Source organism: Marmota monax, unplaced genomic scaffold, assembly GCF_021218885.2.
Source record: "Marmota monax isolate L192 unplaced genomic scaffold, Marmota_monax_Labrador192_F-V1.1 WCK01_AAM20220418_F8-fsc00010, whole genome shotgun sequence".
NCBI lineage: Eukaryota > Metazoa > Chordata > Mammalia > Rodentia > Sciuridae > Marmota > Marmota monax.
This window is the reverse complement of record NW_026692321.1, coordinates 5,432,233-5,575,908: the sequence shown is the minus strand read 5'-3', so window position 1 is coordinate 5,575,908 and position 143,676 is coordinate 5,432,233. Positions and strand designations below refer to the sequence as shown.

Sequence of the window (143,676 nt, the reverse complement as noted above, 5' to 3'; positions counted from 1 at the left end):
TATCCTTATCTGCTTCTTTCCTCCTCTTATTCATTTCCAAATTCCTGTTTCTCCTGCCTGGAGTCTTCAGGGAGGTACTGATTCTGCCCTGCTGTAAACATATGGCACTCTTGTCACTAATGAAGTTGCTTCAAACACACCTTTGATGTCATTAACCTGGAAGGTTAACAAGGCTGGGGGCACCAGTGGGGGGATTATCACCTCAAGATCAGAGGCTTGAGCTGCAGAAAGCTGCAAAAAAACGGAAGTCAAGTGTAACCAGGGTTTTGGAAGAGTCTATGGGCTCCAGCGAAGAGTTACCCGCTCTCCCTGATCATTGAGTTTGAGCTCAGGCTTTGGAGTCAGAAGAAGGATCTGACCTCAAATCTCAGCATTGCCACTTATTAGTTACTCAATCTCTCAGCGCCCCTCTACCCTCATCTATAAAAATGGGGACTTCAAGATCTGGTTAGAGCCAGGCCTGATGGTGCACACCTGTAGTTCCAGTGACTTGGGATGCTGAGGCAGTGGGATCAGAAGTTCAAGGCCACCCTGGGCAATTTTGCAATTTAGTGAGAACCTGCCACGAAAAAAAAAAAAAAAAAGGTGGAGGCTGGGGATGTGGCTCAGTAGTAAAGCACCCCTGAGTTCAATCTTCAGAGTCAAAAAGAAAAAAGTCTGGTTAGAAGTTGCAATGAGCCCTGGGTTATATCCTCAGCACTGCAAAAAGAGAAAGAGTTAAATGGATTAAGTCTTGGAGTGGGATGTAGCTCAGTGACAGGAACTTGCCTAGCATGGGCAAGGCCCAGGGTTCAGTCCCCAGCGTTGAAGAAGTAAAGATTTGTGATGAAAATGGCATGAGAGAATGCACACACAGAGGCTCAACGTGCCTGACCTGGGTGTGCACAGTGGGGCAACCACCACTTCACTGCAGGCTTCAGGAACCACCACGATTCGTTCACTGTCAGGTTCTTAGTGCTGAGTGCTCAGGGCACAGTTTGGCTCATTGAATCTAAAACAAGAAGCTATTTAGTTATTTTTAAATTTTGGTGTCTCTCCTCTTAGTTTTAAATTTTATTTATTAACATTATTTTGGGGGATATTGAGGATTAAATCCAGGGGCACTTTACCGCTGAGCTACATCCCCAATCCTTTTTATCTTTTTATTTTGAGAGAGGGTCTTGCTAAATTATACAGGCTGACCTTGGTCTTGTGATCCTCCTCCCTCAGCCTCCAGAGTCACTGGGATCACAGGCATGTACCACCCCATCTGCTTTGAAAGCAAGGCGTTTAAATGCTTGAGACTCTGGGAAACTAAGTGAGAGTGTTTTGTCCTTAGATCTATCATGTTTTAGAAATTTCAAATGGTTTGAAAGGGTCATGAAGATATATAACACAGTAGAACAGTATCAATTGTCTATTTATGGTTGAGTAACATTCACACTCAATTATGTTTCTAAGGCTGAAAATTGGAAATAACCTTTGTCCAACAAAAGGGGATTGAATAAATAAGGATATAATCACGATGTCATTAAAAAATGCTTTAGGGCTGGGGCTATAGCACAGTGATAGAGTGCTTGCCTAGCACATGCCAGGACCTGGATTTGAGTCTCAGCATCACACACACACACACACACACACACACATTTTAGAAAAATATCAAAAAACACAGAAGCCCTGTGAGGTAGCACACACCTGTAATCCCAACTACTCAGTAGGCTGAGGCAGGAAGATCACCAAGTTCAATGCCAGCCTAGGCAACCTATCAAGACCCTAAAGGACTGGGGATGTAGCTCAGTGGTATAAGTGTCCATGGGTTCAATTTCCAATGCCAGAAAACACACACACACACACACACCAATTATCATAAAATATTGAGTGGAAATCCAAAATCAAGATTTCAATTTTGTAAGAAATTCTATGTATAACGATGCTGCTGTGGTTGGAATATGTCTTGTCCCTTCTGAAACTCTAATTGAGCTAAATCCCCATTATGAGGCATCAGGAGAGTGGAAACAATGGTATTTAGAGGTGGGGCTTTGGGGACATGATTGACACTGAAGGCTTTATAAGAAGTTGCCAATGGGGGTCTGCAGAGGAGATTTTCCTCCTGTTGACTGGTAACTTTTTATTTTAATATCATTTCAATCTCATAGAGAAGTTCTAAGACTAGTATAAAGAACTCCCATTAATGTATAGATATATGATGGGACCATGTGTACAGAGAGAAAGATGTAGGTATGCATTTATGGGTATATATGTGTGTAAACATCAAATAGTGCAATTACCATGTGTATTCGATTCTAGTTACATTATTATCATTTTGAACCTTTCAAGAGTGAGTTGAAGGCATCATGAGCCTTTGCTACCTCCAGGTCTGGCATTGGAACCACCTGTGTCTCCAAGGTGTCCTGTTTCCATTTAGTGGACACTGGTGTTTAGGAAACACCACCTGGACCACTGGTGCATTCAGAGCTGCTGGTAAATCATTGCTCAGGGCCCTCGACAGGGGCGTCTCCACCCCGCGCCTGCCAGCACCAGTCCTGGCTCCTTCTTGTTCCTTCCAGGCCTTTCTCCTCACTCCACCCTCACCAACCACCCCACCCAGCTGTGAATCTGCAGTGCAGAGTCCAGTTTGGCCATTAGAACCTTCTGTGATGGTGGGAAGGTTTTACGTCTGCACCACCCAATACGAAAGCCCTTTGCTATGGTGAGGCTAGTGAAGCCGAGAGTGGAGGGCAAGGCTTCACTTTAATTTTTTTTTTAAAGATTTATTTTTTAGTTGTAGTTGTCATGATACCTTTATTTTATTTATTTATTTTTAGTCCCCGCACGCACTAAGCGAGCGCTCTACACCGAGCCCTAATTTTTATGTGCCGGCCACTGCACTAGACAAGGCAGCTTGGCCATGCCGCCCACCACCCCTCTTTTCACCATGACCTACAGACCCCCAAGCTGCTTCTTCTCCCTTCAAATCCCCCACCTCGTGCCATCCCTACCCATGTCTTATGCTTGATGATGTCACCGCACACTGAAAGGACTCTGGCCACACCCTCGCCTCTTGTCTCTTTATATGTGTATCTTGTCAGGACAAAAAATGGAAAAATGGAACTGTTCTTATTGCCAGAAGAGAGGGAGCCCTCCAGACCCCTTGCCATCTGTGAGAGCATTTGCTAGAGAAAGTGTTTTTGTAGATTCTATGACTATCTCTTTTAAAATCTTTTAAAAAGCCAGCTAGACCTGCAGCCAACACTACAGTCCACAGATGTTTTACTCAAAGGCCTGGGGCTACTGCTTAGAAATGTAAGCTTCAGGAAGACAGTGCCCTGTTCCTTCTAGCCCCTGAGGGTCACAGAGGAGGAGAACTTTCATTCATTCTTCAGATAAAGGCAATTAACCAACACAGATGGCCACTGTGGACCAGTGAAAACATGTATAATATATAAAAATGAAGCCCTCCTTCTTGAGGACAGGTCTTGTCTTCCCTGAAAACATGCATGTAATAGATTCTCTCTGCTTGACTATCCAGAAGGGTACATTTCTGTCAGCAGCTGATCACCTGTGATGTGAGTTACAGTCTGGTTTAATGATGATTAAATAATACTATGGAGGCAAGCATTGTTGGTGCACACCTATAATCCTAGTGATTTGGGAGACTGAGGCAGGAGGATCACAAGATGGAAGCTGACCCGGGCAACTTAGCAAGACCCTGACTCAATATTAAAATATAGATAAAAATAAGAAGGGCTGGGGTTCAGCTCAGTGGTAGAGCACCCCTGGTTTCAATGCTCCAGTATTGATCAATCAATCAATACATATATAAATAAACAAACAAAATTAAACCGCTTTCTTTTTCTGTAGGAAGGGTTTTCTGGGCTAGTAGAATATTCTTTTGAATTTTTTCCCAATACAACCACACCCGTTTCTACCTTCTCTAGTACTCTACATTTCCAACCCACCAGGATCAAAATCCATCCATCCTCCTCTGTCTGTCCATCACCCCTCATGCCTTCCCTCCACTCCTCACGCCGCATGGTCCTTGAAACTCTCTTACCTGAGCTTGCTTTGTTTTACTGGATGGCAAACATCCAACTCTAGTAAAACCCGACTCTCTGCTGTCCCATGCCTGCCCCATGCAGCTGCAGGGCTGGGTAAAGCAAAACTCTGTACTGACAGCTCATAAGCTCTGTTTATGACTCAGAACCTAAATTTAGCTTTCAATGCAGTCCAGTAACCAGGTTGTACAGCATTTCCCTGGTCCATTCCCTCTCCTGCCCTCTCAGTCTGCTCTTTGTCTCCTCAACCATCCAGTGACTCTCCTCCCAGCTTCCCCTCAGCAGAGGACTTTGCTTCTCAATTCCCCGAGAAAACTAAGTCACAGGAACACCTCCGCGAACTCCCATTACCATTTACAAAAATTAACTCAAAGTGAATGACAGACCTAAATGTAAGAGGTGAAATGATGCAAATCTAGAAGAAAATATAGGAGCAAATCTTCATGATCTTGTATAGAGAACAATTCTTGGCTATGACATCAAAACCCACAAACAACAAAGGAAAATAGATAACATGCACTTCATCAAAAAAAAAAAAAAGAAAAAAACTTTTGTGAGCTGGGCCTGGTAGCATGTGCATGTAATCCCAGCAATTCAGGAGGCTGAGGCAGGAGGATTGCAAGTTCAAGGCCAGACTCAACAATTTAGTGAGACCCTCTCAAAAACAAACAACCTTGGTAGCTAAGGTGTACATCTGTCATCTCAGTTACTTCAGAGGCTGAGGCAGGAAGATCACAAGTTCAAGGTCAGCTTGGCAATTGCCAGAACCTGTCTCAAAAAATGAAAAGGACTGAGAATGTAGCTCAGTGGTCGAGCATTTGCCCTGTATGTGTGAGGCCCTGAGTTCAATCTCCAGTATCATAAAAAAAATCTTAAAAAGTTTGTGCTTCCAAGGATGCCATTAATAAAGTGAGAAGCCAGTCCACAGAATGGGAAAAGTATTTGCAAATCATAGATCCAGAAATTTGTTGTGCATGTGCTGGGAATTATATCCAAGGCTCACATGCTAAAGAAGGGCTCTGTAAGAGGCCTGCCCCAGCCAGCAAATTCTTCATAATAGCCTAAAGTGAACATAACCTGAATGCCCACCAGCTGATAAAGAGATAAATAAAACGTAGCATATCCCTTTAATAAAATATTACCCAGCAATAAAAAGGAATAGAATATCAATATATTCTTCTACATGGGAACCCAGAAAACAGCAGTAGAGGAAGCCAGGAAGCCACAGTGTATGCTGCCCTTTATGTGGAACCACTGGAATAGGCAAGTCCACAGAGACAGAATGCAGACAAGTGCTGCCTGTGGGGGGGGCTGTGGGGGAACATGGAGGGTGACTGCTAGTAAGTACACGGTTTCTTTTCTTTTTTTTTTTTTGAGTTTTGAAAATGTTCTAAAATCAGAACATTTGCATACTCTGTGAATAGACTTCACAAGCATTAAATTGTACAGCTGAATTAATAAATCGTACAGTATGTGAATTATATCTCAATAAAGGTATTTTAGAAAGAAAGTACAGCACACCCCAGTAATCCCAGAGACTGGGGGCCAACCTCAGCAATGACCCTGTCTCAAAATTAAAAATAAAAATGGACTAGAGATGTAACTCAGAAATAAAGCACCTCTGGGTTCAATCACCAGTACAAAGAGAGAGAGAGAGACAGACAGAGAGAGAGAGAGAGAGAGAGAGAGAAAGAGACAGAGAGAGAGAGACAGAGACAGACCGAGAGAGAAAGAGAGGCTGGGGGTATAGCTTAATGGAAGATCACTTGCCTAAAATTCATGAGGCCCTGGGTTTGCTCTCCAGCACCGATTTTTTTTTAAATAACAATTAAAGCAACAACAAATGCCATCTACTGAAAAACATAACCTAACAGCAAAGGAAGCAAGCCAGATCAAGCATGGCCTAATTTTTCTTTCTTTCTTTTTTTGGTACTGGGGATTGAACCCAGGGACATATAACACCTGAGCCACATCCCAGCCCTATTTTATTTAGAGACAGGATCTCAGGGAGTTGCTTAGGGCCTCACCACTGCTGAGGCTGGCTTTGAACTCGTGATCCTCCTGCCTCAGCTTCCCAAGCCACTGGGATTACAGGCGTGGGCCATGGCGCCTGGCTAGGGCATGATCTACCTTTGACACTATATTTCTGGGCATGTCCCATCATCAAGGCTGTTGGTGTGGAGGCCACAGTCCTGCTGCCTCGTCTGCCTCCACCCATGCTCCCTGAGCTACTGGACGGAAGAGTCACCCAGCCTCCTCTGTATTCAGGCTCAGCACTGCATGTGACACATAGTAGGTAGCCAGGATCTGCTTGACGATGAGTGGGTTTTCATAATTACTTTGAAAAACATGATATTTAATAATTTAATAAATACATTAAATGTTCATATATTTAAAATGTTCAATATGTAAATATATTGCTTATTGTCCTAATAATATATCTTCAACTCACCAGCAACTGGAAAACATTGCTGACACTGAGGTTCTAAGAAGACACTGGTTACAGCTTTCGAGGTCAGAAATGCTGGAATCTCCACACACTTGGCCTCTATTTTGGTGACACGAGCAGCCAGCATTTCTGGGGAGTGAGCCAACATGTGGGTGGCTAGAGTCACTGTGCCTCAGCACCTGGACCCCCAGCCCAGCTTCTGGTGCCCTCCCTGGGCCCTCAGCCTGCAGCCAGTTATGATGACAATCCAGCTCATCCAGTCCTGTCGTCGAATCATCTCCGTGCCCCAGTGTTGGCCCAGTGTCCCACACAAAATGAGTCCTTGGGCAAGGCTTGCACTGTGGGCTGTCCCACCTGGCCTGACGGAGGAAACCCATGCTTCCCACCGGCTAGTGGGAGAAAATCTGCAGGCAGAGCCAAGAACAGGGTGGTGAGGAAGTGTCGGATCCTGTCACCCCTGTCCTTTTACCCCACTGAAAGCTTCCTGCCAGCTGAGAGGCCCCGCCCCCTTCACTCCAGCACCTTGGGAGGACAACCCAGGCAGAGGAGGCTCCAACTCCCCCTTTCCTTAAAGAGCTCTCCAACATCCGTTTTAGAACTGCTGCAGCCACCTGTGGACATCTGTGCCCCTGTGAGAGACCTCCGACCTCCGGGTGCATTTGTTCTATGGAGTAGCACACTGATGGGTGGGTGTGATACAGTGTAACAAGTGGACAGCATCTTGGCTTTTTAGCATCATTTTTCAGGTGCATCCATTTGTAAATCGTATAATAATGGAGAACTTTATATACAAATATGAGAAAGGAACCTACACAAAAGCCATGGAACATGGGTCTGGGCCTGTACCACGGTGGTAAAGAGCTTGCCTAGCCTGGGCAAGGCCCTGGATTTGAGCCTCAGAACTGCAAAATAGCAGCCACCACTGTGATAATAAAGCCGAGGAACCCTGGCCCCCACTTCCCACAGGTCTGCTGTTTCCTGGGAGCCGGCACACAGTGAACAAAATGGAACTTCGAGATGTTTGAAAGCAGGGGTGAGATCTCTTCAGGGAAAAAAAAATGTGTTTGTGGGTCTGGGTGGGGCTGGAGCTGAGCCCGTGTCACAGTTGGAACTGACCAAAGGTGGTTTCTTCAGCCTGTGTCTTGCCCTCCTGCAGGTCATCCCTGCCTCCCCACACCCTGCTCTCTCACTTTCGTTCTTCCCAGAGTGCTGTGTCCTCCCTCCATCCCAGATCCCCAGGGCTCCCTGGGCCATCGCCCAGCTAGGCAAACTCACCAGCAACTGAAACACTCTGGGATTACAGGTGTGTGTCACACGTCCGGAGGACCTAGCCACCGGCCTCCACTTCCTGCCCTGCCTTGTGCCCAAGGACACTATGAGGGATGGTGAGTCCTGGACCCCTCTCACCTCTGCCCGGGACTGTGATTCCTCCAGGCCTGCCAGAAGCCCCTGCTTCCTAAGGGTCCTGCCCTCCTGCCAAACCCCTCTGCCCCTGCTAGAATGGGATGAAAGAAAGCTGTGTATGTGACGTCAGGTCCCAGGACGAGATACGCCATCAGGAGGGGATCTGGGGCTGCTGGGCTCATCATGGGCTGAAGCTAATCTACATTGTTTCCTGAATGAATTCATGAATGGTGAGTGAATGAATGAAAGGTTGTCATCTGCTCTCTCCTGGCTCAGTGCAGACCCAGGGGTCTGACTGGAGCAGTATGTCTCTAGCCCAAGAAAGGGTGCTTTAGTGTCCTGTGGACAATACCCAACCCCTGCCTCTGGGCTCCATCTCCAAGGACCTTTCCTTTTTTTTTGGGGGGGGGGCGGTGCAGATTTCTCAGAGATGCCTAACCACTGAGCCACAGTCCTTTTATTTTTTTATTTTGAGACAGGGTCTCACGAAGTTTTTGAGAGCCTTGCTAAGTTGCTGAGGCTGGCCTCAAACTTGAAATCCTCCTGCCTCAGCCTCTGGAGGCTCTGGGATTACAGGTGTGTGTCACACGCCCGGAGGACCTTTCCTTTGTCCGTTTGGCTGCCTACTCCCGTGGCCACGCCCTGCACCTCGTCATTGCCTGAAACTGCTCCACCTCTGAAATCTTGAATTCCAGTGTCCAACTCTTACCACAACCTGCTGTGCTTCCCACCCGCTTGCCTACTTCCTTCTCACGTGTTTGTGCACACGCCTCTGCTCTCCCTGGCTGTTCCCTCCTCTGGCTCTTTTCTGGCCAAGACTGAGCCCCTTGGGTGGTTTGCACCTCCCTCTGCCGAGCGTGTTGGACTGCCATGTCCCCTTCTCCCCTGCCAATCATGCCCTCCCTGAGGTCAGTGGAGGAGGGCCTCTTCGCCTGCACTCTCTGGCCCAGCGGAGCTGGGAAGGGCCCCACAGCAGCGCTGACAGCCGCAATCTTGTCCCTTTCCTCAGCCACTCACCCATCACACCATCTCCAATACGCACTGAGCAAGTGCCAACCCCAGCCCAGGAGGGTCCGAGGCTGTGGGAACTGATCGTCAGAAAGACATGCCAGTCCCTGATATCAGGGGACTTTCCTGCTAGTCGGGGAGACAGTAAATAGGTAAATGATTCTTGCCAAAAGACAAAATTGAGCCAGGTGCAGTGGCCCACGCCTGTAATCCCAGCAGCTCAGGAGGCTGAGGCAGGAGGAACGTGAGTTCAAAGCCAGCCTCAGCAAAAGTAAGGTGCTAAGCTACTCAGTGAGACCCCGTCTCTAGATAAAACACAAAATAGGGCTGGGGATGTGGCTAAGTGGTTGAGTGGCCCTGAGTTCAATCCCTGGCACCCCCCTAAAAAGAAGACACAGTTAGGGGGTGTAGTTCAGTAGTGGAGTGTGTGCTCCGCATGTGCCAGGCCTCGGGTTCAATCCCCAGCACCAAAAATACAAAACAAGGTGGTTTAATGTTCCAATGAAAAAAAAGAACAAAACTGTAGCAGTTTAGTATGTTGGTCTTAGTTGGCTTTGTTTTCCGTTGGAGAACCAGGTGACCCAGGTGACACTTCATTCCGTGAAATAGAGTCAGAGTTCCCAGGGGCCCAGCTGAGGAGTTTTACTCTATAGACCAAGGCTGACAAAGCAGAAACAGAGCAAAAGCCACTGATCCTTGCAAAGTGACTTTCTGTATAAGGTGGGGACAGAACAATAGGAAAAGAGCTGATTGGATAACATCTGATTTCTTCAGGTTGTTTTCTGTAAGGCTCAAAGGCAAAGAAAACTTCCTTATCAGCCACTGAAACGGCCTGTTGGGGAAAGCTGGCTGTTCTCACTTCCCGGCTTGCCTGTCCTATGAACAGGTTAGTTTCAACTTGATGACAGCAACCTTAGCCCGAGAGACCCCGTTTTGATTTTTAGCCTGGTCTGTTGGTGCCCAGTGCAGAGTTTAGTCCAAAACAAGGCCTCTCGGGATTGGGGTGCAGCTCTGTGGGGGCTTGAGCTGTGCGAGGCTCTGGGTGTGATCCCCGGCGCTGCAACAGGGAAACAAGCACCAAAAGAGCACAAGGGCCTCCTCTAGTTTGTTTCTAACTTTACCAAAATGATTTAGCTCATAGCATGCATGAGTTTCTGGAGCTCCTTCTCTGAGCTTCTGCCATCGTCACAGTCGGTGATCTCGCCTCCCACTGCGAGAAGTGTGATGCCTGTCCCAAGTCATTGCTCTCTAATTCTACAGGTCTATGCACTTACCTCCCCACGCAGCCCACCTGTTGTGCTTTAGATGTGGTGTCCCCCAGAAGCTCATGTGGGAGCCAATGCAAGGTTTGGAGGAGAAACGATTAGGTTCTACCCTTAACCCAATCAGTGGATTAATCCCTGGTGGGATTCACTGCGTGGTGACTGGAGGCAGGTGGGTGTGGCTGGAGGAAGGGGTTCACTGGGGGTGGGGCTATGGGGTATATATTTGTGTCTGGAGCATGGAGACCTCTCCCTCTGCTTCCTGATCAACACGTGAGCTGCTTCCCTCTGCCACGCTCTTCTTCCATGATGTTCTGCCTCGCCTAGAGCTCCAAGGAATGGAGCCTGCTGCCTATGGATGGAGACCTCGGAAACTGAGAGCCCTCCAATAAAGCTTTCCTCCTCCACACTTGTTCTGGTGGGTCTTTCAGTCAGAGCAGTGAAAAGGCTGACTAAAACACCACTCTGAACTTTCTTTACCCCCAAGCACGTGGGGTTTCCCTCCTCACACCAGCCGGTTCTCAACTCTGCACCAACTGGTGTCCTACAATTCAGTCCAGCTCTGATGCCAACTGCCTGGAGTTACCGCAGACCCCACAGCAGAAGGGCACAGTTCACAGACTGCCCCAGGCAGATGCCAGCCAGAGACCCCAGTTTCCCCCTGTTGCTAAGGAAGTGGTTATGGGCGGAAGGTTCCTGTCAGCCCTTCCTCAGCCTGGATAGTGTGCTAGAATGGTTCACAGAACTCGGGGGGCGGGGGGGGGAGATTACTTTCTATTACCATTTTACTGTAAAGAATGGAAGACATATGTGGGGGGTGATGGGCTGCACAACTTCTATGCCCTCTCAGGGCACACCACCCTCCTAGAACCTCTCTGTGCCCAGGAAGCCCCCTGCACCCCTTCCTGCAGGGGTTTCATGGAGGCCTTACTGTGAGGGCAGGATGGATTACATCAATGACCACAGGCAATGAGCTCAACCTCCAGACCTCACCCCTCCCAGAGGTGAGGAGGGCACCAACAACAGTGCTGGTCTCTTTGGTGACAGGCCCGTCCTGAAGCTGTTTAGGGTCCCCCAAGAGTCACCTTATTAGCCTACAAAAAGACAGTCTCCTCACTCTGGAGATTCCAAGATCTTACAAGCTCTTGAGTCAGGAACCAAAGGCTAAGAGCAAACATAACCAAAGATGCTCCTATCACCGAGGAAGTCCAAGGAAGTCAGGCGTCTGTGCCAGGAGCCAAGGCCACAGGCCAGATATACACATTGCTCGTAGTCTCACCTCTGTATCACTTCTTTCATTTATTTATCTATTTATTTATTTATTTTTGGTATAGTGATGGGGATGGAACCCAGGGCTGCACACATGCTAGCAGGAGTGCCCCCGTCACTGAGCTGCATCCTCCTCTTTTTCTTATCTCAAAGGATGCCTGGCTGCTCTTTTCAGGCCCTCATCTCCTCAGGAGCTGGCCCAGAATCCTCTCCTTTCCCCCACCAGTTACCTGCTGCTGACCCTTCCCCCGCTCCAGATAAGCTTAATTGTCTCAGGTCCCCAAACCACTGTGCTTGGTCTTGAGGCCCCTGCTAGCCTCCATCCAATCTCCCCCCTTTCCTTCCCATCTCATTCCCTTGAGAGGAAGGCCTGGGTCACTGTCTCCACCCACCCCACCATCCCAGGCCAACAGACCAGGCCACCAACCTCCTGAAGCTGGCGGTTGGGTGTGGAAGGCAGCAAAGAGGCCAGGGGGCAGGTGACCAAGAAGGACAAAGATATGTGTTGCTCTACAGTGCCATGAAGATGAGGAGGGGCGGCAAGGCCACCACAACGAGGTTCTCTCTGGGGGAGTGACAGGCCTGGGGGTTCAGAATGATCCAGACAGAAGAGGGGCGGAGGCAGGCACATGTGGGGCTGGAGGACGGAGGCTGCAGGGCTGAGAAGCCTGCTTCGGGGAGCCTGGCTCACCGGCCGCCCACCTGGCCTCCTTGGAAACAATGCCCTTTCTGTGTGTGAGCCCAAAGAGGTGGGCGGCCGCTGTCAGTCCGCCTGCTCCGACCCCAGATCTGCTCGGGCTCCTGTGTCTGTGGTGACCACCTGGGTCCTCGTGGATGATGGATGCTCTTTCCTTTTACGTGTTGTCCCCAGTGTCCCTGCTGCCCTCTTACTCTGCACTAGAGGCTTAGACCTTTGGGAGGGGGATGGCTAAGATTCCTTTGATCTTCTTCTGATCTCTCATCTCCCCACAAAAACAGTGCATACTATACCCGTATGTGATTTTTTTCATACAACATTTTCAAGGAAGATTGGGGTCCCTCAAACCCATGTCATGAACTCCAGATTAAGAAGCCCTGTGTTCTCGGTGCACGTTGCAGGGAGATTCCCCCTGCTCCCACAGTACTGTGTATAACTTCCAGAAGCTGGAGGCGTGAAGAGGCAGCGCACAGATGTTTAGGGCAGTGAAACTACTCCTTGTGACACTGTGGTGTGGGGAGGTACTGCTGCACGTTTGTCAGAAGCCACAGGATGCATCAGCCCAGGGGCAATCCTAACGTAAGATATGGACTTCAGGTGGTCACGACAAGTCAGTGTAAGTCATCCATTGTGACAAAGGTGGCGCATGGTGGAAGTCAACGGTGGGGGAGGCAAGGGCATAGGAATTGCCTGTACCACCTTCTCCATTTTGCTGTGAACTCTTTTTATTTTTTGCAGTACTAGAAATTGAACCCAGGGTACATGTTAGGGAAGTGCTCTACAACCCCAACCCCAGCCCTCTCTCTCTCTCTCTCTCTCTCTCTCTCTCTCTCTCTCTCTATATATATATATATATATATATTATTATTATTATTATTATTATTATTATTATTCGTACCAGGGATTGAACTCAGGGGCACTCAACCACCGAGCCACATCCCCAGCCCTATTTCATATTTTATTTAGAGACAGGATCTGTTAGTTGCTTAAGGGCCTTGCTAAGTTGCTGAGGCTGGCTTTGAACACGCAATCCTCCTGTCTAAGCCTCCCAAGTCTCTGGGGTTACAGGCGTGCACCACTGTGCCTGGCTATATTTTTAAAGTTTTATATAGGGTCTCACTAAGTTGCTGAGGCTGGCTTCAAACTTGTGATCCTCCTGCTTCATCCTCACTAGTAGCTGGGATTACAGGCATGTACCACTGCACCTGGCTGAGCCATCATCACTCTTGTCAAGAACGGAGCACTAGAGAGGCCGGAAGCTCCTCTGCCCTCTTCCAGCCACTCCCCTCCCCCAGTCCCCATCCTGACCTCTCACCATTGATTGGTTCTGCCTGTCCCAATAGAACCTCACAGCGTCTCTCTTCATGATCTGTCTTCTTCCGTCCAGCATTATGCCTGGGAGATTCCTTGGTCTTGGGTGTGACAATCACTTGCATTTTCACCACTGTGTGGGATTCACTGTCTGATGCACCATACTGTATTTTGGTGGGCTTCGGTTTCCAGTGTTGGGCCACGGTAAATCACGCTGCTGTGAACATGCTCGTATTTGCCTTTTGGAGAACATACATGCACATTTCTGGTAAGTGTGTATCTAGGAGTGAAATGCTAGGTCGTCTGGCACACATGTGCTCGACTTATGTAGATCATTCCTAGGTCTTCCAAAGTGACTGTGCTCAGTCACATACCCCCCAGCACTGGGTAAGTACCTCTCTCTTATATCAGTACTTGGTATTGCCGGCATTTTTAACTTCAGCCGTTCAGGTATGTGTGTAATGTCAGCTCATGTTGGTTTAGTTTGTATGTTCCTGATGACTAATCATATGAAGGACATTTTCATGTGCTTATTGGTTATTAATACACTGGTATATTCATACTGGATTCTTTTTCTGATTATTTAGTTCTTGGAGTTCTTTGTATATCCTGGACACTGGTCCTTCCTCAGATGTATGTTTTGGGAATGTTTTCTCCCAGTCTCTGTGTATCTCCCCCACTTGTTTTCTTACCCCTCCCACTGGATGACCACTCATGTTGTTTCTCTTTACGGTGAGGTGATGGCAGGGTGTTCAACCAGGTGTGGGCCCTCCAAGCAGGGCCTTGACACCTCACGCTGGTTATTGCCTCTGTTTCCATGGAGCTGACAGCTCAGAAGGCCCAAGGCAAGTCACCCGTGAATCGAGTTGTTTTCTTCTGGAATCAATGGCTTTTGTCTTTTGCTACAACCTGATCATGACAAATGCTCTGAGAGAGGCGAATGTTCCCTAGCGTTACAGTCCAGTTACCCAGCTGTGAAAACCCATGACGACTATGACGACGAGGGAGACGCAACCTCAGTCACCAATTTCCTCACAAAGGTAAAGTCTATAAAAAGCATTTGGGCACTGTGAACTGTGTTCGCTCCTGGTGGCCAGTTTGTATAGTGTATGGTACAGTTAGCCTGTGCTTATTCTCAGTAGATATATGACAATGTTCTTATTCAAAGGATTCTATACCTTAAACAACCCCAAATGTCTCCCCCCATGCAGACAGGAAAGGTGCAGATATTTGCATTTGGTTTTATTTTTACAGATGATAGATTTGTGATTAACGTGGAAAGTGGAACGAGGGAATGTCCTCTGTTGGTAACTGGGTTGTGTGTTTACTGTGGTCTGGTTTGGGGCCCGGGTCCTAGGAGGATCTTCACAATCAAGTCTAAGGGGTCTTCTAGGCTGATTATTGTCAGACTCCTTGGCCTTGTTTCTCTTTCTCTGAAACTCCGTGGACCTTGGGCTCTGTTTGCTCCAGCCTTTTATTCCTAAAATGTGCCAAAGTCTAATGTCTGTTCCACTGAATGTTTGGCTGATGAAAGGAAGAGAAAGAACAAAAATCAGGAGGGAAAGAAGTATATTCCTAAAGTTGTTCTCTGTTGTCCTGTGAAAATGAGAGAACTAAGCTTGGCCAGGTGGTGCAGGATGTAGTCCCAGCTACCAGGACTTGGAGCTACCTGGTTAACACACTCAGACCATATCTCCATAATGAAAGAAGTGCCAGGCACGGTGGCGCACACCTTGTCCCCAGCAACTTGCGAAGCAAAGACAGGTGGATCACAAGTTTGAGGCCAGCGCGAGCAACATAGAGAGGTCCTTTCTCAAAAGAAAAACAAGGGCAGAGAGCACTGAGAATGCAGCTCAATTATAGAGCATCCCTAGGTTCAAAGGAACAAACAGGCAAACAAGCAAAACAACAGCAGAGTTTTCCCTGCTGTGTGTGGAAGAGATTTGGAGCCCCAGTCGGCTGGCCTGAAAGAACACCATGTGGGAAGGCTGGGAGAATGACCTCTGGGAGCTGCGGCACGTGGCCCCAGCTGACAGCTGGCCAGGAAGTGGGACCTTCGTCCTGCAATTGTGAAAGAATAAATTCTGCCAACAACAAAAATGAGCTGGGAAGCTTATTTTTCTCCAGATAAGAACTCACCTGGCCAGCACCTAGGCTTCTCTGTGTTTATCCCCTTAGAAGAGAATCCAGCGGTGCTGTGCCAGTCCTCCGGCCTCTGGAACTGTGAGCTAGCCAGTGGGTATTGTTTTTGGCCACTCACTCACTGACCACAGGCCCAGAGTGTATGGTAGCGGACACTGTCACCTGTTACTGCCCAGCATTTCAGCCCCTCTTGCCCAAAGTCCATAGAAGAATCTCAGCAAACGCTGCAAACACGGTTCTTGCTTCTCAGCTGTCCTGCAGCTGGGCGAGGAACAGACAGGAGCGCTCTTCTGAAGCTGGGGCTGAGCAGCAAGCTGTGGAGCCAGGGCCTTTGGGGATGGCAGCGGTGTCCTCAGGGTGGATTCCTGCCGGGCCCTGCAGCCCCGCCTCCCTCATTTCTGCATGGATTCTAAGCCTGCTTCCAGGCCTTCCCCAAGGATCTGTGGGACACTCTACTTGCCTTCCACACCTTCTTTTCCTTTCGAATCAACCAGCGTGAGTGGTCTGCGATGTAACCGCAGGATAGCAAAAGGGCAAGAGAAGGAAGAGGAGGAGAAGGCAGGAGGCAGGGAGGAAGGAGGGCCCAGGTCATCCAGTCAGCCTTTGAAATCTGCCTCTCTGGGGGACAGTAAGTCACGTTTGTTTCTGTTTTTCTTTGTGAGCTTTCAAACCTATGGAAAAATTGAGCAAATGGTATTTCTCATAAACTCCTTATAAAGATCCAACGATTTTAACGTCTTTGGGTAAGTTTCTAATTTGCCAACCCATGTCTCATTTTCCTCATGTGTAAAATTGGAAAATTAAAACCACCTCCCTCAAGATTGGGCCGAAGGTTAAATGAGGTAACTTGTATAACATTTGACTCAGAATGCCTCGGTGCACACAATACACCCTGATTATTTTATTAGTGTCATTAATTCTCTTAATAGACACTTATGGAGCATCTACAGGGTGAGGCATTGTCAAAGTTTCAGAAGTCTGATGACAGATCTTGTGGTTTGGGAATCCACGGGCTATGGATAAGTAAATAAAAGATCACAATATAAGATAGTATTCTTCAAACTTGAACAGCGTGCAGTCTTGTAAGTGGACAGCTCAGACTCTCAGTGTTGACTTAATTCTTTCTTTAAACTTTTTTGAAATAATTTTAGATGTAGATAAAAGCTGGTAAAAATACTACAGAGAGTTCCTGATTGTCCTCCTTCCTGTTCCCCCTATTGTAAACATAGTGGGTAAGATGGCATTATTTATCTAAACTAAGAAATTTTCTGTCACTTCCTGTCCATGGGCTGTGTGTGGACTGTTTCACATAGTGGCCTCCTGAGGGGACAGGTCTGGCACTGGGAACTCCCTGTAGCACCCCCTCAGGGGTGAACCTCCTTCTCAAGCTCTGGCAAAGACCCCACACAGCACCCGTGATGGGTGTGACCTGCCAAGATGTCAATCAACCTGCTGACTGCAAGGCATCCCCAAGAAAGACTCCACCCTTGAAACCTTATCCCTGCCTTTGATGTACCCCCTTAAATAAGCCACCAGAGCCATTTTTTCTTGGTCTAGTTCCAGAACCCATGTGAACTAGATCTATTGGGGGCTTTGCCTTTTGTAAATATATTTCTGAGTTTATTTGTGTTTTGTTATTCTCTAATTATTTGAGATTTTAAGTTTTAGGGTAGCTTGGATTCCCCTGGGCAAGAAGAACCCCCAATGAGATGCTGGCATCCACTCCACGATAATTTTCTGGGCATGGTGGCACATGCCTGAGATCCCAGGCCTGTAATCCGGAGGCTGAGGCAGGAGGATTGCAAATTCAAGGCCAGCCTGGGCTATTTAGCAGGACTCTATCTCAAAATAAAGTGTCCCTGATTTCAATCCCCAGTACCAAAACAAAATCAAAACAACTAAGAAATTAACATTGGTAGAATTCTACTAACTAAAGTGTAGATTGTGTTGCACGTTTACCAATTTTCCTGCTAATGTCTTTTCTCTGTTCTGAGATCCAATACAGGACACTGTGTTGCATTTAAGACTTATTTGTTTGAATTTTGCACACCTGTAATCCCAGTGACTCAGGAGGATGATGCAGGAGGATCACAGGTTTGAGACCACCCTCAGCAACTTAGTGAGGCCCAAGCACCTTAGTGAGATCCTGTGTCAAAATAAAAAAATTTGTGACTCAGTGGTGAAGTGCCGCTGGGTTCAACCCCCAGTACCAAAAAAAAAAAAAAAAAGACTTAATTGTTTGCAATTTGCTACTTAAAGATGTAAAAATATGGATTGGAGTGAAGCTCAGTGGTAGAGCAGTGCTTAGCATACATGTGGCCCTGGATTCTATTCCCAGCACACACACACACACACACAAATCAATAAACATGAACTTCACTAGACAACTTATTATGCATTTAGCACTTGCATTATTTTCTGGGAAATCTTTATTACTTGTTTTAAAGCAAAATTGTAAAACTCCAAACCAATATAATTCCAATTAACCAATATAATTCAAATTGATAAAAGATTCACGTTTCTATTTTCAGTACTGGGGGTTGAACACAGGGTTTCGCACATGCTGGGCAAGGGCTCCTTGGTGGCAGTACCCCAGCCCGGGCTCATATTGTTTTGATGAAAGTCAGAGGCCTCTTTGCTAAATGGATAAGTAGCACTGCTATGACAAGAGACCTTTTGCTTTCTCTCTCCCTGTGACATCCTTTGACTTTCTCTTGGCTCAAATTTATCCCTGTGATATTAATTCCTACCATCCCCCTTTCCCATTGAGCCAAGACAATAAAAGTAGTGGCACGTGGCACCAGTGACCTGGAACTTTAAATATGAACTTGGCACTGAAATCAAGCAGCAGCACTTCTCAAAACAAGGCTAAGCAGAGAATCAGACTTGCACATCTCAATTGCTAAAACGATCATCAAAATAAAAAAGACCACTGAAGGTTATTTTGGGAACACACCTGTAAAACTCTGGTGGGAGAAACAGTGCAGTGAGATCATACATGGGAAGAACTTGGGCATAGGGAGTCCTGGAGGTGACATGCCTGAGCATTACCCAGGTGGGTAGAGCGGGGAGTTTTCTCTGTCTCTTGTTCTGTTATGAGATGGGCTCTTGGTACCTAGGTGGTACCAAGAACTCTTGGACTCAAGAGATCCTCCTGCCTCAACCTCCCTAGTAGCCAGGGAAGGTTTTAGTAGTAGCCAGATGAGCAGGAGGAAAGGCATGAAGGGTATGAGGAAGGGTCACATTGTTCCCCCGACCCCCATTCTTCTTCTCCTTTTTTTTGGTACTAGAGACCAGGGGCACTTGACCACTATGCTACATCTCCAGTCTTTTTTTTTTTTCTTTTTTGAGACAGGGTCTTGCTAAATTGCTGAGACTGATCTCAAACACGCAATCCTCCTGCTATGGCCTCCCGAGTTACTGGGATTACAGGCGTGAGCCACAATGCCCAGCTCTCATGGTTTCCAAGCTCTAATTCTGATTTGGGGAGAGTGTAGTCAGTGGCCGGGGGTAGGTGGCAGCTTGGGACACAGGCTGGGCAAGGAAGAAGGGGCCACGTGCTGAAGGGTCTGGAGCCACTAAGATCTTCATATGTGTTCTTTTGTCTGTAGGAGAACTGAATTGTGCCACAATCAGATGTGCTTGATGGAGACACTCTCTCTTGTGACAGAAGTCCAGAAAAAAAGGATTGCACCAGGCCTCCCAAGGCACTGGGAGCAGAGGAGCCTGAATCTGATACCTGAATGAGTACACAGGACCTGGCCACCCAATGGCCCCTCGTAGAGGAATCCCAATGTAATTTAAAGGTTTCTGGAATGGCAGCTAACACCAGAACATTTTAGGTTAGTTGGAATCTATAAACTAGTAACTTTTTCTTCATGTTTTTGTTCCTTACTAGCCAAGACTTGCATAGTGCTTAATATAACACACTTTTTATTTGTACTGTGTTTTGCTAAATCTAAAAATCCTGAGGCGCAGTGATGGTGCCTGTAGTCCCAGTTGCTCAGGAAGGTAAGTCAGGACGATCACTTGAGCCTGGAGTTCAGCCTGGGCAACAGAGTAAGATGGTTCTCTTAAAAAATAATGACAAAATAACCACTAATTATAATATAGACCCTTACTTCATATACCACCAGAGGAAAAAATACTGCCAATTAAACACACTGGCACACAGGGCACATCCTGATTTCTGGATTGTTAAAAACAGCCTGGAGCTGGGGCTGGGGCTCAGGGGTAGCTCACTTGCCTGGCATGTGTGAGGCACTGGTTTCCATTCTCAGCAGCACATATAAATAAATAAAATGAAGGTCAATCAACAACTAAAAAAATATTTTAAAAAACCAGCCTGGACTCAGTGATTAGCGGCATAAACTTATAGATCTTCACAACAACCCTCTGAAGAGGGTACTGTTAGCATCCTCATCTAAGAAATGAGGATGGAGAGGCAGAGAGGGTTAGGTTAATTTGCTGTCCACAGGTAACAGGAGGCAGAGCCAGTGCTCAGACCCAGGCAGTGTGGTGCACCTTGCCCCAAGAGTAGCATCTAGTACAGCATTCCAGTCAAGTTCATTGGTGCCTGGGGACTGGATGCTGTGTTAGACATGATACGAGACACACTGCATCCTGCATTACAGCCGTGTCCTCGATGGAAGCAGCCCAGGAGAGAAGTAGGTCAAACCCTCAGGCCAGTGATTGAGGAGAGGAAGTTGCTCTGGCTCTGAGGACCCAGCACGACTCACTTCATCTTGGAGAAAACGCTGTGTGTCCCCGGAGTGTGTTTCCCAACACTTAACTGTACTGCTTTGGGAGAGACAAGGGTGGAAGTGGCTGTATTTGACACAATAAGGAACCATGGGCCCCGAGCATGCTGTTTTCAATATCACCGAGGCCGAAATGCATGGAGTGTGAAGCAGGTCAGGATAAGGAGTGTCATGGCTTGAACCCCAAGGTGATGATATTGGGGGTGGTTCTTTGGAGCTTACTGGACCCCTTCTAAAATGGGCCCAAGGGAGCTCATTGCCCCCTCCGCCCTGTGAAGTCATGGAGAGAAGACGTCTAGGAAGGAAGCAGGACCTCACCAGACACCAGAACCAAGGCATCATGGTCTTTGACTCCCAGCCTCAGCAACGGAGAAGCTACTGTTGTCTGAAGCCGTGCAGTTTAAGGGGTTCTGTTATAGCAACTGGAATGGACTAAGACAGGGAGACAACTGGTTCATTTTTATCCATAAGTATTTACTGAGAATGCCCCCTATACCAGGCACTGGGCACACAGACACGAACAAGGCCCAATCCTGTCGTCAGCTCTGTATGAAGGAGGGAGGTCACACAAGTACATTGTGACCCACAAAGACAACTGACACAGGTTTGCTTCAAAATCTCTAGGATAATCCAAGGGTGAGGTGGGGTGTGGTGGGGCATGCCTGCAGTCCCAGTGACTGGTGGGATTAAAGGGGCGGGGGCAGGAGGATGGCAAATTTGAGACCAGCCTGGGAAACTTAGTGAGACCCTGTCTCAAAATAAAGATAAAAAGGGCTGGGGGGTGTCTAGCCCACTGGTAGAGTGCCTCTGGATTCAATCTCTAGTACCAAGGGGGGAAAAAATCCAAGGATGAAGGAGTAATGAGGGAACATCTGAAACAAGATGGGTCTGTGTGGATTGCAGAAGCCCGGGGTGGGGGGACGTGTGAGCGCAGGACACCACTGTATATTCCTATAGTAACCAACAGGATGGGGAAAGGGACTAAGAGAGTGACAACACATTCAGAAAGAGCACACCTGAAGAGCAATAAAGATTTGTGGGTGGGGCTGGGGATGTGGCTCAAGTGGTAGTGCGCTCGCCTGGCATGCGTGCGGCCCGGGTTCGATCCTTAGCACCACATACAAACAAAAATGTTGTGTCCGCCGAAAACTAAAAAAAAAAAAAAATAAATATTTAAAAAAATTCTCTCTCTCTCTCACTTTAAAAAAAAAAAAAGATTTGTGGGCTCTTTAAAAATGACAGTTTTATTAGCCTCGAGGTGATTTGGTGGCCTGAGGAAACCCTAGTGCCTGATGGCAACTATCCAGTGTGGACATTTAATAGAGTGCTACATTTGAGCTCACTATTAGTGCACTTGCAGGCTGTATTCTGGTAATAAAAGTTTATCAGGAAAATTGTAATTGATGTAAAGGTATTCATAGAGTGAAGCATAAGAAAACAAGTCAAAAATTTAGCAGGTGAGTTTTGAGGAGCTGGTGGGGCCTGGGTAGGAAGATCTGGGAGGCATTTTAGAGTCTAGATCAGCAAAGATTCAAAACCAGAATAATAACACCAACACTAATGAAGTGGCAAGCCCATCTAGGGATTTGGAAATAGGATTGAATTGAGGGAGGCAAAGTGGTCTGGGGCCCTTGATTATCAAAATCAGAAGTAAGATATACCTAGAAATCTCACCTACAACACTTCCAAGTGTTTTACATTCCAGTGGGCTTTTACTACACATTCTTGTGTAATAAAATATTGTGTGTGTGTGTGTGTGTGCGCACGCACGTGTGTGTAAAATCATTCAAGATTTCTTTAAAGCCATCCTGCATATTTTGGAAAATATGCATTTTCTATCGTTATGCCTGTTTAACAAGCTGATTTTATCATTTCTACAAAGCCTGCCGTCTGTGAAGGTACACTGCCTCCCTAGGGAGGAGGGCAGGCCTGAGGACTTCCTTAAAGAAAGGCTCAGGCAGAAGGTAGAATTTGGATGAAAACTTCAAAGATAGTTGTAACATAAAAAAACAAAAGCAACCAAACCTTGAGTGACATGGAGAGAGCATCTAGGCTAAGAATCTGTATGGTCAGTGGTTGCTGAAAAAAGCAGATGGTCAGCCCCGTATTGACCACCAGGCAGTTGCCCAGCCCAGAGGTCCTCACCCTGTTAGATACTGATACAATATGGCATGTTCTAAAATTGACCATGGTGATGGTCGCACAACTCTGTGAGGCTACAAGAGCTCCTTACATTGTACTTTTGTGTTTCTGGGGACTGAACCTACAATGCCAGGCAAGAGCTGTATCACAGAGCTGCATCCCCAGCTCTGTGTGCTTTAGATGACTTTTATGTTAAAAAAGGAAATGCTAATGGCATTTGGATAAATTTTGTTTATTTAGTTATGTGCATTTATTTTCAGCTTTATTTTACAAACACTTCCATGATTATTATGTGCCATGCACTGGATTCCAAGCACTTTACAAAAGAATATATTTCATCCTCATAGTAACTTCCGCGGATACTATTGTTATTTCCATTTAACTCAGGCACAGAGGCACACAGAGGTTAAGGTACTTAAGGTCATTCAGCTAAAAATTGCAGTTGGGATTTGAACCCTGCCAGACTGGTTCCAGAGTCTGATCTTCAATGTTCTATTATAATAATTTCACACTTAGTGGGCTGGGATTGTGGCTCAGTGGTAGAGCACTTGCCTGGCATGTATGAGGCCCTGGGTTTGATTCTCAGCACCGCATATGAATAGATAAAATACAGGTCCATTAACAACCAAAAATAAAAATAAAAAAAAATAATTTCACACTTAGGTCTTTAAGGAACAACCAAATTGTTCTTTATAGAGGTCGCACTTTACATTCCTTTTTAAATATATTTTTTAGTTGTTGATAGACCTTTAATTTATTTATATGTGGTGCTGAGAATCAAACCCAATGCTTCACACATACCAGGCAAGTGCGCTACCACTGAGCCACAGCCTCATGCCAAGCAATTTACATTTCTACTAGCAATGAGGGTCCACATTTTTATTTTGCTGCTTTTTCCAGTGATATTTTTAACTGTAAGTGAGGGTCTTGGATTTGAGGAAAAAGGACAGAGCTTAGAAATTTATCCCTATTTATGATGCTAAATGTAAATATTTGATAATGCTTAATACAGGCCAGACACTGTCAGGTACTGGGTAGTGGTGGCTGGGCAGGGTAGAGAATGTGGATAAATGACATACAGTTCATGAAAAATGCTCAGCCTAATTCAGATGCAAGGGGGATGAAACGATATATTTGGGTTTTAGGAAGTATGGCAGTGAAAGGATTTTCAAAGAAAGGATGTAGGAAGATCAGTTGGAAATGTGCTAATTCAAAAATGATGGATATTTGAACTTGGGCAGGAGGGGTGAAAATGGAATTGAGTTTTGAAGGAATATTTCAGAATTAAAAATGACACAGTTTAGATACTGACTGTGGGGACCAGAGATTGGTTGAGAGTGGTTGTGAAGACACTGCTAATACAATTAACCAAGAAAGTACAATAGAAGGTCAAGATGAGCTCAACTAAGGAAGGTAGTTGTAGACAGGCTAGGTGTGGAGCTGGTAAGCCATCCTGGTGATATTCAAATAGGCAGGAACTGGGATGTGGATATCAGAGAAGGCTCTAGTTTTGAGAAAATAAATGACTTTTAAAACCCCCCTTTGGATTTGAGGCACTATGTACTAAGTTATTATAAGCAATGACTATATAGAGTAGTAGAGCTACCATGCATTTTGGGACACTGAACCTTGAATCCACTCATTTCTCCAATCTATGGTTTGGAAGAATGCCAACACTGCTTAGTAAGGGAAGTGGAGAATGTTCTGCTTTCAAAAGGACTAGTGTTAACCTGCACTTGCCCTGCAGTTTTCGTTAAGAATTCTCAAGTCCTCCTATTAGACAACAGCAGATGCAGTTTTCTGTATATTAAAAGTCAGCATAAGAAGTTTGTGAAAACTTTCAGAAAAGGAGAAATATGGTACTGAGGAGTTGTGCTGTCACTGCTGTCACGCCCGCCTCAAAAGACATCAGGTTCAAACCCACTTTTCCCTCAATCATCATCATCTCCTTCTCTTTTTTTTCTTACTATTTTCCTTTTCTGTGTGCTTTCTTCTTTTACTTCCTTCATCAGATGAATGTTAAGTACAGACAAAAACAACATTTAAGACGCTTTTCCCCCCTTCCTGCTACTGGGGATCACGCAGGTCTCTCCCACCCTCCTTTTGGAGACAGGCCTGGTCAGGAACCTCGCTCCTACTGCCTGGCCTCCCAAGGAGCTGGGAGCACAGGCGGGCGCCACTGCGCTGGGCCGACACTGCAGCTTTGAGAGCCAGCTATTCCCCACGCGGGAGGAGTGAAAACGGAACGGCGACAACAAGAAACCAACGCCCACTCCGAATCCGCAGCCCGGTGGGCTTCGCTCGCTGACCCCACCCGCCCCTGCCCAGGACCGCGACCTCTCGGCCTGGCTAGCGGTAGCGACCAAAAGGCGACTTCCTGCACCTCGGGAAACCGAGAGGTGAAAAAGCAGAGTCTGGCCGTGCCAGCAACAGCGCAGCCGCCCGCCCGCGTTTCTTCGCCCGGCCTCGCAGGTTCCCCCCACTACACCGCCGCGGTGATTTACGTCTCCCACTTCCGGGAAGTGCGCGTCCCGGAGCCCGGAAGTGCGTCATCTCCCCGCGCCGTCCGCCGCACGCCGTGCGCCCCGTCGCGTTGCGCTGGGGTTCTCTTGCTGTGCTGCTCAGGTGCTGGAGAAGCTGGGACTGCGGCAGGTGCCGTCGCTTCTTGGTGCAGCCATGCAGGTCTCCAGCCTCAACGAGGTGAAGATTTACAGTCTCAGCTGCGGCAAGTCCCTTCCCGAGGTGAGTCCGTCCACGTCCCTCACTCCGGAGCTCCTGGGGGCACTCCTCGCCCACCAGCCGCCGCTCTCCTTGGCCCTGGCCTTGGGCCTGGCCTTGGGCCTGGCTTAGCGGGGCCTCTACTCCCCCCGATTCGTGGAGGCCCAGGGGCTAGTGGCTGTGAGCTAGGGGTCTCGTCGGCCCTGGTAAACAAGGGCGTTACTGTCACCGCATCAGAACCTGGACCGGGAGGTGATCAGGGTCGAAGAGCTTTGCTGGAATTTTTGTGAGGTTCACCAGAACAGAGGGTCTCGTCCCTTGGGCTTGTGTGCATGTCCACAGCCATTCCCACGCCGAGCAGGAAAACGTGGGCAGATGGGTTGACAGAACTCTCTTCCCCTATTTGAATGTTCTCCCGGTTTTCATATCCGTTCGTTTTTGTTGAGCTCCTATTATGAGCGAGGTCCTAGGGTCACAACGGTGGACAAGGGAGATCCAGACTTTGCACCTGTAGCATTTATGGACAGTGTATTCGAATCTTGCTGAACTTGATTCCATGGTGTTAAAACGTCGAAGTCAGAAAGGCCTGGACAAATCGGTAGTACTTCTTCAGTCTTTTCATGTTTGAAGTATTCAGCGAAGCTCTCGCCAGGGGAAAGATGACTTATCCAGGATCACACAGTAGGCTTTGAAGCTTGGTTTTTAGTTCTTATAAGTGGTAGTTAAGCCTCTGTTCAAGCACTTCCAGGGAGAGAAAACTTTGTGGACGCTCATTTCCTTTCGCAGGTCTCCATTCTTAGGAGGGTGAAAATTTACAGCCTTAGCTCAAAATTCTCAAGACTCTGCACTTGTTAGAAAGTGGTTTCAAAATGTACCACTTGATAACATGCCACTATTGGGTGGAGTCTGGCCTTTGGAAAACAAAATAAAGGTAGCTCTACTTCAACGGAGCTCTTCTTCAGTGTATCCGTCACCATTGAGAAATTTGGAACCAATGGTTTAACTGATTCCTCATCTTCCAGTTGTTCTTAACATAGGTGATCTTTCTCATTTTGTTTTTTCATTTTGCTCATTTGTTGAGAGTTAGTATGTGCAGAGAGTTCCATTTTTGTTTGTTTGTTTGTTTGCTTTTCTGTCCTGGGAATTGAACTTAGGACCATGCTGGGCAAGTGGCAAGCTCTCTATTGTTGGGCCACATCTCTAGCCAAGGCAGCTCTAAGTGTTTGGGTACATGGTGAACGTGTTAGATAAAGTTCCCTGTTGGGGAAAAGGATAATGAACAAATGAGCAAATGAGAAAACAATTTCAGATGATAAAAAGTGCTTTTAGTGATGAATGGTTGAGAGTGGGGAAGTCTTATTTTTGATATTGAAAGTTTGAAGTTCTAATAAGTATCAAGTGGAACCTTGAGTAGTAAATAGTAGTGTACATTCTAGCTCTACCTCCTTCAAATGTAAGAGTAAATAGGGTCTTCCCCCGACCCCTTTCCAGCAAGAGAGAGGCACCTATGCAGTGAGAGTGAGGCAACCAGCCTTCCCAGAGCTTGCTTGCTTTTGGGGTGCAGAAGGGGGTGGGCTAGGTTTCTGATTATGTTATTTGGTAAGGTGCTTTTTTTTTTTTTTTTTTTAACTGGGGTGCTCTACCAGCCCTTTTTATTTTTTGTTTTGAGACAAGGTTTTTTTTTCCTAAGTCACCCACACTTGGAACTTGTGATCCTCTTTCCTCAGCCTCCTGAGTACCTAGGATGGCAGGCATGCACTACCACACGTAGTACAATTCTTTATTAGGTATAACTTTATAGAATATTGAGAGGATGGCTTAATTTAGTGAAAGCTTTTGGTTCTTTCATGAACTTTAGAAACATTTTTAGGCTTCTTTTTTCTTGTCCCATGATGACTCCTTTTCCTGTGTGCTGTCAGCTTTTATATAGAAACTCCTGAATGAACTTTTCTTCCTTCCCATCTTCACTGTGTGGAGAATTCCTGGCCTTCCAGGTCCCAGACCCCCATGTAGAAGGATATCTCAGTCTTCACCTCTTTGCCCCACACTCATTTGCTCAAAAGGATGAGCCCTATGATTCTATGAATTTTTGCCTTTGTAAGCAAAACTTCTAAGAAAATTGTATTCTAGTGTATGGTGGTGGGTGGCACCTTAGTAATATACCTTTGTTCTGCTTATGATAAATTGATGTGAAAGAACACATTGAATGCCCCAAAATGTACTCAACAGAACCTTTAATTACAATGTTACTGCCTAAAGTAAAATCAGAATAATACAATCACTGGCATAAATCTGTGTCAGTCCACTAAGAAGATGGGAGGGAGCTCTGGCTCAAAATCAGGCTCTTCAAAGTGTTATCTTGTTCCTCATGTAGACACTGCCTCAGGTGTCACTTAGGGACTTGAGTGGTGAATCTGCATAACCAGAGAGTCCTGAAGATTATCATGTCATAGAATAGGGGATGTACATTGACTTGTGCTTTTAGAGGAGACATATGTTTATTTTTCTTTTGCTTTTCTTTCACTTCTTTATGGCAGGGTTTCTTCACTGATATTGACATATGGACATTTTGAGCTGGTCAGTTCTTTGTTCCTGGAGCCTGTCTTATGCATTTATCATAGGATGTTTGGCATTGTTCTGGTCTCGACCTGCTGCATGCCAGGAGGATAAACCCCTACCCCAGTTGTGACAACTGTATTTTCAGGAATTGCCAAATGCCTTTTGGGGAACAGAACTGCCCTGGTCAGGAGCCATTGCTTTAAGATAATCATAATTGACAAGTGCTTCCTCTTGTCACCCAGTTAGGCAACAGAATTGTGCTGCTTGCTAGGCTGGGGTATAGAACAAAACCTGGTATCAGTGAGTATGACTGCAAAATTACCATTTATTTATTATCCAGTCAGCTATTTGGCCAGTTATTTATCTGCTTTATTCTTTATGAAAAAAGAGATATTTCAGACTTTCTACTTTTATGTAAAATTTTCACTTAAATAGATGCAGTTATTCCATATATGAGTTACATATTTGAGGCTTACTATTTTCCCTTATATTGTTTAGATGAGTTAGTTTTCTTTCATACGAAACATAGGAGTTTGAGAAACTCATTGTCTAATGTATGTAAGCATATACAAGAAAAAATCTACAACATCTCTTCACAGTAGTAGTATTAGGATCACAGAATATTTTCATCTTATGTAGAAGTATATATTCCTATCAGGTTTGAATTTTCTAATGTATTACTACTTTTGTAAGCAGAAAACAATTTAGGTGAATTTGTTTTAAAATACAATCTCTTTATTTTCTTTAAGTGGTTGTCTGATAGGAAAAAGAGAGCACTGCAGAAGAAAGATGTTGGTGAGTATTGTCTCTTTCTGCTTCAGTGACGTTAGTGATCCGTATTATAAAGCTCTGGCTCACCTGTTGTGAGTAAGGAGTTACAAAATACAAAGGGACTACTATAGTGGAAAATAAACACTTTTGCCTTTTTCTTTTTAAGAAGCTTTTTGTTGTGGTTGATATGTTCCTGGGAGGTGTGGGATTTGATTTTATTCTACTTAAAAACTAATAAATTAACCTCTTACTTCCTGGGTCAGAGATAGAGACTTTATTACTTAGAGCACAGCAAGTCCAGTGAGTGTCAGCATACTCATGATAATTTCCACTAGAGTCCCACGGGGATATTCAGCACCATGCAGATGGGTGCTCCCTAGACAGTGGATTTGCGTTGCAGCTAAGGCGCCTTGAGCTGGGAAGACCACTGCTTTTATAGCAGTCAGTAAGGAAGCCTGCTCTTTGTCTAAAAGGGACATATAATTGCATCTGTCAGGGTTTCCAGCTGTATAAATAACCCTGAAAAATGGTCTAGATATAAGAGTGGCAGTGCCTTGCAGTCTTGCCACAATCAGCAAGATGTATGAGAACTCGAGGCCCAAGGAGGACCTCTTTGAACATTCCAACAATTTTTTTTTTTTTTTGAGGGGTACTAGGGATTGAATCCAGGGGCACTTGACCACTGAGCTGCATCTCCAGCCCTATTTTGAATTTTATTTAGAGACCATCTCACTGAGTTGCTTAGTGCTCACTTTTGCTGATCCTCCTGCCTCCTGAGTCACTTTGTGCCACTGTGCTCAGCGACATTCCAACATTTGTTTTGTTTTCCAGTGTATCAGAATCTTTTTAAGTTAAATCTATTTGTCTGTTTTTTAAATAATAAGCATTTTTCTTTCTGAATGAAACAATTATACGCATAGAGTGTATGAACATAAATAGAAGATTTGGATTCTTTTGTAATATAATTTTTTCCCTACATTTTTTATTGGTACGTCATAATTATATGTATTAATGGGAAGATTTTGATTCTTTAACTTGATGACAGCAGAGAAAAATCAGAATGTAAGATTTGTGATTATGAAATCAGAAATTGGTGGACAGATTTTCTTTACATTTTTCTCTATTACATTTTGTCATGGATAAAAAATTTATCTTTCCTTGTTTTTTCTTTCTTTCTTTCTTTTTTTTGGTACTAGGAATTGAACCCAGGGGTGCTTAACTACGGAACCACATCCACAGCCCTTTTAATTTTTTATTTTGAGACAGGGTCTCTCTGAGTTGCTAGGGCCTTGCTGAGTTGCTGAGGCTGGCTTTGCACTTGTGATCCTCCTACCTCATCCTCCTAAACCTGGGATTACAGGTGTGTGCCACTATACCTGGCTTCCCTTATATTTCATTTAAAATTGAGTGTATAAAAATCAAAGATTAATGGGTTTCTGGATGTGGGGTAAAGATCACAAGGTAAGAGTAGGTTTTATATAATACTACGGTTAGAAAATTAAAATTTTAATTCAAAAGATAACAAAAATAACTGCTCTAATACTTACAGATTTTGATTTTATCTAATTCTCCCATTCCCTTGTTCTCTTGTGTAACAAAATGGATTCATGGGACTGGGGTTGTGGCTCAGTGGTAGAACTCTTGCCTAGCATATGTGAGGCACCGGGTTCGATTCTTAGCACCACATAAAAAATAAAGTTATGTTAAAAAAAAAAATAAATAAACTGGTTATTTTTTCTCTCTCTTTGTAGATGTCCGTAGGAGAATTGAACTTATTCAGGATTTTGAAATGCCTACTGTGTGTACCACTATTAAGGTGTCAAAAGATGGACAGTATATTTTAGCAACTGGTAAGCATCTTTTTGGTTATGATTTACATACCTTTCATAGCATGAAATGCTGTGGTGGAAAGGTCACTTTTTTTTACCCTAACATTTTATTGTAAAAAAGTTCAGACATAAAGAAATATTGAAAAAAATTGTACTATGAGCACCCAGTTATTTACTGCCTAGATTCTGCAATTAATAGTAGACTATTTATAGTAATAATTAAATAAATCGTTTACTATTTGCTATCTCACCTATTTATTTCTCTTTCTGTGCATTCATCAATCCCTCTTGTTTTTGTTGTTGTTGTTGTATTGGGGATTGAACCCAGGGGTTCTGTACCCTGCTCATCTTGCCCTTTTTCTGAGACAGGGTCTTGCTAAGTTACCCAGATTGGCCTTGAACTTGTGATTTTCCTGTCAGCCTCCCAAGTAACAGGTTACAGGTGTGTGCCACTGTGCCTGGCTCTATCTTGTTTTTTGTTGCATTTCAGAGCAAGTAGTAAGTATTGGCTTACTTCACCTGTATGTACCTTAGCGTGTATGTCATTAACTAGAAATTCATGGAGGTTTTGTATGTGTGCGTGCTTGGTATAGTACAGGAGGTTGAGCTCAAGGCCTTGTTATGCTAGGCAGGTGCTCTAACACTGAGCTGCATTTCCAGCCTTGCATATGTCTAGGTTTACAATTTGTTGAGCTTTGACAAATGGACATAACCTGCGTAACCCAGAATTGTTCTTGGGAATGAGGGGGAAAAAACAGGAAATAGAAGGACTGCTTTTATTTATGTTTATCTTTTTTGTCACATATTTTGTGATGGTCAAAGTAAAACATGTAAACCTTGTAAATGATAAAAAAATAAAAAGCAAAAACAAAACCAAAACAAACAAAATGGGAATGAAGGCCCCGCATATATTCAGTCTTCCATATGGCCCTTCAGACACTCAAATGTACAGATCTTTTTAAATGGTCATCATATAACAGTGGGCTCCAAGTATATTTACTGTTTTTTCAACTTCTGTTTATTTATCTATTTTTTGACAGTACTAAGGATGGAACCCAGGCCCTTGTGTATGGTAGGCATACATTTTGCCTGCTGAGCTGTATCATTAGCCCTGAACTTTTCTTTTTTAAAATGAAATCTTAGGCTTTCTTGTGGTATTGAGGATTTAACCTAGGGACTCTCTACTGCCAAGGTATACCGGCCTTTGTGTGTGTGTGTGTGTGTGTGTGTGTGTTACTTGGGATTGAACCCAAGGCCTTCTGTGTGCAAGGCAAACACTCTACCAACTGAACTATGTCCCTGAAATCTTAGGTGTTGATTCATGCCAAAAAACAAAACTATCTCATTTTTTTTTTTTTAAGATTTTTTGTTTCAGAAACCAACTTTTTTCTTCTCATTGCCAATGTGATAAATTTATACAGAACACAAACTTACAGAAATACATAGCATAAAATGTGAAAGTCGTCAGAATTGTACTGCTCATAACATTTAACAGGGATGAGAGGTGGGAGGGAAAGGGAGAGAGAAGGGAAATTGCATGGTAATGGAAGGAGACCCTCAGGGTTATACAGTGGAGGGGGTAGAGAGAGAGGAGGGGAGGGGAGGGGAGAGGTGGGGAGGGGGGAGGGTGGAGGATGGGAAAGGCAGAGGAGCACAACAGACACTAGTATGGCAATATCTAAATCAATGGATGTGTAACTGATGTGATTCTGCAATCTGTGTATGGGGTGAAGGTGGGAGTTCATAACCCACTTGAATCAAAGTGTGGAATATGATATGTCAAGAAATTTGTAATGTTTTGAACAACCCACAACAAAAAATTAAAAAAAAAAAAAAAAAGAATTGCACTGCTCAGAGATAGACCATCATTATGAAGTCAGTACTTATTCCTCCACTTTTTCCTGCACAGAGTACTACCACCACCGGCGTTCAGTTCTACAGAATGGAGTGCCTCTTCTGTGGCACTCCCTTCTGTTTTCTCCCTCTGCAGGACGTGTCATTTTCCACCCCAGGGGTTACAGGTCTGTTCCTCTCTTTATGAGGTGCATAATGTTCCTTTGTGTAGATTTGCCACCGTTTGTTTAAGCATATTCCTGTCAGGTGACATTTCATTTGCTTTCAGTTTCTAGCCAGTATAAATAGTGCACCAGCAACTGCTCTTCCTATCTTTGGTACATTCTTGAGGATGTTTCTTTAGATTCAGTTTGTGTAAGTTGAAATGTAGTTTCAAGGTGCATAGACATGACATATCCTACAGGTATTGCCCGATTGTCCTCTGAAGAAGTTGTGTCAGTTACACTGTTCAGCAGCAGTATGTCAGACCACTCCCACCAGCACAGATCTTTTTCATCTTTGCCATTGGGGTGGACAAAAACGGCTTCATGGTCTCAATCTACTTTCGTTAGCTCTTCCTGAGGTCTTTTATTTGTAATTCATTTTCAATGACTTGCTTGTTTGTCCTTTGCTCATTTCCCTCTTGGACTGCTTTTAAGTTAGTTCCTTTTGTTTGATTTGGTCACAATGAATACTGCCTACCTCTGAACAAAAGGTATCCTCACTAGTTCTACAGGATATTGACTATGAAAAGTCTATCTTTAGGTTTTACATCACTTTAATTTTTTTTTATAGGAACATATAAACCCCGGGTTCGGTGTTATGACACCTATCAGTTATCCTTGAAGTTTGAAAGGTGTTTAGATTCCGAAGGTGAGTAATATAATAACTTTGAGTTTGTAAAAATAACTTTTGATATTTGTCTACTTTTCTGCCTTTCAAAATGGAAATGGGGTGTTGTGCTAGTTAGTTTTTGTCACTGTGACCAAAGTACTTGAGAAGAACAATTTAGAAGAGGGAAAGTTCATTTTGGTTCCTGGTTCAGTGGTTGGCCATTGCTCTGGGCCCTGGGCAAGTCAGGACATCACTGTGAAAGAGCATGGTGAAGTGCTGCCTACCTCATGGTGACCAGAAAGCAGAGAGAAAGTGGGGAAGGGGCCTCATGGAAGATGCACCCTTCCAGGGCACACCCCCAGTGACTCACCTCCTCCAGCCACGCCCAGTTAGTCCATTAGAACTAGCTTGGGCCCATCAACCCACAACTCTCATAATCCAATCATTTCACCTCTGACATAGTTCTGCATTCACACAGGAACTTTTGGGGGACACCTCGTATCTAAACCACAACAGTTGTATGTTAGTTTTCTATTGTTATGTATCAAATTAGTACAAACACGGTGGTTTAAAGATCCATTTAGCAGCTTGCTGTTCTGTAAGTCAGTAAGTCCTTCCAGGCTCTGCTGTGTCCTGTGTTCAGAGCTGAATCAGGGTGCCAGCCAGCTGTGCTCTTGTTTGTAGGACTGAACATAAGACTGTGCTTCCAGACTCACTCAGGTTGTTGGCAGACTTCAGTTTGTTGTGGTTGTAGGACTGGGGATCCCATTTCTTGCTGTCAGCTGGCTATGTTGGCTTGTTAAAGCTGCCTGCATGCCTTGTCCCGTGGTCACTGCCACATTTGAGCCAGCAGCAGCTCATTAGATCCTTCTAGTGCTTTGCATCTTTCTGACTTTCCCTTCACTACCAGCAAAAGGAAACTGTTTCTATAGGCTCATATGATTATAAATCTCCCCTTTGATATATAAGGTAACATTTCAGAGGAGTGGTGTCTCAGCAAGTCACAGGGTCCTCCCACACTCGCAGAGGAGCAAGGATTGTACTAGAGTAAAGGTCACTGAGAGTCATTCTCAGGTTCTGCCAAGCATGGAAGGCACATTAAAATGGGGAAGTTCAACTTTTATTAGCTGGCACTGTGTTGGGGATTAAGGGAAAAGGAGTTAATGGGAGGTTACTAAGGGCCTCACTAAGTTGCTGAAGCTGGCCTTGAACTTGTGATACTCCTGCCTCAGCCTCCCTAGTTGCTGGGATTACAGGTGTGTACCACCACACCCGTGGGAGTTTCCTTAGAATTACAAGCCCATTCTAACTTGTCTCACCCTTGGCCTTTTGAAAACTAGAACCTCTGTGTGCCACTAGTACAGTGGTTTTCATTCTTTACTTTTATTTAGCAGATAAACTATGAATAGGTAAAGAGTTACTGTTATCCTTTTTTAAAAATATTTTTAGTTGTAGATGGGCACACTACCTTTATAGTCGGGAGCTGAGCGCCCCCTAGCTTTGAGAGATGGAAATGTGGAGACTGGCTTCCCTAACTGGGAAGCAGGAGGATCCCCATCTCCCCTCAGCAGAGGAGCAAAGCTTTGGGAGTGGGTGTTACCCAGTGGAGGGGGCTGGCTTCTTGTTCCTTTGTAATATTACCCCTTAATCTTTTTTGGGATAGAGTGTTCCATGGAATCTCCCCTTGTGTGCCCCCTATATAAGAATAAAGAATCCAGGTGGCTCTCTGTCTTTCCAAAGGACCCCTAAGGTCGAGAGCTGTCACTGGATCCAAAAAAAGGGTATTTTCTGTCTGTGTGTAATTATTTTCGTGCCAACTCAAATTCACCTTGAGTGACCCTGACTGATTTAAATAAAATAAAAGTGTCGTGGCACTTTATTTATTTATTTTTATGTGGTGTTGAGGATTGAACTCAGTGCCTCACATATGCTAGGCAAGTGCTCTACCATAAGCTACAACCCCAGCTCTGTTTTTTTTTTTTAATCAATATTTAAAATGTTTTTAAATATATATTGGAAAGTCTTAAAAATTATTTTGAACATCTGGGTAAAATACTGACAAAATTTAGAAGTCATATTTTGTGGATTTGCTTCGTTCTATAAAAATCTAGATGGTTTATATTGAATTTTCCATTTGTCATTTTGGGGGCAACATGGCAGTTTTATTCTTGTATGGGTTAAACAGTATTTCTGTATAATTTCTGCGTTGATTTAGAATCTTTGCCTCAAGATTTTTTTTTTTAAAAGAATGTTGATTGATAATTGCATTTTTCCCCTATTTCTTCTTTTTCAGTTGTCACCTTTGAAATTTTATCAGATGACTATTCAAAGGTATGTTTGACAGCATGGATTTGTGCTGATTATATTAAAGGAATGAGTGAGTGGAATTTATAAGGATAAAGATATTCAATTTTCAGTTGTTAAAGAAGATTGTGTATTAGTAGATAACCTATCTTTTTGCTCTTAATATACTTGTAGTTTGGTGCATGTGTGATATGTAGTATTTTTTAGGACAACTGAGGTAAAGATGACTTTTGGCCTAATTTAGCTTTCCATTGATGAGACTTTATCTCCATTTTTAAGAATTGGAAGCAGTCATTTTTTTTTAGACCATCTTATTTACTAGATTTGTAATTCTGATTTTTGAACTTAGGTTTGTTGCCAGGTTGTTTTTGCTCTCTGATTCATAAGAGTAAATTAGCACTGTTGTACATTTCATTTTCTTGACCCAGCAAGTGGTTGTGGTGTCTTCTGGTACAATTCAGAACACAACTAAACAGATTTATTTGTTTGCTTTTCTTTATGCTGTTGGTCCATCTTTCAATTCTTATGGTCATTTTCTACAATTAGAAAATGTTAATAAAGTCTTTATTCAATTTAAAGTGAAAAATTTTTATGAAACATTATGATGTCCCATTAATATCTATAATTTTTATGTACCAGCTAAAATAAATTTACTAAAATAAAAGCATTATTTAGTGATGTTAAATGGCATTGTGAGGAATGGCTGGGGGTGCAGTTCAATAGTAGAGCACTTTCCTACTGTGTGCAAGGCCCTGAATTCAATCCCAGCACCATTAAAAAAAAAAATGTCGACTTGAAGGAAAATTGAATTTTCTTAGCTGACATGCTTCGTGCTAGGGGAGCGCTGTACCGCTGAGCCACAATCCCAGCCCCTGATATGGTTCGTGTATTGTCTTTAGTTCTGAGAACTGTGAGTTTTCAGTTTATTCTTTTATCTGTGGTAGCTTTTATCATGTATTTTGGGGACATACAATTTTAAAATATATATTTTTTAATATTGACAAATTTGCAATTAAATGCTATCTGTAGGGTTTTCAGTTACCTTTGTAGTATAATTAAAATTAAATTAAATGAGTTTATCAAACTGTGTGATCGTGTGGGATTATTAGAATGTGTTCTTCAGTGAAGCAGAAAGGTGCTCTTGCGACTAGTGTACACCACTCCACATTAGAATGTGCTGGAGCCACGTCAGCGAAAGGCATTTGTCTTAGTTCTGTTGGTTAGAAGGAAAGGCTCTCAGAGACGATGTTGAGGTGCAGGAAGGCATCAGGAAACAGAGAATGGTTGTGATTCTTTTTCTTAAGTTTTTTTTTTTTTTTTAATAGATATTTTTAGTTGTTAATGGGTCTTTATTTTTTTTTTACTTATTTATGTGTGGTGCTGAAGATCAAACCCAGTCCCTTTTACATGCAAGGCAAGTGCTCTGCCACTGAGTTATAGCCCCAGCCCAGGGTTGTGATTCTTAATTCCACTGGAGTGTGTGGGATGTCTGTGTGTTTAGAGAGAGCAAGTGTGAGAGCGATCAGTTTTTTTTTTTTTTTCCCCCTTGCTTTGGTGATGATGAAATAAAAACTCTATGTAGAAACCTAAGTAAAGTGATTTTCTTTTATTTTCAGATTGTCTTCTTACATAATGATAGATATATTGAATTTCATTCACAATCAGGTTTTTACTACAAAACCAGAATACCAAAGTTCGGGAGAGATTTCTCTTATCACTATCCATCCTGTGATTTGTACTTTGTTGGTGCAAGGTATTGGATCTACTCACTCTTTTTCTTTTTCCTTTTCACTTCACAAACAATTTCTCTTATTAAATTTCCTGTATAGTTTCTCTGTTTAAATAGCCTTAACAGATAAAGTGATACATGGTTATTATTTTAAAGAAAAAAATCTTTGTGGGGTGTGGTGGGTACATGCCAGTAATCATTCTAGCTGCTTGGGAGGTTGAGGCAGGAGGATTACATGTTCAAAGTGGGCCTCAGCAATTTAGCGAGGCCCTAAGTACCTTAGTGAGACACTGTCTCAAAATAAAAAGGGCTGGGGCTGTGACTCAGTGGTTAAGCACCCCTGGGTTCAATCCCCAGTACCAAAAAAAGAAAAAAGAAACCAAGGAATAAGCCAAAAATAAGTCTACTAGTTACACACTGGTGCGTCTTGTGTATAAGAGGTATCGTAACATTTTAATACCTGTTGTTCTGCTTAATAAAATATTCTAACATTAAAAGTATTTATGGTAGTTTTATGTTACAGTGGGTAAAGCAGGAAATGCTGGTAGGAAATATAAGCCTGTTCAATATAGCCCAGTTGCCACATGTACAAGATACATATTTGTTTATTTTACATATTGTTTATTTTACTCTGTTTCCCAGATTTCTCTTTATTTTTCCAAACTTGTAGTTCCTGCTTTAAGTTTTATTCAGTATCAGTAATGTATTTCTCTCTGAACCATTTTGTAATTGAGGTCATATGTGGTTATGGACTCTAGTTAAAAAACATTGGGAGCAGCTTTACACAAGAATAATACATGATCCCTGCTTTTAAGTTGCTTTATGTTTCAAGGAGACTAAATCATTTAGGATGTCACCCTTGACTTCTGTTGCCTATTCTCTAAATACAGAGAGCTGTATCTGCAACCTAGTAGGATAATTTTGTTGGTGAGGTCCATTTCTTAGCCCTGTTATATAGTATTCTAAAACTTCTTATCCTCAAGTGTCACCTTTTTATAAATATAAAAGAAAATTCAGGGGCTGAGGTTGTAGCTCAGCAATAGAGTACTCGCCTAACATATGTAAGGCCTTGAGTTCAGTCCTCAGCACTACATATAAATAAATAAAGGTATTGTGTCCAACTAAAAAGATATTAAAAAAGAAAATTCCTATCCCTTATAGAAAATTTTGAAAATGTAAAAAAAAAGTATAAAAAAGAAAATTCATCCATAATTACACGACCCAGAGGAAACCTTTGCTAGTATTTTGTTGTATTTCCTTCTGATCTTTTATTTTATATTAGATATATTATATATACCTTTGAATCTTTCATTTTCTGTGTTATTTGTAAATAGTCTAATTACTTCATGATATTTCCTCAACAAATAGTTTAACTTACCTTTATACATTACGGGTTTGTAAATAAGATGAATATATTTTAGATCTGAAATAAATCTTTTTATCATTTTGCAAAGGAAAGTGATGAGTTATGATGATGATAATTAATCATGCATATATTTTATAAGTGATATATGTATGTAGTTCTGAAATTTACATTTATTTAAATAAAAGTTTATTGTAGTTTGCCATATTTTTAGCTTTCTTCATTTCTTTGCAGCTCTGAAGTTTACAGATTAAATTTAGAACAAGGACGATATCTGAATCCTCTACAAACTAATGCTGCGTGAGTATTGTTTGAAGTGATGCTATATTTATTTTGACCAGGAGATGGTGCTAGGTGCTCAAGTTTTTAATCAGATAACCTGTATTATATTTAAGTAGACTTTGTTCCACTTAGTTTAAATTTTTTTTTCTTAAACAAAACCTTCACTAAGAGACCTGGTGATTTCTTTAAAAATTTCAATTCTCACTTTAAAACTTCCCCAGCCTTGAAAGAACTCAGCTTAGGGCTGGGGATATGGCTCATTGGCTTCCTACTTGGGTCACATGCATGAAGCCCTGAATTAATCCCCCGAGCTCAACAACAGCAAAACAAACAGAAACATTCAGCTTGATATTTTTATTTGCAGTGTTAAGTTTTCATTTATGATTTGGTTTTGTTCCACATTTTCTCACTTGGAAAATTTTGATTATTGTGTAATTTTTTAATTTTTTATTTTTTATGTTATCAGCACACATTTGAGATTTAAAATTTTTTCCTTTTATCATACACTATAAGCTACACTTACATTTTATTCAAAGAGAAATTCTTTAGGAATGAACTTATTGTTATCATCTTATTGAATAATAAATAACCATGAGAATGAAAACACCACATACCAGGCATTATTCTGCCATTTTACTTATATCGGCTCATTTTAAACTGACATCAGATATTGTAGTAGGTCCCAGTGTCTTCACTTTACAGAGAGAGCAGCCTAGTATCAGAGGAGTTAGTGGTTTGCCCAAGGCCAGACAGTGAGTTCAGGATAGGAGCTGGATTGTTTCTCATTTGTGTGAAGAAAGAACTTGTTGAATTTGTCTTATTGCTTTGAGAATATTTTTAAAGGTTAGAAGAGCATACAGTGATTTATGAAAACAAGTAAACTTGTTCCACGTTGGCCTGAATTGCTTTTCTTTCTTTTTCTTTTTGCGATACAGAGGATTGAACCTAGGGCTCTCTACCAGTGAGTTACATATCCAGCCCTTTTTATTTTTTATTTTGAGACGGGCTTGCTAAATTTTCCAGGCTGTCTTTGAACCAGCTATCCTGATGCTTCAACCTCCCAAGTTACTGGGATTATAGGCATTGCTGGAATTATAGTCATGTGCCACCATGCCTGGTGTGCTTTTATTTTCTTTTTTAAAAAAGCTTATAGCTTCACAATGCATTATTGCATAACAAAACGTTACCTGTTCTTTAGTTTCATGATTTCCTGTTTATTATAATAAAAGCTGGTGTATTGTGTGTCTTCATACTATGTATATTGCTGAACACTTTGCAGTCACTTTCATTTAGTCCTCACAACAATCCAGTGAGGTAGGTGAAATATCTACTTGATAGAGACTGAAAATGAGGCTTAGATCAGCATTGCTGTAGTGATAGCCTGTGTTCCTGAGACTTGCCTTGGAAGAAAGCAGAATAACCCTTTCTTTTCTAGATGGTGGAATAGTGTTTCAGAAGGAAAGCCTGTCTTGTGTGTCACCGGGTAAGCAGGGTGTTACCTGTTACCTTGGGGACTGGAAGCTCTGGTGGCTTCTAGCCCAGGCTTAATTCCTTCATTTTTCACTTGCAGGTGATGAGAGAATATGCACATCTTCTGTCTCCGTGGAATTTGTATTAAATGTTTATTTAGAAAGCTTATTGAATACGTCTTTTCTCAAAAATAGATGCTAAGTAGTATTTTCTTCCTTGTTGCTTTACTGTTTTAGGGAGAACAATGTTTGTGACATAAATTCAGTGCATGGCTTGTTTGCCACAGGAACAATTGAGGTAAGCATGTGCTGACCTTATTTCTTTTTCCGTTTCTCTTTTTTTTTTCCTTCTGTTCTAGTCATACATGACAGAGGAATGCATTTCAATTCATTGTAAATGGAGCATAACTTTTCATTTCTCGTTGTACACAGTGTAGAGTTGCACGATATGTGTGGTCATACATGTACCTAGGGTAGTGATGTTCATCTCATTCAACCATCTTTCCTGCCCCCATACCCCTTCTCTTTGCCCAGTCACTGACTTTATTTCTTTCAGTATTTGTTTCACATTTGATTGTGAATGGAATTTATATTTAAAGCCAGTTGCTTGATTCCTCAGAGCAGGATGATAATGAGGTAATGGCCCTGGTTTGCTGTTTGCATATTACATTGACCTTTGTACACAGAGACATGGCTACTCCACAACTGCTGACTGTGCTGGTCATGCATGCATCAGAGTGGGGCGCCACAGAGACTGTTCTGGGTACTTGAGGGAAGGTATAGATAGCTAAGTCCAACCTGCCACTGCCCTGGGATTGCTGGCCCAAGAGGAGCACTGCAGACAAACACGCTGGTTTTTATGGGAGGCAATATTTTTTGGAATCTCAACTCTCATTTATTAGATGGCTTCATGTCTGTGAATTAGTTGTTTTTCCTAAGACTGAGTTTCTTCATTGCTGAGACAGTAATACAGTCACAAGCTGCTTAATGACATTTGTGTCAATGATGGACTCTATGGGCTATGGCCCAGCGATGCTGTAGCTGTCTTTGTGTTAGTACAAACTATAATGTTTATATAAGGATAAAATTGCCCAGTGATGTGGGTCTCAGATTGTATCCCCATCATTAAGCAATATGTGACTGTACTTACCTTAGCAACTCTTCAGAAGTGTGGATGATCTTCATATGAAATAACCTATATAAAAACAACATAAACTAGAAAAGTATATAGAATGGTGTCATGTGTTATATAGAAGCATTCAACAAATATCAAACACACACTGTACTTTTAAACTACAGTAACTTTGAATCAGGGTGCTTCATGTTTGTCAAGAATTTTTCTAGATATCTGGGCATGGTGGTGCACACCTGTAATCTCAGTGACTTGAGAGACTGAGACAGGAGGATTGCAAGTTTGAGGCCAGCCTGAGCAACTTAGCAGTAAATAGGACTTGGATGTAACTCAGTGGCAGAGTGCTCCTAGTTTCAATTCAATTCCCTGTACTGGGGGGGGGGGGGATATATATATATATGTATGTATGTATGTATGTATATATGTATGTATATATTTCCCCCCACCCCGAGATTTGCATTTTTTCATTGGGATAATGAGAAATACTCAGAGTTTAAAAAGATGCACATATACCAGAGGTACATAACAAAAAATGTATTCTTGTATACCTTCCAGATACTAAATCCCATAATAGAGATAACTTATGACCAGTTTTTTCCTTAATTAAAGCTCATGAAATAATTATTTAAACAGTACTAAAAAGGGCATAAGGTAAAAAGTTAAATTTTTATTTTCCATGAGATAATCAGTGTTAATAAATCTTATTTTGAATGTGTTTAAAATTCTTGTAGTAGTAACTTTCATTTAAAATTGGTTTTCATTTGTGTAGGGTCGAGTGGAGTGCTGGGACCCAAGAACTCGAAATAGAGTTGGCCTGTTAGACTGTGCGTTAAATAGTGTCACAGCAGATTCAGAGTGAGTAGAAGTTAATTTGTGATATAATTAATATGAACCTTCTGATTTAAGCAAATGTATCAATATGAAATTACAATAAATTGCTACAGTATTAAACTCTTTAGGGAAAAATTGTAGTGACTGTAATTGTTTTACATAAAAATGCTCTCATGTAAAAGCTGATTAAGTGGTTGATTCAGATACAATTTCTTTTTTGCTCCTTTCCTTCCTTCTGCCTTCCATTCCCTTTCTTTTTTTCTTTCTTTCTTTCTTTTCAGTTCTAGGGATTGAATCCAGGGCCTTGCACATAGTAGGCAAGTGTCCTGAGTGTCCTCGGGCCTTTAAAAAATTTTTTGATGGTGTTGTTCAAGTTGTCCATGCTGACTTCGATCATGTGATCCTCAGCTTTTGGAGTAGCTGAGATTCCAGGCATGCACCACTGTGCCCAGCCAAATAGAATTCCTTTCTCAAATACTACACAGACGTCTTAGTTCTGTGGAATTTGTTAGCGTATTATAGAGATTTATATTCTGATTCTACTGTATGACCAAGGACGCACTACTCTAGTTAACAGGCAAAAAGATGTGCTTTGAATGCTAAGGTGAAGGAAAGCAAGTTTTTAATTTTTTCTTGCTCGTATTTGTCTAATTCCTACACTAAACACATTTAGAAGAGGAGTACATAGTTGGAGTTAAAAACCTCTAACACAAAAGAATAGAGACTTGAATTAAATAAGAAGAAAAAGCCCTTGTTTCTTCCCACTCATCAGAGTGGCAGTAGTGTCGTCCTGTGCATGTGTGAACTCTTGTAGAGGATACTCTTGGGCAAATCCTTAACATGGGATTTGTTGCCACAGTCAGTTGAGAAATTGCCTTTTCTCTGGGCTCTAGTGCCTTTACCAGTTCATCCTCATTTCAGTTCAGTAAGATTTTAGATATGTTTTATAGTCATATAATATGGAATGTGGGGTGTTTGATGACTCCAGGATATAAAGACTGTGAACTCTCTGGATTATTACAAAATTTTGTGCACTTTCCTTTTTTGGGGTGGAGAGGGAGGGAAGAATTTATATATTTATTTATTTTTTAAATCAGTTCATGTGAAACATCTTTGACCTAAGGGAAAAAAAAAATTAAGAATTACAAAGTTAGGAAGATGTGTCTTTCTAATATGTATTTCTTCTCTATGTGAGAAATAAAGAATAATTTTTTCACCTTTTTTATTATGAGATTTAAAGTGAGCATAGAAACATTTTTTTTTTGTCCTGATTTTTATTGTCTTATTAAAGCAAACAAACAACTTCATTAATTTTGGTGTGGTATACAAAATATTAAGTAATTTTAAATTGGAAAATTCATTCCTATATTTACTAATAGAATAAATCAGTGTAAAATGCACATTAATATTTTATCATACAGGCATGAAAGAAAGCAAATCAGAAACCTGCTTATTTTTGGAAGGTAAAAAAATTGATTATAACTTAAAGATCTTTACCTACTCCCTAGAAAGCAGAGACTAATTTTCTCTCACTCTTAAATATTGACTGTTCCTTGAGGTAGAATAGAGGCTTGGGTTCTGGAATAAGTTCTGTTGTCGATTGTTACATCTAGGAAAAAGTATATAGAAAGACAGGTTGTTGTAGTCTGTCTTAAGACTGTTCCTTCTTTTAATGTAGTGACTGCAATGGAGGTAACATTATAGAGAATCTAAGGAAGAGATGTGAAAAAAAAAAATCTTGCTGGGCAGTGGTGGTGGTGCACATGTGTAATCCCAGCGAATCAGGAGGCTGAGGCAGGAAGATTACAAGTTTGGCCAACCTGGGTGACTTGGCGAGACCCTGTCTCAAAATAAAATCATAAGGGGTGGGGGATGGATTGGGGATATAACTCTGGGGTGGAACGCTTGCCTAGCATGTGCAAGACCCTGGGGTTCAATTCCTGTAACAAATATATTTTGTTAACTGTGGTCTTTAGAAACAAGAGGGTATTTATTCTATTTATTTAAAAAAATAGAATATTGATTCACAAACATTTTTTACTGGCTTCTTTTGTCTTAGAGGTAGGGTATTTTTAGCTGTCATGATGGAGTGTTTTTTTTTTTAAATAAATGTTATTTTAAAATTTATTCTTAGTGAAAAAAAATTATTAAAAAGTTCTAGAAATACAAAAAGGAAAGTAAAAATGATCTGTGTATATGTAGGAAGATATCTTTAAGTAACCAGACCACTGTTGCTATCAGCTGGGTGTTTATAATTTGGTAATTATTTTCTGAGGGAAAATATCTAGAATCTGAAATATCCTGAGTTTAGCAGCATATTTTTAAGCCATTTGATATGTTGCTAAATTGTCTTTACAGAAAACCTAGTATCCATTTAAATGTCTGCTCACTTGCTCATAGTGTACACTCTCCCATCTCCTCAGCCCAGGGCGTCCACCATAGCGCAGTTACTAACATCTCTCTCTCTTTTTTTTGAGATGGGTTTTTATATGTTGCCCAGGTTGGCCTCAAATTTCTAGGCTCTAGCAATCCTCTTGCCTCAGTCTCCTTAGTAGCTGGGACTACAGGTATGGCTGCCACAGCTTGCTTTCTTGTTACTAATTTTAAAGTGTTAGAAAGAACCAGAGGATATTGATTAAATAAAGCTTGGTAGAAATAATAGCAAATACATAGTACTGGGCATTATTCTAAGTTCCTTCTGTATAGAACAATAGTTTTTTGATCTAGTTGCTGTTATTGTATTTACAGATGAAAAGCATCCATCAGTGGCATGTTTACTGTTCAGCCTTTTAAGAATTGTTTCAGAAGCATACTTTATTAACAGGAAAGGATGCTTCAAGTATATGGTGCAGTGGGAAAGTAAATCACAGTTGCCTGTAGAATTTTTTCACATTCGTGTAAGAAGAACAATGAACATGTATGTGTACAGCCAGAAGAAAAAATCTGGAGGTATACGAAAATGTTAAAAGTAGTTTTCTTACTGATTCAGTTTTAGGTGTTTTTGTTTTTTAACTGCTTGATTTTATTTTTTTTCCTACAAATCTTGTAAGCCACCATTTCCATTATTTAACAAGTTCTGGAAGGTAGAGTCTATACAGAAAGAAAGAAAAAAGTGTAAATATGCATGGGGAGGCAGGAGATCATTATTTGCAGGAGAAATTGTTGTCTGCCTGAGAAGCCCAACAGAATCAACTGAAAACCTGTGAGAATTAATTAAGATAAATAAATTGGTTACAAAGTAAGTGAACAAAGATCAGTGACTTTGGTGTTCATCAGCAATATCCTGTTTTATATAATGGACCAAAGTTCTCATTCACCACAAAAATTGCAAAGTACAATAATTCTGTAGTACTTTTTATGAAGACAATGGCAAAATTTTAATAAGAAACAAAGTTTGAGTAAGTGGAAAAAAAATGTATCAGTGTGCTAAAGAATTTTCCAAGGTTCACTTTGAAGAGGAGGCAAAGCCTCAGGCTTCCTTCTGATAGCTACTTCCGTGGCGGTTCCAGGCTGAGGCTCTGGGTGGCAGAAGAGGCAAAGCTGTTGCTCAGTGCCAGCAGCCTGGTGGACCTGGGCCAAGGACATTCAGACATGGAAAGCAGGAATGCTTGTCCATTTCTGAGTCGTGTCCGTCACTATTTGCACTTGGATCATTGCTTTTTGTGCAGAAATTCCCGGTTGGTGGGTAAGAAGCGCATTCTAGAGATGTCTTTGATACTCTTAGAGATCCTAGGGTCCTTATTTGGAGATACTCTTTTGTTTTACCTGGATGTAGCAAATTATGAAATGAAAATGTGTATACCCAAGTCCAAAAATAAAATTGTTTTCTCCTTAAGTAAAAACAGATTTTTTTCTGAGAATACCTTATCATGGTTTAAATAAAATGGAAGGTAAATATAGATTGCATTTGTATGTAAAATGTATTTCAAATTTTAATTATAAAAGTGTGGCTGCACTTATCCTCCAAACAAAAGGCTAGAAATTCCCCATTAGAATTTTTTTTGGTACTGGGATTGAACTTGGAGGTACTCTTATCACTGAATTCCATCCCTGTCCCTTTTTATTTTTTTGATTCAGGGTCTGGGTAAGTTTCTAACGCTGGCCTTGAACTTGCTATCCTTTTGCCTCAGCCTCCTGAGTTGCTGGGGTTATAGGTGTGCACCAGTGTGCCCAGCTCCCTATTAGATTTGAAGTGAAGTTTAGCAATGACTTTGTTACTTAGAATGAGGTTTGACAGTATATTCATGGAACATGAATATTTTGCCTTTCAGGATAAACAGTTTACCAACCATCTCTGCTTTGAAATTTAATGGTGCTTTGACCATGGCAGTTGGAACATCTACAGGGCAGGTAAATAATGTTTAAGTTGAAATGTCATATGGAAGTTGGTCTTTCAGAAGCATGTGTCAGGAGAATCATACTGTGGGAACACAGAATGGGACATTAAAGTTTGGCCTGAGTGGTGAGGATACTCCAGAATGCTGGATTCTTCTAATACCTGAGGAAAGCTTGACTTAACCAAGCATGATGCACATGTTTGTAATTCCAGCTACTCAGGAGACTGAGGCAGGAGGATCACAAGTCTTCCCTTAGTGAGACCCCATCTCAAAAACTTAAAAGGGATGTGGGGTTTTGTGCATGTATGATTTTGTCAAAATGAACCCAGCTAGTATGTACAAACAATGCTCTAATTAAAAAAAAAAAAAGCGGGGGGGAAGGAGGTTGGTGGGGTGTGGTTCACTGGTAGAATACTTGTCTACCATGCATGAGACCCTCAGTTTAATCCCCAATACTACAAAACAAAACAAAAGAAGAAATATTTCCCCTGTTCGTTGTCTGAGTACTGTGGAGTTAGAGATAACAGTGGGGTGGGCACAGGCACTTCCCCCCATATTCTTCTGTTGGTGCGTTGTAATTGTACATAATGTTGGAATTTGCTGTCCCATGCATGTCTGTCAGAACCTGCACACAATGTAACACTGTAATTTGGCCAGGAGGGCCCAGGGGTTTTCTTGGTAGGGGTTTGGAATGGCATTTTCCAGAGAGTGTGGAACAGAGATCTGTGGTCAAGAAACGGAAATACGGAATTTTGCCCTGCTCCTATTCTTGGAAATTCATAGTGGGTTTAAACACATGTCAAAGAACCTGAGAATTCCTGCAAACAGGAAATGTGGTCAGGAGATACTTTCAAGATTTGTGTATGCAAGGGACCTTTTGGTCACATAGCACTGTTAGCCATATCCCTTGCAGCGAGACCCTCAGAACCTCCATTAGCAGGGCTATTCTGAGGTTTGTCTTTCCTTGAAGGCAGAGCCCACATGCTTGGAAGTTTTCTTTAAGTCCATAAGAGACCTGAAACCCACCTTTATTTAATAGATACTGCCTCTATTATTCTGTGCTAGAGGGGGCCTGTCACCCAGGACTGAGATTCTACCTTCCCTAGGCCCCCTTGCCTCTAACAACAAGGGTTAGAAGAGATTTCCCTGCTACCGAAGTTGTGCCATGCTGTCACTGTCGGCCTTAACCTCCCTGGCCTGTTTCATTATGTCTTTCATTCACACATCAATTGCGATAGCAGCAATTGGACATAGTAGGCCCTCAGTGTGTATATTTGTTGAATTAACAAATGAAAAAAATAATTATGGACTTCCAGTTATTTCTTTCTTAGTATAGATCAGGAGTTTTCAAGCTTAGTGTATGTAAAAATGACTCTCAGTTTTGAATTCATAAACTATACATTCTAAGGGTAATTTAAAAGACTTTACTAGATTATTGCTGGTAATGTTAGGACTCTGAGTAAGGGTGTTGATTGTGTTCATGAAAAGGTAATGAAACAAACAAATGGCTATCATTCTAACTTCCATATGTTTCTTTCTAAGGTAAACGGTTTAGTTTGTTGCAACAGAAGTAACTTGTTTTTTTTCTTTCAGGTTTTATTATATGATCTTCGCTCTGATAAGCCACTGCTAGTTAAAGATCACCAGTATGGTCTACCCATTAAGTCAGTTCATTTCCAGGAGTCATTAGATCTGATTTTGTCTGCAGACTCTCGAATTATTAAAATGTGGAATAAGAACTCAGTATGTATTTTTTTGTTGGAATTACTCCCGTTTTTATTTGTGTGTGTTCCCAATGCTCTTGTGCTCCCATTGCCTCTTTTGAATGATGTGGGTTCCTGAGCAGGAGATTATGAGGATCCGCGCGGGAGCCCTAGGAGGAGGCCAGGTGCTTATGTGATGTCTGTGCTAGGCAGTCGTGCTTGCACCTTCTCCTGAGGTTTTCCAGGGTTGCTAGTCCTGGGGTGCATTTTTGATGTTGAGTTAGGTGGATAGAAAGCCATTGTTTTAAAAAGTCTATACCTGAGATCCTAAGCCTTTGTCACCACCCAAGGAAGGTTCTTCATGGACCATGAGTTATCTTTCCATGTCAGTGTTATTGTAAATCCCAGTTTTATATGTTTCCCACCTTGAACAGGTGGATTTTTAGAGGCGGCACCTTTATAACGATTTCTAACAATATTTTTCTTAAAAAATAATATTTTCTCTTGAATATTTTGATATCCCTTCCCTCGGTTCTTAGTGTTATTTAAAAAATAATAAAATCCAGCATTACTGGCTTTAACCCCTTTCTGCTTTTTTCATTTTATTTATTTATTTAATTTTATTTAAAAAAATATTTTTAGTTATAGGTGGACACAATATCTTTGTTTTATTTTTATATGATGCTGAGGACCGAACCCAGAGCCTCACGCATGTGAGGCAAGCACTTTCCCTCTGAGCCACAGTCCCAGCCCCTGCTTTTTTCATTTTAAATAGTAGAAGGTAAGTTTATCAAGTAAGTCAGGAAAAAAATGTATTCAGTCTAACAATTGCTTTTAAGAGGTTTTTTTGCATTTAATTAATTAGAGACTTATAATCTTAAATTTGTTTTTTTTAAATAACATAATAAGTGCAAAATAGCATCTGTAGTTTAAAAAAAAAAAGTGTCACTTTTACAGAGTTTATCCCTGAGATGAAGGTGGGTGGAAGGCCCACGGCCTCTGCATTCATCACCCAGAGGTAGCTGCTGGTCTCACAGGAAGCTGCAGAGCTCAGCCTTGTCATCTTGTTCCCTTGTCTCTAGTTTTCAGACCATTACTTTGGTTTTTTAAGTTCCACTTTTTGACTCCTGAAGTGTTGAACTTACTTACCTTTTTTCCCCCTCTGCATTTGATCTGGAAGTTTAGAGCTGTTCTTAGGGGGTTTTGCCTCTTGAGCCCTAGTTCTGTGAGTTCCTTGTGACTCTTGAAGTGACTCAGGGACAATTACCCTGATAAGTGCCCAGGAATCAGTTGAGCTGTGTGCACTGTGGGCTTTGAGTTTGCAGGAAGTTTGCTTTCTCAGGAAGATTCAGCGTGTCTTAGATCAGGATTTTCTCTGCTGCTTTTCTGGCAGTCCAAACTTCTTCAGTGTTAAAAACACTATTCTTCCAATAGGGTGGCATCCCAGGGACTCAATACGCTAAGGCAGGAGGATTGCAAGTTCAAGGTCAACCTCAGCAACTTAGCCAGACTCTGTCTCAAAAATAAAAAACAAAAAGGGCTGGGACTGTCGCTCAGTGGTAAAGAGCCCCTGAATGAATGAATGAAAGAAAACACTTTTTTAATTACTACAAATGCGTATGTTTTTATTTTTAAAAATCCATACATACTGATGCTGAGGAAGTTACTTTGGCCTGGCTTCTGTCCTACCTAAAGGCAGCAGCTTATCAATTTAGATATTAGCGTGTGTTCCCCAGACTCTTCAGCTGCGTCGAGTTTCCCACAGTATGGATTTCTGTAACTGTGGTACCCCTTCTTTTTCTATTATAGTTTCCTTTCCCTTCCTTCCTTTCCACTTCCTTTTTATCTCAGGAACCTGGAAAGGAAGAGAGAGCGAGCTGTGTCAGTGTCACTGTTGGCTGCAGTTGTTCACGGAGCTTGAAGTGACCCACTTGCCTGGCTGCAGTGCCACTCCCTCCCACCCTGAGGACTCGCTGTGGCCAGATGTTGGTCTTCTAGTAAAAACTAATAGCTGCAAGAGCTGGCAGAGCTCTTCAGCATTGCAACTTAAAACTTCAAACCGTCACACTGTAATTGCTACAGTAAATTTTACTTTGGCATTTTTTGTTTCTTATGACTAAATACTTCCTCTTGACTAACTCTCAGGTTGCTTGGCTTTGCGTGACTTGCCTGCCTTGTTTATCTTTCTCATCACCCTTCTCACACCCACCTTCTTCTGTCAGTTTTTTTCTTTTACTTTCCTCCTTTTTTAAATATAGCACACTACCTCACATTTAAAATAGGAATGTTTGGGCCTTATTTACATAATAACTCAGGCTTTATGTATTTGTAGACTTCTTTTGTATTTCACATCCATTGTCTTGGTCTCCTGTGCCCTGTATTTGAAGTATAGGAATGGCAGATGTCCTCATTTACCATGGTGGCTGTTCTCCTCTGGGTTCTTTGAGTACAAATCAAGTAGGGAATATGTCACAGATTTTTTGTAAAGTTGCAAATTTTTTGTAAAGTTGATGTGCAATTTATTTTATACTTTGCCCCTTTTCAACATATAGGTATCATCTTTAAAACCCTGGGGCTTTTTTGGACAAGTCACCTCTCCAATTTGGGCTTTAATTTCTTCATCTCTAAAATGAGAACATTTGATAAATTGATACCCAAATTCTCTAAGATTTTTTTAAATATAGATTTCTTCAGTTAGGTTGTTTTATTTATTTCTTTAGCAGCAGGTGGTTGAGTTACGTCTCCATTTTCTTTACATTGCTAAAAGTTATCTTTAACTATTTAAATAATCCTTTTTTGCTTACTGTTTTAGGGGAAAATATTTACTTCCTTGGAACCAGAACATGACCTTAATGATGTTTGCCTGTATCCCAACTCAGGTATGTATGATGTAGCACATAATGTTTGGTGAGACAAATGTTGGCTTTACATTTTTTAGCTTTAAACTAATTTTACTTCTTAAGATAGAGTTTGACTTGGTATTGGGTATTTTATTTAGAAGAATAAAGAACAGGAAGTGATATGCATGATTCAGAAGAAGGTACTTTTAATGACTCAGTCCTCATCCCACCTAGCTATTAGTAGAAACTAGTAACAATATTTAGGTAGGCTGCAGGTGAAATGCTATTTTGGTGTGCTCCTTAACTCTTTTATGTGATTAGTAATAGTGGGTGGAAATTGAGGTTAGAAATTGGAGGAGGCTGGAATTGCCTAACAATACACATATGGCTCATGAAGCCATGGGGTTTGGGTTTGTTCTCTGTTGTGTGCTGTTCAGAAAAGAATATGATAGATTTCCATGTTGAACAATACATTCAAGGCAATGTGAAGACTTTGGGGGTATGAGAGAAGAATGAGAACAGTTTCTACTCTGAAGTAGTATATTCCAGGTGTGAGCACACACAAATAATTCTAATGCAGGTATACATAGCAGAGCACAAAGAGTTCTGTCATGTTTGTGTGGACACACATTAGAGGGAACACTTTTTACCCAGAGTACTAAGAGAAGAGCCTTAGAGGAGATTTTGTTTGGCATTGAGTTTGGTGCAGTGAGTGAGGTTGAATTAGAGGGAGACGGGGTCTGTGATCCACTGAGGGATTGTTATACAATCTTTGTGGAAGAATAACAAGGAGGATGGGGCCCCTAGGGCCTCAGTGGGGATGGGAAACTTCACACCTGAGTGTGGTGACTCTGGGAGGACTTGAGGTGGGAACAGGTGGAGAAGGTCTAGAAGGGACATGCTGAGTGACTTGGGGTCTGTCTGTCATCAGAGCACCTGTTGTGGTAAAGGGTGGATTGGTTTGAATCTAAAATGCTATGATACTGTCAATCTGGATACTGGATGTTGTAATATAAATTTATTATTTTTATAACCCTACATATTCAGTGACCCACAGTCTGTCTGTCTTTCTTTTTTTGGTGGGGCCAGTATTGGGGATTGAACCAAGGGCGCTTTACCACTGAGCTACATTCCCAGTGCTTTTTATTTTTTAATTTTGAGACAGAATCTCACTAAGTTTAGGGTTTTGCTAAGTTGCTGAGGCTGGCCTCAAACTTGTGATCCTCCTGTCTTAGCCTCCCAAATTTTGGGATTATAGCTATGTGCCACTGCACCTGGCTTTTTCTTTTTGTCTGTTTTTTCCTTACCTCTTAGATCAAAGCAGTTGGCTAATTTGCCAGGACTGGTTACCCTGCTGGTGTGTGGCAGGGCTTTGGTTAGGATCTTTCTGAAATGGGCTTATCCTAGTTAACAGGTTAAGAAAGAGAGAAGTAGCTAGGGATATTGTTATTTGCATTTCCCCTGTGAGAGTTTGAAGGCTCTTATACAGTGGGAAGGTAGTTGCATCCTGGAGAGTTCAGAAATACGTTGCAGGTGAAAATGCTGCAACCCTAGTTGGGTTATTGAAGTGATGGGGCTGTGGGTGGGAAGGTAGCTTGATGGTAAAGCACTTGCCTGGCCTCTGCAAGGCCCTGAATTCAGTTCCCAGTACTGCAAAATAAAAGGATCTGGGCTCAGTGTGAAGTGAATGAAGCAGGTGAGCTGAGGTTAGGACAGGGGCAAGGAATGGGATTGGCTGGAAAGGGAGTGACATTCTGAAGAGTGGCGGAGAGTAGTGAGAGAACCTCACTCCGGATCATTCCCCCATCTCTTTTTCCCTTTTCCATGACATTGACCTTTCTAAGATCAGGCTAGCAGTCTTGTAGAGCGTCCCCCTCCTGGACATGTATGATTGATTCTCAAGATGTTGTGTAGCTAGTTCCTCCAGCTCTGTTTTTATCTAAAATGACAGGGAGGACTAAAGGCTTAAGTTTAGGTTTAAATATTTTGATGAAAATGATGCAAGGCTGCTACAGGCTGAGGTCAGTCTGCAGCTAGCTGACCGTCCCCGAATTGGTAAGGATGAGGCTGGTTTGCTTGTTAGCGGGAATCTCTATTACCAAGTATGGTTTTCTTAGATTTTTAGAAGTGACATTTTGGACAGAGGAACAATTGTATTGTCAGATAACTTACAAGAGTCATCAGACATAAACCAGCTGGCCCAATCGTTGCTGGGCTCTGTGCGACGGCAGGCGCGGGCAGATGAGTCCCTTACCTCTTCTCAGTGGCTTGGGCCTGAGCGTGGTTGATTCACAGGCTTTGCTTTTTCTTGCTTTGCCACACCTTTCACCCTCCGCGCCACTCCATATGTTTTATGCTTAATCACTATGAGCTTAATCATATTTTCGAAAAGCTAAAACCTCCTTGTTTCTTTATCTGCTCACTTACTCATTTTGGAGTAATTAAAGCCTAATCATGGTGATTGTTTTGGAATGTTTTTCTAGTAGTAAGGTGCTCAGGATATTGAGAAATGATTCTGCCTTTCTGGTTCTTTTTACCGCCTCGCTCTTCTTGCTTATTCAGCCCTCTGTGCAGTTCTCATGTGTCAAGCAGCTGCTCTATGCAGGTCAGGGCACTTACAGAGGCAGTGGGACTCTGTGACATTGATGTGCATCAGATTCATGACCCAGGAAGCTCCCGTCCAGACCTCTGGAAGAAGGATCATTGGTTTGAGAAACCATTGGCAGAGACAAAAGATGGGCTTTGGGCTCAAGAAAGACCTACTTCAGGGTTAATAATTATACCAATATCCCAGCCTCAGCTTTCTTGCCTCCTTTACAGGGCTGTCGGAGACCACGCATGCTGTTAAACGTAGCTTTGTATCCTACAGCAGCATCCTCTGAACTCATGGAAATCACTACTGGGGATAGCTGTAAATATCCTCACGTGCTCACTTCAGACAGGAGTTTACACAGGGGGAGTCCATCCCTGCTGTCCCTGTGGTGCAGTTTTGTTCTCAGAGCCTGAGCTGTTCAAGGCAGTGCTTCTGTGCTTCTCAAGTGTTTCTGGTAAAGGACTAGATGATGTTTCTTTTTTAAGAGTTGTGTGTTTGCTAAGATACTCTATGTGAGAGTGCTTGGTATATTATCCTGGACCAGCCAAGTGTTTGCTGAGTTCAGTTTTAGAGTGCAGCAGTCTGGAACTGAGGCTACGAGGAGGCTCAGCAGGTGTGTCTCACCACATTGGGGAGCTGTCCCCCAGAAAACTTGGGGGGTGAGGGATGTGTTGAAAAGTAGAAGAGAAAAGATAACAAAACTGAGACATCTGAATACCCTGGTATCAAATAGTCTAGAGCCAAAGAATAATGGCTCTTTAGGTAGTCACTGCTACTAGGGTTACGGAGAGTCCTTTACGGAATTCCAGAAAACTGGCCTTCCTTCAGTTGTGCTTGCTGACAGTGCTGAGCCCTCAGAGACTAAACTAATCATTCTTTCTAATTAACAGAAAGAAGTTTTTCTTAATTCCTCATTATTACTCTAATAAAATAATACACCAAACTACCTTTAATTCATCTTTTGAAACTGAGCATTTTGCCAAACTTGGTGTGACTCTGAACACCTCATGGTGAGAACTTGTCGTGAATTTAGCTAGGACAGCCTGGTGTTTCCCAGATGGGGAAGTTGCCTTTGTGAAGATTGAGGTCCTGTGTCGAGGAGGGGCAGCAGCTGAAGCCAGGACCTGCTCCAGGGGAGCCTGGCTTCCAGGCGTGGTGCTTCTGCTGGACGCTGCACAGTGTCTGCTGCAGGCCTTTCAGAATGAGACCCTGAGTAGAGAAGGGTACTGCCCCTGGTGTTTACTTCCCCATGTGTTTACTTTCCCCCGTGTGTTTATTTTTAGGAATGCTTTTCACTGCCAATGAAACCCCCAAGATGGGCATCTATTACATTCCGGTAAGAAATACAAGTCAGAGTTATAATATCAACAAGGCGAGTGAAGGGGTCAGTTTTGAACAGGTGTGTGGGGCCGGGCTTTGTGTGGCTGTGTCAGTGACGCACAGCAGACTCACTCGTGGGTTGAGTTTGCCTCCTGAAACGGGTGAAGTCCAGACACTCTTACGGGAAACTGCTTTATATCGTGTTAAAATAGACATTCTAAGTATTTATCCTTTAGAGTTATTCTTGGTTTCAAGCATTTCAGAATCTTAAACTTTCAGCTGTTGATCAAAAGACCTAAATCTGGAAGCCTGAACTTGTCCTGTCATACCAGCGCAGTTTGTGTCTAAAAGAAGCAAGACCCATCCGAGGTCGACATGGCCCTTGATAATCTGCCCTGATTCTTTCCTCCTTAAAGCATTCTTCTTTTATGCCAGAACCTTCCCCACTTTACCTCTTAGTTTATAGTGAAAAGAAACATAGAGGAATGTCATTTCCAAAGCAAAAGGATACAGAGTATAAAGTTGGCATTAAATTACTGAGATTTGGGGGGAAGAAAAATGGAGGGATTTGCAGATCAGAACTTGAGGGAGGTGAGCTCTCCATGACCTCTTTCACCTCCACTGATGAAATTACTTTCTATTTATGATGGTTCTTTTGAAGTAGCTCAACTATGTGAAGTATTCTACCTGACACTTGAGTTGCTGTGGTCTCAGGAAACCAATGTTGAAAGCACTTTGTGATACTTCTTTTGATTGGTAATGAAATGAAGGCCTTTGGGTTTACCTGTGTTCCTTTCTCCTGGGCTCAGCGGCTTCCATATTCCCATCAGTTGACCTACCTTTCCTTGTGTTGGTTGTTGAACAAGTGTATGTTGGTTGCATCAGCTGCGTGTCAGGCACAGTACTGTGTGCTGGCAGTGTGACAGTGCCCAGGAGAGATGTGGAGAGACTCAAGGTTGGTTATGTGGGCCGGATGGAGGGGTGGGTTGAGTGGGTTGTAGAAAGGGCGGGGATCTTGGCAGGAGAGGGAGTGATGAGTTCAGTGCTCAGGGAGAAGAGCCAGGTGAGGAAGAGTCTCATGGCCAGGTATAGGAACAAGGGTCTGGAGTGCTGGCAGCGTCCTCGCAGAGAGTGATAGGATCAGATGTGTGTTTTAGAAAGGTTACTTTGGCTGCCACGAGAATGGGTTGGATAGGAGCGGGCTGGGGTGGTCTACAGGAAGACAAGAGTGCCTGCCCGGCTGCACCAGGCCTCCCTTTTTAGCGCTAAGATAATTTGGGGAAAGAAGTCCAACCTGGCAGGCAGTCATTTCAGAGGGTTCGTAATCCTTGAAATGTCCAGTGGTGTATCTCAGAGGTGTTCAGTGGTTAAGACTTGTGTAGATCACAAGAAATGCCTCCCCTCAGCCAAGGGTTACCTCATTTTCTCCCCATTTCTGCCCCTTTGGGGAGCCGTGGGGAGAGGCAGAACACACCAGCTTGAGGTAACTCAGGGAAGACAGCTGTCTTCATCCTCCTCCAAAGAGAGCTTACCATGTTCTCATCTTTGGCTTCATCTTAGGTCTCTTCCCCATGTCAAAAATGGACTAGCAGGAAGGTGAAGGCAAGGCTTTTTCCTCCTCAGGAGGGGCTGAGCAGGCCAGATCCACCTGTGTGGGGTGGAGATGGGCTTTGGAGACTGGCAGTAAGCCCTCCATGAAGACACGTGAAGCTGGGGCAGTGGGACGGAAACGGAAGGGCTGTTGAGGCTGTAGGATAGACTTGATGATCATTTGGTGTGACGCAAAGGAAGAGGAAAGGATCAAGGACGACACCCTGGTTTCTGCTTGGGCAAATGTGTGGATGCTGAGGTCATCCCCAGGCCATGAAAGGTGGAAGAATATTAGAAATTATTTTTCTTTGATATTTTTGCATTTTATAAAATGACCTTTTGTAGAAATAGACACAGCTTTTTTGATTTGCAAGCAATCTATGCATTTTTCTATTCTCAGTGCTTTAAAAGTATATGGAAAGCAGTATGGAGATTTCTTGGAAAATTGGGAATGGAACCACCATTTGACCCAGCTGTCCTTCTCCTTGGTCTTTACCCAAAGGACTTAAAAACAGCACACTGCAGGGACACAGCCACATCAATGTTTATAGCAGCACAATTCACAATAGCTAAAATGGAACCAACCTAGATGCCCTTCAGTAGATGAATGGATAAAAAAAAATGTGGCATATATACACAATGGAATATATTACTCAGCAATAAAAGAGAATAAAATCATGGCATTTGCAGGTAAATGGATGGAGTTAGAGAAGATAATGCTAAGTGAAGTTAGCCAATCCCAAAAAACCAAGTGCCAAATGTTTTCTCTGATATAAGGAGACTGATTCATAGTGAAGGGAGCATGGGAGGAATAGATGAACTCTAGATAGGGCAGAGCGGTGGCGGGGAAGGAAAGGGGCATGGAGTTAGAAATGATGGTGGAATGTGAGGGACATTATTATCCAAAGTACATGTATGAAGACATGTGACTATACTTTGTATATAATCAGAGATATGAGAAATTGTGCTCTATATGTGTAATAAGAATTTAATGCATTCTGCTGTCATAAAAATATTAATTAATTAAGGAAATTAATTTAAAAAGTACAAAAATCATCCTGATACTGCTATCACTAATAGTAATACTTGGATGTTATACTACTGTTAATATTTGAATGTATTATCTTTCAATTTATATTTATAATGTTACACATGTGAAATTGTATTTACTATACAAATTTGTATCTGGGTTCCTTAAGTTAACCTTAGAAATATAGTGCCAAGGTATTAAAATTACCAAAAGCATTTTTAGTTACCTCCATTATATTTCATTGCTTGGCTTGTGACGTATATGTTATGTTAGAACTGTAAGAGACTTCTGATTTCCTGGGTCTGTTTCTTTGGGTTCTTGTTGCTGTTCCAAATGATGGAAACTTGAAGCAGCAGGAGTGAGAGGAGCTGGTAATAGCCAGGTGGTGAGAAACTGCTCTCTAGATCAATGTAACATAGGACCCTTTAGTTTCAGCTTCGTAACAGGAAGCTGTGACAAAAGTCCAGAGCCCTCGCCTGATGCCTGTGCGTGTGGCTCAGTTCCTGCAAAGTCGAGTGCTGTGTGCAGCTTGCACTGCCATGCTCCCTCCTGACCAGGCCTCCGTCCTGCTGCCCCTGCGTGTTTTATAGCAGCACTTGTCTTTGCTTGGAACCTGCTCTTTGTAATACTCCAACAAAGTGCAGAGAGCCCAGGGGTCTGAAAGGCTGCCATTTTTCATAAGATTTTATCAGACTCACAGAGCTGATATTTGGCTTGAAGTTTCATCTGAGGCCTATGGAACCAGAGAAGTGTGTGTTTAAGACATGATTTGTGCCAAGTGTAGGCAGTCTGGACCGATTTGTATTAATATCTTATAAATCAGGCATGAAATACTCTCCACCCCACTTTTGGGCCATGTAAAAATGAAGACAGCTCAATGTACTTTCAGCCTGTTCAGTTTTGCCTTTCTGATACCATCTTTCTTGAATACCTGAAGTCTTTGTAGATTAAGGCAGTTCCTGATTTATACTACCTGCTGCCACTTCAGTAGCTAAGTAGCTAACTAGTCCTGGGCAACCAAATGGGGTTTTTTTTTTAGCACTTGTCCCATTTTCTGAGTGACCTCCTTTTTTCCTTCAGAGGTGGGACTCTGAGGTGCTGTTTGCTTGCTTGCTTCAGAGTCTAACTCATTTTCAACTCCAGAGACTAATGCCAGGATATTTTGTTTTCCTCTAAAATTTAATTTAATCTCAGGTTAGTGTGTCATAACGGACACATTTGGCAGCTGTGTAGACTCCAGGGAATCCAGTCCCCTGTGGCACCCACCCCCAAACCCAGTCCTGAGGTTGATACTGTTGCTTTAGAAATGTTTGCAAGTTCCACGCCTCTGATGCACAGTTAGCTTCTGCAGCTGCTGGGCACTTGGTCATTGGGTGTCTGCTTGCTTGGTAATGTGGATGTGTAAAAGGAAAATGTATTATTAATTGTTTTGGAAGCTCTTTGATTTAGAAGAACAAAAAGGATTGAGTTAGCAAAGCATGTAAGTTTCTGGTTTTGTTCTAAACATATAAATTTAAGCTGCTGTAAAGATCATATGCAGTGTCACTGCACCCAGGTTTTATACTGGCTGTTAGGTATTTATTTTAAAACTTTTTTTAGGAAAAACTTGTATATTATATCTGCTAAAATGTTTTATTTATAATGAATCAACAAAACATAATGATTGATTATTTTAGCATTTACTATTTAATTTAAAACTTGGAAAGTACTTTTGGAACCAAAGTCCCTGCAGATGGGGCAGAATTAGAAACAGGAAGGATGATATCTAACCTACACTAGTGCTTTTGTTTCTAGTATGAAATGGTCCTTGAATTTCTCCAGCATAATTCATAAAACACCCCAAACTCTCCCTTGAAAATAGAGGAGACTGGGTGTGGAAAAAGATGAAGTCTTGGGAAACACTTGCTTACCTTAATTTTTAACTACACAGAGCTGGGATGCGGCTCAGTGATAGAGTGCTCCCCTTGCATGCATGAGGCCCTGGGCCGAATCCCCAGAACTTCAAAACACACCCCCCCACACACAACCCTTCTGGAGACATGCAAAGCCAAAGGCAGTGCACAGCACATGCTGCACAGTGTTGAAGGTGGCAGGGAGCAATAGCTTAAGAGCATCTGGAAGCCATTTGTAGACAGGTGACTGAGAAATGTTGTGGTAAATATATGGATAATTGCAGTCTTGCACATTTTTTGTTGTTGCTTAACAAAGAAACAAAACTAGGTGTTGGAATTTGTTTGTTTGTTTTTTAATCAGTATTTTTTCTCTGAGTACTTTTGTGCCAAAAGCAAGTTTGGGTACAGACGATTTTAACTGCCCTGTGTGTAGTGAATTGAATTTGTTTAGTTATAAACTCAGTCACTATGTCAGATTGTCTCTTTGTGGCTAGTTTTTGGTCATATCTGTGGGATCCTCTTTATAGATGACATCTTTTTCAAGTCCAGTATTTAAAATATTTGTGTTCTGGCGTGCTGTGATGTACATTTCCTGAAGGCTAAGAACACAGCCTCACTCTTTAACTCTTAAAGCAGATGTCACTTTGCCAGCCATCCAAATTAAATGTTGGTTTAGTTTAATATTAGGTTTGACAATATATTGAAATTAATTATCTGAAAATCCTAGGTGGATAACTTCTGCTCTTTTTCCTATTTTTATTTTGGATTTTCCTATATTATAAAGTAAATGTGGGAGGCCAGCGTTTCAGCAAGGATGCACTGAACACTGTGCCCTGAGAATGTGCTGGTGAGTTAGTCTATCCCTTGCCCTTGTGAGCTCACAGTATGGGAGGGGCCGGCAGACATACAGCTAGGTGCTAAGAAAAAGGATGCTGGGGCTCAGTGGCCAAGGAAAATGCTTAGGGCAGTCCAGGGTCAAGTACTTAATATAAGTCTTTTTTTAGGTAAATATTTTATCATTTTCCTTCTTACATAGATATTGTATATAGGTATTTGCCGCAGTCTGGCTGGGCACAATCAGGAGCCACTTGTCAAAAGAAACTAACTTTATTTTTAGAACCACACACACCAAACAAAACAGCCTCTCAGGAAAAACCCTCAGAGCCCCTGGCTAAAGAAAAAATTATGTAACATTACAGAAGGCACTAAAAGAAAACAATTGTCTTAACAATTTACATTATCTTTAAGAGAATTATTAAATATAATGAAAAGGAAAGGTGAAAGTAAACAAACAGATCTGTTAACCTTCTTTTTTGTTTACATATTAAAACAATCCTCAACAGTTGTTTACCCAATTTAAATTAAATCATATAAATCACGTGAAAAAAAAATATTTGGACCCATTTTATCATGAGCGCTCGTCATATATGATATATGGACATACGTACATTCAAACATATAACACAAAACACAAGTGTGCACACATATAATACATACAACACATAACATTATAGTAAAGGCCTTATAACTTTTTACAGGTGAAATCTCCATTGCAATGTTTAAAAACTCTATAGTCAAAAAATAGAACTGATCAGCAAAACATTAACCTAGGTCTGTATGAGCTCAAAAAACAAAATAGAACTTCATGATATGGCAAAGGGCAATAATAAAATAGATATTGAAAAAAGCATCCTGGTTCTGTTGCAGATGTAAGAATAGCCAAACTGGAGTTTTGGATATCAGTTGTTATGGATTTGAGCCAAATCATCTTCTTTTTGGTCTGTAGAAATCGCTTTAGTTAATCTTTCTGGAATCCAAATCGGCTGCTGTTCTCCCTGTGGAAACACATAAACAGACCCCCGACTCCAGATAATCACTGGGTCAGGACCTTGGTTAATCTCTCTGGAATCCAAATCGGCTGCTGTTCTCCCTGTGGAAACACACAAACAGACCCCCGACTCCAGACAATTACTGGGTCAGGACCTTTCCATTGTCCTGTTAGAATATCCTTCCAAAGTACCTTGGGCTTATGCACATTTTTTGGACACATATGCCTTTCAGCAGCACTAAGTCCTGATGAATCCAAATTTTAAAAGTTTAGAGTAAAAAGAGTTATTTTAAGTTTATCTTTGAGGAATATATACCCCTTCCCAATTCCTTCTTTTTGCTTTAATAAGTACATTGTAATAGTTTGATGAGCTCTTTCAACTATGCCTTGTCCCTGTGGATTGTATGGAATTCCTGTTATATGAGTAATGCCAAATGTTGAGCAAAATTGTTTAAAAGAGGTAGAAGTATAACCAGGGGCATTATCTGTTTTTAACTGTTTTGGAACACCCACAGTGGCAAAATTTTGTAAGCAATGAGCTATAACATCTTTAGTTTTTTCTCCGGCATGAAGGGAGCCCATCAAAAATCCAGAAGAAGTATCAACTGTAACATGCAAATATTTTAATTTTCCAAATTCTGGCAAGTGTGTGACGTCCATCTGCCAAATATGGTTAGGTATCAATCCTCTAGGATTGACTCCAAGATTAACTTGTGGTAAAAAGGTCACACAATTTTGACATTGTTTTATTATTTGTCTAGCTTGTTCCTTAGTTATTTTAAAACGCTTTTGTAAAGTATTAGCATTGACATGGAACTTTTTATGAAAATTTATAGCTTCTTCTAGTGTAGAGAAAATATGTATGTCATGTGTAGTTTTATCTGCTAAATCATTGCCCAAACTAAGGGCTCCAGGCAATCCTGTATGTGCCCTGATATGTCCTATAAAGAATGGATCTTTTCTGTCCCAGATTAGACTTTGTATAGTGGAAAGCAAAGAGAAAACAGTAGAGGAAGGGGAAATCCTACCAGCATCTTCAAGGGATACTATAGCATTAACTATATACTGACTATCGGAAAATAAATTAAATACAGAATCTTTAAACATCACAAAAACTTGTAATACTGCATTAAGCTCTACCTTTTGAGCTGATTGTTTGGGTAGTAAAAATGTAAAAGTTTGATCAGGTGTAACTATTGCTGCTGTACCATTATTTGACCCATCAGTGAATATATTTGGAGCATTCATGATAGGTGTTTTTCTTGTCATTTTTGGAAAAATTACAGGATACAATGACCAAAAAGACAATAAAGGATTAGATGGTAAGTGGTTATCAAATGAAACATTAGATTTGCACATGATTATTGCCCAAGTATTTAACTCATTAGCTAACTCATCAATTTGATTCATAGTATATGGAGTAATAATTTTATTGGGAGAAATTCCAAACACTCCCTTTGCTGCTTTTATTCCTTTGAGTATTAATTGTCCTACAGCCTCAGGATACCTAGTAAGAATAGTGTTAGGAGAATAAGATAAATGTATCCATAATAATGGACCTTCTTGCCAAAATACTCCTGTAGGAATATTTTTTGTTGGTAGTACAATAAATAATAAAGGCAAACTTATATCAGTTCTATCCAAATGCATATTTTCCATATATGTTTCAATGATTTTTAATGCCTTTCTTGCTTCAGGCGTTAACATTCGGGGTGAATTTGGATCTGATGGACCTTTTAGGATATCAAATAAAGGTCCCAACTCTCCTGTTGGTATACCTAAATAAGGCCTTATCCAATTTATGTCTCCTAATAACTTTTGAAAGTCATTAAGTGATTTGAGTTGATCTACTCGTATTTGAATTTTTGGTGGACGGACCATGGTTGAGGATAATAGAACTCCTAAATAATTAATTGGAAAATTTAATTGTACTTTATCTATTGCTATCTCTAGATTATAGTTTTTTAATAAGTTTGTAAGTGTGGCATAACATTCTAGCAATGTGTTTTTATCTTTGTGTGCTAATAATACATCATCCATATAGTGAAATATTTGTAGTTCAGGATTTTTATTTCTAAGTGGCTGGATTACTTTGTTAACATAAATTTGACACATAGTTGGGCTGTTAGCCATCCCTTGAGGGAGTACTTTCCATTCATATCTCTGATCAGGACCTTCATGATTCAGTGCAGGGATAGTAAATGCAAAACGTGGACTATCCTCAGGATGAATTGGAATTGAAAAAAAACAATCTTTAATATCTATAACTAAAACATACCAGGTTTTTGGCAAAGCAGACAACTGAGGAATCCCTGATTGAGCAGGTCCCATAATAAACATCTCATTATTAATGGCTCTTAAATCTTGCAATAATCTCCATTTACCAGATTTCTTTTTGATGACAAAAATGGGAGTATTATGGGGAGATACATAAGGTTGTATATGTCCTTCCGCTAATTGTTGTTTGACCAGGTCATGGAACCCATACTGGTCTTTCTGATTTCCAAGTAATTTTGATTGTCTCAGTGGCCCTTTCTGAAAATCCAACCCATGTCTTTCTGTTCCTTGATCTATTTGTATTGGTGCTGCTATACCTTGTTCTTGTTTTTCTAATCTTTTTCCTTTCCTAAAACCTTGTCTAGTCATAATAGTGGGTGCATTTTGGTTGATGTTATTTGTTAATGTCAAACCTAATTGATCTAGGACATCTCATCCCCATAAATTTATGGGAAGATGATCCAATACATATGGCTGTATAGTTCCTTCACATCCTTCAGGATCCTTCCAATCTAATACCATTGCACTTCTATGGGGATTAGTCGCCACTCCTAGGCCTCGAAGCGTTTGAGTGGCTTGTTGTAATGGCCAATGTTTTGGCCATTCTTGATGAGAGATGATGCTAAGGTCTGCACCTGTATCCAGTAGCCCATTAAATTCATGTCCTTGAATATTTAGTTTTAGCATGGGGCGAGAATCTAAATTTAAAGAAAGCATAGCCCAATCTACACCTGTGGAGCCTAATCCCTTGGAACCTCTTTCTACAGTACGACTGGAAAATTTATCATGTAGGCTGGGTATTATTAGTAACTGTGCTGTTCTATCTCCTGGTGAAATTACTGATATACCCTTTGGAGAACTGGCTATAATTTTTATTTCACCTTCATAATCGGGATCAATTACCCCAGGACTTATCATAAGTCCTTTTAGAGTAGAAGAGCTGCGTCCCAATAATAAGCCTACTGTTCCTTTGGGAAGAGGTCCTTTCACCCCTGTGGGAATGATTTGAACTCCCATCTCTGGAGTTAGTACTGCTCTGGTGGAGGCACAGATGTCCAACCCTGCGCTCCCTCGGGTTTGTCTGATGAGGGATCTGATGGACAATATGTCCTGGGCACTACCCTGATGGGGTTGCTGGGTTCCTCCAGTGCTCCGTATATTTGTGGTTTTGGGCCCCGGAGCATTGGGCCCCCCTGTCCATTTTTTGGCAATGGAGCCCGATGCCTTTCTCCACGATATCGTGGATAAACACCTGGTCCTTGTTCGTTTTTTGATAATGGAGTACCCTCTATGGTGGTTTGAGAACGGCATTCATTAGCCCAATGTCTCCCTCTACGGCACCGTGGGCAAATACCTGGTATTCTACTCCTTTGATACCTAGTTTTGTTAAACCCTCCTCCAATGGGGCAATTCCTTTTAAAATGTCCTGTTTGTTCACAATTGTAGCATGTTCTTGGCCTGGCATCTAAAGCCTGTTTTACTGCAGCTGCCACAATTTGCCCTTGTTCATTAATGTCTCTGGCATCTAAAGCCTGTTTTACTGCAGCTGCCATGACTTGCTCTTGTTCATTAATGTCTCTACATAATTTAATATATGTGTTTAAATCTTCATGTTTCCATGGTCTAATGATATCTCTGCACCAACGATTCGCTTGCTCATAAGCCAGGTGTTTTAGTAATGGCATTGCTTGTTCTGTATTCCCAAAAACTCTGGTAGCTGTTTGAATAAGCCTATCTACAAATTCAGCATAAGGTTCATTAGCTCCTTGTATTACCTTAGATAATTGACCTTGTAAACCTCCATGTCCTTGTAAAGTCTTCCATGCCTTAATTGCATCTGCAGCAATTTGTGCGTATACACCAGGATCATATGCAATTTGTTGCTGCTGATCCTCATAAGGTCCCTTTCCTAACAACATATCTAGATTTCTCTAAGGATAACCAGCTGCTGCATTTCACCTAGCCGTCTCCTTGCAAAATTCCTCATTGGCAACCTTCCATAACAGGTATTGTCCTCCATTTAGCACAGCTTTACACATATTAGCCCAATCTGCTGGCGTCATGTTCAAGTTGTTAATGGATTCGACCATGCTTACAGTGAAGGGTGCTTGAGGACCATAGGTTGTTACAGCCTCTTTTAGCTGCTTCACTGTTTTGAAATTTAAAACTTGGTAAAATCGCTGCCCTCCTGCCTCAAATACAGGGCATGTTAATATTTGAGATCTTGTCTCAGGATCCCAACTATCAACTGCGGGGGTTGGGGACCTCCCAGCATATGGAGGTGGCCTTGTTAGTTGGACACTTACGTCCTCTGGTGATAGAAAGGTGTTAGTAGCAGTCTCCTGTTGTAACTTTCCCCCTGATGGCTTTTTCTGTTTTACACTTTCTTTCTCTGACTAGCTTGAGAGGCCTTCTCTTTTACTTGAATCTTTTCCTCTGTCTGACTAACTTGAGAGACCTTCTCTTTTACTTGAATCATTATGTCTTCTTCTTCCTCTACCTTTGTCTGAACTGAAGGCTTTGGACTAAGCAAACAAGATATGAACGTCCACAATGGCAATGTGCCAACTGGCAGAGTCCCTGGGCTTTTCTTTTCTATTCTTTTTAAATCTTCACCATGATGGTTCCATTGTGATATATTTAACAACTCCTCCTTAAAAAGCCATGGGCTACATTTTTGTATTGTATCAACGTATGCCCTGACTGTTCTTGATTTTACTGAGATGCCTCCTTCCTCTAACAATTTACTTAACACTCTTTCAGTTTGTTTTTTACTAATTTCTGATCCCGTATTTCTACTATAATACAACCCAACAAGATGACGCCAAACAAAGCCGAGACAGAATGAAATAAAAAGGGAACAACAAAAAGTCTTTCTATCCTCCTGACATGTGCATCCGTCCTTTCTCCCTATCTGTTCCTCAGACGTAAATAGTTTTTCCTCAGATGTGAGCGGTTTTTCTTCCGTCTCACTCATCTCCAGGGACAGGCAACTTAAAACAAAAGTGAAGCAAAATAAAAGAGGAATCTTAAAATGGCTACCCATCCTCTCGCCCTGCCCTCAGGGGCGAGCAGTTTCACTTACCCTCAGTCGCTCCCCGTGCGAGCCACCAAATGCCGCAGTCTGGCTGGGCACAATCAGGAGCCACTTGTCAAAAGAAACTAACTTTATTTTTAGAACCACACACACCAAACAAAACAGCCTCTCAGGAAAAACCCTCAGAGCCCCAACTGCCACCACTGGCTTTCCATAAGCCTCTCTCTCCCACACAAGCTTCTCTCCACCTCCCACAATCCTCCTGCTCTTGAGGCCGATTGGCTGGGTCACGTGGGAGGAGCCAAAAAAGTCCCCCAATGAGCAGCTCCGTGGTCTGAAAGGGCAGGGAACCAGCCCAATGAGCATCACCGCAGAGGAGCCAATCAGCTAGATGTTGCTGGGGCCGCTGTGAGCCAATCATCAGCTGGCAGCTGGAAGTTTCCTGGGGCCCCTTCGGCTGTGGCTCTCAACAGGTATTGTATATGTATATATTTTTTCCACTCTTTAAAGTTTAAGACCAAGGACTCAGTCTTCTATCTAATGATGATACATACCTAGGGAAAATGGTAAATGACACTATTTGGAAATTTTGGAGAACAGCAGAGTGAGTGGTGGCCAACAGTGCAGTTTTGCTTTTCCAAGACAGTTGATCAGTTGAACAGCCAGCCAGTCTCTCTTTCCTCACTGACATATCTCATATGCCTATTGCTCTACTTTATGTCCACGGTTGACCAGGCCTCTGTGCCTCTTAGCAGCACAGATTAACCAGACTCTTTCCTAGAAAAATATGAAAGGAGAATATGGAAGCAAGGGCTTTTGTTGTAGCTTTTCTGGAATATGTGAAAGTTGCCTTTACTTGCAGGGCACAATAGACTTACCTGTTTAAAATATTGGAAACAATACCTGTCACTTTTCTTCCTGTGCTTTCCAAGGGAGTGCTAGAAGTGCTGTGTGTGTTCCTCCTTAAGATTTGGGTAAAGGCTGTGGCTCGTGCCTGTAATCCCAGCAACTCAGCAGGCTGAGGCAGGAGGATCACAAACTCAAGGTTAGCCTCAGAAACTTAGTGAGACCCTGTCTTAGCAAATAAAAAGGACTGGGGATATGGCTCAGAGGTAAAGTGCCCCTGGGTTCCCCAATACATTAAAAAAGAAAAAAAGGATTTGAGTTCAAATGTGACCATTAACCATGATGGGTTCTATCGATCCCTGCCCTCTCAAAGCCAACCGTGGCTCATGCATGTTTGCTCTTAAGATACTGTGCAGAGCGCCCAGGTGAGTGGTCTTATTGGCCTGCTGGTGTATGTTGAAAATTTCTACCTAAAAATGGTCATTTAAGCAGATAGATGTTAGACATGGTGATAGAAGTAATTTTGTTAGAAGTTACTGTTTTATAGTTTATTAACAACATATTCTCTTGAAGTTGTACCAGATGCAAAGAAAACTATCCCTGAGGAATTGACCAGTATACAAAGAATATCCAAGACAGAGCGTAAATTAGACACTTAGGAAAGGGAAGCTTTTGAAGCGTAGAACATTAGAATTGGAAAGGATCTTTGAGGTCCCCTAAGCCAGGATTCAAGTTGTTTGTTCAGGGTCAGATGACAAGTTGGTGGCAGAACTGGATCTAGGAGGCATTTCCTTACCCTGCATCACAGCGAAGAACTTAGATACTGGAATTAGTTGGACCAGATTTTGAAAACCACCTTTGCCACTTAGAAATTTTGTAACTTTAAATGAGTTCTTAATCCTCTCTGAGTCCTAGTTTCTTGGACAGGGAAAGAGGGAGAGCAGGAGCATATACTTACACTCTCTAGGGGTTTGAATGATGAGGCCACCTGTGTCTTTCCATGGGCATATTATGTCTTGAGAGGGGAGAGCAACCACCATGTGCTATCAGTCTCCTGTGCCTGCTGTGTCTCCAGTGGTGCTAGTTATGCCTCCTGTGGGGAGCGCACCGAGAAAGCAGTTCTCTTGTTCTTTCTAGTGTTCTGTGCTGAGGTGAGGAATACTGTTTAAAAAGGCTGTTATTTCCCAGCGCATATTGATGCCACCTTGAGTGTGCTCTTGGTAACTTGCAACGTGGGATTTTTTTTTTTTGGTGTGACATGGTCACAGGATGAAAGTTATTCATTGTATCTGGTGTCACTCCAACACCAGAGGAAACTATTCCAAAGGGATTCTCAAGTTTATTTTAATTGTATTCCATTTAGTCCTTCTGCTTGATTTAGAACCCAATCTCTGTAAGAGGTTAAACCAATGAAATTGAACTTGAGAAACGTTAATACAATGGGTAGAGTAGGAGAAGGGGAAAGATTCACAACATAAGTTAGCAATGGGTGAAATGGGCCTTAGCAGCAACATGTTAATTACAAAAAAGAGAGAGATGTAGGGGTTTTTCTTGCCAGCAACCTGCACTGATGAGATGAGCTGGGATCAGAAGAGCTGGCTGCAAATTAAGCTAAGAAAACAGTGAGAAAGCATAGGACACAGAGGATAGGACAGCTCTGTGACCTTAAGGTCAGCTTCCATGCTAGAAGACAAGAGAGTGGGCCCCCAGAATCTCTTTATTTTTATGGGGGGAGGTGGGGAGACACACAAAGGAGTTTCGATAGAATGTTCTTCACAAATAAGGCAGGGGATAAGGTTTCAAAGCAGGGGTAATGCCCAAATCCAGAGCTGAAGCAGACTTCTTTGCCGAGCGAAGGTGAAGGCCACTTACTTCGAACAGCAAGTCGCATGCGATGCCAGACCGACACTCACTTTACACAAGGCTGAGAGGGGATGCTTAGCTCCTGGGCAGGTGGCCTCCCACAGGCTTTGGTCTTAAGCCCAGGGTATAATATTAAGTAGGATTTGGCAACAGTCCCTCCCATGAATGGGGTGGAAAAGGACAAAATGCTACCCAGGCTGTCCTGGTTGTTGTGAGTTGAAGAAAGCTCAGCCAAGAGTTGTGTTATCACAGGATGTAGGGAAAAAATAAAATCCTGAAAGAAAGGCGCTGTAGTGAGTTAGAGTGAACGCTGGGGCATTGGGCTGAAGAGGTTTTCTATTACTGAGTCTCTAGGAAGAGCTGTTGGACCAGGGCCAGGGAGACACTCGCCTCTCAGAGCTACTAACAGGAAGAAAAGTCAGTCTGAGTGAAAAACATGATTCACTTTAAACTGAGTTCAGAGATGCATATTTTTTAGATGTCTTGATTCATAATAATGCAAGGGGACATATGCTTCATTTTATGATCCAAGAAAGGGATGTTAGATGTAAAATCAAACCTGTAGGAAAGATCTGGAAGGACAAGACACCTTATGGAAGGTAAAAGATCTAATTTTATGGGGAAAAAATGTGGGGTACTTACCAGCAAACCCAGCAGGTTAGATTCCAAACTCGAAACATTTTCACTCGCTTTTCCTGATTAACAGAAAAGGAAATGTATTGCTTTTTAGTGTTTTTCCATACTAACCCAAGTTCACAATAAACCTTTCATAATGGAATTTTATGTATGAAATTGCTATGTAAGGCAGTGCTGCTCTGTCTGGGGTTTTTCACTTACATATTCATGACTATGGAATGGGAAGTAAGGCACAGATGCCAGGTGGCTGTGCACATGCTATTGCAGTGCAGACAAGTTGTTTGCGACTTTACAGAGGGGAAATGGGGCTTCCTATGTAATCTAAACATTCTCAGCCAGTAACAGTATCTATGGCATTTTTTCCAACAAAGGAAATCCTCTCCATTTCCCATCACAATTATTGGGGCACAAGAATGGTAAATATACAGAGAGCACTAATGTGTGAAAATCAGGAAGTAATCTTCTGAGCATCCTGTCACATATTCTAAAGTTTATTTCAGTTCTGAGTGGGCAAAAATTCATGTAATTTCCATATGGAAATATTTGATGTACATATGGCATATTGTATTATGTTAGTTTAATATATCAAATGATAATTTTTTTTTTTTTTTGCTTTATTAAACAGGTGAATGTCTAGCTGTCCATTATCTTGGAAAATAAGTGACGACCTCCTGTTCATTCACTGGTTTGAATCTATTAGTGGCAGAGGCCTGGCTTCTAGCCTCTGACTCTTCCTCTCCCTTTGTGCTCCCTTAGCTGATAGTGTTAACCTTCTTGTTTTAGATAAGATAGATTGGGAAGTAAACTCCAGATTCTATTGTCCTGTTGGTGTGGCCAGTCAGGTGGCAGGGATAGAATATTGTGCTCACGTAGTGATTGGTTTTTGCATATGAGAATCATGTGGCACTCTCTTTGATTAATATGCCCATTACCTATTTTTTGTTTTATTCCCTTAACAATAGAGAGCAGGTAGCTGGGCATGGTGGCACACATCTGTAATTCCATCTACTTGGGAGGCTGAGGCAGGAGGATCGCATTTGTAGCCAGCCTTGTCAACTTAGACTGTCTCAAAAGGCTGGGGATATAGATCAGTGGTAGAGCACCCATGGGTTCAATTTCCAGTACCACAAAAAAAACAGGGGGAAGTGGGGGCAGCAAGGCAGATTATACAGATAGGCAAGACATTTGTGCCCTGTTCTTTGAAAATATCCAGCTTGTATAGACAATAATAAAGTCTGAGGACTTGTAGTACCTTTACTTTGATTCAGTGCCGCAGTCCAGCTGCAGCAAAATAACCGGGGGTGGGGTGGGGTGGGTGGGGGGTGTGACTAGCAACTTGTGTAGATTGATACAGCAGGAGTGGGAGCCGTTTTTTGTGGGACAACAGAGGTATTTATACATTCCACACAGCTTATCTTAATTAACATAAACTAGATACAGCAGTCAACCAATAAGGAATCTCCACACTTAATGGCTCGCTGGCGTTACTTCACAAACCACTCCCTCTGGCAAAATGCCAGGCGCCATCCAGACTTGTTTACAGACTCTAACAATTCAGTGTTCTCAGATTCTAAGAAAGTTTGCCTGCCGAGACCACTGCTGGGCGACCACTGCTGGGCGCAGACCCTGTCACAGCAGCAGCTTTGTGTCCCAGGTGCCTGGACTGCTGCAAGCGCTCATTAAGTCCGTGCTGGTTTGAGGAAATGAAAATACTGTTAACACTTTATTTTTATAAATTTTTTATGAAAAAGTTTCAAATATACATAAAAGTGACAGGAAGTATATGGAACCCTTCATCTGCCCATCCCATTGCCTCTCTATTCAGCTCTCCTACATGCTTGTTTTGGTATTGGAAGTGGGCTTGACCTTACTAGCGCTTCTAGAAGGAAGTTGTTGAAATTGATAAAATGGGAATAAATGCTTGATCTTTATGTGGGTACATGTCTTCAGCTAGGCTTATTTATGTATTTACCTTCTTGAGAAGGAGGACAGTATTCTTGGGTGGGCAAAAATTATATATGAATGTTTGTAGTGCAGCATACTGAAAGGAGGGTTAGATCTGCCTACTCATGCTTCTTGTATATCTGCACATGATGACGACATCCCTTCATTTAGTCAACTGCAAAACCTCTGTTCACAGCACAGTTGAGTAGATCATAGAGTTTTTATGCACCCTCCCCATGGGGAGGCGGCCATACTTCATTAGGGGGTTCTTATTCCTGCCAAGGAGGTGTAAGCCACCTAAGAAATTAAGGTCTAGAATAATTAGTGAAGAACAAAAGACAAAGTTGGAAATATAGTTTCAAAAAGGTGGATCCCCTGATAGGCCAACAGGAAATGGCTCCCCTGGTTTATATAAGGGGGTACATCAAAGGCAGGGATAAGGTTTCAGGATGGAATCTTGCTTTGGGAAGTCTTGCAGTCAGCAGGTTGATTGGCATCTTAGGTCATACTCATATTAGAGGGGCTATGCGGCTACAGCAGGTCACCCCATCCCCAATGCTGTGTAGGACCTTTGGCAGAGCTGAGGGGGAGGTTCGCCTGCATCAGGTGGTCTAACCTTGTGGGGGTACCATGGGAAGTGCCTAGTGCCACCTATCCCCTCACTGGCTGCGATGTTGATAGTCCACATAGAGCCCGCAGATGGATCTCGATACCCACCCCCCATCAACATTCTACAATAGAATGCTACAACTGGTATACTTGGTGAACCTAGATTAGCACATCATTTTACTCCAAGTCCACAGCCTGTGCGTTCTGTGATTTTGACAGTGTGTAGACACATATACACCATTACAGTATTATTCAGCATCATTGCCCTACCTGGTCAGCCCACACATACACCCGGGTGTCCCTGACCTTTTGCTATCTCCCTGATTGTGCCTTTTCCAGAATGTCATAAGTTGAAATCATAGTATGTGGTCTTCTCAGATTGGCTTCTTTTACTTAGTATCATGCAAAAGCCTCTTCCCTGCCTTTTTGTAACTTAATGGCTTGTTTCTTTCTTATTACTTAATCTGTTGTATGGATGCACCAGTTTGTTTACCACTCACCTATTGAAGGCCCACTTGCTAGCTTCTAGTTTAGGCAGTAGACATAGAGCTACTCTAAACACTCAGGTGCAAGTTTTTGTGTCCACATAAGTTTTCTCCTCTTTTGAGTAAGTAGTCAAGGAGCCTGCTTGCTAGATCATATGGTAGCAGTATGTTTCTTGTGAGAAACTGCCAAACTGGCTTCCAAAATGTCTGTACCATTTTGTATTTCTTCTGGCAGCAAATGAGAGTTCCTGTTGGTCCGTATCCTTGGTGATAGTTGATGTCCTCAATGTTTTGCGTTTTGGCCATTCTGGTAGGTGTAGAGTGGTATTTCAGTGTTGTTTCAATCTGTAGGCATCGTTTATTTTTAAATTGATCATTAAAAAAAATGCTGTCTGTGTTTTCTTTGTGGGCTTGGTGATAGCCTATGTTAATTAGTTAACAACTCTGGTCTTTGGAGGGACTGGATCATTCATTACATGGGCAACTTGGTGGGCGTCTTTCATTTGCCTGCACTAAGGCCTGGGGTATCAACGACATTTTAATGTGCACCTTGCTGCCTAGGCACTTATGATCTAGTAAAGGAGCAGACAGCGCAGGTGGTGTGGGACTTGAATATACACGCTCTTACAAGAGCACATAAGAAAGTCACCTTCCCTTAAGTAGGAGGGCTAGAGGAAGTAGTAAGGTTCGGATTGAATTTTAAAGGACATTTTGGAATTGGACAATAAAGGTGGGAAGAACTGTGGTAGAATTGAAGAGACCATTCTCTACACCGGGAATTAAAATAAGACAGATCAACCTTAATCAGTTCAGTCTGTTTATAAGAAACTTGGGTCTTTCAGGGGGTGGTGAGGGCAAGAGATAGTACTGGAGAAGTATTAAGGCTCAAATCTCTGCCTTTTGTGCCATGCTGAAATTTTTACTTTTGATTTTAAGTAGAGCAGCATACCTTTGGAAGGTTTTATTATGGGGGTGTGAAATCATATGTATTCATTAGATTATTCGCCTGTGGCTAACTTTGGAAGAAGGTGGTAGGAGAACACATCAGAATTGATTAGGACAAGCAGTGAGAGAGAAAAGAGGTATTGAGGAAGGACCTTGGTAGTGTTTGTTGATTCACTGAGATGGTGAGTGAGGAGGAGGGTAATTTAATGGCTACAGTGGCACCATTCACAGAGATGAGGTAGAGCAGATGCTAAATTTGGTTTTGGAAATGTTAAATTGTCAAGTTCTCTGTCCTTTTGAGAGAGTTAAACTGCTTTCTGGGAGGGAATTGTCCTCATTTTTGTGATTTATCTACATGGAAAGATGAAAGGTTGTGAGTTAGGTTCTTGACTTCTCTGGAGGAAAAAAAAAATCATCTTTATTATCTGAACTCTGAAGGTCTCATCTCATTAATAACATAAGTAGTGATCCTGGTGTTCACTGATGGCCTTAGTCCCAAGTCATGGCATGGGTCTCTGCTTCTTTACCAGGAGTATTTGAAAGGGTATTTCAGATTGGCAGTGTAGCAGTTTGTCAACTTGCCCTCTATGTCTGTACCCGTGGTACCCATGCCTGAATCCTTTTAGGGTGTTATTAATTTTGTTTTAGGCAAAAAATGCTCTAATAAAAAAAAATTGCAAAACTACATGTTCTAGAAAGGAGGAGTTCCCTCATCATTGCTCTTCCCAGTGCCATTAAGAAGTCCTTGGTGTACATTCTTTGCAGAGGGAAGTCTCATGCAACACACCCTCTCGCATGCATAACAGAATCCAGCTATTGTCATGCTATTCTTCTGAAAGACTTTTTTTAGTCATTTTACAAAATATCATTCTGGTCATCAAGCTGATTTTTTTTTAACCTGTATTTATTTATTTTTATGTGGTGCTGAAGATCAAACCCAGCACCTCGCATATGCTAGGCAAGTGCTCTGCCACTGAGCCACAACCCCAGCCCCAGAGCTGATTCTTTTTAGTTGCATAGTGTTTTGTTGTATAGATGTATCATAATTTATTTGCATGGTTTCTTAGTAAGGTTACTGAACACCTGCATTTTTCAATTCTCTGAACCAAAGCAGATCACCAGTGTTTCTGAGCAGATTCTTCACCTACCCTGTCCTGTATGGTAGCTGCTTAGTCACTGGTGGCTGTTGAGTTCAAAGTATGGTCAGTGTGCCTATGGGGCTGGTTTTAAATTTTATTTCATTTTAATTTTAATTAGTTTTAATATGAATAGCCCCATGTGGCTACTGACTACAGTGTAGGAGTGTTGGACAATGCAGCTCTAAACTATTCCAGAGTCACGTTCAGTCTTTAAGCTACTTGCTTGGACTGTGTTGCTATGGCCTTGGGGGAAAAAAAAAAGTTTCTTGGTGTTGAAAAGTCATGAATTTTTTTTTTTTTTTTTTTTGTAAACCTGTCCTAAAGAGTGCTGTTCATTATTGGAGCCCCTTCCAGGTCTGTGATGTGCTGCTTGAGTTTAGCTCTGAGATTGAATTTCTCTTTCCAGACCTATCACTGTACCCCTTATCAAGTCAGGGGGTCTTTCTTCCTTATTGCAGATGGCGGCCACATTTTATTTGATTGAGACCAAATTGAGTTCTTTTCAGGCTTTCCTTTGCCTTTATGTAGGGGACATGTGGGAAATCTTACTTTGTTTGAATTTGAAGTGTGTTCTTCAGGATTTCCTAGTTCCGTACCTGACCCTTGGAGATAACAAATTACTGCTAACTGATGGCAACATGTTTTTTGACCTTCTTAGAATAGCGCTGTGAAGGTGTGGAGCCTTCAAGTGTTCATAGAACCTTTTTAAAGTTTTAGACTTCCATTGTTTCTGCCTAGTTTCCGTCCCTGGGTATTTTTAAATATTACGATAGTCTTATTTTTTACATAACCTTCAGAATTAAGATTTAGAAGGCAATAAGAATACACTGAAAATTTATTAATCAACACTTTGCCTGCAAGGAAGTCAGCTTAAACCGGAACTGCTGATGTGCTACCCAAGGGTAATGCATTAAGCCATCTGTGACTCTTGGCAGGAGTAAAGTAACTAAACAAGATCTTGGAGAGTGCTCATTACCAGGTGTGTGATCAAAGAGATAAGTGCATTCTCGTGTGATAAAATTGGCTTAGTGCCTTTAGTACCCAATGTGTGTGTGTGTGTGAGGTTAGCATTTTAGTGTAATTAGGAAATTGGAAGAGGAAAAGGCTAGAGGCAGAGGACTTTAACATTGCTTAGAGTCATTGTTAATGCAGACCCTAGGAAGCTGCTCTGGAATTTCAACTCTTATATGACGATAAACATCAAATGGTTGTTTATACTGAGGTGTAAGGTCAGGCTCTTCAGGAAAGAATGGATGAGAGGGCTTAAAAGAAACATCTGTTTTTCTTATTCAACTAATAGTGGACTGTGAAGAAGATTGGGACTGTGTTAGTCTTTGTTTTGTTTTTCAGCATTGGAGGAAAATGGAAGCTGAGGATTTTTCAGTGTTATTTAATGTATTGTTTATGCATTTCAGTACTGAGGATTGAACCCAGTGGTGCTTTGACACTCAGCTACATTCCTAGTCATATATTTGACTATATATATATATATATATATAAATATGTATATGCAATACTGAAAATGCATCTGCATATGTATGACTATAGTATGAATATATATGTATGTATATGAGACTATAGTCATATATACACATGCATATAATTTTTTAAATTTTTCTTTCTTTTTTTATTTTTTTTGGAGACACGTTTGAGGCAGGCCTTATCCTCCTGCCTCAAGCCTTCCCAGTTGCTAGGATTATAGGCATGTGCCACTGTGCCTGGCTTGTTTATACATTTCTACCTTGAATTAGAATAACTTAGGTTAAATAAATCTAATTTGGAATACTTAAGACAGAACTTTAAGAGATTTTTTTAAAGAAATTTCATGGGTTTGAATAAAATTTTTGCTCATATAAACTGTAGTAGTTCATTCAAGGTTAATTTTGTTTCTCCCTTTCCTAAATTTAGCAGGAGTGTCTGGTTTTCTCTAAGCTTGCCTGTTCTGAATGCGGTGAAGGTCAAAGTTCCTAAACCACCAGTGGATATATGAGTTTAGTTTTCAATAAATTGTTACTTTGGTTTCCCCAAAGCTTCCTTTACAAATTCTATCTCTTCAAGTAAATGTTAAAAAGTTAAAAAGGAAAAGGAATAGATTGCTTTTAACCTCTTTTCATTTGGTGAAATAAGGAAACAAGATTCAGTCTTTTCAGATAAATGTGCTGAAAGGTCATTTCTTATCATCTTCTATTGAAAAGAAATGAGGTGTGCCCACCCCTTGCCTCCCTGTCTTTGCAGTTTATTTACGTGTGAGCAGGTATTTCCTGCATCTTTCTGGCCTCTCCTCTGTATAGCGCAGGGTAGTTTAGGAACTTAAGCCTAACTGGCTCTCGAGAGAAGGTCCCCAGACAACCCTTGTTAGACTCCTTCCTGGAACCTCATTTTATATCAGAAATTCAAAACTAATGAAAAAAATACAAAAGTATAAAGATTTATGAAAATAAAATGATAAACACATGACTTCACAAATGTTAATCATGCGGAGCCACTTACTGAAGAAACAGTTTCAAGTGTTCTCTTGGCATAGCATCCTCTGCAAGATTCTTGCCAGAAACTCTTAACTGGCTCTAGTTATGAGGAACAATTGTGAGGAAAAATTCACAAACTGGGGAGCTGGCAGGTCAGCTGTCCTGACTCTTAGCCAGTGTAGATAATCCTATAGGCAGGAAGCTTGAGGGGACCTTCTAGATTAGAGGCAACTAAAGAGATATGATAAAGTAGTACAGTGTGATCCTTAACTAAAATTTTTAAAAACAACAGCTTATTAAGATATAATTTATGGGCTGGGGATGTGGCTCAAGCGGTAGCGCGCTCACCTAGCATGCGTGCGGCCCGAGTTCGATCCTCAGTACCACATACAAAACAAAGATGTTGTGTCCGCCGATAACTAAAAAATAAAATATTAAAATTCTCCCTCTCCCTCCCCCCCAGTCAAAAAAAAGATAATTTATACTACAAAGTTTGCCCTTTTAAACTGAAAACCTATAAATCTCGTGGGTTTAGTATACCGTGGGCACCACTGTCTAATTCCGGGTCATTTCATTACACACACACACATACACACAGCCCCTTACCTGTTATTCCCTGTTCTCCTACTCTACCCCTTCAACCTCCATCAACCCCTGATCTCCTTCAGGTCTCTGTGGATTTGCATTTCCTGACATCTCATTTAAATGGAATCATGTGACATGTGGTGTGTTTTCGCTTACCTTTTTTTTTTGATCATTGAGTGACATTCCATTGTGTGGCTACAACACATCTTGTCCATCCATTCATCAGTTGCTGAATATCTTGCTGACTTACTAAAGGAATCTGCCTCTTAAAGATAGCCTGTTGGCTCTTCCCCGACTCCTGTACATGGCTATGCTTTCTTGATTTTTTGCATGCCTTGTAATTTTTTGTTGAAAACTAAATGTTTTAAATCAGATAATTTGGAAATCATGGAACTCCATCTCTTCCCTACCCAGGGTTTGTCATTGTTTGTTTGTTTAGTGTCCCTGCTGGACTAATTCTGTAAACCCTGTCTTCTTTGCTGTATGTAGCCACTGGAGCCTACACTTGGTTTGCTTGACTGTCAGCTGATGATTGAGCAGAGCTTTCCTTAAATGCCTGGAACAAGCAAGTCCCCAGCCTTTGCCAAAGTGCTCCCTGTAAATACAAGTCAGAACACATTACTTTTGCTTGTGCCCAGAGCCCTCTGGTGGTTTCTGTCTCCCCCAGAGTTAAAAGGTGAAGGCTGCAGTGGCCTGTGGGACCCCACGTGATCCAACCTCTACTTTCCCTGGCACCCAGTGGAAGCCATGCTGGGCTGGTCTTTTTTTGACAAGCAGTTCTGACCTCAAGTCCTTTGCAGTTGCTAGGTCTCTGGGTCACTCCCCTGAGGTCTGTGTCCAGTCATCACCTTGGTGTGTGTCTCCCTGTCCGCCCCTCCTCTCCTTCCCCTCTGCTCCCCCAGCTTTCTTCACTTCATTTTCCCCAGTACTTACTTCTGACCCACCCTGTGACCTTCCCTGTCGCTGTTCCCTGTTCTGGAATGGAAGTCCTTCGAGAGTTTCTTGCATGTTTTGTTCACTATTACGTGCAGTGAAGGAAACAGTGCCTCACAGTTACTCTAGATTGAGTAAGTGCACAGGACCATTGGTGGACTGTATTTTGTTTTGTTTTTCTTCTCTTCAGCACTTGGGGATTGAATTCGGGGCCTTAGATGTGCCTGCAAGTGCTCTACCACTGAGCTACATCTCAGCCCCTGTTATTTTTTATTTTGAGACAGGGTCTCACTGAGTCATTGAGGCTGCTCTCAGATTTGCAGTCCTCCTGCCTTGACCTCCTGGGTTGCTGGAATTACAGGCATAGGCTTGGCAGTCTGTTTTGTTTTGTTTTTTTTTTCAATTTAGTTTTTAGTTTTCGGTGGACACAACATCTTTATTTTATTTTTATGTGGTGCTGAGGATCGAACCCAGCGCCTTGTGCATTCCACGTGAGCATGCTACCCCTTGAGCCACATCCCCAGCCCGTCAGTCTGTTCTTAATTGTTCTTGACGAGGAGGCCCTACACTGCCTGTTGGAGGTCTTGTCCACTGGCAGTTTTCATTCTGACCCTCAGCTATTGACTGTTCTGGGTTGTCAGTGTCTTGGGGTGTCTTCCAGGACCTTCTGTTTTCTCCTAAGTCAAGGCATTAGGGGTTCAGCTGCGTGGAGTGGAAGTCCTACATTCACTTGGTTTCTGGCATTCCAGGAGCTGAGAAAGGGAACCGAGGGACACAGTCTGACTGGCAGACACTTATCCACAGGTTGGCCCCACTGCTCAGGTCACCTGTGCCTGTAGTTACCACTTCCCCCACCATGTGGGCAGCTTTTGTTCCCCTTGTACAGAGAACTGTCCCCTGGTCTCCACTGGGGTGGTGGGAACAAAGTGCTTGTCAGCCCCTGTCACCTGCTTTGTTTGAGCCTGGGCTTCCACCCATGTGCCCACACCTGGGGCCTCGAAGTGATGGCCCCACATCCTGAGGGAGCTTGCTGTCCTGTCTCTTTGCTGTCCTCCTGAGCCCTCCTGCCCACCAGTGGGATCTCTAATCCACTGTACTCTTCTCCTATTTAATTCCTTTTCATAATCATTTACAGTGCTTTTAACAAGCTTGGGAGAGGTAGGGTGCCATTATTAACAGAAAGCTTTGTAGTTCTAAATATTGGTTTTAATATTGTATTAAAGTGTTTGCTTGCACATCTAGTCAGTCATCCCTTGCTGTTATGTCCCAGGCACATTGTGCCTGTTTGTGCTCACAGAGCCTCTTGATGACCTGTTCCTCCATCTGCCGACCAGGAAACAGTGGCATAAACAATTTACTTTTAAAAAAAATTAATTTAGTCTTATTTTTCTTGTTTCACTTCAGTGCCTATTTTTGCAAAAGCTAAATCAAAATCAAACCAGAACACAAGATATTTTCCTTCCTTTTAAAAATAAATCTTTAAAAGCGTTGACATTAATTTGCTCCTTTGCAAATCTGATTTTTAGGAACAGAGGATAAAACACTACAAGTAGAGTACCTTTAAATGACTCATAATTACGCAGATGCATGTAAACTTGGATGTACAATTAGGCAGCTCATTATGCTGCAAGGTAACTACTTGCCTAAAGACATGGCCCCTCCCTCTGGCTCTCACTAGTTTCTCTAGTCCTAGGATCAGGATCCTTTTTAATAAAGACTTGGCTTTTAGGATTTGAAAATATGCACTAGTGCTAGTGGGGTCTTTCAACCAATAGTAGAGGAAAAGTTGGAAAAAGAAATTTTCTTTTAAATTTGTGTCGTAGAGTTGATCATCTAATTTTGCAAAATCCCATTCTCCCCCTGAGAAAGGCAAACTGTACAATTAGAAAAATTATCATTAATCATAATAGTGTTCCATTACTTACAACTGAATTCAGTATGTATTTACTGTATATAGCTTTTTTTTTTTTTTTTTTTTTTTGGTGGTGCTGGGGATTGAACCCAGGACCTTGTGCATGGGAGTCAAGCACTCTACCACCTGAACTATATCCCCAGCTCTACCTATATATAGCTATTTTTACTATGTATATTTATATATAGGTTCATCATCTCTTATCTACAATTCTCAAATTCTGAAATTTATTTTTGTAACTCACTGGTGGCAAAACCTGACCTTACCTGACCTGATGTGAATTATTAGGACTGAAACCTGAAACGAAATGGTGAGGCTCTTGCTAGCCTTTTTTCCCCCAAACTAGTGGTGCAGTTATATGGGTTCTGCTGCAGACATGATGGTGGGTTTGACTGTGGACCACTGTCCCAGGTTTCACCCAATATTTTTGTATATGGCCCTGGGAACTGAACCTAGGGCCTTGGACATTCTAGGCAAGTGCTCTACCACTGAGCTGCATAAGTGTTGTATAATTCACATCTTGGGCAGCTGATAGTCTTGGTCTGATGGTATCTACTTCAAAATTGGTTCTTCTCCCTGAACGAGTTGGGACAGCAGATAAGAGGCTGCATTATAGCTGAGACCTTCCCAAAGTCAACCTCGATAAGTATATATTCTTTTCATGTTTGGGGACCAAGCATTTCCAGTTAGATTGTTGATCAGATTATCATTGTTCCTTTCTAGCAATCTGCTGAGTCACTTTTTAGTTTTTTACATTTATTCTCCTGTGACTTTAGGAAATTCTTATAATTTAAAAGTGGAAGGTCATTAATAGATAATAACTTTAAAGTAGAACAATCTCCCAGTTTTCTGAACCAAAATTCTTAAGGTACATTAAAATATAGATAAATAAGCAATAATCAGTTTTGGCTAATGGATAGAATATAGCAATTTGATGACATATCTAGATTGATTGGTTGGTTGACTTGGTGTGCTGGGGATCAAACCCAGGGCCTGATTGGGTGCAAGGCATGCCTGTACCTCTCCACTTCATCCAGCCCAGAGAATCTGGAACATTTAATGTGGTAATTATAGTCCATCAGTGGTTAAAACAATGTTTTCCTCAATTGTAAACAAAATTTAAGAAGTAAATTAATATATTTCCAAGAATTAGTTGAGGTTTAACACACTATGGCTTTGTAGACAGCAAGGAGTTTTTGCACATTAATATGTGGTCAGTGTAAGCACATCAGAGTTAAGCCCTCCTTGTTGGTTAAGGTGACCACTGTTTTTACAGCTTTATGGTAGGCCTCTGAGGAAAACTCTAGTGCAGATAAAACCCGCAGTTAATCCCAGTCTGAATCAGTAATTTCCACTTTGATATGTTGTTTTTCTCTCTGAAAAGGCATAAGGGAAATGTGATTAATAAAGCCAACCACTAGTTTTCATTTTGTTTTTGATGGAAATATTTCCTCCCATAAAATTTAATGGCTATGAATCTGATTTCAAAGATTAGTTATCATAACGAGCCCTGTCTCCTGAGAGGCAGTTTAGAACAATTTCATTAAAATCAGGTAGCCAATCAAAAAGAATGGAACATTATCAAAGAAGACTATATAAAAATAAATTCAGATCTGGTCTGATATTTTGTTACTCCTACCCCTCACCCTCAAAAGAAGTCAGTACACACAGTGCAGTCTTTTCATTTTCTTTGAAGCCCATGTTTATGACTGCTTTAAAGATGAAGCTGCAGTTGCCCTTTATATCTGTGGGTTCTGCATCTGCAGGTCCAAAAACCACAGATTGAAAATATTCTAAAAATAATTATATCTGTACTGAACATGTACAGGTATTTGGGGGATTATTAACCTAGAAATGACTTTAAGTCCACAGGAGGATTTGTACAGGTTATAAGAAAATATTATGTTAGTTTGTATGAGGAACTTGAGCATCTTTACATTCTGGCATCTGCTGTAGTTATGGCCATTCCCGAGAATACTGAGGGGGAAGTATTGTGGATAACTGGTGTCCCCTTGCATAGGAATCAGAATAGATCTAAATTCTACCAAAACTCTTAAAAAAATACTTTTGCCAAAGAAAACCTTCTACATTTTAGTGTCTTGTATATATGAAATTCATATGTGCCCTGTATAATATGAATGGGTTTATTTGTTCAAATATATACTGAGCATCTGCAGTTTGGCAGGTACTGTTCTAGGTGCTAGAAATCCAGCACTTAGCAAAGCAGACATAGTTTTCATTCCCCAAGAAGACTGTGTCTTGGGTCATGATATTCTAGAAAAGTGATAATAGTGTACTTTCATACTGTCTAAAAGAAAATCTTGCTGTCTTAGGTAGTAACCATCATCTGGTAGAGCTTGGCTCTTACAGATTTATGACTGACTGACGCCCCCCGTGGTGGCAAGTGCGCGCATGCATTTGTTCTCAGAGGCTGCCCAGTGACATTTCCAGCTTGCCTACGTGTTCATTCAGACCTGAAGTCCTTTCAGACACACTTGCCTCTGCCTAAGTGCAGTCTCAGTTATTGCTATACATGACTCTGAGTGATACACACGTGTCACATACACACAGGCACACACCGTTCTGCTGATTTCTTCTGTTCTCCACAAAGGTTAAGCTAGGTTTTGTACTCCTTCAGAGAGATCATAGTCACATGGTCAGTGTTCTGGTTTAGTAAGTGCTTTATATGTGGTAGCATTGGGTATAAATATTTGTTGACTTCAAGCTACTGTCCTAAAATCACATAATATAGCAGGTCCTTTAAAAGTGTTGTGCGTTGGATTTTTAAAAATACTTTGTATTTCTTGAAGTTTTGTCTTTTATTGAGTCAAACCACTTAGTGTGTCAAATCTTGTTTTTAAAAAATGGTACAAATTGCATAATACGAAACTTCTAAGACTCCATTTACGCTCATTAAGACTTAGTATTCATGTTCATGGGCCCTATACCCTTTGTGGTGGAGGCAAAATAATATAATTAAAATTAGTATGGCCATGTCTAATGTCTACTTTGTTAAATTGAAGAGTATGTTATCAGGGGCTGTTTTCCTTTAACTCTTCCTCCTGCCTCTGTTCTCAATGAAGGTTAAGCTAGGTGTAATGGTTTCCATTATGAACTGGGTTTTTTCCTGTGTGAATAATTGCTGCTGGGATGGGCAGGTAGGTCGTCACTGGAAGTCCCTCTGGTCTGTGCCCAGCGTTCTCTTGGCAGCAGCGTGTCTGCTCCGTGACCCAGCAGACTTGCCTTGGAGTAAGCGTCGATCTTGAGGGTGGGCATTGCAGAAAAGATTTGTATCAACAAAGAGTACTCAACAATCACAGAGTTAATGGAAATAGTGGGATTACAAAGTTAACTATTCGTGTTTTGTTGGTTGGTTATAAATTCTGTTCAGGCTTTAGTTCTTCAGTCTTTCATTGGGACAACTTGTGGGACCTGGCCACATTATGTTACATTTGAAGAATTTCATGTATGGAAAAAAGTTTTAATTAATTATTTTTTAATTGACAAAAAAATAGTATATATTGTATGAATCATGTACAGCATATTTTGAAATAGGGGTACTGTGCATTGTGTAATGGATGTATTAAACTAGTTAACATGCATTATCTCACACTTGTTTTTTTGTGATGAGAACACTTAAAGTCTCTTAAACTCACAGCAGTTTCAGTAATACAATACATTGTTATTAACTATAGTCTAGAATTTTAATTTTTTTTCCTAGTACTGAGGATTGAACCTAGGTCCTTGCGCATGCTAGACAAGTGCTCCACCACTGATCCACTTCACCAGCCCCTACCTCTTGATTTTATTTTGATTCAGGGTCTTGCTAAATTGCCCAGATTGGTCAAACTTGTGATCCTCCTGCTGCAGCTTTCTGAGTTGCTAGGATTACAGGTTACCCCCACAGAGCTCCAGATTTTTAATTTTTAATGAATTAAATGAAGCAGGCTGTAAGAATGGAATATAATTAAGTAGTTAGTTGAAAAATCTTAAAAGAAGGTAATTCTCACTTGAGACTTTTATTTATTATGAGTGATAAATTTTTTAAAAAAACAATGCTATACGAAATATATTTTTGCATAATTCTAGTACACCTTTGAGTGAGGGAGGTGATGGATGAATGGGTGGAGGTTATAAGTACCTGAATTATGGATCTGTATTTTGACAGTTCTAATGTAAGAATATCCATTAATATCTTTGATTCTCAGACTGAGATTTTTTTTTCCATTATCTACTTGTTCATTACCTGTTGTTATTTTTCAGTTTTTCTGATATAAATAAGAATTTAAAATCGTATTTAAGGAAATGGTTGTAAAGTAACTAAGTCTGGACAGATGTGGCGAGAATGTGCACTTGCTAACCTTTAATAAACACCCACAGGTTTTGGGTCCTGCTCCGCGGTGGTGTTCCTTCTTAGACAACTTGACGGAAGAATTAGAAGAGAACCCAGAAAGCACAGTTTATGATGATTACAAATTTGTCACCAAGAAAGATCTTGAAAATTTAGGTAAAAAGAATTACAACATCTTTATGAAAATGTTCTCACTTTGTTTTAGTTTTGAACATTAAAGGTGACTGGGTCAGGTTTATCTAATTTTCAAAATCTTCCCTCTATCAGATCGGATATTTAAAGTGTTATGAATTGCCAAATTTGTAATCTCTGCTTAGACAAAGTTTTAGGTAAATTCAATCTCTAGATTTTTTTTCTGTATGTTAAAGGAGAAATGATTTCTTTGAACATACTAGCCATGTATAGAAAAATTACATCAAGAAAAGAGTGATTTTTTTTTTCCAAGTGCTAAGTTGCAAATAAGGTTTTGAAAATATTTGCCTATCATCCAGTTAGTACTCACAACCCCACAGAGTAGGTATTATTATAATTCCATGTTATAGATAAGGAACCTAAGCACAGGAAGATAAAAGGAACTCTGCAAAGGGTTCTGTGTTAATATATTTCAGAGTTGGGACTTAAACCCAGACCCCATGCTTTTTACCTCAGTTAGGCCAGTCTCTTGGGAGGGCATATTTATCCTATTGCCCAGCAGTCCTTTGTAGGATAAAGAGGGTAGATTTTGCTAATCTTGTTCTGTTGTTGGCAGAGAACTACATAGCAAATTATTGAGAGTAGGAAAACTTAGAGGATCCCTTCTCCACAAGTCTGGGCAACTTCATTGCCTTTAGAACAATTAGATGAAAACAGCAGTTGAATATTAAAAGAATAGAGTCATGTAATAATTAGATTAATTGAGCAGTTCTTAAAGCATTATTTATAACTTGTATCTCATAGCAGTTAGTCCAGACAGAATCATTTTATACCAGTTAACACCAGAATAGTTATTTAACTTTTAATGTGTCTAAAAAGGAAGGAACAACATTCAGCCTTTAGTAAATGACTGACGAATGAAATAGGGTGACATAGCATCTTCTACAGAAGTACCTTCGTAAGTATCTCCAACATAATTAATCTTTGTAATGTCCTGTGTCACACTCAGCTACACCCTTAAGTTGGAGGGGGAAAAGTCATTTTATTTTGTGGATTTTTTTTTTCCTTTAAACTATCTTCAGTATGTTTTGGGTACTTTTTCCAGTCTTCACTATGTTTGAGTGAGGAAAGCAATTAGTTATAAGTTTAGATACATTTTGTTCAAATGTAATTTTATTGCCCATTTAAGAAAAACTATAGAAATAGATACATTAGTCAACAAAATAACAGTTATACTAGAAAGCATGGCAGATGAGTTTGGTGAATATTAGGTTAAGCAAAGTTCAATCAATTCCTTAACTTGCAAACATCTTAGACCTATTAGTGTGGAACATTATAAATCCCGGGGGAATTGGGAGGGGCATATGAAACATTCCTCAGTTTTTTTTCTTTAGAAGATCTCTCAGGACCAGTACTCTGTGGAGCTATCTTTGGAAAATGCTGCTTCTGTCAGATTGTGTTTAGAAATATGAAAAGCTTTCTGCTGTTTTTTAATTTATGACCTTATTTGATACTGAAATAATCCTGGGCTATAATAGAAGTTTTATACACTTAATGTAATAAAGGAAACAGATTATTTTGCTGTAACTTATAATAATAATTTGACAATCAGACCAATCATTCTGAGGAAAGAGTAAGTATAATCATAATGGGTACAGAAATTTAGGTTGTTAACATGGTACATTTTTGTCATAGTTCAGCCCTCTTTTTATAAGAATCCACTGTGAAGTTCTAACTCCTGGGGTTTCATTAACCTGATGAATTCCAGGGAAAGAGTTCTCTGGCCAAGTCTTATGATTACTTTATGAAATCATACTAAAAGGATATTAAGTATTCCCTTTTTATATTTCTCTGTACTGCGTATTGTTTTGTACTGCCAGGTGACTTTGCCTAGTACCTGATTTTCAGAGCTGCGGGTATATGTTCCTAAAATTTTCAAATCAGAGTAATGTTTCTCTTAGAAATACAGTTACTTGTTATTATACAAAGTTATTTTTCTTGTAGGTATATCTCATATGGTCTGTCATTGAGATAAATTTTTATAACATTTTTATAACATTATTTTTATAACATATTTTTATAACATTATTCTGTGTGAGTATTTACAATTAATAAATAATATCTGTGACATTTGCAGAGAGTCCTTATGTGCCCACCAGCACCACTACTCCAAGTGTAATCTATTAGGAAACCCTACAAAAGGTGTCATTTAAGGCAGGGTTTCCAGACACTGATTGGCAGTGAACCTTTTATGTGTCTATATATATATATATATATATATATATATGTGTGTGTGTGTGTGTGTGTGTGTATGTATGTAATGTAGGTCTTAATAATATAAATAAATATATTTATAATATAAATAAATAATGTAGGTCGTGGTGTGTATGAGTGTGTTTGAAACGTGAACATACGTTTGTCCACTGTTCTTTCTTGGGAATGCTTAATATCCTTTCTATATTTCTGTTGTGACCGTGTCCTTTGCTTTAGGAAATGATGGGAGATGATATTTCTCCTTTGCAGTACAAAGTTTCAACTTATCTGTTGATTACCAGTATTCCTTTTTAAGTTAAATTAGCAGAATCCTAAAATCTGAGAATCACTAATATAAGGAACCCTGTTTGCCAATTTGTCACAGTTCATAAAGACCTTTTTTTTAAAATTTAAAAAAAACATTTTTATGCTTAGTAAGATATTTAAAATGATACTAATGAAGTAGATTAAATTTTCTCCATAGATGTTGAAAATTAATAATTCTGATTCCTAAATTTTACTCCAAAGTGAAATCTTATTACAATCAAGTTGTTCATTTTTAATCAAGGCTTCATAAAGACTTTCCCTCTTCTGATTAACTTTTCCCAGGACTTACACATCTCATTGGATCACCTTTTCTTCGGGCATATATGCATGGATTTTTCATGGATATAAGACTATATCACAAGGTAAATACAAAGCTACAATTGTTTTAGGGGCTAATGAGCAATCTGTAGCTGTTTCTTCTCTACTTGCACTTTCATAGAATATACTTAACGACTTGTAAGGGCTATGTCTGTCCTTTGGCATAGTAATCCCAGCATATATGAAACATGTTGCTAAATACCATTCTTTCACTAATTTTTTTCTCCCTTTGAAAAGGTGAAATCAATGGTAAATCCATTTGCTTATGAAGAATATAGGAAAGATAAAATTCGACAGAAGATAGAAGAAACACGTGCACAGAGAGTCCAATTAAAGGTAAAGATTGTACATAACCATTGAATTTATTGGAGAGGAAAGCTGATTTCATTTCGTGTGTTCTTCCCAGGAAATCTGCCATCCTCTCCGGTACTTTTTGTTTGTCTTTAATTTACATATTTTATTTATACTTTGATATGTTTTGTTCACTATGAAGGTGGACACTCTTCTCAGTCTTGCCATTATGAACTCTATGGGAATGGAGTTGTCAGAAATAATATAAAATGCCCATTATTGTCACCCCTACTAAGAAAATCCCATGGTGTTTTTCAGACAACTGCAGGTTTGCAGGCTGGATCATGGGTATTCTCATTAGGTTGTCAGGAAACAAACTACACCAGTTATATTGGTCAAGCGAATTTAATATAAATATTAATCAGGTGTTAGAGAACACTGACGTGTGGATAGGAGAGGCAGTTACCACTTCAGAGCTGTGCAGCAGGGAAGAGGAGAGTCCTGTGGCAGGGAGACCCAGGCTTCTGAGGAAGGGCTGCCGGCTGGTCCCTTTGAGTATAATGAGGATGGACTCGACATATTGGGAACTGCAAACGGGCATCCAGCACCATTGCTGGAGTCACCTGCTGCTTCCATGGTACTGTGTGATGCCAGCCCTGGCAGGAGCTTTCTGTCTGGCTGCTCCTGCCTTCCACTGTCTCTGGTCACCATTGATTAAGTTCAGTCACCAAGTCATACAAATATTTATAACTGAACATTGGTAAAAATACCTGTTTGTGTATGCATGTGTATGTAAAATATGCATGTACCCTTACAGGATAGGACTAGTGACTTGTTTGCTGAAATTACCTCAGTGTTTCTTTTTTCTTTTCCTCTGCTGTTTAAAATATGTGTATGTTTGTGTGTGGTGCTGGAGATCACGTCAAGGACCTTGCACATAGAAGGCAGGTGCTCTCCCTCTGGCTATATCCGCTACCCTCAAAAAGTTTAAGAGGGGTTCTTTTGCTCTGGCCTTTTACACTACTTGTCAGAGTTGTGTTTTGCCTGATGTGATGTGGAACATAAAACACTGAGTGCAAGAGGACAGTAGATATCCTGTAGCTACCGGAGAGTTGTCAGACTCACATCTAGAATTCCTTTTGAAATCTATCATGTGGGAACAGGAAACCGTGCAGTGAGCATTATTAGCATTTTATCATTAGCAGTATTAGCATTTGAGTTAGAGGCTTCCTTGCCAGACCTGCTGGCCTCCTGTTGATCAGGATGAGTCCTAGGCACTCTATGGCTAATGTAGGTCAAATACAGCATCTCCCCATTTATTTTCCACATGCTGGGAAAAGGCATATGGAGGGCACGCGCTCCCAGCAGCCAGCGGAGGCTGCCATTTTTGTACCTCGTGGCCTACCTATAACATCCCTTCTGTCTGTGTTATTTCTTCTAGTGTAATTGATTTTAGAAATAAGAATTCGCTATCTCCTGTTTGTGAAATTATACTCCTTACAGAACTACCAACCTTTTTTAAAGTGAAAATATAGATGTCTTTACTTTTTCCCCCCTCTTTACTAGAAATTGCCAAAAGTGAACAAAGAACTCGCTCTTAAATTAATAGAGGAAGAAGAGGAGAAACAAAAATCTACATGGAAAAAGAAAGTTAAGGTAAGATTTCATAAAGCTTAGGAAGTATTGATAGGTTTTTTTCCCTATACTTTTCTTGATAGTAAGATGTATCTTTTTGTTGTTATTGTTTCTTTTTACTTTAAAAATGCATGTAGTTTTTTCTTTTTTCTTTTTTCTGCCTATAACATGGTATATGCTCAAAATGGGAAATTTGGAAGGTAGAGTACTCAGGAGAAGGCTGCCGTGGTCTTCTATCCAGGGAAAGACATCATTAATATTTTAGTGAATTTCCTTCTTGTCCTCTCTTGAAATTATAAACTATAATAGCAAGCACTGTAATCAAAAAATATAATAAAATATTTATCCTGGGTATATAAAATAACACAGGTGGTTCCCATTTTGTTAGAAATTCTTTGTGAATATTTTTAATAGCTGTATATTGTCTTATGTATGTCTTATAATTTACTTACTTTTATTGGTAAATATTCTGATAGTTTTTTTTCTTTGTGCTTACTAGACTTGTTTGTGATTCTGGAGGTAACCAGCTCTTACTTAACCTTGCACTATTGTGTGTGCAGGCTGACATGTACCTGCTGCCTGTCTACCTGCCTTTTTCTGGTGTGAAGGTAGACACACATCAGTTGTACCATGAATGAGGGTTGGCACTTTGCCTAGCTGACATTGTGCAGAAGTGAGAAGACTTTTCTAGTTTGTCCTGAGACATGAAGTCCTGTTTTCTCATGCATGTAGAGAAAGCAGGCAAGGGGCTGGGGATGTGGCTCAAGCGGTAGCGCGCTCACCTGGCATGCGTGCAGCCCGGGTTCGATCCTCAGCACCACATACAAACAAAGATGTTGTGTCCGCCGAAAACTAAAAAATAAACACTAAAAATTAAAAAAAAAAAAAAAAAAAAAAGAGAAAGCAGGCAAGGCACAGGTGTGGCTGGGCACTAGCCTGAGTTGTGGGAGCCTAGACCCGACCTTGTGCCCTGGGCCAGCCGTGAGGAGCCCTGAGTAGGTATTTGTCTATTTATTCTGTTCTCTGGTTTTTAACCAGATAAGTGAATGCGAGATAATGGAGCTCTTATGCTTATTTTTGTTTCACTCTCGTCTTACCCAATACACAGGGACTTCAGTGACAGGGTCGTTTCTGGGCATCTCGCTCACTGGTTGTGTGATATTGGGAGGTTCCTGCAGCTTCCCTGGGCCCCTGTTTTTCCATCTGTAACATGCAGGGATAGATGGGGGCATTCTGGATGCTATGCTTTCTGCAAAAATCAGGCTCACTACGTCCTTGCCTTCCTCTCTTCCTTACTCTCCTAATTCTCCTAATACATCCCTTCATCCAGTTTGCTTCATTCTTTTAATATATTATTTGAATCTTAATCTTACTTACTTCCTTAAGTAAACAGATGACTTTTATGCTTCCTTTTTTATTACATGAATACTATATCAGTATTGAAAGGAAAACTTACTAGTATTTAAATTTACATCTATGTACTGTGGCTGTACACCTTCCTAACTGGATATGTATACCTTGAAATGTCTAAAACATGAGCGCTTCCTGAAGCATCCACTTTGCTGCTGCTGTTACCCAGGCCTGAACATGACAGGGCCAGGTCCTTTCCAGCTTCCCCGTGTCATTTCACAAGCTGAGTGGAAGTGGTTTTTGTATATACATGTCCTAGAGCGTCTTTCTTAGATATAGATAGATAGATAGATAGATAGAGGTATATATATATATATATATATATGATGTTGATGGATATGTATTTATTCATACGTGGTGCTGAGAATTGAACCCAGCACCTCACACATGCCCTATAAGTGCTCTACCACTGAGCCGCAGTCTCAGCCCCTGTCCTGGGGCTTCTTCAGAGAGAGCGTGGGGCTGCCTCTGCTGGGATGTGTGCGCTCCGCATGTGATCTGTGCTTAGGAGTCCTCACCCAGATGGAGCACTGCAGAAGGTCGGTCTTGCAGCGTGGTATGCTAGAGGTTTTTCACAAGACCCTGTGAAGATAAAGGTGAAGGAGAAATCATCTCTCTTGTCCCCATTTTCTTTGGGAGGTTTTTTTTGAGGTTGGGAGCAACTGGAAAAGATGGAGAATTCATAGTAACTAGGAAGTAGAAATGAACTTGAATGCTTCATACACGCAAAGTGATCTTCATAGTGGGGAAAACTGCCATAAAGTGAAGACATTAAAGATCACTCACGAACTAAGGAAGAATCCTTTCTTCTAACTGTAAAGAGTACTTGAAAGAATGGTTAACTCTCTCAGCAGATCATCACTCTTGCTTTTGAACTGTGTGCTCTTCAAAACCCCAGGAACTCTGATATCTCCTGGTTGTGAGTATCTTGTGGGGATGTTCTGCTTTGTCTACAACTGAAATTTAATGGAGGCAGACAGTGAAGTGTGTTCCTGAATATCACCAATCCTGATAACATGATAAAAGTCTAGTAAGATGATTATTGCACAATTGATGTTGAACCTGTGGTGGGAAGTGGCCCACCACATAGTGTCAATAAGCGCTGTCTGGACTTTGTCCAAACCTCTAAACTTGTTGTTGTGGATTCTAACTAAGAATTAATACATTGATTCTTTCAACAAATACACAGTGAGCTCTGGGTATGCATGAGCAGCTTCGAGAACTACAGGCATCTGTGATCGATTTTGTTTGTAAGGGTTTGATTTGGGTTCAAGCTGTGTCTTTCTGCAAAACTTTCCTTTTTGCCAGTTTTCCACTGTGCTGCAAAGTCTTGTGTAACTGCACCTTTTCTTGGATCTGCAGCGGCTCAGTCAAGGCAGTGTGTGAGTTTCCAGGCTGTGTGTGCTCTGGCTAGGAGGACATTGTGGAAGAGGCGTCTTAGCCTTAGGAATTACTGAGTACCACTGAGAGTTTATATTAAAGTAGTATCCATCTCTTTAGGAAAAAGGCATGTTTACATACAGACATTTGTATATAACATTAGATCAGATAGTTTTAATGTCCTAAATATTATTTTTAATATACTATTTTTAAAGCTTCTTTGGTAACCAGTTTAAAAAAATTGTGTGTGTGTAGTTACATTTATACATAATAGTTTAAAAACAAAACATTTCTCTGGGCTCTGTTAAGATCATTGGCTAATCAGAGTGCAGTGGCACACACCTGTAATCCCAGCAGCTCAGGAGGCTGAGGCAAGAGGATCACAAGTTCAAAGCCAGCCTCAGCAACTAAGTGAAACCCTATCTCTAGATAACACGTAAAAAAGGGCTGGGAATGTGGCTCTGTGATTAAGTGCCCCTCGTACAAAAAAAAAAGAAAAAAGATCATTGGCTTTCCATTGTCTCTTCCGCCCTACCCTTCCTCCTTTCACCTCAACTTTTTACTGTTGGGCTTTTTTTTTTTTTTTTTTTTTTTTTTTTTAAGAGAGAGAGAGAGAGAGAATTTTTAATATTTATTTTTAGTTTTCGGTGGACACAACATTTTTTTTTTTTAAAGAGAGAGTGAGAGAGAGAGAGAGAGATTTTTTTTTTTAATTATCGGCGGACACAACATCTTTGTTTGTATGTGGTGCTGAGGATCGAACCCAGGCCGCTCTCATGCCAGGCGAGCGCACTACCGCTTGAGCCACATCCCCAGCCCGACACAACATTTTTATTTGTATGTGGTGCTGAGGATCGAACCCAGCGCCGTGCGCATGCCAGGCAAGCGCGCTACCGCTTGAGCCACATCCCCAGCCCGGTTATTTTTTTAAACAAACCTTTGCTCCTGGTAAAGGCACATTGTGATTTTAGTTTTGTCTGTGTTGGACATGTACACTGTTATAACTATATAAAATGGTATTTCCAGGCAGGTGGATGGCAACTTTGTTTCTCACATAATCTCTACCCTGGAGTTTGCAGTTGTTTCTCTCACATGCTGTGTAGTTATCACTGACCAAACACTAACTAGTTCTTTACCAGATATCTTCATCTCATCTCAAATCATCTCCATAGGTCAGATATTGTGTTAATTTTACCTTCTTAAAGAAGTTGCTTCTAGGGGCTGGGGCTGGGGCTCAGTAGTAGCGCGCTTGCCTGGCATGTGTGAGGCACTGGATTCAATTCTCAGCACTGCGTATAAATAAATAAAGTTCCATCAACAAATTTTATATATATATATATATATATATATATATATATATATATATATATATATATATTTTTTTTTTTTTTTTTTTTTTTTTTTTTTAAGAAGTTGCTTCTAGATCTTTCTGGACTGATCACCTGATCCTGGGATCTCCCTTTCCCATTTTTCTGGGGATTCATACCACCTCACTCCGATGTTGGACAAGGAATTAGACGAAATTTGTTTTCTGAAGGAGTAGAGTTTCCAACCTGATGTTTTATACCCCATACAAGGGGTCTCTCCAGGTGAGAGTGTAGTAAAGGTGATGTTAAAATGCAGTACTCAGCCCTAGTGGCAAAGTGCCCTTGCGTGCTGCTTCTCCCCATGAGGTGACCAGAGAAGCTGCCCCTCTGAACAAGAGAGGTAGCCTGGGAAGCAGCTAGGAAACCTGCAGGCGGCGAGCATGCTGGGCTGTGTGCCCACTCTGGGCTAGACTCTGGCCTGCATTGTAGCTGCTTGGTAAGCCCTTCAGACTGGACACTTGGGCTTGTTGTGCCAGGGGATTTTCCTGAAAAAAATTCAAATAGTTTTTACTTTGTGACCCTTGTTTACTTGTTCATAGTGAAGAGTGAAGGAGTTAGCAGTATGAAAACTCAGAGGTGGGCAGGCCGAATATCTGGCGAAGGCCCAGCATCAGTCAGTATCTTAAGTCTTCTCTCAGCTGCTCAGGTCCCCCTGCTTGGAGGGTGGCTGTCCCTCTGGCAACTAGCATTCTGCAGGTGCTGAGCACTTGGGGGATGCTGTGATGGACAGGGGGACACCTCAGGCCTCAGGTGCTAATCTTTACATCCTTTCCTGTTACTAGCATGCTTCCCTTGCCCTCACCAGTGCCCCTTCTCTTCCTTTTCCGCTGGGACAGGGATGAGTGTTGAGGCAAGCATTCCTCCGTGTTACTCCAGTGAGACAGTGTTAATGGTAGCCACCCTGCTCAGATTGACAGATGCAGTTCTTTGGGCTTTGGTCTGAACACTGCTTTCAGATGTTTTTCACACGTTGCTGGTAGGTGTTGAGCATGTGTGTGTGTGTATTTATAGGGAGATCACTAGCCAGACACTTGTCTACTACTACAAAACATCGCTAACTATGCCTTATCCTGCACCCCCCTGTTTTAAAAAGACAGCTGTGAAAACAATTAGACTAAGAAAAGTCCCTGAGGGAACTATTTTTATAGCTAGGTCAGGAGTTTTTTATTTTATAATTGTTCATCTAAAGCATGCCTATCTTAGGCAATGCAATTTATTTTAAATTAAGAAAAGCATCTCAAGAATACCAGCAACAGGGGCTGGGGTTGTAGCTAAGCGGTAGAGTGCTTAGAGTGCTTATCTTGTATGTGTGAGGAACTGGGTTCCAGCCTCAGCACCACATAAGAATAAGTAAATAAAATAAAGATATTGAGTCCTGCTACAACTAAAAAAAAAAAAAAAATTATTTAAAAAAAATCAGCAACATTCTTTTTAACATTTTCTCTCTTATTAAATGTGATTATTACTTTAGTAAATATTTTTACCATTGCTTTTTTTTTTTTTAACTTAAAGTCAGGGACATGGCTATTGACTTGAGATTATCTGGATCTTTGGCAGTGTCGCCTTCCCACTGCCTGAGACACTGCCTGACACCTGATGAAGTCCTCCAGCGTCAGATGACTGTCTATTGTCGAACCCTCAACCAGTCTTAAGTGGAGCGTCAGTCCTTACCCTTTACTCGCCCATGCCCTTTTTCCAGTGCTCCCATGGTGCTTCCTAACACGGTAGCACAGCTGTCTAGTCCAGTCGCAGCAGCAAGTTGCTGGAGAGCCATTTCTAACCCTGCTTTTTGTGTGTGCCAGGGATTAAACCCAAGGGTGCTTACCTGAGCAACATCCCAGCCCTTTTTATTTTCTGTTTTGAGACAGGGTCTTGCTGAGTTGCCGAGGCTAGCTTTGAGCTTGTGATCCTCCTGCCTCAGCCTCCCATGTCACTGGGATTGCAGGCATGTGCCACTGCACCCAGCTTCTAAACCTGCTTTGAACCCTTGACCCTCCTGTGTCGCCCATAGCTGTAGCTCTCAGTTCTGCACCTCAGAAATGTGCCTCAGTAAGTCTTTCCTGAACAGTGTCTGCCCACCTTTTATTCCCATCACCCTTGTTCAGACCCTGCCTCTTTTCCTGTTTCCTAGGGTGGCCTCTTGGTCTTCCTCACCAGCCCACCTTACATTCTTAGAGCATGGTTCTGTTTGTTGGCAAAGACCCCTGAAGAGCTCCTTCTCCTCCTCGTCCTCTCCTTCTCTACAGTGGCTCTCCAAGACCTTTAGAATAACAGTCATGGTGTTTAAAATCCTTGACCGTCTGCTTGGTCAGAAATGCCTGTTTAAATTACCCAGCTTCTGATGTCATCAGAGGACTTGCCACTCCCCAGTCTTTCTTCACATTTCTGCCTTTTGAAACCCACTCGTCCCTCCAACCTCCTCCCAAATTGTCTCTGCTGGACTTCCTCGTGTGGGGCCTTGTAGCACCCTTGTTGCAGGTTTTGTTTTTTTCCTCACGAGATTGTGGTCAGGAACTAGATCTTTCCTGTGGTTTTTTCCTTAGCCCTCAGTTTGTTTTAGAAGCAGCTTGTAATCAGGGAAGACTTGTTGAAATCTCTCTCTCATGCATTTTTAGGTAAGGCCTTACCAGTTTTTAGGTATATACAAGTATTAAGCCACATTCCTTAATATCTTAAACATCTCCAGGTGTTTGTGTAGATCTGTCACAAATAGTGTTCAGAACTCAGGTACAAAACAGTCAATAAAGTAAAGCCCGTTCAGTGGAGCGGATTCCACTGCAGGCTGCTTGGCCCCGTTCCACTTAAGGCTGTTGGCTCTGGTTTGCCATCTGTCCTCAGTCGGTGATGCAACCTGGTTTCCAGGCCTGTGGCTTAAAGGTAAGGAATAGTAAGAGCCCCAGTCTGAGGTTGCTGTCATCTGTTTCGGTGACAGGTAAGTTTGTAATACGTTTTAGGAAACTTTCTGTTTAAAATGATACAAATAGGAGGTTATGTCAGCCCTGAGCTATCCATATGGGTCTCAATAGCCACAGTTATGGGGAATACACTGCATTCTTTGAGAACAATTCAGTGGCCCAGGGAAGAGATTCCGGTGAAGTTATCCTGTAAGGACAGAAACATCCTTGTTTTTCCAAGAAACTTACTGGAGTTCAGTAAATTTATACTGTGCCCTGTCCTCACCCACTGTGTCAACTGAACTCATTGGCATATTTCTACTTACAGAATTTGAAGGTGGAAGACTCGCTTAGTTCAGTGTCGTAGCTGTGCTTTAGCCATGTTGTCCCCTGACCCGCCCCCCTGCCCCCCCCCCCCCATATATTTCTTTGTAAGGTGTTGTATTTTGTTTTGCAGTGCTGGGGACTGAACTCAGGGCCTGGTGTGTGCTAATTAACCCTCCATCACTTGAACTCTACCCCAGGCCCTTTATAATTTGAAACAGGGTCTTAACTGAGGTTTCCTCAAACTTGTGACCCCCGTGCCCCAGCTGCTGTCTGGAATACAGGTGTGCACCACAGCCCCCAGCTGAAAGTGCTTCTTGGCACTAGAAGTATTAATTGAAGAAAATTCTTTCTGATGTATTGAGCATGAAGTTAACCAAAAGCGTTTATTCTTAGCTTGTTATTTATAATGGCCAAGTACCATAGATCAGTCGCCAAGTAGATCAATAGAATGTGTTTTGTTGGTAGGAGATAAAACCTAGAGTCAATTAGAAAGTTCTGGAAACTAGTTCTGAAGAAATTACAAGAAGATTATAATTTATGCCTCATGTAGTTTATTAACTTTACAACAGAATGAATTGTAAGCCATCTTTCTGGTCGGGTTTTATTTAGATTTTAACTTAAATTTTTACATACTTTTTTCTGTTTTTCTTATAGAACCTTCCTAGTATTCTCACCGATGATCGATTTAAAGTTATGTTTGAGAACCCTGACTTCCAAGTAGATGAAGAAAGTGAAGAATTTAGGCTTTTGAATCCACTTGTTTCAAAAATTAGTGAGAAAAGGAAGAAGAAACTAAGACTCTTAGAGGAACAAGAACTTCGTGAAAAAGTAACGTACTCTTTGCTCCTGTTTCTTTAATATAAAATTTTTCATGTAAATTAGGAACACTTGAGGTATCGTTAATTCCATCCTAGGGGCTTGGCTTTCAGCCTAGGAGTGTAGCTATTTAATTAAAGGCACTTGTGCAGTGTGCGTGTTGGGGTGGTGTCTCGTACTCTAATGGACTAATGCTATTTAAAAAAAAATGGTGGGACAGGTATTTAGTTGGGGAAAAGGAACTCTCTGCTTACCATTTTTAATTTCAGGAAGAGGAGGAAGAACCAGAAGGAAAACCCAGCGATGCAGAGAGTTCCGACAGTTCAGATGATGAGAAAGACTGGGTGGAAGAAGTCAGGAGGCAGCGCAGACTCCTGCGGCAGGAGGGAAAGGGGACGTGGCAGCACCAGGTCCAGGAGGACCAGCAGACGGTCCTGCAGCCCCAGTTCTATGAGATCAAAGCAGGGGAAGAGTTCAGAAGCTTCAAGGACTCAGCCACAAAGCAGAAGCTGATGAAGTGAGTAGTGCCACATGAATACCACCTGAGTAGCAGCCAGCCTGTGGCACCCTTGCCTCCCTCGCTGCTGACAGGCGGCCCTGGAGATGGCGCGTCTCCTCCGGTGGTGGGACTGCAGGTCCGGGGCAGGGTTGAAGGGCCCGGCAGCCTGTGAGGAGGTGAAGCTGCGGAAGCTGAGCTGGTCCCTGGCTAATTTGTTCATTTAACTTTTTGAAATGTAGTTACCGCAGTAAACCACAGGACGGGTCCTGTGCGTGTGGATGTGCACACCTGGGAGAGCACTTCAAGCTAGAAAGGCATACCCTCCTGTTGTCCTTTTCTCCCTTCAGCTTCTCTAACCTACAGATATTTTTGTCTTGTTCCAAGTTTTATAGACCCAAGGTTTGAAACCTTTGAAAATAGTAAATTAGAGGTAACTAATTATTTGCCTCTTAACACAAAGTTATTTTTAAAAACCAGAACCACAGTTATTTTTACCCCATCTCAGCTTTTTTGGTTATTGAAAAGTTCACTTGGAAAATTTGCTAGAAATTTTAAGCCTTTTTCAGGAAAATAGATTTAAAAAAAAACATTATTCTAAAATAGTCAAATAAATAGCAGTGGAGAGCAGAGGGTGGCTGCCCAGGGCTGGAGGAGGATCGTTGGGGGCTTCTGTGTCAGGGACACAGCATTGCAGTCTGGGATACTGGAGGTGTTCTGGAAGCAGATGGAGGTGATGGCCGCACAGCAGAGAACTAATGCTACCAAACTGTCCCTTTGAGATGGTTAAAACAGTATGTTATAAATGTTTGTCATCATGAAAAAAAAATCTAATTTCAAAAAGAAGTGGTATTGTTTGAACAATTTTCAATTGTCAATGTCTCAGCAAGGAGTAGGCTAGGTCCTCAAGTCCGTTGGAAAATCTCTAGGCGGAGCTTTGATAGACAAAGTTTGGTTGTGCTTGATGGTCACAGGACATGTCTTGAAAGAAGAGCTGAGCCATCCTGCGAGAGGAATGGGTAGGGCAGGTGGGTGGTAGGTGAGGCCAGTACTATCTCTGTGCCTTGTACTTCTCCAGAGTCAGGTTTCCATTCAGCAGACGGTGAGGAGGTGAAGGTGGGGAGGACATGGTAGACGGGGCCGAGACATGCCTGTCTCCTCTTCACTTCCCCCAGCTTCTAGCACCATCGAGGACACCAGATGATAGGGTCCTTCCATTTAGATCCATAAGCTTCCCAGGATTCTGGTTCTGATTAACTGAAGACTTGTTGGTGAGTGAAGAAGCTGGGAATATTCCTGACATCTTTCAAAGGTGTTTTGGTTTTTTTTGTTTTGTTTTGGTTCTTGCCTACCTGCCTCCGGTTTTTGAAGTAACTTTCTGGAGGTGTAATTTATATTTCATACACTTCACCTGCTTAACACATGCAGCTCATGGGTTTTTAGCAACTGTCACCACAATGGTAGAACACTGTCATCACCCCAGAAAGAAACCCCGTGCCTTCACTCTCCCCTCTCCCAGACCTAGGGAACCACTAATCTGCTTTCCTGTTTTCAGGGATCACCTATTCTGATATCTCCTAGAAGTGGAATTGTATAGATATGTAGCATTTTGTGTCTGGCTTCGTCCTCTTAGCATAGAGTTTGTATGTCCATCATGTTATAGTGTGTATTTTTATGATCAAGTAACATCTTAGTGTATGGATAAATCACATTTTATTTATCCATTTGTCAATTGACGAGCATCTGGCTTTTGCCCACTTTTTGGTTATGAACACATGGGTATACTTTTGCCTGGCCATATGTTCTTATATATCCTGGGTTTATACCTAGAATGGAATTGCAGGTCATGTAGCAATAGTTCAGTCTTCTGAGAGACTGCCAAGTGGTTGTGCAAAGAGCTGTGCCATTTTATATTGTCACCAGCAGTTGTGCAACCTCACTGGGAATGCTGTTATTCTTAGACGTTTTATGTAGTTTCCTCAGAAACAGGGGAGGTCTTCTGTTTCTGCTGGGTCTGTGGAGTGAGTTGTTAGGTTATATGATATTTTTGTTTTGCTTCGTTTATTCCTTTGTTTCTAGCTCCCGTTTTAGTACTTAGAATAGACACTTGATAAATACTCATTGAAAGGGTGGCTCTTCTGTGACCTGAGTACACGTCAGGCAACTCGGGAACTCTCCCAGTCAAGATCTGCTGAAAAATAGTTCGTTTCCCTGATATCTCACAAAGCATAGCCATGGTACTGGTATTTGGGATGAAATCTCACCAAGAATAGCCATGGTACTGGTATTTGGGGTGATATCTCACGGAGCATAGCCATGGTACTGGTATTTGGGATGGGGCTGTGACTATTGACACAACATTCTTCCTTCTGCCTATGGGTTGGAGCACAATACTAATGTAAAAATAAGCAAGATAAAAGTGTCATATTAAGAATAAACAATAGGTGAGTGAACCTTCTGCAATTAAGCACTCTTACTTAGTTAAGCACTCTTCTTGAGAAGAAGAGCTGCTTAAGAAATGATACTTCTGTGAGCCAAGAAGAAAAATCCTGTTGTTTGAAGTAACAACCCTCTGGTATGAATAGCCTGCCATTTACTAGCCTTTGGCACAAACTGCTTATTGAAGTCTAGTCATGACTGGATTATTGTGGCAGATCCTGAATTTGCAGTATCTTAATATTATTTAATGAAGCATTGAGCTATTATTCTTCAGAGAACTGAAGTATGTGTGTTCTGCGAGTTACCACAGGCGACAACAAAAGGCAGCATGGAGTTGAGTGCATTGTGTGTAAGTGTTCATTCAGACCTGCCCAGCTTGGAAATTATTTCTGTGAAGGGAAAGCAAATGGCACATGGTGGCTCAAGTGAGTCGTCCTCTCTGCTCAGCGTCCTCATGTGCCTTCAGATAAACCCGTGCGTCTGTCGGCACTTGTTTTTGTGCCTTGCAGTTAGGTAACTGTATTTGTAGACTGTTCATCCACTTCTCAGCCTCCCCACCCACCCTGTGTGTGTGAAAAGTTCCTTGGGAGCCTGCGTGAGCCCAGTGCCATCCTAGACCCAGGGACTCATGCCTTAGCAGGTATACTCAGAACTGTGAGAAGCCCTGGGGGGAGGGCAGAGGGAAAGGGGGACTTAGTTTGGGGGAAATTAAGGAAGTCTTTGTGAGAGGTCACATTGGAATGGTCTTTTGAGAGGCTCAGGCCTGAGCACTCAGCACAGGGTAGGAGGTGGGAGGAACTTTCCCGAGAAGAGCAGGAGCATGGGCAGCAGTGGCTTGGCCCTTCCTGGAAAGCCATGAGACTGTTCAAGAGTAACATGGTTGCATCTGTCCCAAGCCCTCTGCCAATCATGTAGAGACTTTTATAATAAACACAGTATGTGTTTGTTGTAAAAACAGAGGTGCAAAAGGTCCCTATTTCCAAGAAACCTGTAGCAAAATATCTCAGTTTTAGAAAAACAGAGGGAGAGAAACTAGACACACAAAGATCAGCTCACAGATGTCACAGTAGTCCTAGACAGAAGAGAGGGGGCCTGAACTGTGGGGTAGGGGTGTGGAACACATTGATCACAGAACCATGGGAGAACGAGAGATAGAGAAAGACAAAAGGCCTGAAGCTCAGTGGTAAGCTGGGGAGAAGCCGAGACAGAAATGCAGTCTGGAGTCCAGTAAGCCATTTACTTCTCTTGAGAACAGTACAGGTGCGTGCAGAGTAGTGAATTGAATCTCGGAGCTGTCCCACAGCTACTGGTTGTTTAGAGCTGACTTCAGACTCAGAGGCCAGGCCGAGGAGTACATGGGCAGTGAATCCTAAGGAGCTGTCCGCGGGCCACGGGGACATGGAGTGTGGGTCTCCCAGGAGAGAGCCATGCAAGCACCTGTGCAGAGGGGTTGAGGGCGGGGAGCATCAGCTCCTCGCCACCGTTTCTCAGGCAGACCACAAGTCTGACGACAGGTGGGAGATTTAAAGAACATTGTGGACAATTAGTGTACATGATGCTTCCCAGAAGCCTAGAAGTGAAAAAGGAGTCAATCCAATGACTTGAGGGAGGTGATTTGCCAGTGGGCTGAGAGGATCACCATAGTAAAGGGGCAAGTGGAGAAAGGAATGGAATCCACTGATGGGTGGGGTTTGGTGAGGAGTCAGGTAGAAATTGGACCAGCAGCCCTAACCAGGGAGACGGCCACCAAGAGAGGTATAGCTCTTCAGAGCCACAGGGGAGAGAAGTCGGCACGTGTGGAAATAATCATGTCAAGGAGCGAGGATTGGCAAGTCCATGCTTGCTGGCCTGAGTTAGGGTCTGGGCACTTGGCCCTTTTTGGTGCCCTATGCACTCCCAGCAGCGTGCCGCATCCCCTCCTCCTAGCAATGGGCATTAGCAGTCCTGGAGCAGCCTCGCGGGACCTGCAGGTAGCACTGATGATGCCTGTGTTGGTGAACCAAGAACGCGTCCTTAGAATGCCCAGCATTGCAGTCAGTGAGCCTGTCTCCTCTTCCTGGGTAGTAAATACTAGCTGCTGGGTGGCCCCTTCAGTTCTCTTATGAAAGCAGTCTTTGAAGTGTCTACCCTGTGGTAGGTCCTAGAAATTCAAAGATTTTAAAGACAGTTCCTGCCTTTGAGGACCTGTCTTCACTGGGGAGCTCAGCAGCTCCTGGTGGCACGTTTTACTCCTCAGCTCATTTTCCACATTGATAGTGGATAAAGCTGAAGTTATGTATAAAGCATTTTAAACATCTTATTTTGAAAATAATTTAATTCAAAACTTTAAATGTTTAAAAAAAGAGAATCTTCTGTCAAGTTAGTGTGGACAGTGATCTGTCAGCAGTCAGCCTGTGTGCTGAATGGTGAGCTCTCCCGAGTCCTTGCCATGTGTGGCCATTCTTCCAGCCTGTCAGCTGCATGCACTGCCACGCAGATCCCCACCCACCTATGTGTAGTTGTGGCTTTTCTTTCTTATGACGAATGCATCAGGTTATCATATTGATTAACGTGCCCTTTTCATTTAAAGTAAGACTTAGGGCTGGGGACAAGCTCAGTTGGTAGAGTGCTTGCCTCGCACGCATAAGACCCTGGGTTCAATCCCAGGGTCCACACACAGAAAATCCCAGAACCACTCACAGAAAAAAAGATTTGGATGTCTTTTTCGATGGCACGCTTTTTCGATGAGGTCTACTGCGTCTGCACATACTCCATCGGGGGTGTGCCCCCACTGAGGTAATTTTCCCCTAGCTGCAGTGGTCAGGCTGCTTCTCGTTTTTCTCTTACCTTTTTCACAGTTGTGAATTCACAGCGTATTTCTTTGCAGTCTATTCCAGTGATGGACTTAGCTGGATCAAAAGGGGGGTGTGATGCCGCCAGTCACCCTCCAGGAAGGTGCACTCCCAGCAGAGTGCAGCATCCCCTCCTCCCAGCCGTGGGCATTAGCAGCCCTGGCAAATTTTAGTTATGCTCAGAGATGAGGGTCAGATTCCATGGTCGCTTGAGTTTACGTCTCTTCAGTAGAGCCTTTGAAGTACCTGTGCAGACTGAAGGCATTGAAATAGAGTTTGGGGGGCTGAGGTTGTGGCTCAGCGGTAGAGCGCTCTAGCATGGGGGAGGCACTGGGTTCCATTCTCAGCACCACATAAAAATAAATAAACTAGAACTTAAAAAAATATGTATTTAATAAAAAATTTTAAAAAAAGAAAAGAGTTTTGAACAGCCTTTATAGCATAGGGAAATATTTTTCTACTTAAGGTTAAATTTTTAGAACATGGGTTTTGTTTCTCCACTTAAGTCCCCTGAATTCTGAAGAATGTACTTTTATGTTGTCTCCTGCTCCTCTGCTTCCTCTTCCTTGCAAAGTGATTAAAAACTTCGTTGAGGAGCATAATTTTTAATTAAATATTTCTAATTAAAGAAATTATAGAGTGTGTATTTTAAAACCTCAAAGAAGTAAGTTCCTCAGCTTTCCTGGGGCATCTAGTATCTGGTTTGACTTTTTTCCCCTTGTAGTTGATGCCCATTTTTCCTTATTATTTTAAGACAGCCCTACGCCCGGGAAGCCCTCTCTGTTGGGTACTGAGTAATCTTACTTCACCTGCAGCCTTTTAAACCCAGATCTGTTTTCTTAGTGTGTCACCATCAATCTGAAGGGGTTTTGTTGTCATCCACCTTGTGCCAATTACGTTTTTCTCTAACATACTTTACTATCAAGTAGAGAGTGCCCACGTGCCTGCTGACCTGCAGCCTGAGCTGGAGGAGACAGGAGGAGGGCCGGAGGCATGCAGTCCTCCTCACTGTGCTCCCCTGGGGGTTCTGAAGAGGTGTCTGTCTCCCTCTTAAGTCAGCTGTACCAGAGCCACTCAAGCAGAAAGCGCTGAGCCACTGGGTAGAAGCCACATTCAGCAAACCGACTTTCAAAGGGAGGAAGTAGAACTTTCCTATGTAGAAATCTCCACACAGTCCCCGTCTGTGTCTGATCTCCTGCCATGGCTCATTCTAACACTCGCTTGTCTCTCCAGGCAGCCTAGACAGAACAAGTTTTTACAAGTGCACGTCGCAAGCACATTGAGCAAAAACGAGAATTTATATGCTCTATCATGGAGGAAATAAGGTCATTCTTAAAAGAGTAGTAATTTCCCACAATTTACTTGAAAAGTCTTTTTCTTCCCAAATTAGTGTTCTCTGTGTCCCACTTTGTCTCAGTGGCTCCATAGCTGTTCAGGATCCCTGTTAGCTTTGAAGCTCAGAGTTTATAGCTGTTAAGGAAAGAACAAAAATGAGATGAGCGGGCTGAGGAATTTGCTGAGGCTGACAGTGCACCCGCGCGCTGCGGGCAGCCCAGCATGTCACTTTGGAATTCTTGTTTAAAAAAAAAAAAGGCTGCATTAAATCTTAGTTTTATTCTGTTAGTCATGTGGAAACTTGTCATTTAGAACACTTAGTGGACAAGTTTCCTGAACAGAACTTTATAAATCAAGTATGGTCTGACAGTACTGGGAAGGAGAGGTCCTGCCATTGGAACCTGGTTTTAGAATCTGGATCCTTGCATGGCCTGGGGCGAGTCATTTCACATTTTACCTCCCTTTTTCCATCTATAAAGGATAAATACTTCTGTCTCAGGGATGTTGAAAGGATTAATTAGTTTGTCTGTAAAGAACTTTGAAGATGAAAAGTGCTTCTTAATAACATTATTGCTTAGAAAAGAGTGCCACTTTTATGCTAACCACTTTATGTCTCAAATTACATAAAGAAGGTGTGTGTTTAGTACGTTACTCGTAGTTATAAACTAGAAATAAATTTCTCATGGTGTGAACATCAAACATCAGTTTCAGAATTTCAAAGGAGCGTTGCTTTGTCCCATGGATCCTCTAGGAGCTGTGTTCTACTCAGTTACTAGTTAGGAAAGTCATATTTCAGGGAAAAGACAACCATTTCACACAAATCAGCCCTTTTTTAAATTCCATCAAGTTTTTTAGTGTTTATTCCCGACACTGAAAGGGCTCATTCAGCTTGGATTGGCACAAGGGGGGAGTAGGGATGAAGGGGAAGTGTTTGTCTGAAGAGGAGATAGAAAAGAATTACATTCTTCCCCTTTTTCTTTCCTGTCCTTTCCCAGTCTCATCACAGGGATGGGCATGTGTCGCTTTAGCTAGTCTAGAAGAGTCAGCTGTCTACTTGTTAGGTAGGCTTCATTCAGGTTTCTTCTCCTCTCAAGGAAGTTAACAAAAAGGCCAAAGTTCTGATTCATAATTAAGCATTATTATAGCAGCATGCAATGGCATATGGTATAACTGGTTTGACATTCAAATTTAACATCTTTATTAGAAAGTGCAGTCCTCCTCAGTTACTCTAGTGATCATGAACTAAAGGGCACAACAGACAGTTACAGGCATGGGTTGTCTGAAGTGGCCCAGTAGAGTCTGGAAAACATGACCAAGAAATGAAGTGTTATTTAACTCTAGGATAAAGTATGTCGGGAAGAATAATTCAAATTAAAACAACTGAAAGGAAAGACACTAGAGAGCCAGCAGCGAACACAACAGGATCAGGTAGCTCCTGTCTGAGCTGCTCTCCATATGAGACGATGACTTGTCAGGGCTGAGTGAAGGGGAAATCAGAAGGACCATAGCTCTTCACGTCGGCTTGACCTGGAAGCCTAAGATTGCATTCATTCCGTTGTAGAAAGCTGGCAAGTTGCCAGAATACTCAAATACCTCCATTGTGCATGGCCTAAGTAAAAATGCTTGGAATCAGCGTGCCACCAACCATTACAGTAAGTTACAGGCTTCAGAAATAGATTGCTCCTTGCATTTATTTGGCCTCACAAATATGTTTTAGTAAGATAAGTAGCAATCATTGAAATCTTTGGTACTGCCACTTAAAATTTTTTGGAGTCTGGGCTGGAGAAGCAGGAGGGGCCAGAAGGCGAGTGGTCCTCCTCACTATGCTCCCCCCCCCCCCCCCCGCGGTTTCTGCAGAGGTGTCTGTCTCCCTCTTAAGTCAGCTCTCACCAGAGCCACTCAGGCAGAAAGCGCAAAAGCGCTAAACCTCTGAGTAGCAGCCACGTTCAGCAAGCCGACTTTCAAAGGGAGGGAAGTAGAAGTTCCTAGGGTGTATTTTTTGTTAGTCTCCTTAAAAGTCTTTTCCTCATGAGCTCGGTCTTAATTAACACTTGATTCAAATGGAACATAATGCTAATTAATATGTCATTCTTTTAAACTTCCTATAGCAAAACCCTTGAAGATCGTTTGAAACTGGAAGCCAAAAATGGGACATTGAATGTATCAGACACCACTGTTGGCAGCAAACAGTTGACATTCACATTAAAGAGGGTGAGTTTTGAGTTTTGTGATCATTTTTGTTTGTTTGTTTATTTTTAATTTACAAAGGAAAAACAGCCTCCAGTAGTGTCCTGTGTGCTCTGTCCTCAGGCCTGCCTTCCCAGGCTTTCCCCAAGGAGGAAGCTATATTTTGCCTTTTCTAGAATTTTCCCTACAGCCAGAGCCCCTGCTGGTCGCCAGCCAGGAGAAGCAGTGCTGGGAAATTACCGGTGGCCTGAGGCAAGCAGGCCTTAGTGACCCAGAGTTGGCTGTGGTGGTGCTGAGCCAGCCATCTTGTGTGCCTGAGGTGTGTCCTTATAAAGCAGAAGTCCTAACCGCCTAAGGGTATGAACTACCTGACACTCTGGTGAACTTCAGAGAAGACCAGGAAGCAGCTAGTTCTGACCCATTTGCTCACTAGGGCACCCTGGCTTCCCAAAGTGAGTTCTTGCCACTGGTGATCCTGTTCTGGGTCGTTTCTAGATGGAGGTCTTTAACCGGCTGTAGGAAGGCCTGTTACGAACCGTGGGAGGAATAAGCTTCTCAGATACTTTTCTGTTATCTGATGGGTGAAATGACATGGTTTTATTTCTCTGAAAAATTTTCTCATTCATACTCTGTCCTAAATATATGCACCAAGTAGAGAAGAATGAGTTTCTACCTCTCTTTAAAACACAATTTATATACCAAAGACACTCTTTTAAAGGTCACTAATTTTTAATAGACTCATTACATTGTGTAACCATCACACTGATTCTAGACAATGTTCATGACCTGAACAAGAAACCAGGTACTCTTTAGCAGCAGCCCCATACTCCCATCCCACCAACCCCTGGTTGTGACTGCTGATCTACTTCCTGTCTCTGTAGATTTTCCTGTTCTGGACACTTCACATAAATAAAATCATACAGTGTTTTCTTTTTTTTTTTTTTTTTTTGTACCAGGGATTGAACTCAGGGGCTCGACCACTGAGCCACATCCCAGCCCTATTTTGTATTTTATTTAGAGACAGGGTCTCTAAATTTAATTAATTAATTTATTAAATTTTATTTAGAGACAGTTGCTTAGCGCCTCACTTTTGCTGAAGCTGGCTTTGAACTCACTATCCTTCTGTCTCAGCTGCCCGAGGCACTGGGGTTACAGGCACGTACCACCGCGCTCAGCTATACAGTGTTTTCTTTTGCAGTTGGCTTCTTAGCACAGTGTTTTCAAGGTCTATTCGTGGTGTGTCATGAGTCAGAACTTCTATCCTTTTTGTGGTTGAGTAATACTCCATTGTAGTGTTTATGCCACATTTTGCTTTTCTGTTCATCCATTGACACACACTTGGGATGTTTCCCCTTTTTTGCTATCACGAATAATGCTGCTATGAAAATTCTGTGTATGTTTTTAGATGAACATTTTTCATTCTCTAAGATACATATCTAAGAGTAAAATGGCTGGTTCATGTGGTTAACTATTTAACTTTTTGAGAAACAGGGGCTGGGGATGTGGCTCGAGCGGTAGCGCCCTCGCCTGGCTTGCGTGCGGCCCTGGGTTCGATCCTCAGCACCACATACAAACAAAGATGTTGTGTCCGCTGAAAACTAAAAAATAAATATTAAAAAATTCTCTCTCTCTCTCTCTCTCTCTCTCTCTCTCTCTCTTTCTAAAAAAAAAAAGAGAAACAGACTTTTTCCCAAATCCTCACCAGTACTTGTCATTGTCTTATCTTTTCTAATAGCCATTCCACAGGGCAAGTGGCATCCCGCTATGGTTTTGTTTTTGCAGTTCCCTAATGACTCAGAATTTTGAGTGTCTTGTCTCATGTTCAGCAGCCATTTGTACGTCTCCCTGTCCTTCATCCATTCATCTATGGAGCTTTCCCTGCCTGCAGCTAGAAGGCTGGCCAAGTGATAAAAGCTTTTTCTTCTCAGTCAAGAACCTCTTCAGTTTACTCGTATATTTATCCCTGAAGCCAGAACTGCATTCAGAGTGACTCTTGGTGCCTGTTCCAAGTTTCATGTAAACTCTGTCAGTGCCATTGAACATTCCTGATTCCCTTTTCGGTTCAGCCAAGTCGAGTGGGGGTGCACAGGAGAAGCACTGCAGCCCTGCTGGGCTGTGCTGAGGGAGGGACAGTTGCTTTCAGGAGGGAGAAGACTAAGCCTCTCCTCCTGTTTTTAAATTGGAAGGTACTGGGGTGATTGTCACTTTTAAAATAAGATGGCTCTTAAATTATATAGAAGAAATCCTAAGAATTTCTTAAAATGACCTCCGAGTTGGATTGATTGCACAGCAGGAAGGTGGTCAGGATCGGAAGAAGAGAGAGCAGCTAGGTAGGTGTGCAGGTTTCCCGTGACTGCGGGACGGCCTTTTCCCCTGCACCCTCAATGCGGCAGAGCCTCCTCAGGCAGAGACACACACTTCCACCAGCTGCCTGGGTTAGCTGGGCTCCCATGCAGGGTCTGTGTCATCTGAGCCGTCAAATGTGAGGCAGCTCTGGGACTGAGCCCAGGGCCTCGAGCATGCAAGCTACGTCCTCTGTTCCTGAACTGCATCCCCAGCCCCATCAAATGTGAGGCTGTGGGGCTGGGCTGGGGCTCAGCGGTGGAGCGTTCATCTAGCCCATGTGCGGCCCTGGGTTCGATCCTCAGCACCACATATAAATAAATAAATAAAATAAAGGTATTGTATCCATCCAACTCAACTAAAAAATAAATATTTAAAAAGAAAAGATGTGGGGCTATGTATGAGCTCATTGCTCTAACTTCTAGCAGAAGGCTTCTGGGAGAGGAGGCCTGTGAGAAGCAAAGTACCTTCTTCTAATAGCTCTTGGGGCCTTTTTAAAGCACACCAAGAATGTTCATGTGGGTTCATCAGATTGGTGTGATGGGGCACTTCTCTTGCCTGGCATTTAGAATTTCTGCTTTCAAAGTGACACTGGAAGATGGTTGGCTGCAGTGTGCAAGGCCCTGGGTTCATTCCCCAGCACATGCCCCCCAGGCCCCACCCCCAGCAAAAAAAAAAAAAAAACATAGTGAGAAGTTGGACTTTGTCCTGCCACTCCTGTCTGCAAAGTCAGCTGCAGCACTTGTTGGAACCAGGTCCAGCAGCCACACCAAGTGCCTGGGCAGCCTTAGCTGGGAGGCAGGCCCTTGCCCTGGGGTTCTGCTGTTGCATTCTGAGGTCACAGAAGAGGCACTGGTCTTTTTTTTTTTTCTCCACTCATCTTATTTTCTCCATTTAGTCAGAACAGCAGAAGAAGCAGCAGGAGGCTGAGAAGCTGCATCGACTAGAGAGGAAGAAACTCCGTCGTTCTGCCGGTCACTTGCGGTCCAAACCCAGAAGAGGTCGGTCGCGGCATTGAGCGTGGAAATGGCCTGCATGTGATTCGGAGGGTCTTCCTAACTGATCCTCTTGAGGACATGAAGTCAGATGAGGGAGTGCAAGTGCTCAAGCGGCACATCAGGGCTGGTGTGCGCTGGTCAAAGTTTGATGCCAGGTCTGCCATTCCGCCACTCAGTAGCCCCCAGGGTGCTTTTTCTAAGTTGTCACTCCTTATAATATTGTTCTTTTCACACTTAATCAAGTAAACCAGGTGGTTGTTTTTAATGTTTTTAAAGGTGTGTCATGAAATGAACAGTTTTCCTGTGTAGAAAAAAAGATTTATCATGTTCTAGGGGTTTTTTCCTCATCCTGTCTACTGCCATTCTCCAATTAGCCACCTGGAAAGACTGTTCCCATGTTACCTGGTGCCTGTGTATTGACCCTGTTTGAGTTGATAGGTTGGTATTGACAGGTCATTTTCTGGCTTATATATTAGTTTGGGATATTTTAAAACTATTTTTATACCAACAGCATAAATTAATTTTAATAATAATAAAAAAGAAATGGAAGCTACTGGTTATTCTTTTTTTTTTTTTTTTTTTTTTTACTGGTTATTCTTTTAACTTGATACAAGATTGAGTAGGTTCCCCCACCCCGCGCCCCCATACAATTAGAGATAAGCTTGCTGGAGGAAACATGTCAAAAAATAAGCATATCTGAAATCCCAGCAGCTCAGGAGGCTGAGGCAAGAGGATTGCAAGTTCGAAGCCAGCCTGGGAGACTTAGTAAGACCCTGTCTCAAAATAAAAAAGAAAAAGGAGACTGTGGCATAGCTCAACAGTAGAGTGCTTACCCAGCGTGCTTGAGGCCCTGGGTTTCATCCCCAGCACCCCAAAAACAAGTAAATAAAAAGGGCTAAGGACGTCTCTTGGTAGTAGAGAATCCCTGGGGTCAATCCTCAGAACCAGAATAAAATAAATCAAATATTTTCATTCAGATAGCTTCTTTTAGAAAAAGACCCATTCCTTAAATTAATTTGAAACTAACTTTGGTTCTGTAGTTCTTCACATGTTGTGGTCTTAAAGATGTTTTTATGGAGGTTTTGTTTTTGTTCTTATGTACAAACAAAATTGTGTGAGTCTTTGGACTATCGTGGATAGAGTTCTCCTTGAAATGGCGCGGGCCACGAGGGCAGGGTTCGTGCCTGTCCCCATGCTCTGGGACGCGTGGCTTCAGGAGCCCCTCGGGCAGGCTGTAGGACACAGTCGGCCCTCTCCCCGTCTTTCCTTCCTCGTGAGTCAGTGTGGTTCTCTGCTGTTTAGGTGTCCCCTTCTCTTTCCTCCACGTCATCTCTGCTGCTGCATGCAGGCTCCCCAGGCAGAGGACATGTGGGTCACATGTCCATTTCTATGGCCTGTGAAGTGCTGTCTGGCACAGTGGGGGTGTGGACAGGCGCAGTCACCAGACCACCCGCCCAAGCTGCAGTTCTGGAGTCCTCTGGCTATTTCAGTCCCTGCGGCCACTGCTTTCCTGTCTATCATCTTCCCCTGGAGCTCCTATCCACGATCCACCCCAAAGAACAGGACCTCGGCCTCCAGTTCTCCTCAGTTTCCCGCACAGCTTCCTCCAGGGATGGGAGCTTAGAAGACCTTGGAGAGGGAGACGCAGGGTGGGACGGTGCTGCAGGTTCAGTTCCCGAGCCCAGGCTCTTCCCAGGCCCTCTTCCCTCCTTCCTTGGGGACCTCCTTGTTCTCTGGTGACAGGTCCAGGAGCTGTGCTGCACTTAGCAGAAGGCATGCGTCCACTCCGTTCAAGAGGCTCCTGTGAATCAGGGACAGACCAGCAGCAGAGTTCAGGGACTGATTCTGGACCTGGAGGCTGGTGACATGGGCAAGGCTGGGATTTGGCCCCACTGACCAGGGTTGAACCAGCTTTGTTAAGGATGCTCTTTCAGTCACCTCTGCACATGTGAAGGCCCCCTGACCCCAGAGGAGATGAGGCTAGAGGCCTTCCGGCCGCAGAGGGACCACCCTATACAGCCCAGGGTGCTCCAGCCCCAGAAGCACCTCCCACACCTCCACCTACCTCAGGCCACACATGCACCTCTAAGCCCAACTGTCTTTTTTTTAAAAAAATATTTTTTAGTTGTAGTTGGACTCAGTATCTTTATTTATTTGTTTTTATATGGTGCTGAGAATCGAACCCAGGGCTTCGCACGTGCTGGGCGAGTGCTCTGCCCCTGAGCCACAACCCAGCCCCCAATGGTCTTTAAAACCTGGGTTTTCAAGAGCAGAAGTTCCTCTCTGCTCTGGTTCTGGGGAATCCCTGAAGGGCAGCTGGAGGGACTGAGCCGAGTCTATGGTGGACAATCGAGAACTTGCTGACCAGCAGTCCCATAAATACGCCTTCCAGGCCCCACTGCTCCCGCTTATTGCCCTGATTTTTCTACCTATTGATCCCTTAAAACAGACCTCCTCCTCAGGATGATCCCTGCAGTGGTTGGCAATCCACAGGCCTTTGACGTTTCCTGTTCTAAAATGGTTAGGCACATTTTGTACCCTGCTCCATCATTTTTCTATGCCTGTGATACCTTAGTTGCCAGCCTCAGAAAATGGCCTTGTTTCTCCTGGGTCTCTACCAGCAAGGTGCCCCCAGGGGTGTTCATGAAGCAGCAGGGGAAGCTCGGCCTTAAACCTGGGGGCGCAGGGGCTGGGTTCCTGTGTTAGCACCGTGCTGGGGTTCTAAGTGGCACTCTTTTTTCTGCCTCAGAGCCATGACTGACTCTGACGCCACACACCTGGAACCTGAGTCTCTTTATTTACCCCAGTTGTTGACTTTGGGAGAGGGGAAGATGGTGGAAAGGGCGTGGCGGGACATGAGGACCCAGGTTAGTTCTGATCTCCCTGCAGTTGGCGGTCTCGGACCCTCGAGGTCTGCTCTGGACTCGCAGGCCTTTCTCTGCAACGTGCACCTTGTACTTAAATTAGAAAGTGTCATTGAAAACGAATTATTTTTATCAAAGTGACATGTACCCATCACAAATTCATCCCCCTCCCCAGAGGTAACTTGTAACATGGTAATAAGATACATTCTGTAGACAACAGGACACACATCTGTTTTGATAATGTACATGGTGTCACCTTATGAGTGCTGTTCTGCAACTTGATTTTGTAACTAATGTACATTTTCCCAAGTTGGAACCTATATTGGGAAACCTGCCTCAATCTTCTCTATGAGCTTCAGGGTGTTTCACTATATGACTGAAGTGTAATTTAACTCTGCCTGCTTATGATTCACCCTAAAAAATGTAAAGAAAAGACCTTTTAAAAATCCCTTGTATAATGAGTAAAACTTATTTTTTTTAAATGAACATAGTAACTTTAGAAAACATCAGTATGTGGTAAAATAATGAAAATGTCATTTCAGTTTTCATTTTCTTTCCCCTTTGTACGTGAGATTTTAGAGAGAATTTCCGTTATTTGGCTTCTTTTTCATCCATCATTTGTTATAAGAGCAGAAACAGAATTTTGTAACATACTTGAGCTAATCTTAATAACATCTAAATAGCATTTATGGGGTGTTTTGTTTTGCCTGCAGTAAATTTATTGAGGTTCCTAAGACAGTTGTCTGGGTTTCCCCGTCTCTTGTGAATGGCCCACAGCATTTATTCTCGAGGCCCAGAGAAGAATGGGCCACGGGGGGTGCAGTATAGGAAGGCCCAGTGGAGCGGAGGCAGCCTGGCTGGGGGGAGCCGGTGCAGGCCCTGTGGGGAGTGAAGGTGGCATTCCAGGATTTGCTGTGGCATGAATGTGGAGGATGCAGGAAGGAAGAAGAGTCAGGCGTGACTGCATGGCCTTAACAGGGACAGGGAGCTGCCCTTGACGACCTGGGAAGCCCTGGCAGAAGCAGGCTTCGGGGGTTGGGGGTAAGGAGGGATTCTCAGTAGAGATTGAGTCGGAGCGTGTCTGTCTTTCCAGAATTCCCCAGGGTACAGCAGAATCCAGCCCCTTACTGGGCTCTCCTCTGCCTGCTGGCAGTCAGGGTCCTGACCTTGCTACTTCTAGAACATTCTGGGCATTAAGCCAGAGCCTTTGTGGTTACAATTCCCTCTGCCTGGAGTGCTCTTCCTCCCCATCTGTCTCGTGTGGCTCTCTGACCCGCCTCAGGCCAGGACCACCCTGTTTTAGTGGCCACACCACACTGCCAGCATGCACCATTGCCTGGATTGCAAATGATGCCTGACATAACAGTGCTTTAAAAAAAAAAAAAAACTTTCTGTGGAGAATGTCAAACACATACCAAGGTAGAGAAGAGTTTAATGGCTTCCCTGTCCCCGGCGCCAGTGTCAGTAGTTCACGGCTGATCTATTTCCTCTTTATTCCCCCCACTGCCCATCACTTTGACTTAGTTGGTCTCAGACATCAATGGTCTCGCCATGAGTATTACAGAGGTCTCTTGTTTCTCTTTGGATCCTCTGCAAGGGTGGGGAGGGATTTGGGGTCTGTTCTAATCAGTGTTGGATATCTGATGTCTAAAACAATGCCTGGCACCTAGTAGCTCCTTAGTGAATATTTACTAAGTGAATAACTCAGGTAAGTTAAAAGAGGACTAAGGATTGAATTGGTCCTTAGGGGATTTAATACCAGAGAGGTATTAAATTTTATTCCAAAGAGTCAATTCTCACTTGAGAGCTGTTTCAGAGAGGCTGGAGTGCTGAAGAGCCTAAATTGACATAGTTAAGGGATGGGGGGAAAGGAACCAGAAATGATCAAGAGGAGTTTTAGATACATGGGGACAGGAAATGGGACTTGAGGTCCAGAGAGCATTTTTAAGATGAGAGAAAGTCCAGCATGCTCATGTCCACTGGGAATGATCCAGGGAAGGAGAAGGTGAAGAAGGTGAGGACAGTTCCTTTAGTGACATCCACAAATGGTTATATATCCTGCATAACCAATCAACCCAGAACATAGTGGCTTCAGATTGCAGTGACAGGGTCAGTGGGTCAGGAGCTGAGGAGCAGCTTAGCTGGAAGGTATTTTTTATTCTTCCCTGTTCTAAATCCTTTGCCCCCTTCCCCACCACCAAGTTCACCCATTAAATTGATTTCACATCCCACAAATGGCTTTAAAGGCTGGGATGTAGCTCCATGGCAAAATGCTCCCCTCACCTACAGGAAGCCCTGGGTTCAATCCCCAGTTCCAAAAGAGAATAGCTAAAAAGGAGACCCCAGTCACAAATGGCTCCAAACCCACGTGGAGGATCACTGCTTACTACCCGAATAGACTGATTGTAACTCTTGGACTCCGTTTCTGCTTACGTTCCCCAGGTGACCAGAGACCTCCACGGGAACTCTCCTCATGCCTCATCTCCCTTCCTCCCACCCCTCAGGGTTCCACGGACACGTTTGCTCCCGGTGGCCGCTCCATCCCTGTTGGTAGCCCACCTTGGGTCCCCAGGCGTCCACTCCAGCTCTCGGAGCAGGGTTGCCTGGCCGCCTCCTCCACAGCACTGGCCTCTTGTCTGCTCGCTTGTCTGTCCTCGGTTCCCCGTCCGGCGCCTGTGGCTCCTCACTCCCCCAGGCGGTCATGCTCCAGGATTTCTTCCTTAGGCCTTTCATCCTCCTGGAGTCGCCTCTCCAGAGTTCCACCTACCAAACGTGGCCGGTGGCATCTCCATCTCAGTGACCTCAGAACAAGTCTTCCTGCCACTCACCTTCCAGACTCATTGTCTTCCTGGCCCCCAGTGACCTGAGGCAGAAGGCACGGTTCATTCAGGCGCTGTCGGGGGGCTGAGCAGAGGGCCCTGCTCTCCTGGAGCTTCCCTCTGCACAGGGAGACAGACGTGTCCTGTCGTCGCAGGGCCAATGGGTGCTGCGGGTGAGGAGAGCTGCCACGGGCCTGAATGAATCGTGCTGGCACCAGGATGGGCTGGAGGCAAAACGTGGTGGCCATAAGGCCAAGGAGAATGTTCTAGGCAGAAAACTAGAGCTGCTCAGAAGGCCTCAAGGGCTTGTGGAACATGGTTCTGGCTCAGTGGGTCTGAGGTGGGTCTGGAGAATGAGAATGTCTAACGTCACGCACAGTACGGCTGGCCCGGGTTCCCCTCCTGAGGGCCATGAGGCTGCAGCAGAGGCCCAAGACGAGGTGTACCTATGCTAAGGAATGGGCTTTGGCCACTCTGGGTGGCACCGGTGGAGGATTCCTAGGAGGGGCAGGTGCAGCTGGGTTTCAGTTTCTTATCCCATGAAATACAAGGTACGTGCTGGCCTCCTGGGCCTCTGCGGGGCTCTGCAGTCTTGGTCCTGCCACCCTGCGCGCCGGGTTCTCTGCACAGATCGTCCACCTCAGCGCTTCCCACCGCTGCCACCTCTGCTCCCTCCACAGCTCTTGACCCAGCAGCCTTCGCACACAGATGACCGCACAGTCTGGGATCCCCAGCCGTGGCTGATCCCCAGCCCTGGGAAACGCTAATCCTTTAATGATGGAGGACTTTCAAAATTCAGGATGGAGTCTGATTCGTAAAAACAGAAGGAAACAGAGGAGACCTAGGTCTGGCCTGGACTTGCTCATGGCTGATCTGCCAGTTAGTGGCAAAGTCACTTAACTCACCCGTTCCTTGGTGTCTGCATCTGTAAAATGGGTTTAATAGTATCTGTCCCCTAAGGACTTCAGAGGATGTTTGTGAGCTTAATGAGTGAGGCCCATTAAGCTCAGAAGAAAGGTGTAGCTAAATACAAAGCTCTGTTATAATTAGCTCTCAGGTTCTCCAAGCCAGGTCACATCTTGTTTTAAGAGGGTTACCATGACGACACGTTTGTTTGAAAAACGCATGTTTAAAAGGCATGGCCATAAATCTCGCCATAATAGGTGAATTTCACTGGTTTCTCCTAATTGGGAGCCACATCGTCCCTTACTAGTTGTCACATGGCGAAAGCTAGCTGTTGCTGCTGGCTGCTAACTTCTGTCTCTGCACCCTGCAGGGGCAGGACCTGTGGCCACCCTCCTGAGCACATTGTAATTGTGAATTTACTCTGTAGGCTCAGGGTGACTCTGGGCTGCATGGCATGAAGGCAGTGCTGGTACTGATGCTGACTGTGCTCCAAAGAACCAACAGGAGACATAGGTATAGGAAGAAATTTATTGTAAGGAACAAACTCAAAATTATGGAGGCTGAGAAGTCCCAAGACACAAGCTGGAGACCCAGCAGAGCCAACAGGTAGGTTCTGCTCCTACCACACCAGGCTCAAGACCTAACGTCTCAGACCAAATCTGAAGGTAGGAAAAGGCCAGTGTCAGGCAGAGACAGCAGACTCCCCCGTACTCTACCTCACCTTCTGTTCAGACCCCCGAGGAGTTAGGTAAGACCTGCACACACTGGGAGGAGCTCTCTGCTTTGCTCAGTCTGTGGACATGACCTAGTCAAGCTGGCCCAGAATTAACCATCCCACCAACATGTACTATACCCCGATGATGCGACTTGAGAAGCTGGTCCTAAATGCTGTGTTATCTCATCTGATTCTTAGGTTTGGATTGAGCTCCTCTGGTTGCTAGCTCATTGACCCATGGCACAGTTCTTCCCCCCTGGGTCTCAGTCTCCTCATCTGTAGGATGGGAGTGATAATAGTCCCTACCCCACAGATAACGTCAACAACAGGACCCCCACACAAGGCATCCAAGTCTGGTGAACCTCGTTATCCTCGTTTCACAGGTAGGACTCAGAGCCCCGCCCAAGGTCCATGACTCCTTCACAAACCTTGATCCATGGGTCCTGTTGTCCTGCCACCAGGTGGCAGATGCCCTGGGCCCAGTGGTGCTGGGTGAGTGCCTGTCTCTTAGGGCTGACATCCCTGCCCAGTCACTGTGACAGTGCTCACAGGCACCCCAGCAGAAGGAGGAGCATGAGCACCCACATTTAGTGGTATTCATGGAATCATGAGCACAAGGAAGTCGGGGAAAATCCAGGTGGCGAGGAAGCCGCTGTAGCCGTTCCCAGCAAGGGAGCCCTCCGGCCACCTTCAGTGGCAGCCATGAGGAGTTGCCCCTCTGTATCCGTTTGAGAAGGTGGGTGGGAGCAGACTTGGGAGACTCAGGCTTTGCACCACTAACTCAAGGGGAGGGTGCTGGAGGACTGAGGGGAAGGTCCAGGATAACAGGGCGAGGCAGCTGGGTGCTAAGCTCAAATCTGGTGGCCGAGGGGTGAAGATCTGCATGGTGGGAGGCAGAGCCAGAATTTGAAGGCAGTGAGGCCAACCAGAAGTCCTCGCATATTGGGCCTCGCAGTGGCAGCTGGGGACCAAAGGGATTTGGGCCACCTCATCAAGAGGAGCTGAGCTGGAAGGAGAGCTGGACGGCGACAAGGGACTGGGGTCTCACGCCAGGGACTTCTTCGCAGATGAGAAGAAACCTCAGCGCGACACGCGCCCCGGCCGGCCTGCCCGCCACCAGCCCTGGGCACAGCGAGCTGGGAGCCGCCCCCACCCCTCCTCCTGCTGGCAGGCCTGCTGAGGGGCAGCTCCCACTAATGGTGCGTTATTCCAGACCTGGGGGCTTCTCTTCACCCTTGAGAGGGACCAGGAGAAGCTTTGAGGAGTCATTTAAGACAGCTCTGCTGGAGAATAATTATTTTCCCTCGGGCTTGGCCTAGCAAACAGGCTCATCCCCTTTCATGTATGGAGGGAAGCTGCTCAGGGAAGGCAGCTGCTGCTGGGGACAGGGGGCAGGCACGTGGCGCTGCTTGAGAACATGGGCCGGCCCTCCCATCTCGCCTCAAATTAGTCACTCCTGCCCTAGCAGGACCAGGAGGTCCTGAGTCCCAGCCCCAGTGGCCCTGCAGGTCTTGGTGAATGTCTCCAAACGTGTGGGAGAGGGCTCCAGTCTGGTTCCCAGCAGCCACAGAAACCCTGTGGCCCACAGACCTCTGCCCACCACCAGGGTCCCCACCTCAGGCTCCTGGAAGCCTGGTGACCACGGAGGCCCAGACACCACACAGCTCAGGCGAGATGAACAGCCCTGAAGCCATTTGCCTCTGAGAGTATCTGAAACGTGCCGACGTTACCATCTCTGGTTTCTTTGTCAAGTGGACGTCATTGTTCTGCCTTCAAACGGTTCAGGGGCACTGGATGAGATAAAGTGGGTGAAGGGCCTGGTGGTGCTGGCACGGGCGTTCTCTGGCTGGGTGCTCACCTGCCGCTCTGCCCAGCCTCGCCAATGCTTTGGTCCAGGGCAGACCCAGCTTAACCGTAGCTGTGAGGACAGCAGGAATGTGTTCTAGTGGATTCTGTCCACAAGGACAGTCATCAAACTGTGACGAGATGCTACCACAGTGGAGACTCTGCTTCCAACGAGGTCCCAGGCCCTATGTCAGGGAGCAGGCTCCACACGTGAGTGGCAAGGTCCTGCTACTGTAGAAACCAGGTGGCTGGGACTTTCTTCCTCCAGCTCCCCCGGGTTGCGCTGAATTAGATCAGGATAGCTCCTGGCTTCGTTGTGCCCTCCCTCTGGACAAAGCCTGTCCACAGACCTGGGTAACTCAGCCCAGGAGCTGTCCCTTTTGTCTGATTGAGTTGTCAACATTGAAAGTCGAGGTATGTCACAGGAAAGTCCAGCTAGACACTATGAGGAGATGCAAGGGCAGAGGGTGGGAGACTACGTCACCCTTAAGAAGCTTCCAGAGAAAGGACACAAGAGACCACCACAGCCTTGTGGAGCCTAAGAAGACTTGGTGGGATGTGGTACCCTGCAGGGGACCTTGGGACAGAAAAAGAACTTTGGGTAAAACCTAAGGAAATTGGAGCAAACTATAGACTTAATGTACAGCACCAGTACCGGCTTATTAATGGTAACGAATGTTCCATATCAAGGTGGGATATTGAATCGGGGGAAGCTGGGTGTGAAGTGCACACGGAAACTGTGCCGTCATCTCAATCTGTCTGTAAATCTAAAACTGTTGGAGCAAATTAAAGTCCACTTAAAAAAATGAAGACATGCATAGGCAAACAGTGAGATGTTTGTTGTGGGACAGGAAGCCCACAGCTTGGTCTCAGCACGACTCAGGCCTGGACCCCAAATGTGCACACCCAGGGACCCCAGAGGGAAGGCCCAGCTGGCCTTCCCAGCCCCAGGGGGGACAAAGGAGATGAGTGGATATTTCAGGACAGAAGAATCGAGTGTCCCATCTGTAAATGGTCCTCATCCTTCCTGCCAGGTCCCTGGTCAGTCAGCTCTGTGGCATCTGTGGCCTTGGAAATGCCACTAAAAAAAGGGGACAAGAGAGAATTGGGTAGCGAGAAGGGTCGACGGGCTGAAAGTGGGGAGGCTGGGCTGTGGCTGTGGTTCCGGGAGTCCGGGTGAGAGGGCTGCCATGGAGAGACACCCAGCCCGAGCCAGCGCTGCGGGTGACCCCCGTGGCCTCCCGGCCTCCTGTTTTGACTGCTGTTCATCGTGAGGTCAGCGCCCGATCGCAGCTCCGAGATCACGCGCCTGCTTCCTGTGAGAGCACTTGAGGCCGTGGGCCCGGGCCCGGGGCAGCCTGTCCTTCCTGGACGTGCGTTTGTGGAGGTGCTCAGGAGCATGGCTTTTGGAAACGTCTTAAGATAGGAAGCAGAGTCGTCCCCGCTGAGCACCTAGGTGACAGGGGAGGCTAAAATATCAGATCATTTCCTCCCAGGCTGCCAAGTTTGGAAGTCCTGCCTGGACTCCCACATCCTGCAAATGACTCAACCGGAGTTTTCCTCCCTACACTAATGTGGTTTCCATGCGTGAAGCCAGCCTTGGGGAGACCGCAGGCGCGGGGGAGCCGGGCTGCATCTCTGATTCCTGCTCCAGCGCCTGGCGGGCCAGCCGCATGCCCAGCCCTTCATGTTGCCCTGCATGCGCTTAGTGAAAAGCCACTCATGTGACAAGAAAAATAGCCTGTCCCTTCCTGGGGGCCGAGGGTGTCGCTGTTATTTTAGCCATTTTTAAGTGCAATCTGTCAATGAGCATGGAACATTCATAGTGTTGTGCCTCTGTCACCACCGTCTACCACAAAGCGTTTCCATCTTCCCAGCTGGAACTGTACCCATTCAACACTGATTTCCTATTCCCTTCTCCCAGTGTGGCAGCCGCCACCCCTGAGTTTGCCTGGTGTAAGCACATCAGGAAGTGCCGCTGCACAGCTGGGTCCTTTATCATCTGGCTAATTTCTCCTGACCTTGTCCTCAAGGTTCACCTGTGTGGCAGCCTGGGCTAGAATTTTGGGGAACACCTGAACCCTTGGCCACAGTAGCTGCACCACTTACATTCCCACCAGTGACACCTGGGTTCCAACCGCTCCCAACCACCTCTTGTTCTGTTTTTATTAATTATCACTAATATCTTTATTGTTTTGACGGTAGCATCCTGGCGGGTCTGAGGTGCTTTCTCCTGGTGGTTTTGGTTTACGTTTCCCTAATGAGCATGGCCATATTTTCATGTGTGTACTGACCACTTGTTTATCCTCTTTAAACAAATGTCTCTTCAAGTCCTTTGTCCATTTAAAATTTTTTAAATTGTTGTCACTGTTGAGTTCTAGGAGTTATTTATATATTCAGGACCTTCATCTCCTATTCTGCTATTTGGTTTGTACCTGTCCATGCACATATACCTGGGAGCGGAAATTCACATGCTGGGAGTGGGCTGGAACCGGGTCTTGGCCACTCCATGCTCCAGGAAGGGCATCTGTAACTGGGTGGCCCAAAGACTAGTTGGAATGCAGAGAATAAAGTCAGAGGCCAGACAGGTGGGAGACTCCAGCCATGGGTCTCACATCTCTGGAAAGGCTGATCTCTACAAAGCACCATCTGGAGGTATCTTCAGGGACAGGTGAGCCTACAGGGCCAGGGCCTCCTGGAGAGCCAGCCTCCTTCAGAGTCTCCAGCGAAGGGCTCCCAGGATTGCCAAAGGCAACTGCGTGTGCGCTCAGACTAGCAGAGCCCTGGGCTGGGACCCTGCCACCCTTCACACCAGCCGAGGAAAGTCTGCTCAGGGGTCTTCCTGGTAATGTTACCAGACGGTGCTGGGCTTGAGGTGCCAGAAAGGCTCCCTTTGTGCATCAGGACCCTCCCGTTTCTCTCTGCTCCTGGCTGCCGCGATCAGAACAGCTTTCCTTGCCTTGTCCTTCCTGCATGATGTGCTGCCTCACCTCAGATTTGACAGATTTGGGTTTGGGCTTAGGGGGCAGCAGGCGGTGGGCGGGGGGAGGCATGGGACGGGGCATGGGACAGGAGTCAGATGAGCTCTCCACCGTGGGGCAGTGGCACAATCCTGTGGAGCCCTTTCTGTGTCTCTGAAGAGAGGAACAACCTGGTGAACAGGTCGTCGTGTCGACAGGTGAGGGCACTGGCGCGGCCTTGGTGGTCTCTGGAGTGCTGCGTGCACCCACCTTAGTTCTCCTGGCCTGACCAGACCGTGTGGGAGGCCATGAGGGTAAACACCAGGCTTGGTAGCTCTCCTCGACACTACGGAGAGCCTAGAATATTCCAGCCCTGGCAGTGTGGAACCCCCGGGGACTGGAGGCAGATGCCAGCATTCATTCTGCAAAAGTGGAAGCTCAGCGGCTACTTGTCTGGTTGTCACTGGAGTTAGGGCCCGAGGTGGCTGGGGACCAGGCCAGTGGTCGGGGTCTCCACCTGGGGCGAGACAGCTAACTGTCCAGAGCCCTTTCTCTCCTTATTCCATGGATGTAAGAACCCCCTGTTTTAGCTTGGCACACAACATGGCCCAGGCTGCCTGGGGAGCGGCTTTGAGGTGTCCCCCAAGTCTCCTGTGTTAATGCAAGAATATTCAGAGGTGAATGGACGGACTGTGACATTAGCCAGTCCCTCCTAGTTTGAATGGACTGACAGGGCAGGGACTAGGCAGTGGGAGGTGAGTGGAGGAGGGGGTCACTGGAAGGAGCATCTGTCCTGCAGCCCCTTCCTGACCCCCCACCCCATGGCCCTGGCTGCTGTGAGCAGAGCAGCTCCCCCCAGCCCTTCCACCCTGACCTTCTGCCTCCCGCCAGGCCCAGAGCAATGGAGTCGGCCCAGCGTGGACTGAACCTCTGAAACTGTGAGCCAAAATAAACTTTTCCTCCTCTAATTGTTCCTCTTGGGCACTTTGGTCACAGTGATGAAAAGTTGACTAACTCTAGTGCCAGTATGATGTGACAGAGACCATGTAACTGGATTGACGGGCGATGACTTGGGCACTCTCCCTCTTTCTCCCCTCTGAGATCTCCACCAAAACGGAGTGATGCCGTTTCAGCCCTGCAGACTGGGACATCTCTGTAGGACAGGGAAGAACCACGGGTCGAAAGAATGTGGGTCCCCAAGCAGCTTCCTGGAGCCACCCCACAGCTCGGGCTGCTTCCTTCCAGACCATTATGTGAGAGAAACAAAAGGCTCTTTCTTCAGGCCACAGTATTTCCAGTCCTCTCGCTCCTCACTTTGCCGGTGGCTTCAATAACAAGCATAATGCGAAGCTGACATTCTTGTAGGGGCTCCGGGCCCCACCAAGAGTGTGGGAATGTGGTCCTCGTTGGAGCAGCACTCCAGCCAGCCTGGGAGGCTTGCCTTCCTCGTCCCAGCAACGTCTGAGAAGCCGGAGTTCCTCCGCTCACTGTGGTAAGTACGTCTGGGATAAGATGGTCTGGGTGTGGCTGGCCCTGGGCTCTGACTCTGAGCCATGAGTCATTGAACTTGACTCCCAATGGACACTGAGGACAGCTGCCTGCCCCAGTGCTCAGAGCCGCTGTCCCACGTTGACAGAGGCCCCTGTGGGGAATTGTCTCCTTGGTCCCTAAGGAGGATGGGCTGAGTCCTCCAGGACCTACTTGCTCATCAGGCAGTCTCCAGGGGGTGCCCTGACCCAGGGCCTGGTGGCAGGAGGCATTTCCCTGGCTTAGGCAGGCAGTGGCTAAGAGCGGGGTGCTGGGGCCCCTGCTGCAGAGCCTTGCTGCTGGGACTTCTGGAGCTGCCTTTCTGACATGCGCTTTGTTGGTTGCCAGCCGCCTTCTCCCGAGAACCTTCAGCTTCCCCTGGGCAGGAACCGACGCCCTGGGCTGTGCTGCATGAGGCTGGCTGCAGTGTGTCTGAACAACACGAGGCCATCTGTGCAGCCTAGAAACAAAAACATCAAAGCCAGCCTCTGAAGAGCCCCCCCCTTCCTTCATTCCTAAGGGAACATTCTGGAAGACCCTGGACACCCTCATCATTGGACTAGGCTCCTCAGGCTTTTCTCTGTGGCTTGAGAGCCCTTGAGTGCTGAATCTGTGGGCTTGTGTGGTGGTTCAGCAGCCTGCAGAGGAAGGGAAGCCACCGTCCCACCTCTCTGGAGACCTTGCTCCGATCCGGTGTTCCTGCATCAGGCTCCTGCCCTCACACCACCCTGGTGAGCACCCCCAGCCCCCTACTGCCTGCTGCTGCCCACCTGAGTCAGCCCCTTCCTGAATGCTCACCATCACCTACATCATCTACACCATCACTATCTACACCCGTCACCTCTAGGAGCAGGAATTTTGTCTGCGAGGTTTTGTCTCTGTGAGTTACTTCACTCAAGGAAGCAATGAGTGTGGACGCCAGATGATGTGAAAGGGGGGCGGCGTCTACAGGAGCATTCGCACACACATGTGGTGTATCTGGAGGACACCCCAGGTTTACCCACGCCAGTCACGCCCAACTCCCAAGTGCACAAACATCCCAATTTCTCACTGAATGGATCTTTGCCACCAGAGTTGAGTTCCAGGGATTTTTGACCTTGGTTGTCATTGTTGGGATTTAAGCTCTTCCTGGGTGGGGTGACTCGCAGGAGCGTGGCGGGGGAGAGAGTGAGACATCTGTGAGAGGGTGACACAGCCATGCTGGCCCTGCTCCTGGAGTGAAATGTGGCCGCTGGCCCAGCACACAGGTCACACAGGCCTCCGTGGCTGCGTGGCAGGAACGCAGTCTGTCTCCCTGGTCAGCCCAAGTGCAGAGCAGGACAGCTGAGATGGCCCGGCTCCAGGTGCAGGTGCCAGGACCCTGTTCTCCCATAAGCTTCTGCGTGGTCCTGCTAATTGGCCCTGGTCTAATTGCTGCCAAGTCCCACTGCAGAAGGCCCATTAGACACCACAGCTAATCCCCCAGCTGTGGGCGAATTCTAACCGCATCTGATGCTATCTCTCTGAGTCACCTGCTTGCCATTATTCCCAGTGGGATGTGGGCCACAGTGGTTTCTGGAGTCGAAGAAGACTGAACCTGTCTCCATGGACATGTCCTAGGCCTCTCACAGACAAGCTCTATCGTCAGCAGAGCCCCGGCCGGCCAGCTCTGCCTTCCTGATGTGGAACCACTGGGTGTGGGGGAGGCCAGCCAGGCCTGCAGGGACAGAGTGGGCACCAAGCCTGCAGTGGGCACGCCTTGCCTTCTGGACTGTCAGCCTTGTGTCCTGTGGGTCTGGGTCCTCAGCCTCTGTCTTCAAGAGGGAGGGGACATGAGCTCTCTCCAGCAGCCGCCCTTCCTGCCTGCACCTCCCACTACGCTTGCCTGTCTCTGCCACCCATGGCCTCTCCCTGTCACCCTGCAGTGGCTTCTGCCAGACTCAGATTCCTTCTTGCTCTGACTCTAGGATGTCAAATGCCCCTGACTCTGAAACTCAGGACCTGGAAGCTGCCACCCTGCAGTGGGGTAACGAGGAGGGACTTGGGTGCACACAACCCGGCCACAGAGACTCAAGAGAGGGGGACATCAACACTGAAAGAGGGCAGTGGCCGGCAAGACGGGCCTATCCCCCAGAAAGCACTGGCTGGGCTTGGGGCACCAGCTCATCCCTGACTGTGAGCCCCTCTCATCCCTGGCCCAGGAGCAGCGGGGAATCCTGGAGCTCATCCTCTGTAAACTGACCCTCAACTGCCGTCCTAAATTTAGAACACACGTGGGCTTTCCGCTCCAGCAGTGTGGCCTGGTCCTTACTCTGCTGCTTTGATGCCTCTGGAGGAATTTGCTATTTAAGGACATCCTATGATTAATCACTTCATAAAGCAAAAGCCATCTCCGCTGTTCTGTTGGGAATAGCTGTTTTCACAGGTGGGTGTTGCTCAAAGCAGGGCTGCCAGTTTAAAAAAATATAGATGCCCAGTTGAGTCTGAATTTCAGACAAACAATAAATTATTTTTTATTAAAAGTATGTCCCAGTTACTACATGGGACTCCCACATGTGACAGAGCTGAATTGTGTTCCCCCAGAATTTGTATGGTACCAGGAATTAAACCCAGGGGTGCTAAACCACTGAGCCACATCCCCAGCTCTTTTTATATTTTATTTAGAGACAGGGTTTTGCTGAGTTGCTTAGCACCTCACTAAATTGCTGAGGCTGGCTTTAACTCGAGATCCTCCTGCCTCAGCCACCCGAGGTCTGGGGTCATAGGCGTGGCCACCGTGCCTGGCTGTATGTTGGAGTTCTAACCCCCAGTCCTTCCGGGTGTGACTTTACTTGGAGATGGGGTCTTTACAGAGGTAATCCAATTAAAATCTGGTCATTAGGGTGTGGGTGACAAAGTAATATGACTTATGTCCTCATTAAAAGGGAAACTGAGGACACAGACACACCCACAGGGAGAGCCCATGTGAACACGAGGGTGGAGACCAGGGTCAGGCGACACGCCAAGGGTGTTCAAGATGCCAGCAAAACGCCCCACGCTGGGACGGGCCTGGGACAGGTTTGCCCTCGCAGCCCCGGGAGCCAGCCCACCCTTCCTGGCTGCCTGGCTTCCAGAGCCAGGAGCCGACGCCGTCCTGTGGTCTAGGCCACCCAGTGTGAGTGCCGCGTTCCCACACACCTGGTGACCCTCGTGACAGCCACTTGGTTTGTTCAGGGAGAGCTTGGGACCCCAGAGCAGGGGATTTCTACTCTGCCCATCCCTGATCTGGGCCAGGGGGTCTCCACAGTGACAAATTCCCGGTCTCCGTAGCATTTCGTGTCCCTATTTGGGGTGGTGGAAGGAGCAATTCTGTGAAGCCCATCGAGCCTGGTCCTGTCAGTCAGGGTGGCAAGGGAGGGTCCCGCAAGGGGGATCCAGAGCCTCCCAGGTCAGGGAGTGAGGGAGCCCACGCATGGTCAGGGACACCCATGCCGTAGAGCCTGACCCCTGGACCCCAGACCAGCTCCGTGGGGCTTGTCTGATGGAGAAGGGCAACCCCGGGGCTTGCGGAGGGAGGCCGCCCAGCCTGTCGTGGCCTGAAGGTGACCGGCCTGCAGCCAGGGCTGCGGGTGCTGGATTATTGCTTCCTGGATCTCGTGGGTCGGGCTTCCTTCCCGGGGCAGCAGCCCTGGCACGGCAGCTCCCTCCCCGCGAATAGCCGCGGACACGTGTATCCTGGCCATCTGGGTTGAGAGCATTTCCTCTTCATTGTTTGAAGGAAAGTTCAGGGCGAATATGGAAAAAGCTGCAAGTGGGGAGGGCTGCCCGCGCCCCCAGAGGTGTAGCCACGCCCGGAACATGGCCTGCCCTGCAGGGCCAGGAGTGGCCCCAGGTCCCCCTTCCCGGGGCCTCTCTCTGCAGCCTGGCCCCCCATCGAGGCAGGAGAACCTGGGGAGCTGTGGGGTCCACGAGGACAAAGTGCACATCACTCAGGGCTGCAGGGGCCCCACTGCCTGCAGCAATGTGCACGAGGTGAGCCCCAAGGGAACTGGGGCCTGAGGGTGCTCCTCTAGGCACCTGCCCCTGCGCACAGCTCGCCCCTCCCTCAAGCGGCAGCAGGGCTTGGGTGCTCCCCGTGGGTGCAGGACCTACCTGCCAACTGTCACCCTTTAATGCACTAATGGAGAATCTGTCGCCGTCACCCTCCGTTCAGCCTGACGCAGAATGGACCTGAGGCTGCTGCGTGTAATTGTTATGGGTGGAGGTCGAGAACCGCCACTGTCCAGACAGGCCGGAACCAGTACCCTGGATGAGTCTGTCTGAAGACGGGAGTGGGGACAAGCAGCCTGGGACCCGTCTCAGGGCCCAGCCTCTCCCATGCCAGCTGCCTCCACACAGCCATGGCTCCAGCAAGTGTAGTGCCGCGCCCCAAGTGCCACTTCTCAGTGCTTGTCATGCCCCATGCCTCTCCCTCCCTTCTCCAACACACACCCCACACCTAAGCACATGCCCCTCCAGTGGGATGCAACCAAGTCTCTCTGTTATGGACGAGGAGACACAGCAGAAGTAACGTGTGCCACTTCTGGGAGTCATGTTCCTTTAAGGAGAGAATGTGCCTTCCAGTCCCCTTTCTCCTCTCCAGCGGCTAGAATGTCAATGTAATGGCCCAAGTTCCAGCAGCCATGTTGGGCCAAGGAGAAGGCACTTAAGGCAGGAGGAGCCCAACCCCTCACTTTGGTACTGGGTACTCTACCATTCAGCTACATCCGCAGCCTTTTGTATTTTTTATTTTGAGACAAGTTCTTGCTAAGTTGCCCATACTGAACTTGAACTTGAGATGGTCCCGGCCTTGGTCTCCCAAGTAGCTGGCGTTACAGATGTGAGCCACGGCACCTGGCTCAGTGTGCACGGATGTGAGAGGACACAACTTTGGATTTTTCCACCTTATGAATGACAGATCTAATAGCTAATGTATCAAATGACAGAAATGTGTAGCTGTGATTTTCCTTAAAGGGAAACACTGCCTTACTTTTCTTTGTGCTCCTTTCAGGATGTGGCGCATAGTAAGCAATTTGATTTGATTTAAACTTGTAAAATCCTGCTGCCCCGGGGGAGTTCTATACAACACCTGGTTCCTGCTGTCTCACCGTCCTGGCCTTTGTCTCTCCTGAAAACAACCTCTTTGACATTCCAGACAGGGCTCTTTGAGGGAGGCCATGCTCAATTTTGGCCCAATTTCTGTTGATCTTGGTCTGGATTATATCACTTCTTAGGTCAAACCTTTGAGATGAGAAGTCGCCCCAAAGGCCACTCTGGGCAGCTCCTTGCGCGTCAACAGAGCGTCCGAGCCAGGCCACGTGTGGGGTCAGAGTCGCCGAGAGGAAGGGCTTCCAGGAAGGAAGGGCCGGGTCAGCCGGCAGATGCAGCCCAGGTGGGGAGGCAGCCTTCCGCTGTGGGACCGTGACCCTGCACAGGGTCCTCTGATAGAGGCAGAGAGTCAGGCTGCCAGTGCCCAGAAAGGGCGGGGCAAGGAAGCAAAGAACATCTGGGGCAGGAACAGGTAGGGCAGTAACTCCGGGAGCCAGGGGCGGCCCTCTTATGTGGGATTTTCAAGGGGAGGGCGGTGTCCTGTTCTACTTATAGCAACAATTTCTCCCTGGCCTGGGTTTCCTCTCAGGTATTGCTGGAGAGAAGGTCGGGAAAAGGGGATATTTCATATTTTTCTGGATACATAGCTATGTTATCTGTATTGTTTATGTTTTTTCAAAATGTATTTGCTTACTTCTGTCACTTAAATAGAAACCAAAATTCTGATAAAGAAAGAAGAGCTGGGTGCAGGGACATACTTGGCAATCCCAGCAATGCGGGAGGCTGAGACAGGAGGACCACAACTTTGAGGCCAGCCTGGACAACTTAGTAAGAACTAAAAAGGGCTTGGAATGTAGCTCAATGGTAGAGCATCCTTGGGTTCAATCCCCAGCACCAAAGAGGAAAAAAGGAAGGAAGGAGATTCAAGAGAGAGTGAGAGGCTGGGGTTGTGGCTCCGTGGCCACACAGAAACAAATAAATGAAACAAAAGATCCATTGACAACTAAAAGTAATTATTAAAATAAAAATAAACAGAGAGAGCAAGAGAGGGAGGAAATAGATAAATGAATAATGAATGAATAAAAATAAAACCCCGGGCTGGGGTTGTGGCTCAGAGGTAGAGCGCCCGCCTAGCATGTGAGAGGCCCTGGGTTCGATCCTCAGCACCATGTAAAATAAAATAAAGACATTGTGTCCACCTATAACTAAAAAATAAATATTAAAAATGAATTTAAAAATAAAATAAAGGGGCAAGGGACGTCTGCCCTTTGCCTTCTCTGGGAATGGGACTTGTTTACAACCATGTGGTTTATCAGAAAAGGGGTCCCTGGTGAGAAAAACACTGGGAATTCCAATTGTTACAAGGACCTGGCTTTGGGCGAAAATGTCAAAACAGGGTGGTGGGGCAGCCTGCCCTCCACCAGGTGACAGATCTAGGGACCTCCCTTCAGTGCCAGGGTTCCCCAGAGAAGCAGGACAAACAGAATATATGAAAAATACAGAAAAAGATTGATCTGATGTGATTAGTCTGTGATTATGGAGACGTCCCGCGTTCTGCTGTCTGTAAGATGCAGGGGCAGGAAAGCCGAGGTGTCCATCCTGGTCTGAGTCTGAAGACCCCAGGCCCAGGACCACTGAGGTCACAGGGCAGGAGAAGACAGACGTCCCAACTGAAGCAGAAAGTGACTTCGCCCTCCCTCTGCCTCGCTCTCCTCTGCTCTCGTGGATGGGATGAGACCCCCTCACCCGGGAGCCGAGGTTTCCCTAGTCTGTCTACTGATTCAAATGCTCACCTCTTCTGGACACCTCCTCAAAGTCACATCCACAATTAGTATTTTACCAGCTGAGTGTCCCTTTGCTCAGTCAAGTTGACACATAAAATTAACTGTCCCATAACCCCAATGTGTGCCATGCGACTCCAAAGCTGCAGTCTGTGAATCGCTCCCTACCTGGCCTCCCACAGCCGACCGCTCAGCCAACCCCGGAATCCCACGGTATCTGTCCATTCCTCAGGGAATAAAACGAAGCTGACCGAGGTCCTGCAGCCCCAGAGTGGCCCCGATGGAATTTGACTTCGCCATCTACTCGGAGCTGACGCAGCCGGCGGAAGGGCTGGCAGCACAGTGTGTGCTGCGGGGTGGATGGAGCTCCGGGCCACTGCAGGTGAGTTTCCCTGTTTCCCTACATTCGCGTTTACTTCCCAGGCATCTGCTGAGCTCCAGGCCTGGCACTGACCTCCTCGAGGCATAAGAGGAACAATGCCAGGGCCCCCCCAGAGCTGGCATGGGCTGGCAGGCAGGGGCGCGGGAGTTTTGCGGGTGCACCTGGTAAGTGTGTGGGAGCCCAGGAGCGGGGTACTATTCCCTGCAGGAAGGTGGGGTCGGACGAGTTCTGAGGCATGAACAGGGCTTGAGAAGGCTTCGAACAGAGGAGCAGCCCAGAGGCAGGTGGAGGCTCCGAGGCAGACGTGTGGGAGGCGCGTTGGGGACAGCAGATGGGTTTGTCTGGAACAGCAAAGGTGGTGACGGGGCCAGAGGGAGGGAAGCTGGGGAAGTACAAATAGAATTGATTCGGTCTTTAAAAGGAGGGGAATTCGGACGCCTGCTCCACATGAGCACACCTTGGGGACACCAGGCCAAGCCCACGAAGCCAGACACAAAGGAAATGCCCCAGGCCGCTGGCCCGCGGTCCCCAGGAATGGGAGTCATAAAGATGGAAGGTGGAGTGGTGGTCCTGGGGCCTGGCGGCGGGGGCGGAGGGGGAGCTTAGTGGGCGTCAGTTTGGGCTGAGGAAGTTCTGGATACGGTGGTGGGATGGCTGAGTACCCAAGGCACCGAGCCCGCACCTGAAAGGGTAAAAGGGCAGGTTTTCTGTTGTGTATACTTTACCACCATTTCTTAAATAAATAAAAGCTTTTTAGAAGACTGGAAGGAGCGGACATCTTTTGAAGGAGTAAATGCCACATGCTGTGGAGTGTGGACTTCACCCCTCAGCCTTCTATTGCTATGCGGTCAAGACCTCTGACCCTGGCTGCCACCAGCAGCCACCAACTCCTCTGCTCCCAGTTCTGTGGGCCAGGGACCTGGGGCCCCGCTGAGGAGTTCTTTAGCTCCATGTGGAAGTGGCTTGGGTCTCCCGTGTCATTGCTCCCAGGTGGTAGCTAGGCCTGGGATGTTCAAGATGGTTTCACTCTGGTCTGGCAATCGCAGGGATGCATGGGAGATGAGGACCTCTCTTTTTCTCCCTACATCAGTAACGTGATGGACGGGCCCCAAGCAGGAGCTTCCCAAGCAATCATGGCAGGAACTGCATAACTCTTACAGACGAACCTCAGAAACCGCAGAATGTTAGTGCCACCCATTCTATTGATCCAAGTTCAGAGGGAAGGAAAAGCCTGCCTCTTAAGGAGAGAGAGGCCAGGTCACTCTGCGAAGGACGGGTAAAGAGAGAGGGATTGTTGGCCAGAAAAAGTCTTGGACCAACTTTTTAAAAAAGTTTGCTTTTTTGGTGCTTGAATCAAACAGGGCTTTGCACATGCTAGGCAACAACTCCGCCACCCAGCCAGAACCCCAGGTCCTCGGAGCAACTTTTATTTTATTTATTTATTTATTTTTTAAAGAGAGAGAGAGAGAGAGAATTTTTTTTAATATTTATTTTTTTAGTTTTCAGCGGAAACAACATCTTTGTTTGTATGTGGTGCTGAGGATCGAACCCGGACTGTACGCATGCCAGGTGAGCGCGCTACCGCTTGAGCCACATCCCCAGCCCTCAGAGCAACTTTTATATGTGTATATGCTGCCTTCCTGGCGGGGACTAAACCTAAGGCTTCGCATAGACTAGTTAAGCATCCCACCACAGAGCCACATCCCCAGCTTTTTTTATTTTTTATTTTGAGACAGGTCTCGCTAAGTTGCCCAGTCTGGACTTGAATTTGCAACTTTCAGCTTCGGCTTCAGCATCCAGAGTAGCTGGGATCAGGGTCTGCACCACTATGCCAAACATGTTACTTTATTTGTAAATTATACTCATGCATTATTGTTCTGACCCATTATGCATTTATAAAACTTGCACAAAAATGGAACTAGGCAGACTTACTATACGGTTAGCAACATTTTGAAATGATTTTAATTTTTGTTCTCAATATGGGTACAAAAGCTTTTCTCTCAAATATGTCAATGATCAAATTTTGTTGGTGAAAATAATGCAATTGGGTATGGTTCATTCTTCTTTTTAAAATAATCCTGCTGTAATAATAGGCTTAGTGAGCTGAGGTTGCTTATTTATATATTTGTATGTAAGTTGCTTATTTTAATATTTGGACTTGATGAGCATCGTAGCTGAAGAATACACAGCCCAATATGGGAGCCAGAAGGCAGAGGGCTCTCTTGTTCACCCACAGAAAATTATCTTTCTCTTTTAAATTCACCAGTTATGCAAAGATTTTTGTTTGTTTTCAAAATATGATGAATAACTTTCCATTATTTGTGCTGTCAACCTGCTACTTTTGCAAAGTATTTTTAATAATGTCTTCAAAATCCACCACTTCTCTCGCTGGGATGATTTCTAGATTAGAGACTCTGTTCCAAGTTTGTTGTTGTTGTTTAAAGTGTGCAGATATGAAAGAGTTTTTAATTGACACATTATTAGCTGCTCACTCCCTTAAAATCCCATGCAACAATGTAACATTTCCTAACAGGTTTTTCAAAATGGTCCATTGCATAAGATAAAGCAGTTACTTTCTTAGGATGATGAACATGTCACTTTTTCCTGAAGTGTCAGAATGTGCGTGTATGTGTGTGTGTGTGTGTACACAAGTGCGCACATACGTACGTACGTTTATGCTCACGCTTTTAAGAATGTGCTGGGGAGCCAACAGCTGTGCCAAGAACCACTTGCTGTGGACAAAGGGCCAGCAGATTTGGGACACTCGTTCTAGGTCTATTTGTTTAAGCTCAATGGGTCTTTTAAATGTCTGTCACATGATCCACTGAATTTCTGGAACAAAAGACTTTCTTCATTCCTGGCAAAACATTGAAAAGACCCTTGTCTGTTTAAATGTCCAGTTTTTTGTTGCGTTGTTTGCTTTTTAATCAAGCCAACCACTTCCTGTGGGCTGCACTTCCGGCTCATCCTTTCCCTGCTTTGGGGGTGCAGGTAGTGAACTCCCAGTCTGAACTACCTTGGTAGTCCAATCCTGAACTCCTTTTTTTTTTTTTTTTTTAATTCCAAGTCAAATGTAGCTCCAGCAGTTTTTCAATAACACATTGTTTTACCTGAAGAGATCATTTACAGAAGAGAAAGAACTCCTCTGGTTGTCATTCCTTAGTGGCTCATAAGAAAAGCAGTTCTTCATGGACTTCAACCTTGATACCTGACCTTTTTGGACACAGTAACAGCATCTGTAGTTTTATCCAGTCGAGCAAACTTCCCACTGAAAATTTCTAATGAACAGCCAAATGTTCGTGAGTATTTTCTGGGCATTTCCAGCAGTATTTGTTGACAAAGGAGTGCATTTTGGTGTCTTACCATCTCGTATTCCATTATTTACTCCATATAAGCATTTGCCCACTGATACTGCCTCTTAGACACTTTTTGTTGTTGTTGAAAAAAAAAAAAAAACCCTCAAAAGGAGTTCCCAAACATTTTCCACTAAGTTGTTGAGAGTTCGTAAAGCCTGGGGCTGGGGTGGAGCTGGGGTACAGTGCTTGCCCACCATGCACAAGACGATTCCCAGCACTACAAAAAAAAAAAAAAAAAAAAAAAAAGTTTTGTCAAGAACTGAATTGACAGTGATCAGTGATCACCACCTGTTATGGTTTCGATATGAGCTGTCCCCCTGCAAAAGCTCCTGTGTGTGACAATGCAAGAACGTTTAGAGGTGAAATGATGATCGGTCATGAGACCCTCGACCCAACCAGTGCAATAATCCAGTCAAATGGACACCTGGGTGGTATCGTAGGCAGGTGGGGTGTGGCTAGAGGAGTCATGGGGGGCCTTGGGGTATATATTTTGTCCCTGGTGAGTGAAGCTTAGTCTCCCTCTGCTTCCCAGTGCTATGTCCTCAGCTGCTTCCCTCCACCACACTCCTCCACCACGACGTTCTGCCTCATCTTGGGCCCCGAGGAATGGAGCCGGCCGCCTATGGACTGAGACCTCTGAAACCCTGAGAGCCAAATAAAGTCTCCTCCTCTAAAATTGTTCTTGTCAGGACCCTGGGTTACAGCAGCAGAAAGAGCTGAGTAATACACCACCCCAAGAAATGGAAATGGGTTGAGGGGAGGAGAGTGCGAGAGGGAGCTCTTACAGGGGAGAGGGCCTCTCTCCGTCTGTGGAGAGACGGCCTTTACTTGTCAGCTCTGACAAATAAAATAAAAAAATAAAGGGCAGAGGGTCCCTGGGATGAAGTTTTTTGACAATCAGGGGTCACTGTGAGGGCACAGAGACGATGATTATTGAACATGTCCTATGTCCAAATATTGTGCTAACTCTGGGGACAAACCTATGAAATAAATGCTGCCCCTTATTTACTTAAAAGAAAGAAAGAAAGAAAGAAAAAGAAAAGAAAAGAAGAACTGGTTTGAGGACACTTTAAACACCACGCTCAGGGCTGAGGCTGGTCCTGGGTTCTGGGTGCTTAGTTCCAGTGTGTTGCTGAGGGAAGTGGCCTCCTGCAGTCTTGAGCTACCCCGACGCAGAGCAGAGAGGGAGGCTGCTTCGTAGCAATTGCACTACATACAAACCCACCTTGCGATGGAAACGCCTGGCTTGTCCTACCCGATGAGATCCCCGTTGTGCTTGCCTGTGTTTGCCAGCTCCGTCAGCTAGTGTGTGGTGGGTTTCCCCACCAACAACCAGTTCTCCAACACCAACTTGATGATCAGCAATTTAATTCAGTTCTGATACTGTCTGCCTGGAGTTGGGTCAGACTCCCAAATTATGAGACTTCTCCCAATTTAGATGCCAGCCACCAACGGGGTCCCCAGGGCACCCACATTTCTGCCCAGCTGACGATAAATTCACGAGCTCACACCCACCCTTCAGGTTTGATAGGGTAACTCTCCAGAAGACTCAGAACTCAGGAAAGGGGCTGCTTCTGGTCAAAGTTATTACAAAGGAGACACATGAAAAGCCAGATGGGAGGTGTGGGGCGGGGTCTGGAAGGGTCCAGAGCTGGAGTGTCTGTCACCATGGAGATGGAGGTGGCCTTCTCCTGGCCCGTGCACGTGTTCACAGACTGGCAAGCCCCTAACCTCAGGGTTCTTATGGAGAATATATTTTGTCCTTGGTGAGTGGACGGATAGCCGAGCTGTGGGAGTCTCAAGGCCAACGATTGAGATCGTTGGCCTTGAAATCGTTGGCCTCTGAGGATCAACTCCAGCTCCAGCCCCTCTCCTCTCCCTGAAGGTTGGGGGCAGGGGCTGAAAGTTCCAACCCCCTAATCATGGCTTAGTCTTTCTGGTGACCAGCTCCCACTCTGAAGCTGTCTAGGTGTCCCCTTCTACCCCATGACTCATTCACTGGCATCAAAAGACCCATTACCCAGAAGAGTTCAAAGGTTTTAATAGAACTGTGCCAGGAACTGGTGGTAAAGATAAAAAAATATATATTTTAATTTAAAGGGTTTTTTTTTAAACATACCTATTGTTCACATGGGCTAGGATATTAGGATTATTTTCAATTTGGGGATTTTTTTCCTCAGATCATTTTGTTTTGTTTTTGGGGTGCGGGACCCATGCCTGGGACTGGCACACGTGAGGTTAAGTGATCTACCTGTGAACTCCATGCCCCCGATGGATTGTTTCAAAGCCACTTCATTTTAAAACAATTACCTAAGTTAAAATCAGTAGTATAATCCATCTATCCACAGTCAGTCCTCTCATCTGAGTACAAGTGATGCGTAAATGTCACAGGACAGTAAGAAGGGTCAGACGTGGGTGAGAGATAGTTCCCCAGGGTTCTGTGCGTGGGCCTAGCTTGACCCATAGCCCAAATGGGGACTGCTGTCAATCTGAGTGATAAATATTTGTAAATCTTACTTTCTTAAAAAACAGAGGTATGGAGAGTCCCTGAGGTGGAGTGACTTGTCGGTCCTTCATCCCACACACATGCACCGGGAGCTTACTGGGTTCCAGAGCTGATGCGAGAGCGTCTGAAACCACAGGGCAGATGTGAGCCAGTCCTCGGCCTTGAGACTCCCACAGCTCGGCCATCTGTCCAGAGGGCACCAAAGTCCTGTCCCAGCTCATCACATCAAGGGGTGGCGGGTGCTGACAGCAGGGCAGGGGCTCCAGACGGGTCATGAGTCATGGGAAAAGGGTCACTATAGATAAACTTCCAGGAGGAAGTGACACTGCTGGCTAAATTCTGAAGGTCAGAGTGGAGTTGAGACCTACGTTATGCCCACAAGTTCAGGAAGCCACCAGGACAGCAGTGTAGCCAGAGGGAAGGTCCCTAGTTGGGGTCAGGAGGAAGAGAGGTCAGCGAGAGGCCACATTGCCGGTCTGTGTGTGAGGGGCTGGGGAGTTCTGATGTCACTCAGGGGCAAATGGCTGAGGAGGGGCTGAAGAAGGGAGGGGGTGGGTCCCATTTGAGTTTTAGGAGACCTTTCTCACTACAGGCTGGAGGAGGATGCCCTGGGAGAGGAGGCAGAAGGCACGAAGCCAGCGAGGGTCAATGTCACTGTGAAGCAGGACAGAGGATGAGTCCTCAAGAAGGGGAGCGACCTGGAGCAGCCAAACTCAAGGTTACAGGCCCGTCCCCCACACAGGGAGCTCACGTAGACACAGATGCCCGTTCAGGGATCCCAGGCCATCCTTGCTTCAGGCTAACTGGCTATACTTTCAGGGGTCCCCATACATGCCCCTCACTTCCAACAGTCCCCTAGAATGACTCAGAACTCAAGAAAGGGCCATACTTAAGGGTCATAGTTTTGCTTTTTTTTTTTTAATAGCAAAGGACACAAATCAGAACTGGGCAAAGAAAGAGGTAAAGAAGGTGACACCAGGGAGGTTCCAAGGCGAAGCTGCTGTATTCCCTGAGGTCTCACCACCCTCTCTGAATTGAAGTGTGACGCTGTGGAGTGGTGCCAGGCAGGGACGTTTGCCTGAGCCTCGGAGCCCAGGTTTGTTGGGGTTTCCTTGCATATTCACGAATGATGGCTCACTGCCCATGTGGCTGAACTCACCGCTAGTCCCTCCCGCTGAGTGGGGTCCGACATTGTGGCCAAAGCCCCACAACATCAGTGACCTGTTTTCCTTTCTGGAGTGACAAGTCCCACCCTGAGTTATTGTCTTGTCAGGTCAGCACACCTACCAAGGGATCTCCATGAGTAGCCTCCCTAGTAATCCAGGTGTGGTCAGGGCCCACCACAGGTAACAAGGACTTCTGTGTTGCCCAGGGGCTTCCCAAGGTCTACGCCCCCCTCTGTGGACACAGGCCAGCCAGATGCCTCATGGTTCAGGAGCTTGGGTGGCGTGTGGAGTTGTTGCTTGGTGATCTTGGGAATCCACAGTGTGTCCCTTGGCACTTGTGTTCCCGCAGGAGAAGATGTCAGGCAAGACGTTAGATGTAGTAGAAGTACAGCAAGGTCTGTTAGAGAGAAAGGAACGACCCCTCAAGGAGAGGAGGTTTGTCTCAAAGAGGAGAGGGACCTGACGTCCCCCAGTTTTGTGGAGTCTTAGGGAAGTTTCTAGAGGGTTTTGCCCAGGTACTACCTCTCAACTTTTGAGTGACAGTAGATTTGCAAGTCCCTCCTGCCTCTGGTTTTTCCACAGGTATCCAAGCGAAACCCAGGTGTGGGCTGGCGTTTGCCATCACAGTGAGATTGAAATGAGATGCGAAGTGACCTGTGCTGACTGGTTCTAATGGGCCCTTGTTTGGATAGATTTCATGTTGGTGGGCTTTGCTTTTAACGATCCTGGGTTCCTGGGTCTTGGAATCTTGGGTGTGTGTAAAAGCCACAGGAGCCCCCTTCCAGGACAGTCTGTGTTCTGACCAGGAGGAAGGAGTCTTACATTCCTCACCTGGAAAACAGCGCTAAGGGTACAGGTTGTTTGTCAAGGAATGTAACATCCTATTGACTTAAGCCAGCGCAGGGCCGGAAGGGCCTCAGGGAAATCGCTTCTGAAAAGAAAGTGTGTGGAGGGAGCACAGGCCCTGCCTGTGGAATGACATGTTCCCACCACTCTGCGTGAGGGGCCTGGAGACAGGGACCGGAAGGTGGAGGGTTTGTGTGTGGGAGGGGTGTCTAGAGGGGTCTCCCCCTGGGGACAGGGGAGAGGCTCCTGGGAGGCGGAGCCTGTTGCTCCTGGCACCACGATTGGCTGTGGGGCTGTTGCTACAGGTTTCAGCCAACTGTTCAAACCAGGTTCACACAAGACACACGGGCTGTAACCAAGGGCTCTCTCCTCAAGCACTTCCTTTTTTCTTTGAATCACTTCCTTTTCTCTGGCTCTGGACAACCTGCCCATGAGGTGGGGGGAACCTTCTGAACTGGACTGCTGCTGATTTTAGAATCTCAAGTAAAGTAAACTAAGATCTACCAAAACTAGATCTGCAGTCTTGTCTTTTAACACAGCTCCGAGGGAAATTCTGCTACGGTGCATTCACACACGGAGTTAGGTTGCAGTGCACTGTGTGTAGGAAGCCAAACTTAAGCTCTGTGCGTGGGGGGGGCATATTTTAAGGACAAGCCCTCCCTCCCCCAGAGCCCCTCACCCACTCCAGGTCATAGAGCTAGGGCAGCGGAAATGTGGGGCTTTCGGTGACAGATCCAAGATGGGCCTGGGAAACCCGGGACAGCAGCTCCTGAGAAATGAGGGAAGAATGCCACTCTTCATTCTGGGGTCTCCCTCCCCAGGCTCTGGCTTACTCTTAAGTCCTCTTTGCTCCAGATGCACTGAGCGAGCTAGAACGGCCTGCAGACGCTAGCTACTTCAAGACCTAAAGAAAAGTCCAAAGAAAGGTTCCCAGGAGCTCCCAAACAACCAGGCTCCGTTGGTTTGTAACCCCTTTGGAAGTCTCTGGCCTGCCGGGCTCGTCTCAGCCCTGCAAACAGGACAGACCAGCAGCCAGCAGAGCCCACCTGGGGAGGGTGCCCGCCTGCTTTTAATAGCCAAGCAGTCAGACAGGAGGCGCCAACCTAGCTGAGTCCCAGGGCCTAGCAAGGCTACATATAAAACAACGAGCGCAGCTGGTGACAAGGCCAGAGGGCATGCTGGGAGCCTGCCAGGGAGCCTGCCAGTTTCCCACGCGGGGAAGGGTATGAGGAAGGTGACGGTCCCAAAAAACGGAAGGTGACTGGTCAGACTTTCTATTTATGAAGCCAGGCACTGAGTGGGTGGCTCTGAATGGCTCAGGAGACCTGGCATGTCCTTGCCAGCTGTGGGTGCTCAGGAGGCCAACTCTCAAGCCCTCACCAGATGGCCCACGGGGATGTCACAGGTATCCAGTCCTGGTGACAACTGGCATCTGTCACCAGAGGTCCTCAGCCCTAGTTGCACACCCAGTGGTGGGGAGCGAGGTGCCTCGTGTCAGTGAGTTGCTCTGAGGTCCCGTCAATCCTGCTCTCCTTGCCACCAGGCCACCAGCCTTGGTGTTGCTGGCCTGGGCTGCTCTGAAGAACCTGGATTCTACTTTTTCCTGTGGGCACTTCAGTGAAAACAACTTTGTAGGGCAGGAAGAACCTTCTTCCTCTACCTGTCTTAGGTTCTCTACCTGCGGCCCTGCAAATTACACGGGCAAAGACGGACTAACCAGAGAAAACAAACAGAAGTTTACAAGAATGTTCCGGAGTACACAGGGAGTGCCCGAGATGAGTAACTGCAAGGGCGGGCAGATTTGGGTTTATATACCACCTCAGGCTAAACCAAAGGGAAGGCGGCCTGGATTATGGGAAGGTAACCAGGAAGAGTACAGTAAACAAGGGTTGTTTAGCGAGAGTTGTTCTGCAGATTTACACCTGAGCCTTCTCCATTGTTAAGAGACCTCTTGGGGCTGTGGAGCAGTGCACCTTGGTGGGAAAGCTCAAGCTGAGCTTGGGCCAGGCCCTGGGCTCCATCCCCAACTAAAGTAAAATAAAATAATCAGACTTTATAAAAGGTGGGAGAGAGACACCTTTTATAAATGTAAATTCTCTTTACAAAAGGCAAATTTTTGCCCTATTTTCTTTTGTTACATACACCTTTATTAAACATTAAAAACATACTTGTTTTAAAGATCCTAGAATAAAAGTCACCCTCTCGGTGTGTTATGTTTTTTTATTTATTTTTTAGTTGCAGATGGACACAATACCTTTATTTTATTATTTTTATGTGGTTCTGAGGATGAAACCCAGTGCCTCCCACGTGCTAGGCGAGCGCTCTACCGCTGAGCCACAACCCCAGCCACGCGATATGTTTTACAAAAAGCTGCATCTTTAGAGGAATCTTATTGATCACACAGTAGTGACAAGAATCTCAGATACAATGGTGCCTACAATCTGAACAACAGATGGACTGAGAATTTACATAATGTAAAAAGAGATGTGCTGAGAGTCAGCCATGTGGGGGTCCAGGTGACCAGGAGGTGGGGGCGGGTGCCACTGCGTTGCCGTTCCCTCTGGCTGAGTCACTCCACACTCACACACAAGGGCTGCCTGAGACCTGATAGTTTGAAGTGGTATCAGATCTTCCTGTGACACTCCCAAGAAGAGGACAGTGAGCCCCATGCAGGCAGCAGGAGGCCCTGGGGATCATTCTGGTTGGATCTGCAGGGTCAGAAAGGGGGGCGGGAGTGTTTGTCAGAAGCACAGGACTCCTCTCTTGTCCTCCTCACAGAGGATGCAGAGCTGGGGGATCCTGACGGGTGTCTGACTTTTTTTTTTTTTAGTTGTAGTCATGAAGTGGCACCCCCTTTCTCCACAGAAAAGCCCTCTTCACCACGGCTGATTTTAGGACTGTCAGCAAAAGAGTCTCTGCAGCAGAGTCCAATGTAGATAAATTTCCTATTTTCATGTCACCCTGTTTACTTGGCCACTGGCCGAGAAGACACCAGCACTCCAGGTGCTGGACACCCCCTTACTAGTTTTCACAAATGTATCCAGTATAGTACTTTGAAGAAATGTGCAAACAAGGCCTCCTCACACTCACCTTTGGCCCAGAGCTGTGGAGTCAACTGACCATAAACTGAACCTTGAAACCTGAGCAAAAATAAACTGGTTTTTTTTTTTTCTGCTCTAAGTTGTTCTTTGTCAGGTCTTTGGGTCACAGCCATGAAAAGTTGACTAAAGCAACAGATGAGGAAACTGAGTCTCAGAGAAATCAAGTATGCATCCAGGAGGACATAACTAGCACAGAGCCACCTGGGATGTGCTTTACCTATGTCCACGTCCTCACTTCTTTATTCACTTGAAATTCTGATTACACAAATAATACATCTTTATCATAACAGGCTGAAATACGGAGGTACCTGTAATTGAGATTGGAATAATCCTTCATTATCTAATAGCGATAATCAATCATTAATAATTATTTTGGATATTTTATCGAGTACTCTTATTCACAACTTCTTATTTTCACGGTATTATAGACGCCAAAAATTTCACGAGCAGCACACAGCACCTTTCTCAGCTCACCCGATGGCAACATCTCCTGTCACCATGAGATGGTGTCACCCTCTGAGCTGAGGTTGGTAGCAGGCTGGTGAGGGGAGCCTTGTGAGCACTTAGTAGGCCCATAACTCTGCGTGTTGTCTGGCCGCAAGCTTCCCCTGCCTAGCTCCTCTTCCAGACTTCATCTTTGCTTCTGGAAATGCTTATCATGTAAGAAAATTTTTAATTTTTTATTTGAGCAGTGATGCAAAAAAACCCAAAAGAACAAATTGTAGCTTTTTCTAAGAGAAAGGAGCCGTCACAGGAGCAAGGTCAAATCAAATCGTATTTATTTT

General features: G+C 44.0%; 1 protein-coding gene and 1 long non-coding RNA gene across 6 annotated transcripts; both read left to right on the top strand.

The window, feature by feature from the left end:
- Positions 1–25,050: 25,050 nt before the first annotated feature.
- Nol10 (nucleolar protein 10) lies at positions 25,051–111,624 on the top strand. Of its 3 annotated transcripts, none has more exons than XM_058578361.1 (22): positions 25,133–25,220; positions 28,505–28,550; positions 29,793–29,886; positions 30,278–30,376; positions 32,984–33,061; positions 35,316–35,353; positions 36,943–37,079; positions 38,653–38,718; positions 40,407–40,467; positions 42,071–42,156; positions 46,404–46,482; positions 48,063–48,212; positions 50,985–51,051; positions 54,889–54,941; positions 85,322–85,448; positions 88,287–88,366; positions 88,560–88,658; positions 90,180–90,269; positions 98,281–98,454; positions 98,712–98,959; positions 107,652–107,754; positions 110,972–111,624. In XM_058578361.1, the coding sequence occupies exons 4-22, from the start codon at positions 30,316–30,318 to the stop codon at positions 111,089–111,091; spliced, it is 1,917 nt and encodes a 638-aa protein (XP_058434344.1). In that variant the 5' UTR covers positions 25,133–25,220; positions 28,505–28,550; positions 29,793–29,886; positions 30,278–30,315; the 3' UTR covers positions 111,092–111,624. The 3 variants fall into 3 exon arrangements, with proteins under 3 accessions (XP_046297211.1, XP_058434344.1, XP_058434345.1); XM_058578362.1 differs by having other exon boundaries at positions 25,145–25,220; positions 29,723–29,886; XM_046441255.1 differs by lacking the exon at positions 29,793–29,886 and having other exon boundaries at positions 25,051–25,220.
- A 12,528-nt stretch (positions 111,625–124,152) lies between these two features.
- LOC124090810 (uncharacterized) lies at positions 124,153–139,981 on the top strand. Of its 3 annotated transcripts, XR_009226540.1 has the most exons (7): positions 124,159–124,672; positions 125,056–127,111; positions 131,767–131,916; positions 133,416–133,485; positions 138,371–138,496; positions 138,704–138,874; positions 139,527–139,981. It is a non-coding gene; the product is annotated as an uncharacterized LOC124090810 (long non-coding RNA). The 3 variants fall into 3 exon arrangements; XR_009226541.1 differs by lacking the exons at positions 138,371–138,496; positions 138,704–138,874; positions 139,527–139,981 and adding exons at positions 133,653–135,215; positions 135,805–136,889 and having other exon boundaries at positions 124,153–124,672; XR_006851232.2 differs by lacking the exons at positions 138,371–138,496; positions 138,704–138,874; positions 139,527–139,981 and adding an exon at positions 133,653–136,889 and having other exon boundaries at positions 124,161–124,672.
- The last annotated feature ends 3,695 nt before the right edge of the window (positions 139,982–143,676 follow it).

Excerpts from the sequence above, each read along its gene's own strand:
- Nol10 (XM_046441255.1), top strand. The coding sequence starts at position 25,155 with ATGCAGGTCTCCAGCCTCAACGAGGTGAAGATTTACAGTCTCAGCTGC. Across the intron at positions 46,483-48,062 it reads TTGGAACATCTACAGGGCAG|GTTTTATTATATGATCTTCG; the intron begins GTAAATAATGTT and ends TTTTTCTTTCAG. Across the intron at positions 98,455-98,711 it reads AACAAGAACTTCGTGAAAAA|GAAGAGGAGGAAGAACCAGA; the intron begins GTAACGTACTCT and ends TTTTAATTTCAG.